This window comes from Hypanus sabinus, chromosome 7 (assembly GCF_030144855.1).
Source record: "Hypanus sabinus isolate sHypSab1 chromosome 7, sHypSab1.hap1, whole genome shotgun sequence".
Lineage (NCBI taxonomy): Eukaryota > Metazoa > Chordata > Chondrichthyes > Myliobatiformes > Dasyatidae > Hypanus > Hypanus sabinus.
The window spans coordinates 89,557,971-89,694,943 of NC_082712.1; the positions used below are offsets into that span (position 1 = coordinate 89,557,971).

Consider the following 136,973-nt stretch of genomic DNA (forward strand, 5'->3'; position numbering starts at 1 on the left):
GAGCAGTTGACATATGTGGTACCGGGAGAACCGAGTGTGATTTCTACTGCTCTGGGTAGTTATGTCACTGCTTTCTGCACCTGGGTTGGGTTTTGTGTGTTGCAAGAAGCTTTGGGGAACTCTAGTAATGCCATGAGGGCATGACATTTGCTGGTGGGGAGAGAATGTACAATGTCCTGTGTATGTTACTCAAAATGGCTTCTTTGGTTTGTTACGAGCAGGAATGCTTCTGCGTCGCATAAGTGTTTCTCTCACCGTTGTTTCGCTTTAGAATGGCTGATATGGTAATTGTATTCATTTGTTAATCAATGGGGAATATTATTGTGTCTTGTGAGGCTGGGAACTTGGGGGAGGGGTTTTTGCGGGTTTTTGGTGTGAGGGAGAGGCCGAGGAAGACGCCGAGGAAGGTGGACATGTGCTGGTCTGCTCATAAGACCACCGGGGTGGTCCCATGTCCGACGGCGTGGTGGTCGGATGGGTCGATTGGTTCGTTGATTGAGCTCCAACGAGTGCACTAAACAGACTGAACTTTGATAAGTTGGTGTCTTTTGTTTTTTTCCATATATATATATATATATATATATCGTATTGCCTACTACTCTTCTAATTTTAGTAAACTCTTTAAAGTGTATTTCATAATGGTATTTGTTGTGGGTTTGATACTGTTGGCGGGCGCGAGGCATAAACTCGATTCTCACAGCACCTGCGTGTACGGGAGGTGGGTTGGTGAGTTGCTGGAACTCCGTTTCCCCTAGACATATACCAGCCTTTTGGGTAAGTGTTACAGTAATATAGTTTGTTGTAGTTTTATTTTTGCAAGTATTTATGATGTAAATGTGATGCCAAGAAGGAAACAAATACTGTATATATTTTGTATTGTTTTATCAACAGTTTTCACCATACGTTAATGTGGAAGAGTGAACAGTAAACGGTTAATCTTACTGGCACCACGCCTCATTGACCGGTTTATACTTGGTGTTTAGTTCAGAGTTTTTACACCTGTGCGAGAACACTACAGTGGGAGTTTGGCCTGTTTTAGCTTTCTGAGGAAGAACTGTCTTTGTTGTGCCTTTTTTACAAGCAGCGAGGTGTTGGTGGTGCATGTCAGCTGTTTTGACAGCATAACTCAAAGGAACTTTATGTTTTCCACACTTTACACTACCTCTTCATGTATATGGGGGGGGGGGTGGTGTACTCTGTCCTTTAATCTCCTGAAGTCAATGATCATCTCTTTTGTTTTAGAAGTGTTAAGGACCAGGTCGTTGTCCTTACACCACTCCGTCAGATGATCCACCTCGAACCTGTAGGCTGTTTCATCCTTGTCTGAGATCAGGCCAACCACTGTGGTATCATCCACAAATTTAATTATGGAGTTGGAGGTGTAGATGGGAGTGCAGTCATGTGTGAAGAGTGTGTAGAGTATAGGGCTCAGCACACAGCCCTACGGAGTGGCTATTTTTAAGATGAGGGTGGAGAACCAGACGTAGATTTGGAAAAAAGCTTTGATTCTCTGCAAAGTGTTGGAATCCGTGACATTGCAGGCTAGAGAGCTTTTTATTGAGAGCTACGTAGACGCTGTGGAAAAGCGTAATAATATGGCAACGAAACCGACAGAGAGCAAGATGTCATCTGAAAGAAAAAAACTTTGTGATCACTGTGGGCGGGAGCACCAACCTAAAAAAGTGTCCAGCATATAGAAAAACATACAATCAAACGTGCAAAAATGTGTAAGAGTAATCATTTTTCATGCTGTTGCAGAAGTAGAAAGGAAATAAAACACATAAATACAGTGCTTGAAAACGAACATGAAGAGTTTTATATAGATGTGCTTTGTGAAAAAAACAAAGTAAGAATGACTGGACAATTCCATTGCAAGTGAACCAAAACCTTATTCTGTTTAATTTGGATACTGGAGCACAAGTAAATGTTCTTGCAGAATCTGAGTTTCATGTGTAACACTTACCCAACAGGCTGGTATATGTCTAGGGGAAAAGGAGATCCAGCCACTCACCAACCCCACCTCCCGTACATGCAGGTGCTGTGAGAATCAAGTTTATGCCGCGCGTACCACACAATATCAAACTCACACCAGATACCGTTACAGAATACACTTTAAAGATTTTACTAAAACTAAGAGTACTATGCAATACAGTATATATGACGGAAAAGAAAATAAAGCAAAAGGTGCTAACTTATCAAAGTTCAGTCAGTTTAGTGCACATCATTGGAGCTCAACCATCGAACCATTCGACCCTTCGTTGCTTGCCTCCGACCTCCACGTCCTCGCACCTGGGACCACCCCCGGTGGTCGACCGAGCAGTGCAGTGCACGTCTACCTTCCTCGGCGTCTCCTTTCCACCTTCCCTCAAAAGACCACAAACACCCCCCCCCCAAGCTCCCAGCCCCACAAGACAAAATAACATTCCCCATTGGTTAACAAATGAATACAATCCCCATATCAGCAAGTCCAAAGCTAAACAACTGCAAGAAAAAAACACTTATCAGACATAAAAGCACTCCTACTCTAGCAAACCAAGGAAGCCATTTTGGTTACATACACAGTACATTGTATATTCTTCCCCCACCAGCAAATGTCATGCCCTCATGACATTACCAGGGTTCCTCAAGGCTTCTTGCAACACACAAAACCCAACCCAGGTGCAGAAAGCAGCGACATAACTACCCAGAGCAGTAGAAATCACACTTGGTTCTCTTGGCACCACATATGTCAACCTCTCTGGGGGGTGCCTACTCCTCTGAGATCTCCATACCCCTTCTGCCGACCCTTCCGCCTCACTGGGTTCCCTCTTCACCTGCGAACCCTCTGCCTCTAACACCCCAGGTCTACCTGTCAGATCCTCACTCCCTCCCTTACGGGGTTCCCCCCTCACCTGAGAACTCTCTGGCTCATGTTCGGGTTCCACCCTCTCTCCGCCCAATGCTGGCTGCCTCTCCATCTGACCATCAACACCTTCCATCCTCTCACCCAACTCAGTAGGGGAAGGGCCAGGAGCCTCCTCTTCTGGTACTGAAACACCAGCGAATGGGAGCAGGGGCCACTCATCTGAGTCGTCACCTTCCGAATCAGTATCCATTCCCGGGTTAAGGACTCATCTCGGCTCTTCAGCAGCGGGACCTTCCCTCGTTCCGCGCCCTCGCAGAGTCCTTGTACGAGGCACAGCCTCCCACTCTGGCTCCTTGTCTACCCGCACCGCTTGACCCAGGGGCAGCAGGTGATTCCGATGGAGTTCCTTGATAGGCCCTTTCCCATCCTCAGGTCTCACCCGGTAAACTGGTAGATACGGCATCTGGCTCTGTATTACACAGGGGCTGGCCGCCCATTGATCTGCCAACTTGTGCTTACCAGGGAGTCCCAAATTCCGTAAAAGGACCCAGTCGCCCAGCAATAATTGGGCAAACTTCACCTTTTGATCATATCTCATCTTATTCATCTGATTTTGTTTGGTAGCCGCCGCCTTGGCCAACTCGTACGCCCGCTGTAACTCCATATCGGACACATACTTTAGATAGGGCTTCCTGGGTAATTCACCCACCTCAGCCCCAAAACACAAGTCAATGGGCAACCTCGCTTCCTGCCTGAACATCAGAAAATAAGACGAGTACCCTGTAGCATCATTGCGAGTACAATTGTAACAGTGGACCAAATGTCCAATATGACAACTCCACTTATTTTTCTGCCCAATCTCCAGCGTCCCGAGCATATCCAACAGGGTCCTGTTGAACCTCTCTGGCTGAGGATCACCCTGGGGGTGATAAAGGGTATCAACCCCAAGCATAGTCAGTAATTCATGGATAAGGTGGCTCTCAAAGTCCCGCCCCTGATCACTATGGATTCACCTGGGAAGGCCATAATGAACAAAATACTTCTCCCATAACACCTTCGCCACTGTTGTCGCCTTCTGATCCTTAGTGGGAAATGCCTGAGCATAGCGAGTGTAATGATCAGTGATGACTAAGACATTTGCGGTGTTGTTGGTGTCAGGCTCAATCGACAGGAAATCCATACACACCAGGTCCAGAGGTCCCGCACTCTGCAAGTGTGACAGTGGAGCCGCCAATGCTGGCAGGGTCTTCCTTCGGATGCAACAACTGCATCCCCTACAATATTCTTCGACCTCCCCCCCTCATCTGGGGCCAGTAGAACCGGTCTTTGAGTAATCCATAGGTCTTTTCCACCCCCAAGTGTCCGGAATCATCATGCAAGGCCTGGAGTACAGCCTGCCGATACTTCTCCGGCAGGACCAGTTGCCAACGGCGGGGTTGGTCCTGAGGTGCCGTGACCTGGTACAAGACTTGGTTCTTTAATTTTAACTGAGGCAACTCCTTCAATAACAGAGGCACAGACGGGTGTTTCACCTTCTCGGCCAACGCCACATTCCCCTTCTCTACTGCTCTCCACACTGTGCCAATGCCCGGGTCATTTTGCTGAGCAGCTGCCACTTCCCCCGGACTCAGTTCCGGCAACTGTTTAGTCCGCAGTGCGGTCAGGTCACAGTAAGCTAGGGGTATGGCGTTGTCAAAAACCCCCAAATGGTCCACGGCTCGCTCCAGCCTTCCTCTTCCCTCAGCCTTCACGGTGATAGCAAACTGACACATGGCCTTCACTCCAGGGGCAGGGACACTTTCCCACTCCTCGTCCTTCTCCTGTTCCCCCGACTCCCGACGTGACAAAGCATCCACATCGATATTCCTGCTTCCTGGGCGGTACCTCAGGCTGAAATCTTATACCGACAAGGCCGCCAGCCACCGATGTCCTGTGGCATCCAGGTTAGCCGAAGTCAGAATATAAGTGAGAGGATTGTTATCTGTTCTCACCTCAAACTTGGCTCTGTACAGGTAATCGCTTAACTTGTCCACCACCGCCCACTTCAGCACCAGGAACTCCAACTTGTGAGTGGGATAGTTTCTCTCAGATGGCGACAAGCTTCAGCTGACAAAGGCTACCGGTCTCAATGCTTTGCCATGCTCCTGGTACAGAACAGCCCCGAGACCCCCCTTGGCTGGCATCCGTGTGCAGCACATACGGCTTCTGAGGATCGGCAAAACCCAACACTGGGGCCTGGGTCAGCGCCCTTTTTAAAGATCGGAACACCTCTTCACATCGATCATCCCATCTCAAGCCAAAAGGTTCTTCCGTGTTCCATTATCCTCCAGCGTCCTGCCTCCAGTCCCCCTTCCTTTTCTTTCCCACCGGGGGATAGCCATCCAACAGCTGAGTCAACGGGTGACACATTCTGGCATATCCTTTCATGAATTGGCGGTAATACCCACAGAACCCCAAAAATTAGCGCAGAGCGCTCACTTTCTGTGGTCTCGGCCTCTATCTTGGCTGGATCAGTAGCCACTCCCTCTTGCGAAATGATATGACCAACATAGCTGACCGACAACTTGCAGAACTGGCATTTTTCCAGGGAAAGCTTCAGCCCTTCCTCCTTGATGCACCATCAATAACTCACTCTGAAATGTAAAGGCGAGATATCGGCTTTTATTGACTGGAAGAAGGGACAAGCAGTGAGTGACCACCATACTACATCCTGGAGACTGAGAGGCTGGGCTCAGGCCTCAATCGCCTTTATACAGGGGTCTGTGGGAGGAGCCACAGGAGCTGTCAGCGGGGGGGGGGGGTGGGGGGGGCCTGTCCAGACAGGTATATGTAGTTCACCACATTCACCCCACCTTTGTTTTAAAAAAAGAGTTCCCATGTGGCGAAGTTTCTTACAGGTTAAGTCTATCAGGTGGTCGAATCTGTCGCTGCGATCTACATAGCACCGGCTGTGCTTGCACAGGTACTGGTGGTGGTGATTGCACAGGTGCCGGTGGTGGTGATTGCACAGGTGCCGGTGGTGATTGCACAGGTACTGGTGGTGGTGATTGCACAGGTGCCGGTGGTGGTGATTGCACAGGTACTGGTGGTGGTGATTGCACAGGTGCCGGTGGTGGTGATTGCACAGGTGCCGGTGGTGGTGATTGCACAGGTGCCGGTGGTGGTGATTGCACAGGTGCCGGTGGTGGTGATTGCACAGGTGCCGGTGGTGATTGCACCAGAGATGGAGGTTGTGCTGGTTCCGGCCTAACTGGAGGTGTCAGCCCACTAGGCGTCAGTGATCCCTCACGCATGTGCGAGGCGCCTGGTATATACGCGTACAAAATGCCCGGTATATGAGTGTCGTGAGGAGTCTGTGTAGGGCCTGGTGTGCGCGGTGTCACCTTGGGTACAGGGTTCATAGTTACCGGGGAGTACTCAGGGTAGTGGTCTGCTGCTCCTGCGGGCGCCAGGTCGCGGACAGAGACCATGTCCTCTCGCCCATCAGGTAAGACCACGTAGGCACACTGGGGGCTCGCATGTAGAAGGTGAATCCTCTCGACCTGCGGGGAGTATTTATTACTCCTCACATGTTTCCGGAGCAGCATTGGCCCTGGGGACGTCAGCCAAGCCAGTGGGGTGGTCCCAGTGGCAGACTTCCTGGGAAAAGAGAATAGGCGTTCGTGAGGGGTGGCATTGGTGGACGTACTTAACAGGGAGCGGATGGAGTGGAGTGCCTCAGGGAGGACCTCCTGCCAGCGAGAGACCGGCAACCCTTTTGACTTAAGGGCTAAAAGTGTGGCCTTCCACACTGTGGCATTCTCCCTCTCCACCTGTCCATTTCCCCGGGGATTATAGCTCGTGGTCCAACTAGTAGCAATGCCCCTAGCTAGCAGGTACCGGCGCAGCTCGTCACTCATAAAGGAGGACCCTCTATCACTGTGGATATAGCAGGGATATCCGAACAGAGTGAAGAGCTGGCGCAGGGCTTTTATGATGGACGTGGTAGTGGTGTCAGGGCAGGGAATGGCAAAGGGGAACCGCGAGTACTCGTCGATAATATTGAGAAAATAGACATTGCAGTCAGTGGAGGGAAGGGGGCCCTTAAAGTTAACACTCAGTCGCTCAAAAGGGCGGGTGGCCTTGACAAGTTGCATCTTTTCAGGATGGTAGAAGTGCGGTTTGCACTCAGTGCAGATTTGGCAGTCCCTGGTCATCGTCCTGATGTCCTCAAGGGAGTACGGCAGGTTCCGGGCTTTCACAAAATGGTAATATCGGGTGACCCCCAGATGGCAAAGATGTGCATAAAGGGCGTATAGCTGGTCGAGCTGTGCGCTAGCATACGTTCCCCGGGATAGGGCATCAGGGGGCTCATTGAGTCTGCCAGGCCAGTACAGGATATCATAGTTGTAGGTGGAGAGTTCTATTCTCCACCGCGAAATCTTATCATTTTTGATTTTGCCCCGCTGTTGGTTGCTGAACATGAACGCAACCGAGCGCTGCTCGGTCAGCAAGGTGAACCTTTTGCCGGCAAGATAGTGCCTCCAGTGCCTAATGGCTTCCACTATGGCCTGGGCTTCTTTCTCCACCGCGAAGTGCCGAATTTCAGAGCCTTGAAGGGTACGAGAAAAGAATGCTACTGGCCGGCCTAATACCTTAACAGCCGCTCTTCATGTTCCTCCAAAGTCGATCCAAACACTATCAAATCGTCCAGGTACACCAGCACCTCCAACAGATTCATATCCCCCACAGTCCTCTCCATGAGCTTCTGGAAGGTGGCTGGGGCCCCCGATATGCCCTGGGGCATTCGTTCAAACTGGAAGAACCCCAGCGGGCAGATAAAGGCTGTCTTCTCTTTATCACCCTCACTCATCGGGATCTGGTAATACCCACTCTTTAAGTCCAGCACACTGAACCATTTTGTTCCACTCAAGCAGGCCAACGCGTCTCCGACCCTCGGGACAGTATATTGATCAGGGACGGTTCACCGATTCAAAGTCCTGTAGTCAACACACATGCCAAGACCATTAAAGCCAAGACCAAAGTTACGTGAGACAAATATGAAAAGGACTGGGTATTCAGGTGCAGATATTCCAGTTAAAGGAGTGTGTGTGGCAAAAGTATCACACAAAAATACTGAGCACACGCTTTCATTTGTGGTGGTGCCAAAGAATGTACAGCCAATATTGGGTTTATCTGCCAGTGAGAGACTGAATTTGATGAGAAGTGTCTTAGTCCTGCATCATGACACATAGACAGAATACAGTGACTTGATGAAAGAGTATGAGGACTTGTTCAAAGGGCTTGGTTGTCTTCCAGAAGAGCACACGGTTAAAATTGGCCACCCATAGTACATCCATGTAGAAAAGTGCCTTTTGCATTACATGATCAACTGAAAACAAAAATAAATTGATGAACCGACTGAATGGGTCAATTCACTTGTTTTTGTTGATAAGAAAAATGAAAAACTGAGGATTTGCTTAAATCCAAGAGACTTGAATCGAGCCATTAAAAGAGAGCATTTCAAACTGCCAACTCGTGAAGAAATTATGTCACAGTTTGCTAATGCAAAGTACTTCAGTAAATTAGATGCATCCTCTGGATTCTGGCAACTTAAACTAGATGAACCAAGTTCAAAGTTGTGTACCTTTAACACTCCTTTTCCCAGATATTGTTTTCTTAGGCTTCCATTTGGAATTGCATCAGCTCCTGAAGTGTACGATAAAACTATTCACACGCTATATGAGCACATTGAGGGCGTGGATACTTCCATGGACGATATTATTGTTTGAGGATCATCTAAACAAGAACATGACGCCAGGCTCAGACAAGTCTTTGAGGCAACACGCAAGGCAAGCCTGAAGTTGAATAAATACACGTGTCAACTAGGAGTGACTGAACTTACCTTTGTGAGTGATATCATCAGCGATGAGGGTGTGCGTCCTGATCCATTGAAGGTTTCTGCTATTGAGAACATGCCAAAACCGTAATGTAAAAAGGATGTTCAGAGGTTTATGGGAATGGTCAACTACATGGAAAAATTCATACCCAATCTTTCAGAACAGCTTGCTCCATTGAGGCAACTAACAGAAAAGAAAAATGAATGGAGCTGGAATCATGAACAGGACAAAATCTCAAAAAAGTGCCCACCAAAGAACTTGTGTTGAAATTCTATGATACTGAGTGATCCATCAAAATCTCATGTGATGCATCCCAAGCAGGCTTAGGGGCAGTATTACTCCAAAAACATGATCAGGAATGGCTACCAGTGGCATATGCAACTCATGTATTATCTGTTCCAGAAACAAGGTATGCCCAAGTTGAAAAGGAATTGCTCTGCATTACGTTCACTTGTGAGAGATTTCATCAGTTTGTCAGGGCAATCTATTGATGTTGAAACTGAGCATAAACCTCTGATTGCATTGTTTAACAAACCTTTAAGCGACTGTCCTTTGTGAATTCAGCGAATGATGATCAAATTGCAAAGCTATGCATTGTATGTGTCATACACACCTGAAAAATTCATGTACACGGCTGACACACTTTCCAGAGCTGTGGATCCAACAACAAAAGACGGTGACAGGGATGCTATTGATGTTCAGGCATTTGTTGATATGATCATAGAGTCTGTACCTGTTGCTCCAAAAAGTTGGAACTGCTGAGTCTTGAGACAGAGAAGGACAAAATTCTTAATCAAGTAATACAAGTGGTGATGGATGGATGGCCAGATAATAAGCATGACTGTACTTCAGTGGTACAAGATTATTGGAACCACAGATCAGAACTGTCTGTTGCGGATGGGATAATGTACAAAGGTAGTAGAATTGTGATACCTAAAAGTTTCCAAAAAGAAATGCTTGGGAAAATTCATGACGGCCACCTAGGTATTGAAAAGTGCAAGAGAAGGGCACGGGGAGTGATGTTTTGGCCCAGGATGAATCATGAAGTTGCAAAATTGGTGTCTTCTTGTCAAATATGTTTTAAATACTAACCTGGCAACCCTAAGAAGCCACTGCATCCACATCCTAGTCCTCAGAGACTTTATCAGAAGGTAGGCATTGATCTTTTTGTAACTGACAACAAAGATTATCTATTAATAACAAATAACTACTTATTGTATCCTGAAGTATATGGTTTGAGTAGAACAATGGCAGAGAATGTAATTACATGCATGACATCAGTTTTTTCCAGACGTGGTGTACCTGATGAAGTTTTCACATACAATGGTCCACAATTCAATGGTGAATGCATGAAACATTTTGCTCATGAATGGGGCTTTGTTCATACAACATCTAGTCCATTTTCACTCAGTCCAGTGGATTAGTTGAGAAGTCAGTGGGAATTGTCAAGAAGCTGATGCACAAAGCAAAAGATAGTGGAGGTGATTTTTATAAAGCTTTGTAAGCCTGCCAAAGTACTCCACCTGAATGTGGACTTTCACCTGCTCAGCTCTTGATGGGACGCTATTTGAGATCCAATCTGCCAATAGGTGAGAGCCTTCTGAGAACAGAGGGAGGTGAACAAGTGAAAAGATGGAAAGATGAACACAAAGCAAAGTAGAAAACATACTTTGACAGATGTTCTAGTCCATTACCTGAACTGCACCAAGGAGATGAAGTGAGGATACAAGACAAAATGAACACATGGACACAGAAAGCTACAGTACTTGAAGAAGTACAACTCAGATCATACATGGTCCAAACAGAAGGATTAGTGTTAAGAAGAATTCACAAAGACGTCAAGAAAGAGCCAACTTTAGAGTTTCCATTAACTGATGCAGACCAGACAAAACATGAAAATAACAACAAAACATAAGAACTGTATGAACCACTTAGAAGGTCTACTCGTGTTTGTAAACCCCCAGAGAGACTGATAGAGACATGTTAAATTATGCATTGTTTTGATTAATGTTGCTAATTGTTTTTAAGGAAAGGAAGGTGTGGTGATATCAGTGTCATGTGTAAGAAAGTGATCGGATGGAGTTCGAAGCATGCTCAGAAATGACAGACTCATCGAGAAGCATGGTGCTGTAAGACACATGTGTAGTTATTGCTGTTGTAAATGAAAGTTCTAGTTCTATTCTTCCAGAATATGCTTCATTATTAGAAACCCACAGTATGTATAAAGAACACAGCAAACTCCCACTCTCTCCCCTCTCCCTTTCCTTTTTCCCAACCATGATTCCCCTCTCCCTGTCCCCTTCCCACTCTCAGTCCACAATAGAGTCCCATATCAGAATCAGGTTTATTATCACTCACATATATCATGAAACTTGTTAATTTTTATTTGTGGCAGCAATACAATGCAATACATAAAACTACTACAGTGCTATGCTGTGCAAAAGTCCAAGAAGCCATCATCATCATTTGCTGTGTGATGTGGGCCATCTCTCTAATCTGAGAAGCTCTATCTAATAAGCTTTGCAAAACTTTTGCCTATCCAACCTTATATGTAACTCATGAATGCCATGTGTTGTCATCCGCGACTTTTTCTTCCATCAATTTTTCTCATCACTGCAAGCCTCTCTTTCCTCGGTACATGTCCCAGAAATTCCAGCTGCCATTTCCTGATTGTTGATATCAGCTCTCTCCTTATTCTGACTTTCCGCAACACTTCCTCATTTGCTAATCTTGCAGTTTTATCACAAATAAAAGAAAGTGATGCATTCTATGTTTAAGAAAAACTGTAGCACATTTTATTGCGCTCAAAAACCTGAACACCAAAGTGCACTAAAACTCCTTACATATTTATGCCATCACCTCAAACCACCCTCTTAAAGTGAAACCCCAAATTAATGTCACTGGTTGTGAGTTATGTACATTTCCACCAACTACATCACCCTTCACAGGAACCCCCAGAATTCACTAAAACCAACATTTTGAGCCCGTCTGGAGCTCAGCTGTGTTCCATAGGTGGAAGAACAGCAGGAACCTCTGCTGTGTTCATGGTCATGTCCCGACGTCACGGGCATGGTAGTGGAATCCTCCGAATCTTGGTGGGCCAGTTTAAGACGATCTACTGAAAATATGTTCAGGTTTACCCCTCTTATCTATGATAAAAGTCTTTCCTGCCAATTCCAAAGCGTGGAACTGGCCATCATAAGGGGATGTTGGTGTGCATCATGGCAGACAAACACAAACAAGGTGGAATGTAGGTCCACAGGAACCCAAGAGTGCTGTACGCCATGATGGGAGGTAAGAACAGGTGAAAAGGAATTCAGCTTATTGAAGAGGGTGGAACGCTGCTGAGAGGCTGACCAGGCGGTCATTGTCAGGAATGCAATCATCTCTAATGGCTGTCCATATGCCAACTCAGCCACGGGTAACTGCAAGTCCTCTTTAGAAACTGTTCTGAGCCCTGCGGGAGACAACCACGCCAACACTCATCAGTCAGGGAAGCCCTCAGAGCAGCCTTTAAGGAGTGGTGAAACTGCTCGCATAGGCCATTGGACTGTGGATGATACACCCTGGTGTGATCTAGCCGAATGCCATTGTTCTGGACCATCACAGCCCAATGGTCTGATATGAATTGGGCACTGCAGTGAGAGGAAAAATCAGATCGGGTGCTGGTGAACACCCGACCCATGTCTGTGGCCATTGCCGTTGCGAGGGGATGACCTCTGGCCACCTGGTGGCATGGTCCACCACGATAAGGAGGTACATGAAACAGCCAAGTGGGGGGGGGGGGAAGAGGACCAACAAGGTCCTTAATGACATGTTCAAATCTTTGGTCAGGCATCTCAAAAGGTGCCAATGGTGCCTGGACACGAAGGTTAACTTTTGCCTGCAGACATTCCATGCAGGCTGCAGTCCAATCACACAAGTCCTTTCTGAGGCCAAGCCAAACAAGCTTCAGTGCAACCAGCTTCTGTGAGGCCTCCTGGCCCGGATGTGGGAGGCCACGTATGCATTCAAAAACAGTCTGTCTGCAGTCTGCAGGCATGACGTGGCGAGGGCAACCAGTAGAGGCATCGCAACAGAGAGAAACCCCAGCTTCCCCTGAGTTTAACATTAGCCAACCCCAGGCCCGTGACTGCTGTTTGGTAAGCCTGGACCTCTGGGTCAGTAATTCGGTCTGCTGCCATGCTAGCATAGTTAACCCCTATGAGTATGGCCTCAATGGCTGGACATGAGAGGCAATCAGCCACGGTATTAACTTTCCCATAGATATATTATAATTCAGTAGTGAACTCAGATATGTAGGCCAGGTGGTGCTGCTGCCCTGCAGACCAACAGTCTGGTATTTTGGCCATCGCATGCATGAAAGGTTTGTGGTCAATGAACGCTGGGAAATTGTGACCCTCTAGAAGAAAATGAAAATGGTGCACAGACATACAAAGACTGAGAAGCTCACTGGTCAAGTGTGTTGTACTTCCTTTCAGGGCTGACGGAGATGTGGCTGAAGAAGGTGAGCGTCTGCCACACGCTTCTGACCAAGTAGTCCTGTACAGCACCCACAGCATGGTCTGAAGCTTCAGTAGTAATGGCTACAGGTGCATTAGGGAGTGGGAGTGGGTGCACCGGGGGGGGGGGGGGGTGTTACATTGAAAGAGCTTGTTTGGTATCATGAAATGTCCTGTCATGTCCACTTACCAGTCCAGCTCATTTTTAGGTGTATTGTCTTAAACACACTATACAGGGGTAGCATAAAACTCTGATCTCAAACCTCAGCTGCCTTGTGGCTATACCCATCCATGGGAAAGGCTTCGGGAGTAAACCCCAAAGGAAAAATTCCAGAGCTCGAGTCCTTAAAGCAGTCCTACATTGAGTTCAATGTTGTCTGGCAACTTGCGCGATGCTGCTGGTACCAAACTGTATCGTTCTCCTCCATTTCTTTGGGCCCCTCAGTTGTGTGGAGAGGGGGAGTTTGCTACATGGGCAACAGCTTGCTCTCCGTATTGTACTGCCCAGGCTTGCGTACCTAGACAGCTAGGATGCAACATCCATGTTCAACTCTGACCGACGGAGGCCTCAGACTCATATTAAATAGTTAAGTTAAAATAAGTAGTGCTAAAACGGAAACAAATAAAAAAATTAGTGAGGTAGTGTTCCGGGGCCAAGTTGCAAAACATAGTGTCAACAGTCATACACAGCACAAGGCACATATAAGTAGCAAGCACACATAAGCTATCGGTGTCACTCAGAAAATATGGTCTAAGACCCTGAGTCCCATGAATGTTGTAGCACAGGGGGTCACCAACCCTTTTTGCAGCGCGGACTGGTTTAATATTGACAATATTCTTGTGGACCGACCGACGGTGGGGGAGGGGCGTGTTAATCACGACCAGAATATAAGTGATGTCAACCATGAGTCACTTATAAGTGGCTAATACACTCAATTTTGTTTCTAAAAGGGTTTATCTAACAAATTTAATATTAAACACACAGTGCATATTTTCCTCGTATGAACATATAAAATCATTGCAACACACCAATATTGCTGAATCAGTGGGAGCCCTGGGCTTGTTTCTCTGCAACAAGACAGGTCCCATCGAGGGGTGATGGGAGAGAGCAATACTCAAAGTAGGTTCCTTATGTCCAGTCTATTCCACAATTTCGTTTTTGTGGCTCTTAGCACTTGCTTCTGTCCCGCTTGCTCACGATTTTCCCACTCAAAAAACTCAACGGGTTTGTCTTTAAGTGCAGGGAGCCGAACTCAAGCTGCCAAAGCAGTTTTCAGGGCTTCATTTGCCTCATTAGAGAGTCTCCAGGCCTGAACTCCAGCTTCCTGCCCGCCCGTCGCCAGAGGCCTTGGCCAGGTGCGGCTGGTCACGGGTGGGGTGAGAGGACAAGGTCAGGGCCGGAGGTCCCCATGCCGGGGCCATGGCAGTCACAGTCCGGAGAGAGCGAGCGACTGAGCGAGGAGTGCGACAGGGCTTGCGCCCGTCCCCCCTTGTAGGTAGGTAGGATCTATTGGCCGACCAAGTTTGGCTCAAGGGATGACTTTCAGTAGATCACAGTGAGGTTGCTTTTAGAGGCGGCGCCCATCTGTCCGCGCTCCAGGCCAGTATCAACTGCACTTCCCGTCGACCACGCAAGGCGGCCGGGTTACCCAAGGCCAACCAATGATCCGTCGTGCAAGGGTATCACTGCATTTAGGCGACTGATGACCTCACTTGCATTCAAGTTCAACAGTGGGCATGACAGGGATTGAGGAAAGGTGCAGCTGACTCATATTGTTTCATATCGCCAATTCATATCGTTTCCTCGCGGCCCAGTAGCATATGCTTTGCGGCCCAGTAATTGGGGACCACTGCTGTAGCAGTCTTCAGTAAAAACAATACAGCTTGCTTTCTGCCATGTGAACACTGGGGGGCAGCACCAGATTGGATACTGCGCAACACTGCCTCCGGTGGAGCTCAATGACTCTGACACCTCTCTCCTGGGCAGCTGTAAACAAGGCAACACCACAGTTTGAGGCCTGTTACCGCTAAGACCAACGCCACAGAGCTCCCCCACCATCTGCCAATAAATCAGTGAATTGGACTTGCAGCATTCCATGTTAACAATATCCAACACGGTCTCGTGATCACAAGAAAAGCAACTAAGATGTTCACTCTCTGTTACACTGTACAACACCTTCATGCACCAACTCCTCTGATATCTCCCTGAAGTAGGCTGTAGCACGATCTACACAAAGTCCAGCTCCTTCAGTTTCTCCACCAATGAGCAACTGGTTGATGGGGTAGACCTATATTGTAAGTTTTTAATGTCCAGCATGGCCTTGTGATCATAAAAGAATGCTTAAAATGAAAAATAATACCTTTGGTTACTCCCGGAGGAGCTACTGCAATTGAACAAGCTGCTATCTTACTGGAAGTTAACAGTGGTGACAAGGCAGTTTCAAAACAAACCCGAGACAACTACCAACCTGTTGAGCTCAGCACATTTTTCTTCAGAAGAGGAGAAAGACTTTCAAATATATAAAAAAGCACAGCATGTTTTTCTTTGGAACAGGAGCAAGACTATTGAGTTTAAAAAGAAAGGCAGGATTAACAAGCAACATATAGGCTGTAAGTTCATAGACAGTAAGTACTGGATGATAATAATAATTAACTAAAAAACACAGAAGGTGCTGGCCACATCGGAAAGATAGATGCATTCAATAGTACAATAGATAACTAGATCATGTATACTGAACAGATTGAGAGACATTTTAAAGCAGAAGAAATAGCCAACAAGAAACGAGTCTTGTTGAGTGTAATAGGTGGAAAAACACACAGTTTGCATAGAAATTTGACTGCACCAACCAAGCTGCTGAAATGAGCTTTGCTGTTCTCATGAACATAATGTAGTACATTCAGAACCACAACCAGTGTTGATTGCAGAACAGTTTAGGTTTCATAAGCAGAATCAAAAGGAAGGACTGTCCATTTCATCTTATGTGGCTGAACTGAAGAAATCATCCAAGCATTGTCAGTTCAGTTATGGGCTTAACGGTGTACTGAAAGATCATTTAGGTTGTGGAATCTTTCAAGAAACGTTCAAAAACAGCTCCTAACTGAAGCACAACTCACACTTAAGAGAGCAGTTGAAATCACTGTATCAATGGAAACAGCAGCCAGAGACACAACTGAGTTGTAGTCCGGAATGAAAGTGAGTGTGAACAAAATTGCAATATGTAACCAGAAAGCTACTTGGCCATACAAATTGTGTTACCATTATGGCAGGAACTCATATACACCAGACCAATGCAGGTTTAAAGGATGCAAAAAGATAGGACACAGGCAAAGAGCATGTCAGATAGACAAAAATAAATGAAAAAGATAAACGATCAAGTTGCAGTTTTGAAAAGAGCACTAATCTGCATGCTATTAATGAAAAATCTGATTCTGATGAGAGTGAGTGACACTGGACTGAGTAGCTTTAAGATTTACAGTGTGAAAACCAACAAGAGACAAGCTTACACCAGAAGTGAACAGCAAATTAATTAAAATGGAATTAGACACTGACTCAGTTGTTTCAGACTTTCCACAAAATAAGATTGAATGGCATTTCAAAGATGCTGAACTGAAGTCTGCAGATGTCTAACTAAGAACAGAGTTAGACTTCTCTGTTCTTAGATGTCTAACTCTGTTCTCAGTTAGGCATCTGCAGACAAAAGATAAGTCCTGTGGGAATGACATTCATAACAATGGAATACAACAACCAACAGACCATATCGGGCTTGTATATGGTCAAAACAGGAGGGTCTGTGATTGGCTGAGACACCTACAACTTGATTGGAGATCCATCCACTGTTAGCATGCCATATCTCCTGCAATTGAATCAACTGAAAGCAAATTAGGAAAGGTGGTTTGATGCCACAGCAGTGTTCAAGGATGGCATTGGAAAACTCAAACATATCAAGGGTAAAATAGTGTTAAATGAAAATGCCATACCCAAGTTTTACACAACCTGTCCAGTTGCTTTTACTTTCTGTGATAAAGTAGCCAGTGAGCTAAATAGCATAGAGGGTGAAGGAATTGTTTCCAAATTTGAATGGAGCCAGTGGCCCCAGTAGCCAAGAAGAATGGGTCTGTCAGGTTTTTCTGGTGATTTTAAGGTCATCATCACCTAGTACTAAAAGTATATCAATCCCCTCTGCCCAGGATAAAGGATATATTTGTTACACAAGTGAGGTGGCAGACAAACCCAAGTGCAGAACATAGGCAGAGTCAGGAGGCATTCTTGACATAGCAAGCATGGAGTCGGCATCCAGGAGTGATGCTAGACTTAGAACTGGCAGTCTTAAGAACCATGAAACAAGGTTACTCACACCAGAGTCAACCAACAAACTGGCAGCTCCTTGTTGTGGTCACAGGGTTTTAATACTGCATTTGCTGATGGAAAGCAGGTGTTTGTAGTCAGTGGAACCTAGGAATGATTGGAAACTAAACGAGGGGATTGAGGCCCAATTCCTGAGGTAAATAGCCAGGTGGGGGATTGCCAGAAGGGGCCATGACTTTCTGGAAAGAAACACTTCAGCAAAGTAGACTTAGCTTAGATCTACCTACAGATGGAGATGGAAGAAGAGTCCAAAATGTTTCTCACCATATACACTTACAAAGGGGTTGATCACTATAATAGCCTTATTTTTTATTTTGCATCTCTGGCAGAGAGCTATAAACAAGGTGCTGCAAGGCTGCCAGGCACTCAGTGTTACCTGGATGACAGCATTGTCATCCAGGTCACAAGAAATATCTCCAAAATCTCAAGGCAGTGTTGAAACGACTAGAAGATTTGGGGCTCAGAGCATGCCACAACAGGTGTGTCTTCCTTAAACCAAGTATCACTTACTGTGGTTGCACCATTGATGCACAAGATTTATACAAGCGTGCTGAGAAAGTTCAAGAAGTGATGGATACCCCAACGCCAAAGGATGTGTCACAGTTGTGATCCTCTTTTACTGATTTTCAATCACTATAACAGGTTCCTGCCAAACTTGGCTACTGTGCTCCACCCCTTGAAACCATTACTACAAATCAGCAAGAAATGACAATGGACAAAGCAGTGTGAAGTGGCTTTCCAAAAAAGTAAGGGAAATGGTGACATCAGACACTGTACTGACTGGAACAGTTTCAGTCATTCCTGAAAATGAACGGAATAAGACATATTACATCTGCAATGTAGCACCCAGCTACAAACAGCTTGACAGAAAGGTTTGTCCAGAGTATAAAGACAATGTCAGCTGAACACACTTACACTGACACTGAATCAGAATCTAAAGCTCACCCATTTCCTCCTTGCATATCGCAAAGCAGCACACTCCACAACCAACAATTCAGCAGCTACATTGTTCCTTGGCCAACCCTTGCGCTCAATCTCAGAAGGAGTATCAGACAAATAGCTGAGACACATCAGGAGTCTCAGCCCAAAGCGTTGATTCTTTGTTCCTCTCTATAGATGCTGCCTAACCTACTGAGTTCCTCCAGTATTGTGTGTAACAAGCAGAATCGCTTGTGTTTATCAATCTAAACCTCCTTCTATGGATGCTGTGAGTTCTGATGAAGGGTCTCGGCCCGAAACGTTGACAGCGCTTCTCCCTTTAGATGCTGCCTGGCCTGCTGTTTCCACCAGCATTTTGTGTGTGTTGCTTCAATTTCCAGCATCTGCAGATTTCCTTGTGTTTACCTTCTATGGCTGCTGCCTAACTGGTGAGAATTTCCAGATTTTGTTTATTTCTCAATTGCTCTTTGTTATCATAAATGTCATACTTACATCTCCAGGTCAGTAACTTTTCTCCTCAATTCACCACTCAGTGATTGGTTCCACATTGATTAATTTACTTCTGAGGAATGGGAATGGGAAGAATTGAAATGGCGGCCACTGGGAAATCCCTCTTCTTGCATTTTGACATGTCAGTCCACGGCCTTCTCTACTGCAAGGATGAGGCCACACTCATGTTGGTGGAACAATACCTTATATTCTGCTTGGGTAGCCTCCAACCTGATGGCATGAACATTGATTTCTTGAACTTCCAGTAATTGCCCAGCTCCCTCCTTCTCCTTTACCATTCCCCATTCCTCTCACCTTATCTTATTACCTGCCCATCACCTCCCCCTGGAGCCCCTCCCCCCCTTTTTTCCATAGTCTTTTGTTCTCTCCTATCAGATCCCCCCTTCTCCAGCCCTGTATCTCTTTCACTGATGGACTTGCCAGCTCTTTACTTCACCCTCCCCCCAACCCCTTCTCCGGTTTCATCTGCCACCTTGTACTTCTTCCTCCACTTCCTCCACCTTCTTCCTTTGACCTCTTCCCCCTTCCTTTCCAGTCCTGATGAAGGGTCTTGGTCTGAAACATCGACTGTTCATTCTTTTCTGCAGATGCTGACTGGTCTGCTGAGTTCCTCCAGCATTTTGTGTGTTTGTGTTGCTTTGGATTTCCATCATCTGCAGCTTTTCCCGTGACCTGGAGAATCAAGATAGTTTTGGTCTTTTGTTTTATGGAAATGGTTTGCACTAGAGGCTGTTCATAAGGGTTAGATTGTGGGAAGAACAAATAGACATAGAGAAGGTCACAACTGACATCATGTAGGTTGAGTTCAGAAGAAAGAGAAGTGATCTTATCGAAAGATATTGAATTTTCTCTAATGGGGGAACCTTGGTGGAAGAAAGGTTGTAGTTTGAGAAGGGATGGAGTCACCAAGTAATGACAAAGTGAAGCAGAATTTCTTCTCTCTGAGTCAGAGACTCATAGGGCACTCATCATCATTGTTATGTGCTGTGTTGTATGACATGCTTGGCAAATTTTTGTACAGAAGAGGTTTGCTGTTGCCTGCTTCTGGGCAGTGCCTTTACAAGAAGGGTGACCTCAGCCTTTATCAATGGTCTTCAGAGATTGTCTGCCTGGCATCAGTTGTCACATAATCAGGTTGTGATATGCACCAGCTGTTCTTATGACCATTCACTACCTGCTCCCGTGGCTTCACGTGCCCCTGTCGGGGTGGGAGGCTAAGCAGGTGCAAACCTTGCCCAAGAGTGACTTGCTGGCTAGTGGAGGGAAAGAGCGTCTTACACTCCTTTGGTGGAGATGTATCTCCACCCTGCCACCCAAAGGGTGCTAAAGCACAAAAATAGGCCTTTCAGCCCATCTAGTCAGTGCCAAACTATTATTCTGCCTAGTCCCATCGATTTGCATCCGGACCATAGCCCTCAGTTGGAATTTTCTAACTAAGAGAGCTGTGGAAGCAAAGATTTTGGTGTTGAAAAACAATTATTTATTTAGAAATAACACTACAGTATTTATAAAATTTCTACATTTTAACAAAGTCTTGCATTTTTCATGCTTTTTGGCAGAAAGTGGTCTAGCTGCTAAACTAACGGTTTATCGCCTTTCTCATTTTTCATTGGCTAAGTATTCGCACAATATCCATGTGATATATTTAATTTAATTATGCAGCTTATTAACTAACTAATTCTTGTCTAAGGAATTATCTTCTCTTATCTATAAAAGTGATCAATTTTTCAGAGGAACCATCTTGGCTTCCCTATTCCTTTGTCTTCTCATCCATGCACTCCTCAGTTCTTTATACATTTATTGGTACTTTAAAATAAACCTAAAATTACGAGTTAAGAATACTCAATTGATTCAAAGCTGAGAATGTTCTTCTAGCAGAGTGTCAAGGGTCACAGGGAATGGGAAGAAGAGTGTTTCAGAGGTTAAAATCAAATTGACGGTTGTGTCTAAGAATGTTTCAGAGTCTAGATTTATGTTTCCAGTGTGTGGCGTATGGCCAAGTGGTTAAGCTGTTGGACTAGGGATCTGAAGGTCATGAGTTTGAACGGCAGCTGAGGTAGCATGTTGAGTCCTTGAGCAAGGCACTTAACCACACATTGCTCCAGTTCACACAGCTGAAAATGCTGGGGGTTAACCTGGTGACAGACTGCTGTCCTATCCGGGGTGGGGGTGAGGAGTCTTGTACTCTCAGTCGCTGCACACCATGGAAACCAGCATAAACACTGGCTCTAATGAGGACAGACTTTAACTTTAACTTTTATATTTCCTGTGATTTTCAAATTCAAAATTGTTTATTACTGCACAACTCCAAGTGTCACACAGGTGCAATGAAATCCTTACTTGCAGCAGTATCACAGGCACAGAGCGTCAGATACACAATATTCGCAAGAAAAACTTAAATTAAATGCACAATATTTAAAAATTTATTGAGATACAGGTCAGAATAGACACTTCTGGCTCTTTGAGCCATGCTGCCTCCCAGTCCCCCGATTTAACCCTAGTCTAATCATGGGGCATCTTTACAATGACCAATTAACCTACCAAATGGTACATCTTTGGAATGTGGGAGGAAACCGGAACTCCTGGAGAAACCCCACATGGTCACAGGAAGAACATAGAAACTCCTTATCGGCAGTGGTGGGAATTGAACCCGGATCACCTGTTCCGTAAAGCATTGTGCTAAGCACTATTCTATCGTGTTGCCCCACTCAAAGAACACAATTTCAAGAACACATTTGGAACAAAGAAAAGTCCATTTTAGTGCAAAGGGGTCATCATATTGCTAATATTTCCCTCCATTGACTTTTAAGGACTCTTTAGTCTCTTCTTGATATTGATTGCTGATTCATTGTTCTTATTATTTTATTTCTGCTTTGTATTTGCACTGTTTATTATTTTTTGCACACTGTTTATGCACCTGTTGGGTGTGGACTTCCTTTGTTTCCATGATGGTTATTCGATTTATTGAGTATGCCCATAAGAAAATGAATCTCAGAGTTGTACATACAAGGTGTACATACAAAATATATACTTTGATAATGAATTTACTTTGAACTTTTGAACTTTTCCTTGACATATTGAGTTCCTCCAGCATTTTGTGTGTGTTGATTGGATTTCTAGCATCTGCAGAATTTCTTGTGTCTATGATTTGATGCTAGATATTCCGTGCAGCTTCTATATTCCACGCATTTGAATTGACATACCAGGCCATGAAACAACCAATCTGTTCAAAGTTTAAAGTAAATTTATTACGTCTCTACCAAAGGAGGTGGAAGGTGATCCTTCCCTCCACTAGCCTACAGTTTACTCTTGGGCAAGGTGTAGCACCTGCTTAGCCACCACAGCTCATAACGAATTAACCAAACTGAATACAATATTCTAAATGCAGCCTCACCGACATCTTGCACGACTACAAGTAAATTTATTTTCGAATTACAGATATGTGAGCCATACTGCCCTGAGATTCACTTACTTGTGGGGATTCATGGTAGATGGTATATATAATTATCTGGATAGACAGGGTCTGATTAGGAACAGTCAACATGGATTTGTGCGTGGAAGGTCATGTTTGGCAAATATTATTGAATTTTTTAAAGAGGTTACTAGGAAAGTTGATGAGAGTAAAGCAGTGGATGTTGTCTATATGGACTTCAGTAAGGCCTTTGACAAGGTTCCACATGGAAGGTTAGATAGGAATGTTCAATTTTTAGGTGTTAATATTGAAGTAGTAAAATGGATTCAACAGTGGCTGGATGGGAGATGCCAGAGAGTAGTGGTGGATAACAGTTTGTCAGGTTGGAGGCCAGTGACTAGTGGTGTGCCTCAGGGATCTGTACTGGGTCCAATGTTGTTTGTCATATACATTAATGATCTGGATAATGGGCTGGTAAATTGGATTAGTAAGTATGCAGATGATACTAAGATAGGTGGCGTTGTGGATAATGAAGTAGGTTTTCAAAGCTTGCAGAGAGATTTAGGCCAGTTAGAAGAGTGGGCTGAAAGATGGCAGATGTAGTTTAATACTGATAAGTGTGAGGTGCTACATTTTGGTAGGAATAATCAAAATAGGACATACATGGTAAATGGTAGGGCATTGAAGAATACAGTAGAACAGAGTGATCTAGGAACAATGTTGCATAGTTCCCTGAAGGTGGAATCTCATGTAGATAGGGTGGTGAAGAAAGCTTTTGGTATGCTGGCCATTATAAATCAGAGCATTGAGTATAGGAGTTGGGATGTAATGTTAAAATTATACAAGGCATTGGTGACGCCAAATTTGGAGTATTGTGTACTGTTCTGGTCACTGAACTATAGGAAAGATGTCAACAAAATAGAGAGAGTACAGGGGAGATTTACCAGAATGTTACCTGGGTTTCAGCACCTAAGTTACAGAGAAAGGTTGAGTCTTTATTCTTTGGAGCATAAAAGGTTGAGGTAGGACTTGATAGAGGTATTTAAAATTATGAGGGGGATAGATAGAGTTGACATGGATAGGCTTTTTCCATTGAGAGTAGGGGAGATTCATACAAGAGGACATAAGTTGAGAGTTAAGGGGCAAAAGTTTAGGGGTAACACGAGGGAGAACTTCTTTACTCAGAGAGTGGTAGCTGTGTGGAACAAGCTTCCAGTAGAAGTGGTAAAGGCAGGTTTGATTTTGTCATTTAAAAAAAAATTGGATAGGTATATGGACAGGAAAGGAATGGAAAGTTATGGGCTGAGTGCAGGTCAGTGGGACTAGTTGAGAGTAAGCGTTCAGCACGGAGTAGAAGGGCTGAGATGGCCTGTTTCCATGCTGGAATTGTTATATGGTTATATGTTATGTGGTTATACAAAGAAATACAATGGAATTAAAGAAAAACTACACACAAAGGCAGTCAAGAAAGCCAATGTGCAAAAGAGGACAAACTATACAATACAAAAAAAAGTCAAATAATAATCATAGATAAATAACTAAGGGTGGCACGGTAGCGTAGTGGTTAGCACAACACTTATGGGCCCAGCAAGCTGGGTTCAATTACCATCGCTGCCTGTAAGGAGTTTGTACGTTCTCCCCGTGACCACATGGATTTCCTCCAGGTGCTGCGGTTTCCTCCCACAGTCCAAATATGTACCAGTTGATAGATTAATTGGTTATTGTAAATTGTCCCGTGACAATTTACAGGCTAGGGTTAAATTTGGGGATTGCTGGTCAGTGTGGCTCATAGGGCTGGAAGGGCCTATTCTGTGCTGTAGCCCAATAAATTAATAAATAAACAAACAGTGATTCACCTTTGTCATTTGATCCGCCGGTAACTTCCTGCTCCCATTTATTCTATGCCATTCCTCTTAAGATGACCCAAAAGTGATAATGCGGCATTGTAAAACAAATTTTTAAATCAGCAAACTGGATTTATTGGCCATAAGGAAGTTCGACTTTGTACTGAAATTAATGTCCTGGATGGGTAATTAGCAAATTCACTGAACTGTTTTATAACTTTGTGATGTATTTAATATAATTATGTTTATCTCCCAGACACAGCAAGTAAATGTATCATGGAGGACGAGGGCATTCAGCCTTTCACATTTGTTCTAGCATTCAATTAGATCTATCTCCTAACTCCTGCTACCTCCTTATGCAGTAGTAATTGGGAATTGGTTTATTATTTTCAATGTAATGAGATAAAGTGAAAAGTTATTTTGCATATGGTTCATACATATCAGATCATTACACAATGTATTGAGATAGTTTGAGGGTTGGGGTGGACAAATACCTCTACCAAAGGAGGTGTAAGGCGCTCCTTTCCTCCACAGGTCACCCTTGGACAAGCTGCTTAGCCCCCACCTCTATCGGGGTCATGTGAAGCCATGAGAGTAGGTGATGGATGGTTATCTGAGCAGCTGGTGTGTATCAGAAATCCTGGTTATGCGACCACTAATGCCAGGCAGGCAATCTCTGAAAAGAATTGATAATGGCTGGGGTCACCTGTCTCTGAAGCCACTGCCCAGAAGAAGGCAATGGTAACCCAATTCTGTAGAATTTGCCAAGATTAATCCTGGTCAAGGAAAGACCATGATATCACCCATGTTTTATGACACGGCACATAATGGTGATGATGTTGAACAATAACAGAATGCAGAGCAAAGTGTGAAATCTATGGAAAAAATGAAGTACTGGTAGACAATAAGGTGCAAGATCATGACAAGGTAGATTCCAAGTCTTGTCATCCTGGGGAACCATTCAGCAGTCTTCAAACAGCAGGATAACATTGAAGGAGGATGAACGTTGAGATAGAGACTTACAACATGATAAGGGGCGTAGATTGAGTAGATAGCCTGAGACTTTCTCCTAGGGTAGAAATGGTTAATGCCAAGGGGCATAATTTTAGGATGAATCGGGGAAAGTGTAAGGGGAATATCAGAGGTAGTTTTTTTCCAACAGAGGGTGGTGGACACAAGAAACACACTGAGATAGTTGGTTGTAGAGGCAGATACATTCATCATCATCATTATGTGCCGTGTTGTATGATGTAGGCAATCATGGTGACCATGATGGTTCTTGGCAAATTTTTTGACATAAGTGGTTTGCCATTGCCTTCTTCAGGCCAGTGTCTTTACAAGAGGGGTAACCCCAGCCTCCCATGCCTTCACCTGATCCTGATTGGGGGGGGGGGGTGCTCAGCTGGTGCTACTCTTTGCCAAACAGTGACCTGCAGGCTAGTACCTCCTTTGATGGAGATGTGTCTACACCCTGTCACCCAACCCAGAAATATTAGGGGAACTTAAGAAACACCGATAAGCAAATGGATGAAAGAAAAATGGAGGGTTATGTAGGAGGAATGTGTTAGATTGATCTTAGGGTAGGCTAAATGTCAGCCAACATCATGGGTTGAAGGGTCAGTACTGTGCTGTAGAGTTCTATGTTTTACGTTCTTAAAGTGGGACTGAGGTAAATGAACAGTCCTGAGCAACAAGCAGTCTACTGGAAGAACTCAGCAGGTTGAGCAGCAACTGTGGGAGGAAAGGAACTGTCAATGCTTCAGGTCAAAGCATCCATCAGGATTGAGAGTGGAGGTGGTTGGGTTAAAGTGAAGGGAAGTCATAGAATCACAGAAAGCTACAACTCAGGAAAAGGCCCTTTGACACTTCCAGTCCATGTTTAAGCTGCCTTCTCCCATTGACCTGCACCGGGACCGTAGCCCTCCATACCCCTCCCATCCATGTACCTATCCAAACTTCTGTTAAACATTGAAATCGAGCTTGCATGCACCACTTGCGCTGACAGCTCCTTTCACACTCCCACCACCCTCTGAGTGAAGTAGTTTCCCTTAAACTTTTCACCTTTCACCTTAACCAATGATCTCTTGGTTTAGTCTCACCCAGCCTCACTGGAAAAAGCCTCTTGCATTTATCCTACCTATATCTCTCATTATCTTGTGTACCTCTGCCAAATCTCCTCTCAATCTTCTACAATCTAGGGAATAAAGTTCTAATCTTCTCAATTTTTCCTTATAACTCTGATCCTCTAGTCCTGGCAACATCTTTGTAAATTTTCTCTGTACTCTTTCAATCTTATTTACACCCTTCCTGTAGGTAGGTGACCAAAACTGTACACAATACTTCAAATTAGGCCTCACCAATGTCTTACACATCTTCAACATAACATCCCAACTCCAGTATTCAATGTTCTGATCTATGAAGGACAATGTTCCAAGAACTTACTTTATGATCTTATCTACCTGTGACGCCACTTTCAATGAATTATGGACCTGAATTCCCAGATCCATTTGTTCTACACATTCCTCAATGGCGAGAGACAATTCCAAGGTGACTGGTGAACTGAAGTGAGGTGTGAGAGAACAGACAGGTAGGGAAGGTGAGCAGGTGAATGATAGATGGAGGTAGAGAGGGAAAGTGAGGAAAAAGGGGAAGTCAAATAAACAGAGCAAGTGTGGGGAGGGGTCTATGAAGAAAGCAAGCTACTAGAGGGAGATAAGCAGGAACTGAAAATGCTACAGGTGCCGGATTCTGAAAAGTAGCAGAGATGAGAACGAGAACCATTAAAGGAGAGGTATATGCAGATAGAACCAGGTGAAGGTGTGGGGGAGGGAGAGGTATATGCCAAATGGAACCAGGTGAAGGTGTGGGGTGGGGGGTGGAAAGGTACTGCATTTGGCAGATGGAACCAGGTAGTAGTGTGGGGGAGGAGGGGAGGTATATGCCAAATGGAACTAGGTGAGGATGTGGGGAGAGAGGTATATGGCAGACAGAAGCAGGTGGGGGAGCGGGGGTTTGGGGGGTGAGAGGTGTATATGGCAGATGGAACCAGGTGTAGGTTGGAGATCCTGTGTGCGGAGGGTGGATGAAACTAGGAGGGGGTGTGGGGAAAGATGCGGGGACATTTCAACTCAGACCCTAGGTAATTCCTGTAACAGAACATTGAACAGTACAGCACAGGAACAGGTCCTTCAGCACACTGATGAGTGTTAAGTCCCTCACAAAACTAATCCATTTTCTGCTTGCACAATATGCATTTCCCTTTCTCTACATGCCTGCATGCCTATCGGAGAGCCTCTTTACTGGCTTGATGGTAGTTGTCTCTGTTATGACTCCTGGCAGCACATTCCAAGCACCCACTACCTTATGTAAAAAAACTTGCCCTGCTCATGTCCTTAGGATTTAAACCCCCACCCCCCCCACCTTAAAAGCATGCCCTCTGGTTGTAGACAATTTAGTCCTAGGAAAATGGTTCTGACTGCCTACTCTATGTATCAGGTGGTGGGGTGGAGATACGTCTCTACCAACGGATGTGTAAGGTGCTCCTTCCCTCCGCTAGCCTCCAGGTCACCCCTGGGCAAAGTGTCACACCTGCTTTGTCCCCTCGATCAGGGTCATGTGAAGCCACGGGAGCGGGTGGTGGATGGTCGTACGAGCAGCCGGTGCAGATCACAAGTCCTGGTTATGTGACCACTGACACCAGGCAGACAATCTCTGAAGAGTGTTGATAATGGCTGGGGTCAGCCGTCTTGTAAAGACGCTGCCCAGAAGAAGGCAATGGCAAACCACTTCTGTAGAAAAATTTACCAAGAACAATCATGGTGAAAAGACCATGCTCGCCCACATCATACTACACGGCACATAATGATGATGATGACTTCATCTATGCCTTTCATAATCTTATAGACTAATATCAGGGACTTCCCTCAGCTTTCACTACTCCAGTGCAAACAACCCAAAGATTGTCCAGCCTCTCCTCATAGCACATGGGCTCTAATTCAGGCAGTGTTCTGGTTCAAGTTCAAGTTTATTGTCATTGGACTGTACGTATATACAATCAAACAAAAAAATTTTTCTCTGGACCACGGTGCACCCACAAAACACATAAAACAAAATACTACCTCAAATAAGTCAATAAAATACAATTCTAAGTGCATGTAATGTCCAGCACAGGTAAACTGTAAACATTTAACAGTACAGTAAACAGCTTGCTCTCCTTTTGGGAAGATCTTGGTTGTGACAGGGGTATCCATTAGTCTCACAGACTGAGAGAAGAAGCTGTTACCCAGTCTGGCAGTCCTAATCCTGATGCTCCTGTACCTCCTCCCTGACGGTAGTGTGTCAGAAAGTTTGTGTATGGGTGGGAGGTTGATTTTCAACAATGCTTCAGGCCCCTCGTATACAAAGCTCCCGGTAAATGTCACAAATAGGGTGGAGGGAAATGTTGGTGATCCCCTTAGAAGTTTTCTCTATCCTCTGTGGGGTCTTGAGGACCCCAGCCTCCGTACCACACATTGATGCAGCCAGACAGGACACTCTTGTTGGTGCTCTTGTGGGGGTGGGGATCCTTGCACACCTCATTCTCCTCAGGAAGCGTAGACACTGCTGTGTCTTCTTGACTAACAAGGTGACTAGGTTGGATCGTCCGTTATGGGCACACCAAGGAACTTTATGCTCTTCACAATCTGCCAGCTGGAGCCATTTGATGGCAATGGAGAGTGGCTGAACTGTATCTTCCTGATGTCCACAATCATCTCTTTAGTCTTGTCCATGTTGAGACTCGGGATGTTGTTCTCGTACCATTCGACAAGCCTCTCTACCTCCTCCCTGTATGCTGCTAACTCACCATTGTTGTTGATGAGGCCAGCCACTGTAGTATCATTGGCAAACTTTTTAATACATTTGGGGCTGGATCTGGCAGCGCAGTTGTGAGTCGGCCAAGGACTGAGGATACCACCCTGTGGGGGTGGGGGTGGGCACCAGTGCTCAGGGTGATGGAATACAAGATGTTGCTGCCAGTTCATCATTCCGTCAAATCCCAGATCCAGCCACGGTGAGAGGAGATGAGTCCCAAAGAGGGCAATTCACCCACCAGCCTCAGTGGTGATTGAGTTAAACACCAATCTGGGGACAATGACCAATATCTTGGCATATGAGGCATTGTTTCTTTAAGTGGGACAGGACGGAGTGGGCAGACGAGGCTATGGCATCATCAGTGCTCCAGTTGAGCAGTAGACAAACTGGAAAGGGTCCAGTTGCTGAAAGGTGGGATTTCATATGATCCATTACCAGCCACTCAAAGCTCTTTATGACTGTTGAGGTCTGTGCCACTGGGGGTAATTCCTCGGGCCATCGCTCTCTTGGTCTCCTGACTGATGGTGGCTGCCTTGAAGCTTGCAGGGACAGTGGACTGTTGCAAAGAGATTTTAGAGGCGTCCAAGGTACCAAGCAAATTCAAAGTACATTTATTATCAAGCTATGTATAAATTATACAACCTTGAGATTTGTCTTCAAGAAACCCAAAGAAACCAAAGAAGAAAGAATACCCAATGCACAGAAAAAGAGAAAAAAAACACAAATTATGCAAACAGTAGAAGCCAGGAGCAGCATTCCGAACCAAATTGTCTCCAGAGATCCAGATCTCCAGAGCAGCCAAAGCCTCGGACTCAGTCTGTCATATAGCGGGTCAAATCGCCAATAAGCTCACAGACACAAAGCCCATTGCAGCCGGAGCAGTCTCACAACCCCAGGGCTGCGGAGAGTGGAGTGAACATTCTGTGAGAGTGAACAAAATCGGCCCAACCCTCGCTTCCAGTCCTGACACCCTCCCCAGCTGGCCTAACCAGAATTTTAGAAACCTGCAGCATAGCTTCCCGTCTTTTGAACTTAATGCCTGGACTAATATCGTTTCACAGATGCTGCTTGACACGCTGAGTCCTTTGAGCATGTTGTACATTGCTCCAGATTCCAGCATCTGTAGTCTCCTCTGTCTCCAAAAGATTAAAGATTAGATTTATTGTCACATGTACATTGAAGCATACAGGGAAATGCATCATATGCAGCAAAGGCTGACACAGTCCGAGAATGGTAAAGGGGGAAATCGCAGGTGACATCGTGCCTCCAGCATCAACAGAGCATGCCCACGACTCACTAACCCTAGCCTCTACATCCTTGGAACATGGGAGGAAACCAGAGCACCCTGAGGAAACCCACATGGTCGTGGGTGGGACATACAAACTCCACACAGAGAGCAGCCCGAAGGGAAACACGATGGTTGGTTCTGTAAAGTGTTGTGTTAACCAGAATAGTCAGGATTATTTTCAAAAGCGATGCCTCAGAAAGGAAGACTCCATCATTAAGGATCCTCATCACCCAGGACGCGTTCTCTTCATGTTGTTACCATAATGGAGGAGGTAGCGGATCCTGAAAGCACGGCATCAACACGTTAGGAAGAGTTTCTTCCCCTCCATGATCAAAATTAGAATATCATTGGCATCTGTCGTGAAATTTGTTTTTGTGCGGCAGCAGTACATGAAAAAAAAACTATTGATTACAATGGGAATACATATAATTAAATAAAGAGAGTACAAAGAGAGGGAGAAATACTGAGATAGTGTTCATGGGTTCATTGCCCAGTCAGACATCTGGTGGTGGTGAGAAGAAGCTGTTCCTAAAACACTGAGTGTGTGTACCTTCAATGAGAAGAAGGAATCTCCTGGATGATGGAGATCCTTAATACCAGGTGCTGCCTTTTTGAAGCATTGCTTTTTGTAGATGTCCTCGATACTGGGGAGTCTGGTGCCCATGATAGGGCTGGCTGAGTTTGCAACAGGCTGCAGCTTTTTTCTGATCCTGTGCCACCACCCCCCATGCCAGACGGTGATGCAAAAAGTTAGAATGGTCTTCACAGTACGTCTGCAGAAGTTGGCGAATGCCAAGTCTCCTCAAACTCCCAATGAAGCAAAACTGTCGTTGTGTCTCCTTTCTCTTTGCTTCAATATGTTGGGCCCCGGATACATCTTCAGAGATGGTGACATCCAGGAACTTGAAGCTGCTCACCCTTTCCACTGCTGACCCCTCAATGAGAACTTGTATGTGTTCCCTTGACTTCAACTCCTGAAGTCCACAAAAAGGGTCTTACTGATATGGACTGGAAGGCTGATGTTACAGCACCACTCAACCAGCTGATCTCACTCACTCCTGTACACCCCCTTACCATCCGAAATTCAGAGACTTATAAATGGACAATTAACCTATGAACTCTACCTCACTTTTTTAGCTCTCTGTTTTCATTATTTTTTTTAATACACACACAGTGGCCACTTCATGATGGACACCTGCCCACTAATGCAAGTATCTAACCAGCCAATCATGTGGCAGCAGTGTATAAAAGCACGCAGACGTGGTCAAGAGGTTCAGTTATTATTCAGCCTAGACATTACAATGGGGAAGAAATGTGATCTCAATTACTTTGACTGTGGAGTGATTGTTGGTGCCAGATGGGATGGTTTGAGTATCTCAGAAACTGCTGATCCCCTGGGATTTTCACGCACAACAGTCTCTAGAGTTTACAGAGAGTGATGCAGAAAAACAAAAAAACACCCAGTGAGTGGCAGTTCTGTGGGAGAAAATACCTTGTTAATGGGAGAGGCCAGAGGAGAAAGGCCAGACTGGTTCAAGCTGACAGGAAGGTGACAGTAACTCAAATAACCACACGTTACACCAGTGGTGTGTGGAAGAGCATCTCCGAATGTACAACATGTTGAACCTTGAAGTGGATGGGCTACAGCAGCAGATGCCCAAGAACACACACGCAGTGGCCATTTCACTAGGCACAGGAGATACCTAATAAAGTAGTCACTGATGGATTTTGTAATTTATAGTTTTCTAATGCATTGCGCTGTACAGCTGTCACACAATGAGAAATATCATGACATATTAAATCTAATTTTGATTCCTGATTCCGATTCCGATTCTGATCAGGATCAGAATACTGGGCGGTGGAACAGGGATGAAAGTCTGAAGTGCTTTGTGCTGCCTTTCTGCTGTATGCTCTCTGCTCAGTGGCTATCTCGTTGTTTGGTATCCTGTTTGCACAATGAGGTAGTTTCACTTCCTTATCAGAGAGTAAACGGTGACTGCAGTTCAGAACAAAGAGACATATCAGTCGTGAAAGGCTACTGGAGATTTTCTCAGGCACCAACGTTGGACATTGGGTGGATTGGCCTGCACAATGTGCACTGGGCAGTGTTCACGATGCATCGGCCTGATGCTGCTTCCGCTGGCTTTTATCTGCATTATAGCAAATATACTGCTCATGTTCCCCAACGCCGAGAGGGACTGGGTCGATCATATCACCGTGCAGGTCTGGCTGATGGGAGGAATTGTCGGAGGTGGACTTTTTGTAAGTGCTCTACCTTTGGTTCTTTTCAAATTTCCTTCCCTCCCACTCCGCTCCTGTTTGCTGCAGTCATAGAGAGAGAGGGAAAGTACAGAAACAGGCCCTTCGGCCCACTGAGTCGGCACTGGCCAACATCCACCCATTTTCACTCACCACCTCCCAAACCATTTCATTTTCCCAGATTCTACCCCTCACCCACACGCTAGGGCAAAACAACCCACTGACCCCATACGTGGCGGAGATGTGAGAGGAATGCTGAATATCCAGGGGAAATCCAGGGTCACAGGGAAAGAGTGCAAGCTATATATATATATATATATATATATACACACACACACACACACACACACACACACACACACACACACACACACACACACACACACACACACACACACACACACACACACACCTGTTGTGAACCCGAGTCTCCGGAGATGGGAGTTTCTACCACTCTGCACTCAGTAACCACTCTATTAGGTACACCTACATACCTGCTCACTAATGAAAATATAGTACCTGATCAGACAATCATGTGGCAGCAACTCATTGCATAAAAGCATGCAGACGTGGTCAAGAGGTTCAGTAGTTGTTCAGACTAAACATCAGAATGGGGAAGAAATGTGATCTAAGTGACTTTGACCATAGAATGATTGTTGGTGCCAGACGGGGTGGTTTGAGTATCTCAGGAATTGCCGATCTGGGCTCATGCAACTATCTCAAAAGTTTACTGGGAATGGTGTGAAAAGTTAAAGAAAAAAATCCAGTGGGTGCCATTTCTATGGAAATGCATTGTTATTGGGAGAGGTCAGAGGAGAATGGTTCAAGCTGACAGGAAGGCAACAGTAACTCAGGTAACCTCATGTTACAACAGTGGTGTGCAGAAGAGCATCTCTGAATCCATAACACATTGAACCTTGGAGAGGGTAGGCTACAGAAGACCACAAACGTACACAGTGACCGCTCTATTAGGTACAGGAGGTGCTTATTAAAGTGGGCACTGACTATCTGTCTGATCATCTGCTGCTAACTCTGAGTGTATGTAAGTGGTGGGACGTCAGTAACAAGCTTGGTCTGATCCCTACCCTCATCTCCAATGGATTGTAAGGTACAGATCTTGAATAAACTCCCACAGATACAGGAAGAGTATTCCATCTGCATAGTCTCCAACTTGATGGCATGAATATCGAATTCTCCTTGCAGCAAAAATAATTCACCCTGCCTCTCCCCACTCTGACCTTTTACCTCTTCTCACCTACCCATCACCTCTCCCCTGCCCTCTCCTCCTTCCCTTTCTCCACTCTCTTCTTCAGCTTTTTACCTTAGCCTCCCACCTAGCTTTGCCAATCACCTTCCAGCTGGCCTCCTTCCCTTTTATTCCGGCGTCTTCCCCCTTTCTTTCCTGAAGAAGTGTCTCGGCCCAAAACGTCGATGTTTATTCGTTTCCATAGATGCTGCCTGAGTTCAAACTCCCACAGAGGTGTAAGAGACTCCTGGATAGGTACATGGAGCTTAGAAGAATAGAGGGCTATGGGTAAAGCCTAGGTAGTTCTAGGGTAGGGGCATGTTCAGCACAGCTTTGTGAAGCGCCTGTATTGTGCTCTATGTTTCCTATATTTTTATGTTAAATTGTTCTGTGATTAGGATAAGGTGAAGTTTATTACTATTGGGTGGTAGGGTGGAGATAGGTCTCTACCAAAGGAGCTGTAAGGTGCTCTTTTCCTCCGCTAGCCTCCAGGTCACCCTTGGGCAAGGTGTAGCACCTGCTTAGCCCCCCCAATCTGGGTCATGTGAAGCCATGGGAGCAGGTGGTAGATGGTCATACGAGCAGTTAGGGCATATCACAATTCCTGGTTATGTGACCACTGATGCCAGGCAATCTCTGAAGAGTATTAATAATGGTTGGTGTCACCTGTCTTGTAAAGACACTGTCCAGAAGAAGGCAATGGAAAACCACTTCTGTAGAAAGACTTGCCAAGAACAATCATGGTCAAAGACCATGATCACCTACGTCATACAACATGGTATGTAACAAACAAACAAGAGGGTCGCTGGGCCAGAAAGGCCTGTACTGCATTGTATCCCTAAATAAAATAAAAGAGAATAAGTAATAAAATTGAATCTTCACTGCTGACCGTTTAGTATTTTGGTGAGTTCACCTTTCACCTCAAAAGGGTGTAGACACAATCTTCTTAAACTCTCCTCACAAGACAGCCTGCCATCCCATGGATCAAACAGATCATGCAGGTCAAAGTTCAAAGTGAATTTATTATCAAAGTACATATAATGTCACCATCCACAACCCTGAGATTCACTTTCTTGTGGACATACTCAATAAATCCATAATCGAATAATAACCATAATAGAATCAATGGATGACTGCACTAACCTGGGCATTCAACTAGTGTGAAAAAGATTAGAAACTGTGCAAATACTAAAAGAAAGAAATAATAATAAAAAAACAAACAAACAAACAAATAAATAGATAGATAAATAGATAGATAGATAGAATTGAGATCATCCGATGAAGAATCCTTAGATTGTGAGAATGTTTCAATGATGGGGCAAGTGAGGTTGAGTGCAATTATTCTCTTTGGTTCAATAGCCTGATGGTTGAGAGATAGTAACTATTGCTGATCCTAGTGGTGTGAGTCCTGAGGATCCTGCACCTTTTTCCTGATAGCAGCAGTCAGAAGAGAGCATGTCCTGGGTGGAGGGGTTCCCTGATGATGGATGCTGATTTCCTGTAACAATGCTCCATCTAGATGTGCTCAGTGGTGGGGAGGGTGCTACCTGTGATGGAGTGGGCTGTATCCACTACTTTTTGTAAGATTTTGTAGCATCTGTAGAGAGCTGAGGCTTTGGGACTGAGATCCTTTATCTGGGGTTCCTCTAGATTCCCACTTCTTTGGACTGTTGTGTCTCTTTAATCCCAGGAAATCAGTCTGTAACTCTTGGACAACATATAACTACTTCCGGAGGAACTCAGCAGCATTTACTGAATGCCTCCATCAGTCAGGATCAACCGTGGATGTTGTGTCCTCGCTATCTAGATATGCAAGCCAGGACATAATGATATGGAGAGAAAGCTGTTGCCCATGTACCATGCTCCCCCTCTCCATGCATCCGATGATACTGATACTGATACAGTTTGTTGCCAGTCAGCATTGAACTCAACGCAGGACTGCCGTAAGGACTCCAGCTCCTGATTTTTCCCTCAGGGCTTACTCCCAAAGCCTTCCCCAAGGGTGGGTATAGCTGCAAAGCAGTGGAGGTTTCAGATCAGAGTTTTCCTTCCCCTTGGTGAGTTACTGATGAGCCCCATCTGCCCAAGCTGACTGGTTTTGAGGCACCAGTAACCCGCCTTTGCCCCTTCTCCTGTCAGAAGAAACTGGGCTTGGCAGCTAAAACACATGTGCAGGCCAGGAGATGGACAGCTAAAACACATGTGCAGGCCAGGAGATGGACTTGGTTGTCAGCGGCTATTTAGTCAGCATCTATACAAGGAATAAACAGTCAAAATTTCTGGCTGAGACCCTTCTTTAGGACTGGAAATGGAAGGTGGAAGAAGCCAGAATAAGGGGGAGGGGAAGGAGATGACAATTGGAAAGTGAAATCAAGTGAAGGAGGGATGAAGTTCTTGAAGTTGTGAGGTGACAGGCGGAAGATTTGTTGAACATGAGAGGGGAAGGATTTAAAGGAGATATTTTCACAGCGAGTGTAGTGGTACTTGGATGTGCAGCCAGAGGAAGTGGTAGGAGATGAGTACATTGAAGATATATAAATGATATTTGGATTGGTGCATTCAAGGAAATGGCCAAGAGCAGGGGTTCCTAACCTGGGTTCCACGGAGCCCTCGGTTAATGGTAAGGGTACATGGCATAAAAAAAAGTTAGGAATCCCTGGCTTAGAGGGATATGAGGCAATGCAGACACGTGAGATGAGCAAGGATGGACATCTTTTTTTTTGTAATTCAAGTTTTTATTATTATTGATTCTTATTTTACAAAGCAGCACAACATATCATAGAGCAGATACAGTACAGCATACTTACACAGCCATCCCATGACAGGAAAACATATAAAACTAAGAAACAGAAAAAAACTTCTAATTTAAGTTTAAGTTAATATACAACCAAAATTGATCCCATGCTGGCACTTTTCCCTCACTGTTAATTCTTCCCAACATTTGTTAATATGAAGAAATCTTAACCATTTCCTCAGTTCATACCCCTCACAGTGGGACATCTGGGTTTTTCCCAGTTTTGCAATATAATTCTTGCAGCTGTGATGAGACCCACCTTTAAAATGGTAAACTTGTCATTGTTTACATTAGGTATCATTGTCCTATCACCCAGGAGACAAAGCCGTGGGCACAAGGGCAGTGTAGGACTCGACCAATTCCCCAACAAATCAAGAACTTTACACCAAAATGGACAAACCATGGAACACTCCCAAATCATGTGAAAATATGTGCTTTGGGTTTTTATGTGTTATGGTTAGGTCTTATGGAGTCATACAAAAGTACAGCACAGAAACAGGCCATTTGGCCCATCTAGTCCATGCAAACCATTTAAATTGCCTGCTTCTATCGACCTGCACCAAAACCATCCATGTACCTATCCAAACTTCTCTTAAACATTGAAACTGAGCTCTAGTCTTCTCTAGCTTACATTAAGTTGCAAATATCTTTGGATGTTTCCTGTTAATTCTCTTTGAGACTTTGCAGGTGTCTAATTAATAACCCTTGGACTTTTGCCTCTTATTGGAATAGCTACTTGTTAGTTTGCAATTATTCTGAGGTTTTATTGGCTGGGGTGTATTTACAGGGGCTGTACTTACCTCTTGTTGTCTTGGTCATCCTGATCTTTGCCTAGTGAAGTTCTGGCTGAGTTACCCTAGGACTTGTAAGTTCAAATTTTTGTTGTTTTTGTTTTATTTTATTTTGTTCCCTCCTGAGTCTCAGTGTCATCCTGATCTTGGGTCCAAAGAGGGAATGAGATGAAGAGTGGACAGGCAGAGACTTTTTCTCAGGGCGGAAATGTCTAATACCAGGGGGCATTATTTTAAAGTGATTGGAAGAAAGTATAAGGGGAATGTCAGAGGTAAGTTCTTTGCACAAAGAGTACTGAGGGTGTGGAATGCCATGCCAGGGTGATGGTTGAGGCAGGGGTCCCAACCTGCGGTCTACGGACCACTTATTTAATGGTATTGGTTCATAGCATAAAAAAGGTCAGGAACCTCTGCACTTGGGGAATTTAAAAATTTTATGTTGGGGAAATGGAGGTTGATTTCAGAGGGAAGGGTTATATTGATCTTAAAGTAGGTTAAAAGTTTGGCACACCATTGTAGGCTGTAAGTTGTAATGTTCTATGTTCTTTCTTGGTTCATCATTGGTGATGTTTCTGTCCACAGATCCTGTGCCCTAGCTGTGCTGCCATTCGAGCTGGTGGGAAAGGTTGCTGCGGAGCCGGTTGCTGTGGCAACAGATGTCGGGTAAGATTCTTGACCCATGGATCCTTGATGTCTATTCAGCCAATGCTTTTGGACCTAGCATTTACCTGAAGAATTCCCAAGTGTTGAAGGGTGATTGAGTTACTGGGGGGGGGGGGGCAGCTGGGGATGTGACTGTAGGGGGGAGAGTGAGGCTGATGATGGATGGGAGGTGGCAGGTTGAGGTGGATTGGCAGTGGGTGATGTGAGCGTAAGGGTCAAGGCATCTATTTCAAGAATTGGAAAGTCACGTTGGAGCTTTATAAAACACAGGTTAGGCTGCATCTGGAGTATTGTGTGTAGTCCTGGTCACCCCATTGCAGGAATGATGTGGAGGCTTCAGCAAGGATGCCAAAGGGGTTCACCAGGATGCTGCCTGGATCAGAGGGGAGGAGTTATGAGGAGAGATTGGAGAAATTTGAGTAATTTCCTCTGGAGCGTGATGGAAGTTTATGAAGCTATGAGCTGTACATATAGAGCAGACAGCAAGGGGTGGCATGGTAGCATTTTGTGGTTAACACAACGTTTTACAGTACAGGGGACATGGGGTCAGTTCCCACTGCTGCCTGTCAGGAGTTTCTATGTTCTTGCTGTAAACTGCTTGAGTTTCCTTCAGGTTCTCTGGTGTTCTCCCACAGTCCAAAGACATAGTGGTTGATAGGTTAATTGGTCATGGTGAATTGTCCCATGGTTAGGCTTGGGTTAAACTGGTGGATTGCTGGGTGGCATGGCTCGAGGAGCCAGAAGGGGCTATTCATTTCCGTAACTCAATAAACTGGGTAGCGGGGTGAAGACACCTCCTCCCTCCACTAGCCTGCAGGTTACCTTCGGGCAAAGTGTGCACCTGCATAACCACCCCCTGCACCAAACGGATCAGAGTCACATGAATGCACGGAAGCAGGTGGTGGATGGTCGTACGAGCAGCCAGTACACATCACAAGTCCTGGTTATGCGACCACTGACACCAGGCAGACAATCTCTGAAGAGTATTGATAGAGGCTGGGATCAACCGTCTTGTAAAGACACTGCCCAGAGGAAGGCAACTTTGAAAAATTTGCCAAGAACAATCAAGGTATTGGAAAGACCGCGATCGTCCATATCATGTGACATAGCACATAACAAATGAATCTCAATAAATGAATTAGTAAATAAATAAATCATCTTTCCCCAGGGTCAAAATATAATACTAGTGGGCATGTATTTAAAGTGGTGGTGGTAGGGGGAATTTCAAAGGGGAATGTATGGGACCAAGTTTTCGTATCCAGACAGTGGTGGGGCTTGGAATGTTCTGCTGGGGGTGGTGGTAGCAAGCAGGATAGAGATGTTTGGAAGGTTGTTAGACAGGAACATGACTGTATAGTGAATGGAGGGACATGGACCATGTGCAGCAGAATGCATTAGCTTAATTAGTTCCATGGTTCCATTTAATATTGGAGAATGTAGACAATATACAACCTGAAGTTCTTACTCCCTGCAGACATCCTCGAAACAGAAGAAAAACCCCAAAGAATGAATGACAAAACTTGTTAGATCCCCAAAGTCCCCTTCCCTCCTTGCACAATCAGCAGCAAAGCATCAACCCCCCCTCCCCTTTCCCAGGGAGCATCAGCCCGTCACCGCTCACTGTATAAGCAATAGCAAGGCCTCCAAAGAGATGATCTAGAGTTCATCAAAGCCTACAGTCCAAACACAGCACTTCGACATCCTACAGATCTCTCTCTAACAGTGCAGAGAGGTAACACCCCACTTCCACGATGAGAGGGGAGAGTAAAAGCTCACTGTTTCGATGCTACAATCTAAAATCAAAAGCGTCACTTTTACTTTGAGTTTCTTCGACTCCAGAATCGGCAGTAAACTATCTCCCCACCCTGAGTGTGTAGGCCCCAGCATGGGTGAGTGGCATGCTAGGAAACTGCAGCGTGCATGTGAGGAAGACCAGGATTCAATATTGAAAAGGTGTTGGTCTTGACAGTGTTCAAGGCTTCCTTCGTCATGCCAAGAGCTTCCTCTCGGTTTACACTGCTGTCAGTCATGCAGGTCCCGGGTGGATACTCAGATGTAGAAGGATTCTTCATTGTTGTTTCTGTAACAATTTTTTTTGACCAGTCAGGGATGTTAGTCCTGAACTGAATCCCTGAACCTGGAGGACCAGTGGACCGCTCTTGGTCTGTCCTCTACCCTTTGACCTGTTCGGCATGGGTGACCCCAAAGCATAAAGTTCTGACACCAGCCAACCTAGCTCTCTGGGTCATTGAGGCACACAATCCTCTAAACAAGGACAAGTTTGTGGTCCTTTTGGAGGCACGTCTTAGGTAAAAGGACCTGTAAAAAGGTGAGGCGTCTCATTAGGGAAAGGATGATGAATGTTTGGAGCGACACAAAGAAAAGCTGGAGGAACTCAGCAGGTCAAGCAGCATCCATGGAGAGGATGGCATAATGGGCAGTTGGTAAGTGAGTTCCTTCCTCCCACCCACGCACACGCACAGTCCTCCAGACTTCAGCAGACTTGGACTCAAGCCTATAGATGTTTGGCTTCAGATTAGCCGAAGGAATGAGCCTGGAGTGATTGTGAACAGTTAAGTGCCAACCTTCTCAATGTATCCAGGAGCAGACCAGCCTTCCATCTACTCACACTGCTGCCTGTTTTGGACTATGTTAATGCTATCGATCGTGCTATGGATAATTTACCAATGTTTGACCTTTACTTGCTCAGTCGTTTACTGTTGTTGAGTAATCATTCGGAGATATCGCTCCTTGTTCCCAGCCCATCTCTGATATTGCTCTCATTTACATCTGGCAGTCATCGTGGCACTTCCCCTTCGGATCTGTCAGATTCCACAGCCCTGCCTGTTGTCACTCATTAAACGGAGCCATTGGGAAACAGGAAAGTAATTTTGCTCAGCAAACCTCCAGGAGAGAGAAAATCATAAAGACAAGAGATTCTGCAGATGCTAGAAATCCAGAGAAACTCAGCAGATCAGGCAGAGTCTGTAGAAAAGAATAAAGAGTCAACGATTCAGAAGTATTGATGAAGGGTCTCAAAGTTCTAAGTAAATTTATCATCAAAGTACATATATGTCCCCGTATACAACCCTGAGATTCACTTTCTTGTGGGCATACTCAATAAATCTATAAGATAATAACCTTAACAGAATCAATGAAGTCTGCTCAACGAGGGCGTTCAACCAGAATGCTGAAGACAACAAACTGTGAAAGTAGTAAAAGAAGGAAATAAATATTGAGAACATGAGATGGAGAGTCCTTGAAACTGATGCCTTGATTGTGGGAACACTTCACTCATGGGGTGAATGAAGCTGTATGTAGTTATCCCTTTTGCCTCATGAGCCTCATGGCTGCGAGGTGGTACCTGTTCCTGAACCTGGTGGTGCGGGTCCTGATGCTCCTGTACCTCCTTCCTGAGTGTAGAAGCAAGAAGAGAGAATGTCCTGGGTGGTGGGGGGTCCCTGATGATGGGTGCTGCTTTCCAGCAAATTTGTTTCATGGCCGATAGTGGGAAGACTTTACCTGTGATGTGCTGGGCCGCACCCATAACTTTTTCCAGGATTTTCTGTTCAAGAGCATTGGTGTTTCCATACCAGACTATGATGCAGCCCTCACTCTTCCTTTGCACCCCCCCAACTCTCCCTTTGCACCTTCGCTCTCTCTTCACACCCTCGCTCTCCCTTCACCCCCTCGCTATCTCTTCACTCCCCTGTTCTCCCTTTGCCCCACCCCCATTCTCCCCTCGCCCCCAACCCTCTTCTCCCCTCACCCTCAACGTTCTCCCCTTGACCCACCCCTCTTCTCCCTTGAACCACCCCTGTTCTCCTCCCACCCCAACCCTCTTCTCCCTTTGCCCCACCCCCTTTCTTCCTTCGCCTCACACCCCCAATCCCCTTTCACCCCACCCTCATTCTCCCTTCACACCCCCTGTTCTCCCTTTGCCCCACCCATAGTTTTCCCTTTGCTTCACACCCCTGTTCTCCCTTCACCCCACACCCCCTTTCACCCACCCCCAGCCAGCTCACCCTTTGCCCCACCCCCCCCCCCCCAGCTATCTGCAAATTTTTCTACAGAAGTGGTTTGCCGTTGCCTTCTCCTGGGCAGTGTCTTTACAAGACGGGTGACCGCAGACATTATCAATACTTTTCAGAGATTGTCTGCCCGGTGTCAGTGGTCACATAACCAGGACTTGTGATCTGCACCGGCTGCTCATACGACCATCCACCACCTGACCCCATGGATTCATGTGACCCTGAATGGTGGGGTGGGGGGGGGGGCTATGCAGGTGCTATACCTTGCCCAAGGGTGACCTGCAGGCTAGTGGAGGAATGAACACCTCACACCTCCTTTGGTAGACTCCTGGTCATCTCCACACCGCAGGTCAAATTGTGTACAGGTGTCTATCTTCTGAATCCTGGTTCTCATTTAGCTCATCCATGAATAAGTTATCGACAATATCATACCACCAGAATGATCCCTAATGTGCTGTTCTTCAGAGTCTAGAGATCTGGCAGATGCTGGAAAGTTTGAGCAACAAACACAAAATTCTCGAGGAACACAACGGGCCAGGCAGCATCTATGGAGGGAATTATATAGTTAGTATCTCAGCTGAAAGTTCTTTGACCAAAATGGTATCCTGAGGAAGGGTTTTGACCCAATATGTCGACTGTTTATTCTGCTCCATAAGTGCTGCCTGACCTGCTGAGTTCCTCCAGTGTTTTGTGTTATCTTACTCTTCTTGCCTTCTTGCTGAACTAGGACACAGAACAGAGAACTGTAGAGCATCGTATGTGTGGCGACCCCGGGCCAGTGGCACTGAGAATGCTTTTGTTCCTTACAGATGCTGCGATCTGTGTTCTCTTCCGCCTTCGGGGTGCTGGGCTCCCTCTACTGCCTGGTTGTGTCTGGAACAGCACTGGGGAATGGCCCATTGTGTCTTGCCGAGTCCGGGAAATGGGAATACCCCTTCCAGGACTTTCTGAATGGGTACGTACATCTCCACTTACCTTAACAGCGAGCAAGGAGGTGATGAGCACAAAGCCTCTATGCTGGTTCTCGGACCTATCCTGTCCATCCCATTCCTCCCATTTCCCCCTGTAACATTTCAACAAAAATCAAACATTTATTGGGCTGTGGCAGACCTAATTTCCAATACCACTGGGGACTTCCATTGCTCTTTGTCCTCAGAAACTCAGACCAAGGCATCCATCCATCGATCTAGAGTCTTCCCTCTATCTAAGTAGTTAAACTCTGATAACTTGTCATGCCTGCTGCCAGACCAGCAGATCAGATCCAAAGTACGTTTATTACCAAAGTACGTGTGCAACCCTGAGATGCGTCTTCCCCACGGACAGTCATGAAACAACCAAACCCATCAATCATCAATCATCATCAGCCCTCAACATGCAAAAAAATTGTGCAAATGACAACCAAAAAGTAAGCCAAAAAATTTACAACACAAAAGGGAGAGAGATCACTTTGCAAGAAAATAAATAAATACTATACCAGGACCAATGTGTGAAATAAGGTGAGCTGTGCACACAATCTTAAAAAATAATACAGAAAATATGAATTTTTGAGTCCTTGAAACCGAGTGTGGAACCAGCTCCGAGTTGAGGTGAGTGAAGTTATCCACGCTGGTTCAGGAGCCTGATGGTTGTAGGAGCGTAAGTGTTCCCCAGTCTCCTGTGCCTCCCTGGAGGCTCAGTGAGAAGAGAGCATGGCCGGTTTGGCAGGGGTCCTTGATGATGGATGCTGCTTTCTTGTAGCAGTGTTCCTTGTCAACGTACTCAATAGTTGGGAAGGCTTTGCCTGTGATGGACTGGGCGCATCCACCACTTTCGGCAGACTTTTCCATTCCTGGGCACTGGTGTTTCCATACCAGGCTGCGATGCAACGACTCAGGATACCCAGCACAGTACATCTGTAGAGGTTTGTCAACATTTTGGATGATGTGCCAAATCTGTGCTAACTTCTAAAAAACAGAGGTGCGGCCGTGGCTTCTTCGCGATGGTACTGAAAAGCTAGTTTCAGGACAGATCCTCTGATATGAGAACGTTAAGGAATTTAAAGTTACTGACCCTTTCCACCTCTGATCCACATAATGAGATCTGGTTCATGGACCCCTGGCAACGCCCTCCAGTAGTTCATTGACTCTTTGGTTTTGCTGAAGTAAATCTGGTGAATTTTAAGGATGTTTAGGAGTCAGAACCAGGTGAGTTGTAAGGAGTGGCGGAATCAGAACGATCTGCTGATGCCTGATCATTGCCAAGCAGCACGGCACATCAGTCCATGGCCGCCTCTACTGCTGCAACCAGGCCACCCTCAGGTTAGAGGAGCAACACCTTGTATTCCGTCTGGGTAGCCTCCAACCTGATGGCATGAACATTGATTGCCCGCCTCCCCACTTCACCATTCCCCATCCCTGTCTCCGTCTCTCACCTTATCTCCTTGCCTGCCCATCATCTCCCACTGTTGCTCCTCCTTCTTTCCTTTCCTCCCATGGTCTTCTGTCATCTCCTGTCAGATTCCGCCTTCTTCAGCCCTTTATCCCTTTCGCCAATCAACGTCCCAGCTCTTGATTTCACCTCCTCCACCTCTCCTGGTTTCACCTATCACCTACCACCTTGTACTTCTTCCTCTTGTGATGCCCTGGCTAAGATTTTTACTGCTATGCACTGCCTATTTCATTTTAGCAGGTCTGTAAGAGCAATCTTTTCTGCTTTCCTCATGTTTGGGTTTGAGCTAAAGATAAGGGGTCGTGATGTTCATGCTTAGGAATGTAGTGTCGTCCAGTCAGGATGGTGGAATTGGGAGAATCCTGGGCGGAGAGGTTTTTGTGACGGACACTGGTGTGGTTCGAGGTCTTTTTGGTGGGAGCTGGGAAATGACAGGAGGGAAGATGACTGAGGATGCTGTCCCTGTTGCACAAGGTACTTTGTGCAGATGAATGGCTTCAAGGAGAAAGAACCAATACTCCCATGGGGGTGCCTGAATGTTCAGGATGGATTTTGAGTGACATTTGGAAGATGGTGTGGACTTTCAGGCAGATCGTGGGTGCAGAGCATGAGTTAAAGACAACTTTGAGATGAGCTCCAGCTTGTGTGCACATTTGGACTGGGGTTAACTGTAATAGGCCCTTTTAATTTTTTTCCTTTTCTTTTCCTACTAGCTGTTGAAATTTGTAAATATACTTCCTTTATAATTGTATGCAGTGTACGGTATGTTCTTTCTTGATGACGGGCGATTGCATGGGGCAGTAATTACACAGTATTCACACAGATCGGGGTTCGGGTGGGAGAGACATCCCAACTTCCCGGGTTTGGAGGGACCCAAGACATACCAACCCTAGACGTACGGAGCCTGGGGAAGGTGGCTTTCTTGACACCGCTGAGTCCGGTGGCTGATAAACCACATCTTTAGAGATGCCCAATAAAAAGGGGTTTCACTCTCCTGACCCTGCCTTCTTACTCTGACCTGCTCTTTCTTTGCAGTCCCTGATGAAGGGTCTCAGCCTGAAACACCAACTCTTTACTCTTTTCCACGGATGCTGCCTGGCCAGCTGAGTTCCTCCAGCATTGCGTGTGTGTGTGTGTGTGTATTTACATGCCTACGTTCCTCTCCTGAACAAGAGAGCACAGCACAGGATTTCTAACATCTACAGATTACGTTTCTGATCACCGTTTACCACTTCTCTACATCGCAGATGGGGTGGCACACATAGAGTTGGTGAGTCAAGCATGGATGGTGGCCTGTACCCTGGGACTGGTGTTGCAGGGAGAGAGGGGGTGAGGAAAGGAAGGTGGAAAAGTGGTACAAATTTCTCTCAATGCTATGGCAAAAAAGTGAAAAGCATAGGGAGAAGAGATTCTGCAGATGCTGGAAATCCAGACTGACACACACAAAATGAGACTACGTGTGGCTTCCTCTACGTCAATGAGACCAGACATAGACTGGGCGACCACTTTGTCAAGCACGTTTGCTTCGTCAGCGACTGGGAGGATTTTCCGGTGGACAGCCATTTTAATTCTGCTCCTCATTCCCATTCAGAAATGTCAGTCCTCTATTGCTGCAATGAGGCCACCCTCAGGCTGGAGAAGCAACACCTCACATTCTGTTTGAGTGTCCTCCAACCTGACGGGATGAACAACAATTTCTCTAACTTCTGGGAATTTCTTCTCTCTCCCCCCCATCTCACCCTTTCCTTTCCCCATTCTGGCTCCCCTCTTACCTCTTCTCCTCACCTCTGGTACTCATCCTCTTTCCCTTTTTGCCATGCACCACTGTTCTCTCCTATCAGATTCCTCCTTCCTCTTCCACCTTTCACCTCTCAGCTTCTCATTTCATTCCTCTCTCCCCCACCCACCCACCTTCCCTCCTCACCTTCTTATTCTGGCTTCTACTCACTTCCTTTCCCGCCCCAATGAAAGGATTCGGCTCATAATGTCAACTCTCTATTGGTGCTGCTTGACCCACTGAATTACTCTAGCATCTTGTGCGTGTTAATGTGGAAAGCAATTATTTTCCCAACAGGACTAACTACCTGATGAATCAGACTCTGTGGAAAATCTGTAGTAAGCCCGACAATATCGTGATGTGGAACGTGGTCCTCTTCTCCATTTTACTTGCGGCCAGTGTGATCGAGCTGGTATTATGTGGCTTTCAGACCGTTAACGCAGTCATTGGAGTGTTCTGTGGAGACTGCAGGAAAAACAGGAAAGGGGTAAGTTGATATTATCATCACGTGCACACTTTCACAGTGAATGGTAAGCCACTGAGTGGGTTAGAGCAGAGGAGAGGGATCTGCGAATACAAATCCATAATTCCATCACAGTTAGATAGGTTCATAAAGAGAGGTCTGGGTAGATCGGTCTTCATAAATCAAAGTACTGAGTACAAGAGTTGGAGTGTTATGTTGAAGTTGTATAAGATGTTGGTGAGGCCAAACTTGGAGTATTGTGTGCAGTTTTGATCATCTACCTACAGGAAAGATATCAGTAAGATTAAAGGAGTACAGAGAAAATTTACCAAGGATGTTGCTGGGACTTGAGGACCTGATTTACAAGGAAAGGTTAAAAAGGTTAGGACTTTATTCCTTGGAGTGTAGGAAAATGTGGGGAGTTTTGATAGAGATATACCAAAATATGAAGGGTATAGATAGGGTACGTGCAAATAGGCTTTTTCTACTGAGGCTGTTTGGGATTGGAACAAGAGGTCATAGGTTAAAGGTAAAAGGTGAAATTCTTAAGGCAAACCTGAGGGGAACTCTTCCACTCAGAAGGGGATGTGAGTGTGGAAGGTGGATGTGGATTTGATTTCACCACTTAAGAAATGTTTGGATAAGTAGATGGTTAGGAGGGGTATGGGACTAATAGTTGGGCACAGACTCGACGGGTCAAGAAGTCTGTTTTTTGTGCTGTAGTGCTCTAAGTACACCAAGATACAGGTACAGTGGAAATCTTATTTGCAGCAGCGTCACAGGAATGGTAATACAGATGATACACAGAGCATAAGTCTTACAGGATAGAAAAGAGAGAGATGAAGAAAGGGTTCAAAAACAAGACCTTATTGGGAAAAGAAGGACTCAATAGGGGACAAGTCCACGGTGATCTGTTATGCTCCATTCTGAGGTAGGGTTAAGGTTGTTCAAAGTTCAAAATGCACCATTAACAACTCTAGGATTCATTTTCTTGAATGCATACCGGATAAATCCATAATAGAATAATAACTGCTGACGCCTTCCTGTCAGTTTGAACCAGTCTGGTCATTCTCTACTGATCTCTCTCATTACAAGGTGTTTTCACCCGCAGAACTGTCACTCACTGGATGTTTTTTTTTGTATCTTTGTAAACTTTAGACTGTTGTGTGTGGAAATCCCAGGAGATCAGCAGTTTCTGAGATACCCAAACCACCCTATCAGACACCAACAATCGCTCCATGAACAAAGCCAATTAAATCACATTTCTTCCCCATTCTGATGTTTGATCTGAACAACTGAACCTCTTGACCATGTCTGCATGCTTTCATACATTGAGTTGTTGCCACATGATTGGCTGATTAGGTATTTTCATTAACAAGCAGGTGTATAGATTTCCCTAACAAAGTGGCCACTGTGTGTAGATTCAGGTCTAGCACAAGCTACTGAGAACAAGTTTGAGTTTATTGTCACAGGCACACTAGAAATGCCATGAAAATCAGCTTTTCACAGGAACAGCAGAGTAAGTTACACGAATTGACATGACAAAATTTTAAAAATTAAGATTAACGACATCAGTGCAAGTTGAGGATATCTAGCCTGGGGTGGAATTAGGGTTTTGCAGGTGGACTCAGGGAGCTGATGGGTGGGGGAGATGCTGTCCTTGAACCTTCAGGTGTGGGTCTTCAGACTCCTGTTGCTCCTCCCTGAAGGCAGCACTGGGACAAGGGCATGGCCCGGATGATGAGGGTCCCTGATGTTGGACATCTCCTTCCTGGGACATCACCACTTGAAGAGATCTTTGATGGTAGGAGAGCTTTACTCAGGGTGGAACTGTCTGATTCCCACCGTTCTGAAGACCTGTGGTGCCGCTGGGTTAACTGGTTATTGTAAATCACCTGACAGAGGTGGGTAAGGGGTAGAATCTTGAGAGAGTTGAATGTTTTTTTTTCACAGTGAACCAGAAAGATTTTGCTTCCCGAATACTTTGAGGTGTATCTTGTGGATTTTGGCCCGTTGATCATGAAAATCACTATGAAATTTCTCTATCACGCACCATGTTTTTGAAATTGCCTATATTTGTTAGTTCAATTCATAATTCAAGTTAATTAAAATGTTGTGCACAATTTAAGCGGAGAAGTTTTCTATCTTGTCCAGACGTGCCTGGGAATGCTTAGGCAGAGCAGATGCTGCATGACGGGACAGATTCTAGAAAGGCTATAAATTTCTATGAAGGATTTTGATATTTGAGACTGCTGTTTCCCAGAATAGCTGATGCCAAGATTAAGGAAGGGATTTTTGTTGCTCCATAAATCAAACAGGTAATCAATGACAGACAAAATCGAATGGAAGATATTCAAATATGTTGTAGAAAATTTTCTTGGCAACTACAGAGCACCAAACAATGTGCAGTTGGTTGACAACATGCTTCAAGCATACAAAACCATAAAGTGCAACATGTCACTAAAGATTCATTTTCTGCATTCCCATTTATGTTGGCACTGTCTGGAGTCATAGAGAAACAGTATTGGGACAAATGGAATCCACCAATGCTGGCTGATTATTGTTCGACACTTAAGTGAGAAGCCTCAGACACTGAGTACAAATGAAAATCACAAAAAAAACATTTTCAGATTAGTTGAACTATTGCTTGTTTCTCCAAATTCCTATGTGATACAAGTCGGCTGAACTTTTATCTGACTTCAGTTTAAAGCAGCTTATTGTAAACACAAACTAATTCTGAGAAAGCCAAACTTGTGAAAAAATTTGTTGTCCAGTGTTATTGGCACCTGTATTGATACAGTGATAAACTTTGCTTTACAAACAGCATGTCTGTACAAATTATTCCGAATATCGCTAGATTGGGTCGTACAATGGAAAGTAAATAAGAAATTTCAGAATAAAGTGTTACAGTTACAGAGAAAGTGCAGTGTAGGTGGTCAATAAGGTGCAAGGAGTAATGAGGTAGATTGTGAGATGAAGAATCTATCTTCATCATACAAGAAGTCTGTCCAAGACAGACAGTGGGGACAAAAGCTCTCCTCGAGCCTGGTGGTTTGTGCTTTTGCATCTTCGGCCCAATGATAGAGGGGAGGAGTGGAGAATACAGCAGATCACCTCTATATGGAGTTATGCTGTCATTATACCTGCTGACTTGTTTCTCACCGTATGCTTTTTCTCTTTACAGGACAACGTTCAGTAATGTTCAGAACCAGAGAGATGCCCATGTAGAATTTAGCACACTGTCGTTGATTCGAGCAACCTGATATGTCTTCATGGTCCCAGCAGTGGGCTTACCCCTTCCCCTACTGTCCTACTTCTACATTTCAAGGGTATTGGTTTGTAATGACTCCAGAAGATGGTACCCTACTCCCATGGAAACAAGACTTCTGACAAAGAATCCATCTCCAAATTTACTACATCTAACCAGAGACTGAATCACTCAAACTACCTTAGAGTGGATGTCCCCTCCGCTGCTCCACCTTCTCCTCACTCCTCATTTCCATTATTTTTCTTGCTCATCCATTTACTTTTATCTTCCAGTGTCTCTAATGTCTCTCTTACCTTTCTCCTGCTCTCTCTACCTCTCTCCCTCTGTCTGTCTCTTTCTTTCTCCCTCTCCTTCTATCCTGTTATGTTTTGTAACTTCAAAACATTAAATTAATTCAAAAGAAGACCCAGGAGTCCAAACTGTGAGTCTAACCTTGAGTTTACTTTAAGCGAGGCATGCACATATCACATGGTAGAGTGATGTTGTCTGCAATTTGAGTATCTGTACATATAACCTGCAATCAATTATTTAAATGAATGAGAATGCTTAAACAAACAATATATATATAGAATTACTTAAATACTACATCAAATACACACATCTCTCTCTCCCTCTCCCCCCCTGCCCCCTCTCCCCTCCCTCCCACAGACTCACTCTCTCACTCTCTCTCGGCATCCATGTTGAGTACAAATGTTATGAAGATTACGTTCTAATAGCAGCAACAGCACAGTACATTAAAACATAAGTTAACACAAACTTAAATGGGTGTAAATTATGCATAACTTATGTAACCAAAGCAAGCAAAATAAAATGACAAGGGTGGAAGTGTCGACTGTACTTTCCTGTACTTTTTTCCATTGATGCTGCCTGGCCTGCCAAGTTCCTACAGCACTTTGTGTGTGCTGGGCCAAATTGCTCCAACATTTTGTGTATGCGGCTTACACGTGGACTTTTTCAGATCTGGAACACAAGCCCTGTCAGCATACTGAAGACAGAGTATCTCACAACACTTAAAACCATAAATCTATAAGATAAAGGAGCAGAATTAGGCCATTTGGCATATTATGTCTGCTCTGTCATTTCATTATGGCTGATCCATTTCCCTCTCAACCTTCCCCCCATAATATTTCATGTTTGCTGTCAACCTCTGCCTTAAATATTGTTAGGACTGTGGTCTATTCTGGGGTTGGCTAGCAGGGGCAGACATAGTTCCCTAAGAGTATTTTTTTTAAGAACTTATTGGACTCTCTTGTATTGATCATTAACTACAGAAATTCCCAATTAAAGTTAATGTGTTTGAACCCTGTACCTTATTTTGTTCAGTCTTAAAGAGTGATCTTGTAAGGGCGTGAGTGTTAATATTTTCTGTGTTTTGTTGATGTCTACTTGCTGCCCTGTCATTTTGGGACTTTATTTGTGCATCAAGATCTTGGATTACTGGATTTGTGTTTCAATTATTGCTCTTTTGAGTTGGACTGGTTGCCTGGCTTTCTCCATGCCTATAATTGACCATCTTGGCTAAAAGAAAGTAAAAGTTGCTTTTGAATCTGCACATCAACTCTCGTCTGCTGTTGTGTTCACTCACAATCCTCACTGGTAGAATGCTGGATTTTCAACTCCTAAGTTCAATTCCTAATTGGGCCATTTCCCTGACAAATGACCCCAGTGACCTGGCCTCCATAGCTTCCCTGTACCCACACAGATTCACCACTCTCTGGCTAAAGAAATTCCTCCTCACCTCCTTTCTAAATGGTTGTCCCTGATCTGAGGCTGTGTCCCCTGGTCTTAGACAGCCCTACAATAGGAAACATCCTCTCCACATCCACTCTATTTTCAACATTCAATAGGTTTCAATGAGATCCCTTCTCATTCTTCTGAATTCTAGAACCATCAAATGCTCCTCATATGATGAGCCTTTCAATCCCGGAATCATTTTCATGAACCTCCTTTGAATCTTCTGCAATGTCAGCTCATCCTTTCTTAGATAAGGGGCCCAAAGTATCTGGAGAAGCACAAGTAGCAAGGCAGAGAAGTACTCAGACCAAACGCTGGTAAATAGAACTGATGTCGATGAGTACCATGCTCAGCATGGATTCGGTTCATGTACATTTCAATGTAGATGTGACAAATAAAGATCATCTTAAATCTGAGTAATACACACAGAATGCTGGAGGAACTCAGGCCAGGCAGCATTGATGGAAAAAAGTAGAGTTGGTGTTTTGGGCTGAAACCCTTCAGCAAGACCAAATCTCCCTGGGTTTTAATGGGTGGTCAGTCCATTGCTGTGAATTGCCACTAGAGGGGGCCATAGCGAGCTACAGCATGGAAACGGGACCTTTGAAGTTCAAAGTAATTCATTATCAAAGTACATATATGTCACCATGTACTATACTGAGATTCATTTCCTTGCTGGCATTCACAGTAGACACAAAGCAATATAATGGAATTAATGAAAACTGCACATAAATAGATGGACAAAGGAAACAATGTGCAAAAGAAGACAAACTGCAAATAATAAATAAATAAACCAACAAACGGTGACAGATAAATAAATAATATTGAGAACATGAGCTGTAGAGTGCTTGAAGGCGAGTCCATTGGTTGAGGAATCAGTTCAGAGTTGAGGTGAGTGAAGTTATCCATGCTGTACTTGCAAAAAGCTGGAGGAACTCAGCAGGCTGGGGCAGCGTCTATGGAAAAGAGTGAACAGCTGATATTTTGGGGCAAGACCCTTCATCAAGAATGATGAAGGATCTCGGCCCAAAACGTCAGTTGTATTCATTTCCATAGATGCTGCCTAGCCTGCTGAGTTCCTCCAGCGTTTTCCTGTGTGGTTCTTGGATTTCCATCGTCTTTCAGCAGATTTCCTTGTGCTCGTTAGCCATGTTGGGTCAGCAGCCTGATGGTTGTAGGGTTCCTGTTCATGAACCCGATGGTGTGGGACCTAAGGCCCCTGTACCATATTTCTGATGGTAGCAATGAGTAGAGCATGGCCTGGTTGGTGGGGGTTCTTGCTGACGGATGCTGCTTTCCTGTGGCAGTAAGTGTGTCAGTGGTGGACTGGACTGTATCCATCACTTTCTGTAGACTTTTCCATTCTTGGGCATTGGTGTTCCCATACCAGGCTGTGATTTAACCAGTCAGGATACGCTGCTGTGTATGTTTTGTTAAAGTTTATGATGACTAACCGCCGCCTATGATCAACTACCCACTTAAACCAATCCCATTTTACTTTTCTCCATGTTCCCATCAAGCTCCTGATTCTCCCCCTCACCCACACACTTGAGCAATTAACAATGGTCAGTTAAACTGTTGGGAATGAAGAACTAGAGGGCACAGCTTTAATGTGAGAGGAGGGAAACAGATTAGGAACACGAGGGGCAGCATTTTCACTCAGAACGTGATCCGTACATGGAGTGAGCTGCCAGAGTCAGTGGTTGAGATTGATACATTAACAACACATAACAGGGGTACTTGGATAGGAAAGGTTTAGAGGGGCATGGGTAAATGGGACTAACTTGGTCTGCATGGACCAGCTGGACCTGTGACTCCTACTAGCGAGGGAGTACTGATGCATTTAGGGAGAGACCAGACAAGTGTGTTGGTGAGGGAGATGGGAACGGAAAGGAGAGCTGGAGAGGAGCACGAATGGATCAGTTGGGCTGCAGGGCCTTCCCTTGGGGCTATTCCATGCATTTACCCACTGGGATTTGGGGAAAGGAGAGGTGTGGGGTTGAATTTTGATCGGTCCCTCCTGCAGGGAAGAACGCACTGTAACGGGGGAAGTAATCTGGAAAGTATCTCCAGATATCTATATATCTCCTGTTTAATTATGCCCAGTGATCCAGGTTGGGTAGCAGTTGGCACAACGCTTTACAGCACCGGCTGTAACATCAGGCTTTCTTTCTGTAAGGAGTTTATACGTTCTCCCGGTGACCACGTGGGTTTCTTCCCAGTGTTCCTATATCCATGCACATTCCATAGACACACATTGAGAGTTATGGAGTTGTGGGCATCCCATCTTGGCATTGGAAGCATGGTGACACTTGTGGGCTGCCCCCACCACAATCCTCGCTGATCTGATGTGATGCAAAATGAAGCTTTCCTGTGCATTTGTTTACCTGCTGAAATTTGGGAGAAGGTGGGAGGGCGGTGATGGTAGGAATTCCTGACAGTCACCTCCACCACAGGATATTCTCTGTGATGGGGAAGTCATTGTGGAAGTATCTCCAGACGGCCCAATTGCAGACCCACGCTGACCCCCGCCTGCCGCTGGACAACATCTCTCGGTCCAGGTAGAGCCGGCCAGCGTAGAGTTCTGCGACGAGCCAGTAGTCAGTGAACAGGAGCATTACAAAGGTGACCAGACAGCGCTGGGCTAACGTCAGGAGTTAGAGCACGTCTCCCGCCTCCCTGTCATGCCTCCCCACACCCCGATTCTCTTATCTCTGGAAAAAAATCCCCAATTCTCCTGTCTAACTTCATCTCTGGGATTCTAGCAAGGCGACAACACAGTGCAGGATACCACCTGTGGTCAAACATCTGCTGTTTTGACCCTCCTGTAGAGAGGGCACCTATCCCAATGAAGGAGTGCCAGCGTCTCTGTTAGAAGTTTAAGGAGGTTGGGATGTCATCGAAGACTGACAAATGTCTACAGATGTACAGTAGAAAGCATTCTGATTGGTTACATCACAGCCTGGTACAGGAACTCCAATGCACAGGAAAACAGGAGGCTACAGAGAGTGGTGGGACTTGGCCCATTCCATCACAAGTAAAGCCTCCACCACCTATTGCGGACACCTACAAGAGGCGATGTCTTAGGAAGCTGACATCCATCATCAGGAACCCCATCATCCAGGCCATGCCATCTACTGAATGCTACCACCAGGTAGGAGATACAGGAACCTGAGGACTCACACCTCATGGTTCAACAGCGGCTTCTCCCACATAATCATCAGGGTTTTGAACTCACCTGAAAAACCCGAACACAATCTCAGAATACTTTTCCCTCAACTTGCTCCAATGTTGTTAAGTTTATTTTGGCATGTTATGTACAATTTATTCAAGATTTAAGATTGCTTATTGTCATTCTTCAGTACATAAGTGTAAATCAGAACACAATAGGGTGGGTAAGAAGGTTTATGGAATGTTTGCTTTTATTAGTCGAGGCATTGAGTTCAAAAGTCAAGCGGTTATATTGCAACTTTATATAACTCCAGTTCGACCACCTCTGGAGTACTGCGTACAGTTCTGGTCACCCTGCTATAGGAAGGATAATGTTTTTGGAGAGGGTGCTGAAGAGGTGTACCAGGATGCTGCCTGGTTTAGAGGGCCTGTGCTGTCATGAGAGGCTGGATACACTTGGGCTGTTTTCTCTGGAGTGGTGGAGGCTGAAGGAGAGATCTGATATAGGTTTACGAGATTATTAGAAGAACAGATAGAGTGGACGGGGAGTATCTTTTTCCAAATGCATAATACCAGACGGCATCCATTGAAGGCTCAAAGGGGATATGAGGGGTAAGTTTTTACTCAGAGACAGTGGATGTCTGGAATGCTCTGCCTGGTAATGGTGGCAGAGGCAAAGACATTAGGAGCTTTTATGAGGCATTTAGTTAGGCACATGAATATGAGGAAGATGGAGACATTTGGACATTGTGCAGGTAGGAGGAATTAGTTTTTGGGGCTTTTTGATTTACTTTTTTAGCTGGTTTGGCACAACATTGTGGGCTGAATGGCCTGTTCCTGTGCTGTACTGTTCTGTGTTCAATGAAGTGATTGTTACTCTGGAAACAATGCAGCATAAAGAATACAATAAAAACACATAACTGTAAAAGCAATCCCATCAAACACAGTAGAACTAACTGAGTCAGGTCGTTTATGCAGTACATATCCCCTCAGACAGCCACAGCCTTGCCGGAGAGTTTGGAGATTTGTTGCCTGAATGTACCAGAGAGCCAAGCTGGCTTTGGCTCTTGGTAGGGTCACCCATGCCGAACAGGTCACAGGGTAGAGGCCAGACCACGAGTGGTCTACCGGTCCTCCAGGTTCGGAGGTTCAGCTCAGGGCAGGCTGAACAAAACTGTTACAGACGGGAAAATCCACAGAAGCTGGAAATCCAGGGCAACACACACAAAATGCTGCAGGAGCTCAGCAGGTCAGGCAGCATCTTCAGTAAAGAGTAAACAGTTTCAGGCAGAGACCTTTCTTCAGGGCTGGGAGGAAAGAGGAGAAGTCAGAGTAAGGTGTGGGAGGAGAGGAAGAATTACAAGGTGGTAGGCGATTGGTGAAACTGAGAGAGGGGGAGGGCTGAACGAAAGAGCTGGGAAGTTGATTGGTGGAATTGATAAAGGTCTGGAGAAGATGGAATCTGCTAGAAGAGGACAGAAGACCATGGGAGAAAGGGAAGGGGAGGAGCACCAGAGGGAGGTGATGGGCAAGTAAGGAGATAAGGTGAGAGAGGGAAATGGGAATGAGGAATGGTGAAGGGGGGGGGGGGGTGAAGGTACATTTATCAGAAGTTTCAGAAATCGACATTATGCCATGAGGTTGGAGGCTACTGTCACATCAACAGCAATGAACTATCCTCCTACATCTGTGTGCGGCCAAGGACAGACGGATTTTGACGACCTTCATTGCTGTCTTAAACGCCAGCGGCGTAACAGGCAGTAAGTCTATACATAAGGTTAGGTTATATCCATAGTCTGATCGTATGTATACGGGAATATCTGAACAAAAGGTGATTCTGACAGAAAATTATAGATGGACGTTCCTTTGTTTTCAATTTATGCTCATTATGCAATTTACGCGTGAGATGTAACGTACAGCTGTTTCAACGGAACTGATCTTCATGTATTTATACCCTGGGTGTGCATGTCCGTGGCAATAAACTGATGATTCGGGGTAATAACTGTTCCTGAACCTGTCAGTGTGGGCTTCTGTACCTTCTTGCCGATAGCGGCAGCGGGCAGAGAGCATGGTCTGGATGCTGGGGGTCCTTGGTGTTGGCTGTTGAAGCGCACCTTGTAAATGTGCTCAGTGGCGGGGAGGGATTTGCCTGTGAGGGGCTGGGCTGTATCTACCACTCTGCGTAGACTTTTACGCTCCTGGCCGTGATGGAACTCGGCGGGATTCTCTCCCAAGCCCGGGGTCCGCTGGGCCCCTGGCTTATTGGCATTGGCCCATGGCATAACAAATGGCCGGGAAGCCCACAACTGTGCTTCTGTGGAAGTTTGACAAAATTTTAGGTGACATGCCGAATATATGCAGACTTCTGAGAAAGTAGAGGGTTACCGGGATTAAATCCAGGATCGAAACTGGGAGGGGACAATGCCATCGATTAAATGCGCGCTCGGGGTTTGTCCCAGCGGTGAGGGCCGAGGTTCGCTTTGGACATGGGATTGGTGGGAAAGGGAAGGTGTCGGAGGTCGAAACGGAACCGGGCGGCGAGCCAGTTTCAGGACAGTGCCTGGGACTGATCCGAGGTGCTTATGTCTTCGGACACGGGGAGGGGAAGGGGCGGTTCCGTCCTGATTCAGGCTACATAAGCAGCCCCACCACCCGGGATCCAGCCCCTCCACTCCAGCCGTGATGAGGATCCAGTTTGCTCCTCTCCGTATCCCCCTGGAACGCAGGCTGCAGACTCTGGGGGTCTTCCAATGGATATTCTCGTTCCTGGGTCTGGGTAAGTCCTCCGGGGTTTCGTCAGTCCATCCCACCCCCGCACCCGTCTTTCTTTTGCCCTCTCCCCATAGTCTCCCTCCCTTTCTTTGGCTCTGTCTGTCTGTCTGTCTGTCTGTCCGTCCGTCCGTCTGTCTGTCTCTCTCTCTCTCTCTCTCTCTCACTCTCCCCCCCTCCCTTTCTCTCTTTCTCTCTGTCTCTCTCTCTCACCATCTCTTTGTCACTCTGACTCTCTCTCACACACACTCTCTGGCCAGCCTGCAGCGAGATACGCAGAAAGTAATATTATTTTCGGTGGTGATCTGGGTGAAGGAAATCTCCACAGTGCTCCAGGTTGCGCAACGCTCGTGTCGACATGGTGTCTAAAGTTCAGTGCGATGACTTGTGTAATGGATGGGGTCAGTGGACCTGCCTTCCGGAGGGGGTAGAGAGATCCTGCCATCAGTCAGTTCCCCTGCCCTTTCAGAGGACGAAGGAGGACTCGGGAGTATAGAACCGTATGAGGGATCACCATTGTATATCCTGATCCATTTCCGAATCTCTTGCCTTATGCCCCACAGCTTTCTGGACCTCTGTAAGGTGGAGACTGCATCCCTGAACATTCAGGGTCAATGTTCAAGTTTATTGTCATAGGAGTAGGTACATACTGTACCTAGGGTATATATATATATATATATATATATATTTTTACTTTCCATAATTTAAAAGGACGAGGAGTGTCTCAAGTCAATTCACTTTTATTGTCATTTCGACCATAACTGCTGGTACAGTACACAGTAAAAATGAGACAACGTTTTTTCAGGACCAAGGTGTTACATGACACAGTACAAAAACTAGACTGAACTACATAAAAAAACAACACAGAGAAATCTACACTAGACTACACACCTACCCAGGATGGCATAAGGTACACAAAAACAGTGCAGGCATTACAATAAATAATAAACAGGACAATAGGGCAGTAAGTTGGTGTCAGGCCAGGCGCTGGGTACTGAGGAGTCTGATAGCTTGGGGGAAGAAACTGTTACATAGTCTAGTCGTGAGAGCCCGAATGCTTCGGTGCCTTTTCCCAGACGGCAGGAGGGTGAAGAGTTTGTGTGAGGGGTGCAAGGGGCCCTTCATAATACTGTTTGCTTTGTGGATGCAGCGTGTAGTGTAAATGTCTGTGATGGCAGGAAATGAGACCCCGATGATCTTCTCAGCTGACCACACTATCCGCTGCAGGGTCTTGCTATCCGAGATGGTGCAATTTTTGAACCAGGCAGTGATGCAGCTGCTCAGGATGCTCTCAATACAACCCCTGTAGAATGTGATGAGGATGGGGGAGTGGGGGATGGACTTTCCTCAGCCTTCACAGAAAGTAGAGGTGCTGCTGGGCTTTCTTTGCTATGGAGCTGGTGTTGAGGGACCAGGTGAGATTCTCCATCAGGTGAACACCAAGACATTTGGTGCTCTTAATGATCTCTACCGAGGAGCCGTCGATGTTCAGCGGGGAGTAGTCGCTCCTTGCCCTCCTGAAGTCATTGAAACCTATCGAACACTGAAAGACACACAGAATGTTGCGAGCAGTTTTGGGCTCCTTATATAAGAAAAGATGTGCTGACATTGGAAGGGGTTCAATGAGGTTCATTAAATTGATTTTGGGATTAAAAGGCTTGTCATATGAGGAGTGTTTGATGGCTCTGGGCCTGTACTCTCTGGAATTCAGATGAGGGGTGGCCTATTGAATGTTGAAAGGCCTCGATAGAGTGGATGTAGAGAGGATGTTTCCCATGGTGGGGGAGTCTAAGACAACACACAGCCTCAGAATAGAGGGGTGTCCTTTTAGAACTGAATTGAGAAGGAATTTCTTGAACCAGAAGAAGCAGGAGATTGGGGTTCAGAGGGCAAATGGATCAGCCATAACGAAATGGCGGAGCAGACTCGATGGGCCAAGTGGCCTAATTTTGCTCCTATACCTTATGGTCTAAGAAAGGTTGGACATGGGGTGAATGGTTCCTAGAGTAGGGGAAGTCTAGAACCAGAAGGCATACCCCCACAGTATATGTACATCCCTTTAGAACAGAGATAAAGAGGAATTTCTTTAGCCAGAGAACATGTGGAATTCTTTGTCACAGATGACTGTGGGGGGCAAGTCTTTGGATATACTTAAAGCAGTGGTTGATAGGTTCCTGATTATTCCGGGCATCAAAAGTTACAGGGAGAAGGCAGGAGAATGGGGTTGAGAGGGATAATTCAGCCATGATGGAGTGGCAGAACGGACTTGATGGGCCAAATGGCTTAATGGTATTATAGTCTTAAAAATGCCATGAAAATTAACTTTTTGCAGCACAGTACATTACAGGACAAACATAAGCTGATGCAAAAAAATGTATAATATATACATATATATAAAAGACCTGTGACAAAATAAACATAAATACATCATCATCATTATGTGCCATGTCGTATGACATGGGTGATCATGGCCTTTCCATGACCATGACTGTTCTTGGCAAATTTTTCTACAGAAATACTTTACCATTGCCTTCTACTGGGCAGTGTCTTTACAAGACGGGTGACCCCAGTCATTATCAACACTCTTTAGAGATTGTCTGCCTGGTGTCAGTGGTCACATAACCAGGACTTGTGATCTGCACCGGCTGCTCGTACGACCATCCACCACCTGCTCCCATCATGTGATCCTGATCCTGGGGGGGGGGGTGGGGGGGGGCTAATCAGGTGCCTCACCTCACCCAAGGCTGACCTGCAGGCCAACAGAAGGAAGGAGAGCCTCACACCTCCTTTGGTAGAGACTCATCTCTACTCTGCCACCCAAACAGAAACACAGATGCTGGAAATCCAGAGCAACACACAGAAAATGCTGAAGGAACTCAGCTGGTCATTCAGCATCTATGGAGGGGAATGACCTGCATAGCCGAGACCCTTCTGGGTAGGAGCACAGACTGTTAGGTGAGACCCGGTGAAGGGAAAGGCCAGCGGGTGGGGGAAGTGGTGGATGAAGCGAGAAGCTGGGAGGTGTTAGGTGGAAGAGGTAAAGGCAGAAGAAGGAATCTGATAGGACAGGAGAGTGGAGCATGGGAGGAAGAGAAGGGTGGGCAGAGGTGTTCGATGAAAACAAACGTAATGTCACTAGAGCAAGATGAGGAGAGAAAAAGAAATGTAGATGGAGGTAATGATAGGGTTTTTAGGTGAGCTCAAGACCCTGAAGGCGGTGGGGAGAAGCCGTTGTTGAGTCTTGAGGTGTGGGCCTTCAGGCTTCTGTACCTCCTGCCTGGTGGCAGCACTGAGTAGAGGTTTGGCCTGGATGGAGAGATTCCCTGATCTTGGACACATCACCTTCCTGAGACATCGCTGCTTTGCTGATCTCCTCAATGGGGGGGGAAGCTGCACCCAGCGTGGAACTGTCTGAGTCCCACCACTCTCTGTAGTCTCTTATGGTCCTGTACAGAGGAGTTTCTGTACCAAACTTTGATGCAACCAGCCAGAACGGTTTTCATTGTTCATATGTAGATGATTGTTCAGTTTTTGAAGACATGCCTCCTACATTTCTTTTTCTCTTCCCCAATCTTCTAAGAAAGTAGGTATGCTGGTGCCCTTTCTTTAGGATAGGTCAAGACAGCAGATACAGACAAGGCTGTCTGACCACATGCACTGTGTTGTGCCTTTACTAGGGTTGAGGTTAGCTGGGGGAATTGGGGATTGTTCTCATCGGAGATGGGAGAGTCAGGGGGAGGCACAAAAGGGAGGTGGAAGACTAGCTTTAACTTCTGCCTTTAGCCCAGTGCTGCCTCGTCGCCTTTGTTCTGCTCCTGTTCACCGACTACTGGCTCGCTGCCGTGCTCTACGCTGGCTGGCTCTACCTGGACCGAGAGACGCCATCTAGCGGCGGGCGGAGGTCAGCGTGGGTCCGAAACTGGGTCATCTGGAGATGCTTCAGCGAATACTTCCCCATTACGGTGAGTTATCGGCGGTGGAGGTGACCGATCGAAATCCTGGACACTGCCACCCACCCCTCTCCTTTCCCCAAATTTCAGCGGGTAAATGCATGCAGTGACTGTGAAAAGCATTGTTTTGTGTCAAATTGAATCAGCAAGGATTGTGCTAGGGGTGGGGGGGGGGCGTAAGTGTTGCAACTCTTCTGATGCTGAGATAGTATGCCCACAACTCCATAGCCCTCACGGCGTATCTGTGGAATATGGGCAGAAATCAGAGCACCCGGAGGAAACCTTCACCATTACAGAGAGAACGTACAAACTCCTTGGAGACAGCCGCGGGGATCGAAGCCCGATGTTGCAGGTGGCTCTGCAAAGCGTTGTGCTAACCACAATATTATCACAATTTAGATCACCGGGGTACTGAAACAGGCGATAAATAATAGTTTAAAGAATTGGGAAACTGAGGGCTATGGGAAGCTACCTCAGAGGAGGCACCAGGCAGACCGGGACATTCTTGAGGGACCAAATGATCTAATGTGACTCCTATCCTCTTATGGACCACACCTTCTCACCACTGAAGTTTCTTGTTAAATCTTGTAACTGATTGACACTTTCAGCACCAGGGAATCGTATCAATCCCCTCCTCCATCATTGGTAGCGTATGGCATGTTGGGGGGTGCACAGCACGTTAGTGTATTGGTCACCATAATGCTTTACAGCACCAGTGACACAAGTTCAATTCCTGCTGCTGCCTGTAAGGAGTCTGTACGCTCTCTCCCTGACTTCGTGGTTTTCCTCTGGGTGCTCTGGTTTCCTCCCACAGTCAAAAGACAAACAGGTTAGTAGGTCTGTTGGTCACGTGGGTGTAATTGGGTGGTGGGCTCGTTAGGCAGTAACATCTGAGAGAGGTTGGAGAGATTGCCCCCCCTACTGATTGCCCCCCAAAGCTGGCTTGCAGTGTGGGACGGAACAAGGTAGTGGACAGTGGGAATAAACAGCTTTGCCTTCCCCTTCCAGTCTCTCTGCTTCCCTGGGATCCTACCCCATCCTTTTACTGCCCTGCCCACCACCCAGTGCTCCTAGGTCCTCTGCTCTGCACGCAGAGATATCCCCCGCCAAATCCAGACTGTCTGAGAGCGGCCGCGGGCACACCACAGGGGAACAGCACTTTGAAGCTGTCCTCGATGGTGTGGAGGATTGTGTTGGTGATGGAATTGGCCAGGTCTGCAGCCCTCTGCATCCGCTTTTGATGCTGTGTGTTGGAGACTCCAGACCAGACGTCGGAGAGGTGGGTGAAGAAAGAAGTAATGATGTTTGCCTTGGACAATGCGATCCCACTTTTCTTCTGCTTCCCACCTCCACCCCACCTACCATGACGAAGCTGGTGAAGACGGCAGAACTGGACCCAAAATACAACTACCTGTTCGGCTTCCATCCCCACGGCATCCTGGTGGCCGGAGCGTTCGGGAACTTCTGCACCGAGGCAACCGGTTTTTCCCGGCTATTCCCGGGGCTCACCTCCTACCTGCTGATGCTGCCCTTCTGGTTCAGGGTGCCTTTCTACAGGGAGTACATCATGTGTGGAGGTGAGCAGCCTGCCAGTGACCTCTTCCGCCTCTGTGCATCCGGATATCTGCCTCTGTGTCCGCCTGTGTGTGTCCGGATATCTGCCTCTGTGTCCGCCTGCGTGTGTCCGGATATCTGCCTCTGTGTGTCCAGATATCTGCCTCTGTGTCCGCCTGTGTGTGTCCGGATATCTGCCTCTGTGTCTGCCTGTGTGTGTCCGGATATCTGCCTCTGTGTCCGCCTGTGTGTGTCCGGATATCTGCCTCTGTGTGTCTGGATATCTGCCTCTGTGTCTCCCTCTGTGTGTCCGTATATCTGCCTCTGTGTCCGCCTGTGTGTGTCCGGATATCTGCCTCTGTGTCCGCCTGTGTGTGTCCGGATATCTGCCTCTGTGTGTCTGGATATCTGCCTCTGTGTCCGCCTGTGTGTGTCCGGATATCTGCCTCTGTGTCCGCCTGTGTGTGTCCGGATAGCTGCCTCTGTGTCTCCCTCTGTGTGTTTGGATATCTGCCTCTGTGTCTCCCTCTGTGTGTCCGGATATCTGTCTCTGTGTCTCCCTCTGTGTGTCCGGATATCTGCCTCTGTGTCTCCCTCTGTGTGTCCGTATATCTGCCTCTGTGTCTCCCTCTGTGTGTCCGGATATCTGTCTCTGTGTCTACCTCTGTGTGTCCGGATATCTGCCTCTGTGTCCGCCTGTGTGTGTCCGGATATCTGCCTCTGTGTGTCTGGATATCTGCCTCTGTGTCCGCCTGTGTGTGTCCGGATATCTGCCTCTGTGTGTCTGGATATCTGCCTCTGTGTCCGCCTGTGTGTGTCTGGATATCTGCCTCTGTGTCCGCCTGTGTGTGTCCGGATATCTGCCTCTGTGTCCGCCTGTGTGTGTCCGGATATCTGCCTCTGTGTCTCCCTCTGTGTGTTTGGATATCTGCCTCTGTGTCTCCCTCTGTGTGTCCGGATATCTGTCTCTGTGTCTCCCTCTGTGTGTCCGGATATCTGCCTCTGTGTCTCCCTCTGTGTGTCCGTATATCTGCCTCTGTGTCTCCCTCTGTGTGTCCGGATATCTGTATCTGTGTCTCCCTGTGTGTGTCCGGATATCTGCCTCTGTGTCCGCCTGTGTGTGTCCGGATATCTGCCTCTGTGTCCGCCTGTGTGTGTCCGGATATCTGCCTCTGTGTGTTTGGATATCTGCCTCTGTGTCTCCCTCTGTGTGTCCGTATATCTGCCTCTGTGTCTCCCTCTGTGTGTCCGGATATCTGTCTCTGTGTCTCCCTCTGTGTGTCCGGATATCTGCCTCTGTGTCTCCCTCTGTGTGTCCGGATATCTGCCTCTGTGTCTACCTCTGTGTGTCCGGATATCTGTCTCTGTGTGTCCGGATATCTGCCTCTGTGTCCGCCTGTGTGTGTCCGGATATCTGCCTCTGTGTCCGCCTGTGTGTGTCCGGATATCTGCCTCTGTGTCCGCCTGTGTGTGTCCGGATATCTGCCTCTGTGTGTCCAGATATCTGCCTCTGTGTCCACCTGTGTGTGTCCGGATATCTGCCTCTGTGTCCGCCTGTGTGTGTCCGGATATCTGCCTCTGTGTGTCTGGATATCTGCCTCTGTGTGTCCGGATATCTGCCTCTGTGTCTCCCTGTGTGTGTCCGGATATCTGTCTCTGTGTCTCCGGATATCTGCCTCTGTGTCTCCCTGTGTGTGTCCGGATATCTGCCTCTGTGTCTCCCTGTGTGTGTCCGGATATCTGCCTCTGTGTCTCCCTCTGTGTGTCCGGATATCTGCCTCTGTGTCTCCCTGTGTGTGTCCGGATATCTGCCTCTGTGTCTACCTCTGTGTGTCCGGATATCTGCCTCTGTGTCTCCCTGTGTGTGTCCGGATATCTGCTTCTGTGTCTCCCTCTGTGTGTCCGGATATCTGCCTCTGTGTCTCCCTCTGTGTGTCCGGATATCTGTCTCTGTGTGTCCGGATATCTGCCTCTGTGTCCGCCTGTGTGTGTCTGGATATCTGCCTCTGTGTGTCCGGATATCTGTCTCTGTGTCTCCCTCTGTGTGTCCGGATATCTGCCTCTGTGTCTCCCTGTGTGTGTCCGGATATCTGCCTCTGTGTCTCCCTCTGTGTGTCCGGATATCTGCCTCTGTGTCTACCTCTGTGTGTCCGGATATCTGTCTCTGTGCGTCCGAATATCTGCCTCTGTGTCCGCCTGTGTGTGTCTGGATATCTGCCTCTGTGTCTCCCTGTGTGTGTCCGGATATCTGTCTCTGTGTCTCCCTCTGTGTGTCCGGATATCTGCCTCTGTGTCTCCCTGTGTGTGTCCGGATATCTGCCTCTGTGTCTCCCTCTGTGTGTCCGGATATCTGTCTCTGTGTCTCCCTGTGTGTGTCCGGATATCTGCCTCTGTGTCTCCCTCTGTGTGTCCGGATATCTGCCTCTGTGTCTCCCTGTGTGTGTCCGGATATCTGCCTCTGTGTCCGCCTGTGTGTGTCTGGATATCTGCCTCTGTGTCTCCCTGTGTGTGTCCGGATATCTGCCTCTGTGTCTACCTCTGTGTGTCCGGATATCTGCCTCTGTGTCTCCCTGTGTGTGTCCGGATATCTGTCTCTGTGTCCGCCTGTGTGTGTCTGGATATCTGCCTCTGTGTCTCCCTGTGTGTGTCCGGATATCTGCCTCTGTGTCTCCCTCTGTGTGTCTGGATATCTGCCTCTGTGTCTCCCTGTGTGTGTCTGGATATCTGCCTCTGTGTCTCCCTGTGTGCGTCCGGATATCTGTCTCTGTGTCTCCCTGTGTGCGTCCGGATATCTGTCTCTGTGTCTCCCTCTGTGTGTCCGGATATCTGCCTCTGTGTCTCCCTCTGTGTGTCCGGATATCTGCCTCTGTGTCTCCCTCTGTGTGTCCGGATATCTGCCTCTGTGTCCGCCTGTGTGTGTCTGGATATCTGCCTCTGTGTCTCCCTGTGTGCGTCCGGATATCTACCTCTGTGTGTCCGGATATCTGTCTCTGTGTCTCCCTGTGTGTGTCCGGATATCTGCCTCTGTGTGTCCGGATATCTGCCTCTGAGTCCAGATATCTGCCTCTGTGTCCACCTGTGTGTGTCCGGATATCTGCCTCTGTGTGTCCGGATATCTGCCTCTGTGTCCGGATATCTGCCTCTGTGTCCACCTGTGTGTGTCCGGATATCTGCCTCTGAGTCTCCCTCTGTGTGTCTGTGTCTGCCTGTCATACCTTTGCAAACACCTCTGTAGGTGTTTGCCTGAGGGCATCTGTGCCTGATGGGGCATGCTTGCCTGTCGATGTCTACCTGTCTGTGTTGGCCTGTGAGCATCTATCTATCTGTGGTGTCTGAGTTTGCCCAAGTGTGTCTGTATCTGCCTGTGTGTGTGTGTGCATGTGCCTGTGTCTCCTGCCTTCTCCCTGTAACCTTTTATGCCCTGACTAATAAAGAACCTATCAACATTCGCTTTAAATACATATACCCAATGACTTGGCCTCCACACCGCCTGTGGCAATGAATTCCACTGATTCACCACCCTCCGGCAAAAGAAATTGCTCCTTTTCTCTATTCTGAAGGAACATCCTTCTATTCTGACTTTGAGGTTTCTGGTCTTAGACTTGGAAACATCCTCTCCACGTCCACTCTATCTAGGCCTTTCAGTACCCAGTAGGATTCAATGAAATTCCCAGAGCCATCAAATGCTCCTCATATGTTAAGCCCTTCATTCCCGAGATCATTCTCATAAAGCACTTCTGGCCCATCTCCAATTTTAACACATTTAAAAAAATGTAATAAATAGTTATAATAACACTTTTCAGAAACAATGTTTTTAAAATTCTTTTAAAATTAGTAATTTCAATAATTTTGAACAATTCTAAAATGCTTTATCTAGAATTGTCAAAGAGTACAGTACAGAAACAGGCTCTTCGGCCCATCTAGTCTGTGACAAACCACTTATTTCAATCTGTCTCTGTTACACTTTTATTAATGATAAAACAGTGAGTACACATAAATAAGCAATGGAACTCATCCCTTTCCCTTAAACATGTTCATACTCATTGTTACTCATTTATTAATTATGATAAGCGTTGATCAAATTATAGTGCATAAGATAATACTTTTTAGAATGTTCTCGCCAATTTAGGCACATGCTCTCAAAAAGATTCACCACCCCTGGGCTAGGGAATCTCTTTGCACTCTTTCCAGCTTAATGTATACTTCCTATGGCTGAGTGAATATATCTTCACATAACACTCCACGTGACATCTCACCAACATCTTCCTGAGTCCTGAAAAAAGAGTCTCGGCCCAAAATGCCCACTATATAATATTTTCCACAGATACTGCCCAGCCGGCTGAGTTCCTCCAGCATTTTGTGTGTGTAACTTTGGATATGCAGCATTTGCAGATCAAGTAAAAAAAAATGAAATCAAGTTTAATGATCATTCAACTATACATGGATACAGCAGAATGAAACAGCATTCCTCTGTGGCCAAGGTACAAAATATACACAGTACATTCAAAATAGAGAGCAAAAATAAAAACAGTCACAAAGAAAACATATCAATAGTCTAAGACTCTGAGCGACATGTCCCACAAATTTTACAGTTCTTGGCAATCCAAGCTGTCATTCCACCAATGGGGCTCTGGAGGATAGCATCGATGGGAGAGGCCAGCCTCAACTGACCATGGATGCCACACTACACCACCTCCAGTGTCTCCTCACTTGGATTACGGCAGCAGGCAAGCCCGCGGCTTGAGGCCTAGTCCTCACTATAACTGAGGCCATGCTGCTGCCCCCTCCGTCCGTTGCATCACCATCTTGTCCTGCTTGAATATGACATCCAAATTTTGTTCTTGGTGCCCTGACTGATTAATGCAAGAATACCATACACCTTCTTTAATACTCTGTCTACCTGCGTCTACACTTTCAGAGAATGCTGCATCTGTACCACAGGTTTTTCTATTCTGCATCATTTACCATTCCCAGCCTAACCATGAGATGGCACCAGGTTCGGGAATAATTATTCCCCATCCCCCCCAACTATCAGGCTCCTTAACCAGCATGGATAATTTCACTCTCCCCAACACAGAACCAATTCCACAACCTATGGACTCACTTTCAAGGACACTACAATTCCTGTTCTCAACATTCATTGCTTATTTACTATTATTAGTTTTTGTTGTATTTGCACAGTTTGGTGTCTTTTGCACACTAGTTGTTCGCCTGTCTCTGTTGTGTGTGATTTTCATCGATTCTGTTGTGTTTCTTTGTATCTACTGTGGATGCCCACAAGAAAATGAAAATGGTGACATATATGTACTTTGATAATAAATTTACTTTGAGCGTATATGTTACAAATATTACCATCCAAATCGCAATTATAGATAACAAACAAGAGAGGACTCAGCATTGTTCCCTGGGGCACACCACCAGTCACAGGCCTCCAGTCTGAACGGGAAACCTTCACCACCGCATTGTCTCTCCTCCCACCAAGCCAATGGTCAGGTGGGATGGGGTAGTGGCTATTGGGAAAACTTAGGGCGCTTGTTGGGAGAGGGCTGGCATTTGGGCTGAGGTAGTAACTATTAGGGGGAGTTGTTTGAGATGGGTGGAAATGTTGGGCCTTAACAAACATATATGGGGCTTCACCTGGGGTCTTGCTGTGCCTGAATTGACTTCTTGATTCCGACTGGCACTCGGTGTTTGATGCTCAGGGTTGCCTTGGTGGGGAGGGAAGGGTGCTTTCTCTGAGCGGGCAGGGACTGGGTGGAGTTTGTTCGTGGTTGGGGAGGGTGGGGGCAGATAGAACTGTTGCATCCACCAATGTCGCTCTCTCCTCTGCCCACAGGTCTGGTCTCCTCAGACAAGCAGAGCGCCAATCACATCCTGAGCCAGCCGGGTGGGGGTCAAGTGGCAGTATTGGCAGTGGGTGGCCCCCCAGAGTCACTGGATGCACGGCCGGGGGCACTCACCCTCAGCCTCCTTGCCAGGAAGGGCTTCATCAAGATGGCACTGAAGACTGGGCAAGTTCAGAGGGCAGGGCTTGGATGATGGCGTGGGGCTTGAAAATAGTGTGGCTGGGAAAGAAGCGTGGCTGAGGCAAGGAAGGGAGAGGTTATGGTAAGGAGCAAGACCACCGGAAGTGGGTAGTGCTGGGTCAGGGGGTGGGCTTAAGTTGGAGAAAGTGGGCGGGGCTGGGAAGAGGGGTGGGACTGAGGCAAGTGTTTGTTGGGGAGAGGGGTGGGACTGGAGAAAGTGGGTGGAGCTGGGGAGAGGGGTGGTACTGGAGCAAGTGGGTGGAGCTGGGGAGAGGGGCGGGACTGGAGAAAGTGGGTGGAGCTGGGGAGAGGGGTGGGACTGGAGGTGGGTGGAGCTGGGGAGAGGGGTGGGACTGGAGGTGGGTGGAGCTGGGGAGAGGGGTGGGACTGGAGGTGGGTGGAGCTGGGGAGAGGGGTGGGACTGGAGGTGGGTGGAGCTGGGGAGAGGGGTGGGACTGGAGAAAGTGGGTGGAGCTGGGAAGAGGGGTGGGACTGGAGCAAGTTGGTGGAGCTGGGGAGAGGGGTGGGACTGGAGCAAGTTGGTGGAGCTGGGGAGGGGGCGAACTGGAGAAAGTGGGTGGAGTTGGGGAGAGGGGTGGGAGTGGTGAAAATGGGTGGAGCTGGGGAGAGGGGTGGGAGTGGTGAAAATGGGTGGAGCTGGGGAGAGGGGTGGGACTGGAGAAAGTGGGTGGAGCTGGGGAGAAGGGTGGGACTGGAGAAAGTGGGTGGAGCTGGGGAGAGGGGTGGGACTGGAGAAAGTGGGTGGAGCTGGGAGAGGGTGGGACTGGAGAAAGTGGGTGGAGCTGGGGAGAGGGACGGGACTGGAGCAAGTGGGTGGAGCTGGGGGGAGTGATGGGACTGGAGAAAGTGGGTGGAGCTGGGGAGGGGGCGAACTGGAGAAAGTGGGTGGAGTTGGGGAGAGGGAAGAGACGAGAAAGTGGGTGGAGCTGGGGAGAGGGTCAGGACTGGAGCAATTGGGTGGAGCTGGGGAGGGGGCGGGACTGGAGAATGTGGGTGGAGCTGGGGAGAGGGGTGGGACTGGTGAAGATGGGTGGAGCTGGGGAGAGGGGTGGGACTGGAGAAAGTGGGTGGAGCCGGGGAGAGGGACGGGCTGGAGAAAGTGGGTGGAGCTGGGGGGTGATGGGACTGGAGGTGGGTGGAGCTGGGGAGAGGGAGACGTGAAAGTGGGTGGAGCTGGGGAGAGGGATGGGACTGGAGCAAGTGGGTGGAGCTGGGGGGAGTGATGGGACTGGAGAAAGTGGGTGGAGCTGGGGAGGGGGCGAACTGGAGAAAGTGGGTGGAGTTGGGGAGAGGGAAGAGACGAGAAAGTGGGTGGAGCTGGGGAGAGGGTCAGGACTGGAGCAATTGGGTGGAGCTGGGGAGGGGGCGGGACTGGAGAATGTGGGTGGAGCTGGGGAGAGGGACTGGACTGGTGAAGATGGGTGGAGCTGGGGAGAGGGGTGGGACTGGAGAAAGTGGGTGGAGCTGGGGAGAGGGGCGGGACGAGAAAGTGGGTGGAGCTGGGGAGAGTGGTGGGACTGGAGAAATTGGGTGGTGCTGGGGAGAGGGGTGGGACTGGAGAATGTGGGTGGAGCTGGGGAGAGGGGCAGGACTGGAGAAAGTGGGTGGAACTGGGGAGGGGGGTGGGACTGGAGAATGTGGGTGGAGCTGGGGAGAGGTGTGGGAGGAGTGAAAGTGGGTGGAGCTGGGGAGAGGTGTGGGACTGGAGAAAGTGGGTGGAGCTGGGGAGAGGGTCGGGACTGGAGGTGGGTGGAGCTGGGGAGAGGGGTGGGACTGGAGAAAGTGGGTGGAGCTGGGGAGAGGGGCGGGACTGGAGAAAGTGGGTGGAGCTGGGGAGAGGGGTGGGACTGGAGAAAGTGGGTGGAGCTGGGGAGAGGGGTGGGACGAGAAAGTGGGTGGAGCTGCAGAGGGGGCGGGACTGGAGCAAGTGGGTGAAGCTGGGGAGAGGGGCGGGACTGGAGGTGGGTGGAGCTGGGGAGAGGGATGGGACTGGAGAAAGTGGGTGGAGCTGGGGAGAGGGGTGGGACTGGAGAAAGTGGGTGGAGCTGGGGAGAGGGGTGGGACGAGAAAGTGGGTGGAGCTGGGGAGAGGGGTGGGACTGGTGAAGATGGGTGGTGCTGGGGAGAGGGGCGGGACGGGAGAAAGTGGGTGGAGCTGGGGAGAGGGATGGGACTGGTGAAGGTGGGTGGAGCTGGGGAGAGGGGCGGGACTGGGGAAAGTGGGTGGAGCTGGGGAGAGGGGTGGGACTGGTGAAGGTGGGTGGAGCTGGGGAGAGGGGTGGGACTGGTGAAGGTGGGTGGAGCTGGGGAGAGGGACGGGACTGGTGAAGCTGGGTGGAGCTGGGGAGAGGGGCGGGACTGGTGAAGCTGGGTGGAGCTGGGGAGAGGGGTGGGACTGGAGCAAGTGGGTGGAGCTGGGGAGAAGGATGGGACTGGAGAAAGTGGGTGGAGCTGGGGAGAGGGATGGGACTGGAGAAAGTGGGTGGAGCTGGGGAGAGGGGTGGGACTGGAGCAAGTGGGTGGAGCAGGGGATAGGGGCGGGACTGGAGTGGGTCTGAGAAGGGGGCTGGGTGGCAAGTGAGTGATGCTGGGCTGGTGTGAAAGCTGATAGAATGGGTAGGGCAAGCAGGCAGGATGAAAAGAAAAGGTGTGTCAGGTGCAAGGACGGGTGCACCTCGGGAAGAGGGCAAGTGTGTAATGAGGGGCATACTGGCGGGACTCTAACAAGGGTCAGAGCTTGTACAAGCAGCAGTACAGGAGTAACTGGGTGGTTTTGGGGTGAGGGGCATGGTTTGTTGTGTCGCTAGGGCAAGGAGAAGAAGGGGCTGGGCTCTGCATTGGAAGGGTCATGGCAGTGTGTAAGAAGGGTGGGACTGAAATTGAGTGTGGGATCATTGGGGGTGTGTCTTATCTATGGGGTTGGGGCTGGGGCCAAGAGTGCTCCTACCCCACATGGTATGGAAAGTTCCATACGCAAAGAGGAAGGAAGGCTTGTGGGTGGGATGTGGAATGAAGAGAGGACTAATGGAGGGAGAAGGTAGGAGCATTGAATGGGCGGCCTCCCCTCCCTGAAGTGCCGACCACCCATGAAGTCTTAAGGGAGGAAGAGGGAAGGAAGGAGTGAGAGGGTGGGGTTGAGTTGAGACCTGCCCATGAGCTGGGGGGGGGGGGCATCGGGGATGCATCCTCCAATACCCTTCAGATAAGATTGGCTCTTATGCCTTCCTGCCGTGGCGACAGTGTTGTGTGGAAAGAACGCGTGGGTATCGGCTATTCAGCCATTGGTGCTGTCGTCAAGCACAGCCTGAACTCTGAAGCAGGAGGGGTGGGTGGTGGTAAACAGAGCCAATGCGTTTCACAGCCGCTGGGTCCTCCGTGTGACCCCTCCCTGCCTCTCCACTCCACAGGGCTCAGCTGGTGCCAGTGTTTTCCTTTGGTGAGAATGAGCTGTTTAACCAAGTGGAGAACCCCCCGGGATCCGCACTGCGGGTAGTCCAGGAGAGGCTGCAGAAGATGATGGGGCTGGCAATGCCACTGTTCCATGCCCGCGGCATATTCCAGTACAGCTTCGGTCTGATCCCTTTCAGAAAACCTATCTACACTGTCGGTAAGATCTCAGCACCACAGTAACATCTAGCATTCTCTGGGCTCGGTCGGGTCTAAGGAGGGTGTTGTTTCCCTGGGCTGGGGAATCTAGAACCAGGGGTCACAGTCTCAGAATAAGTGGTCAGATATTCATTGTAGAGGCGGTGAAATGCATTACAGCCAGCTGCAAGATCGGGGGGTTCAATTCCCTCCGCCATCTGTAAGGAATTTGCACGTTCTCCCCATGACCGCGTGGGTTTCTTCAGGGAGCGCCAATTTCCTCCCACAGTCCAAAGACTTACGGGTTAAGTTTGTGATTTGTGGGCATGCTATGTTGGCGTTGGAAGCGTAGCGACACTACAGGGCACCCCAGGCTGACGCAAACGACGCATTTCACAGTATGTTTCGAAGTCTGGATGTACAGCAACACGTTTTCAATAAAGACATACTTAACGCGGGTAAACGCTAATGCGTTGATTTCTGTTCAATACTGACCGCTTGTGACCAGCTCACTATCATAACCCTGGGTTCTGGGTGAACCATCTGCTTTTATCCACTGGGAAATTAAGTTTTTTTTTATTGTGTACAAATAATAATTCACTCAGTACTGTGCAAAGGTCTATATTGAGCAAGGATGCTTAAGACTTTTGCACACTACTGTGGTAATCTTATTTATTGTACTCTACTGCTGCCACAAAAAAAAACAAATTTCATGAAAGATGTGAGTGATGATAAACCTGATTCTGATCTGGGTCTCTATTGTGGACTGAGAGTGGGAAGGGGGCAGGGAGAGGGGAATCATGGGTGGGAAAAGGGAGAGGGGAGGGAGTGGGAAGCACTCGAGTGACATTCTGTAATGATCTGTAAACCAATTGTTTGGTATTAAATGACCTTGCCTGCTGCCTCAATGCTGGGTGTGTCTGCAGCCACCCCCACCCCCGCCTCTGGCACTCCGCTGCCACCAGTCCCACACCCCTCCCATAGTGCTCCACCCTCACCATCCTTTACTCCTGCCAGACTTACAAACTTGCTCTCCTCTCCATGTTAACAAATACATTACTACTCAAAAGTCGTAGGCACCCTAGCTACATACATGTGCCGAAGAATTTTGCACAGTAGTGTACGTGTAACAAGGAAAACTAATCCTTCTCTTGTTCGCCCTTTGGACTTAATGGCTGACAACTTGAAAGAGACCCAATGTTGTTATTGGTTTATTAACTGAGGTACAGTGAAAAATGTTGTTTTGCATGTCATCTGTACAGATTACTTCACCACATCAACACATCGAGGTAGTAATAAAGGGATGCAGAATGAAGTGTTACAGCTGTGGAGAAGTTGTTTATTTATTTTATTGAGATACAGCGTAGAATAGGCTCCTCCAGCCCTTCAAATCATGACATCCAGCAATCCCCCGATTTAACTCTGGCCGAATTATGGGACTATTTACAATGACCAATTAACCTACCAACTGGTACAACTTTTGACTGTGGGAGGAAACTCAAGGGGAGAACATACAAACTCCTTACAGGGAGCGGTGGGACTTGAACTCCGATCTCCTGTACTGTAAAGTGTTGTGCTAACCACTATGCTATAGTGCCACCCTTAGATTAGAGTGCAGGTGGACTATAAGGTGCAAGGGTCGTACTGAGGTAGATTGTGAGGTCAATAATCTATCTTATTGTACTAGGGAACCATTCAATTGACTTTTGACAGCAGGGTAGAAGCTGTCCTTGGAGCCTGGAGGTACTTGCTTTTAGAGTTTGTACCTTCTGCCCTATGAGAGAGGGCAGAAGAATGAATATTCTTTGGGTGAGGGTCTTTGATAATGCTGGCTGCTTTACTGAGGCAGCAGGAAGTCAAGACCAAGCCAACAGGGATAATTCATTGAAAATAGCGTCATCACGGGTTGATAGGGTCATATGTCACATTGCACTTCATAAATCAAAGTATTGATTACAGGAGATGGGATGCTATGTTGAGGCTGTATAAGATGTTGGTGAGGCCTAATTGTGTGCCATTTTCATCAGCTACCTGCAGGAAAGATATAAATGAGACTGAAAGAGTACAGATGTTGTCAGGACTGGAGGATCTGAGTGAAAAGGAAAGACTGAATAGGTTAGAACTTTATTTCTTGGAATGTAAATGATTGAGGGGAGATTTGATAGAGGTATATAAAATTATGAGGGTTATAGATAGTGGAAAAAAGCCTCCTTGCACTTACTCTGAGGTTTTGTGGGACTACAACTCGAGGTCATGGGTTAAGGTGTAAAGTTAAAGGGGAACATGAGGGGAAACTTCTCCACTCAGAGGGTCACGAGAGTGTGGAATGAGCTGCGGGTGAAAGTGGTGCATTCAAGCCCAATTTCAACATTTAAGAGAAGTTTTGATAGGTGCATGGATAGTAGGGTTATGGAGGGCTATGGAGATATGGGTTTGAGGCAGGAATCGGCACTGAGGTAAATATCTTGCATTAAATGGCATCTTAGATCATAAAACATAGGAGCAGAATGAGGCCATTCAGCCCTTCAAGTCTGCTCTGCCATTCCATCGTGGTTGATTGGTCATTCCCCTTGATCCCATCCTGCCTTCTCCCCATCACCTTTGATGTCGAGTCTAATTAAAACTTATCAAACTCTGCTATAAAAATACTCAATGACATGGCCTCCACAGCCATCTGTGGCAACGAATTCCACAGATTGACTAACCTCTGGCTAAATAAGTTCCTCCTTAGCTACCTTTAAACCTTTCAACTTCCCAAGCACCTTCTCCTTAGTAATAACAACTACATCAGTTCTGCCCGCCGACACTCTCAAATTTCTTGCATTCTGCTAGTGTCTTCCAAAGTGGAAACTGAGGTAAAATTCAATATAAGTCTGCCATTTTTTTGACTCCATTACTACCTCACCAGTATCATTTTCCAGCTGTCTGATTTCCACTTGCCTCTTTTACTCTGTATGTACTTAGGGGAAAAACAACTTTTGATATCCTTTCTTATATTATTGGCTCTCGTACCTTCGTATTTAATCTTTTTCCTCCTTGTAGCTTATTTAGTTACCTTCTATTGGTTTTAAAAGCTTCCCAATCCTCCAACTTCCCACTATTTTTGCCATATTGCTCCTTTGCTTTTACGCTGTTTTGATTTCCCTTGTCAGCCATGGTTGCCTCATCCTCCCTTTAGAATACCTCTGCATCTTTTGGATGTATTTATCTTCCCCCTTCTAAGTCCCCAGAAATCCCAGCCATTGCTGCACTGCTGTCATCTTCTGCTGATATCCTCTTCCAATAAACTTTGGCCAGCTTCTCTCTCATGCCTCTAATTCCCTTTACTCCACTGTAATACTGATGCATCTGTCTTTATCTTACCCCACTCAAACTGCAGTGTGAATTCTATCTATTTTGTGATCACTGTCTCCCAACTGTCCCTATATCTTAAGCTCCCTAATCAAATCTTTTTCATTACACAACATTCAATCCAGAATTGTCATTCCTCTAGTGGGCTCAATCTTCAGCTCTCCTAAAAGCAATCTTGTAAGCATTCTACAAATTCCTTCTCTTGAGATCCAGCACCAACTAAACTACCTGCATATTGAAATCCCCTGTGACTATCATAACATTGCCTTTATTACATGCCTTTTATCTTTTCTGTTGAAATTTGTATCCTACATCCTGGCTACTCTTCGCAGGCCTGTATACAAGTTCCATCAGGGTCTGTTCGTCTTGCAATTTTTTAAACTCTACCCACTGGGATCTACATATTCTGATCCTATGAAACAATTTTTTTAACAACAGAGCCATGCCTCCCCCTTTGTTTACCTGCCTGGCCTTTCGCTACAATGTGTATCCTTGGATGTAATGCTCTTAATTATAATCTTTCAGCCACAACTCAGTGATACCTATTACACTGTATCTGGAAATCCCTAACTCTGCCACAAGATCATCTCTCTTAGTCCGTATACTGCTTGCATTCAAATATAACACCTACAGTCCTGAATTAATCACCCTTTTCGATTTGCCCCCATGTTACACTTCAACTCATCCCACTGAGTGCAATTTTGCCATCATCTGCCTGTCTTTCCTCACAGTCTCACCCCACGCTGCATCGACGCATACTAACTGCCCCATCCTCAGCCCTATCCAGTTCCCATGGGAGAATGAGGAGGGGATTAGAGGGATGTGGCAAGGGGAAGAGGTGTAGGGAGGGAGAAGGAGGCAGAAGTGGTAGGAAAGGTGAGGAAGGAGAGAGAGTTGTGGTGATTCAGGAGAGGGGAAGAATAGATGAGGAGGATGTAGGAATCAAGCAGATTCAACTTTTTTGGCAGGTGGATATACAAAGGCACTCCTTCCTTCTGCCAGCCTGTCAGTCACCTTTGGGCAAGATATGGCACCTGCTTATCCCCCTGCACCCTGATCAGGGTCACATGAAGCCATGGGAGCAGCCGGTGCAGATCACAGTCCTGGTTATGCAAGCACTGACAACAGGCAGACAAACTCTGAAGAGTATTGATAATGGCTGGGGTCACCTGTCTTGCAAAGACACTGTCCAGAGGAAGGCAATGGCAAACCACTTTAGCAGAAAGAATTACCAGTAACAATCATGGTCATGGAAAGCCTACATCATACAACACGGCACATAATGACGTACATTGAAACACGCTGTACAGTGAAACGTGTCATTTGCATTAACAGCTAGCATACCTGATACCATGCTTTAGGCAACCCACAAGTGTCAATGCATATTCTGGGACCAACATAGCCTGCCCACAATGCTCAGTGATATAACAGAGCCTGACAAACAACAACAGCAAAACAAGTTCTGTTCCTCCATCTCTCCCAACCACACACGTGGACAGCCCTCCAAAACCAGAATAGGCCTCTGGGTCTCCAGGCTTCGGCCATCAGTCAATAACTTCTGGACATCCAATTGACCTCTCTCATCCCTGCTTCAGTCTTCAGAACTGACATTGGCCTAGCTGATGACGGGACCCCATGGCTCGAACTTTGACCAGCCCTCGTGCACTGACCTGGGACCGCCCGACATTCCTCAGTCCACATTGCTGGCCTTCGAGCACTAATGGAGATGGAGGGAGGGAAGGGGGTGTTGGGCTGAAGAGGAGGGAAGATGGCAAGGATAGGCAGGGAGGGAGAGTTGTGGTGATTTGGGAGAATCTCTGGGATGAGGTGGAGAGGAGGCAGGTTGGGTGAGGAGGAGCAAGAAGAGGGGGAATGGTGGAGGAGGGAGGAGAGTGAGATTGGGAGGCAGGGTATGGTCCAGACCCTCTTAACCACCACTGTTGGTGTCTCCCGTCCCCAATCTGGACCCTCTTGCACAGGGTGAGGCCACCACGGGGCAGACATGATTGCTCTCCAACAGTAGGCAGCCACAGGGTGAAGGCAGGGAGGGCTGCTGGGTGAAGGAGGTTCGAATAGCAAGTGGGCAAATGTTTCAATATGACGCCCTCTGACACTTTTCTCTTCTGCACTCTGACCCTTGACCCCCTTTCTCTAACCTTGACCCTCTGACCCATCCTTCACTCTGTGACCTTCTCTTTGTACGCCATCCCTGAACCTCCTTCTGCCCCTGAACCCTCTCTGACCCCAACCCTCGTCTCTCTGACACTCATCTCTGAACACTCACTCCATGACACTCTATCATCACCCTTGTCTGTCTCCTCTGTCATCCTTGTTCGTCTTCAATATTCCTATTATCCCCTTCCTCCTTTCTTTCTCTCCATTTCTTTTCCTTTATTCTCTTCTACTCTCCACCCATCCCACTCCCATCTTCCTTTCATTCACCCCCTTCTCCTACTCTCCTTCTCCATATCCCTCCATTTACCTACTCTCCATCTCCCTCTTCCCACTTCCCATCTCTTTTATCTGCCACTTTCCCCCTTCTCCCTCCGCCTTTCCCTCTTCTGTCTCCCTCCCTGTTCCCTTCTCTCTCCCTCCCCTCTTTCCCTATCTCTCACTCCCATTCTGTTTCTCTCCCCCTCTGTCCATCATTCCCACCTCCTCCCTCCTGTGCCTTTCCTTTTCCCAGTGGGCAAACCCATTCCAGTGGAGCAGAACCTCAGCCCCTCCCACAGCGACATCGAGAGACTCCACAAGCTGTACCTGGATCACCTCACCCGCCTGTTCGAGGAACACAAGACCCAGTATGGCATCGCAGAGGACAGCCACTTGGTGTTTATATAGCAGAGGCTACACCTTCCCGGGATGTCAAGTCCAACCGGTAGACCCCAGAACCAAGCCTCAGTCCTTCCGCCTCACCTTGATTGTAATAAATCAGACCACTGTCATTATCTCAAACTCTGCCTTTTCCCTGCTATGTATGTTGACTCTGCATCTGTATCATGGAGCTCAGCTCCCTCTCAGAGGGTCAGGACCATCCCTGCTAGGGGAGCAGAATGTTGTCCTTGGCTTGAGTTGTGATGGGACAGTGTAGAGGGAGCTTCACTCTCTGTCTGACCCCGGGAGTGTGTGATGGGACAGTATGGAGGGAGCTTCACTCTGTGTCTGACCCCGGGAGTGTGTGATGGGACAGTGTAGAGGGAGCTTCACTCTCTGTCTGACCCCGGGAGTGTGTGATGGGACAGTGTAGAGGGAGCTTCACTCTGTGTCTGACCCCGGGAGTGTGTGATGGACGGTGTGGAGGGAGATTCACTCTGTGTCTGACCCCGGGAGTGTGGGATGGGACGGTGTGGAGGGAGATTCACTCTGTGTCTGACCCTGGGAGTGTGTGATGGGACAGTGTAGAGAGAGCTTCACTCTGTGTCTGACCCCGGGAGTGTGTGATGGGACAGTGTAGAGGGAGATTCACTCTGTGTCTGACCCCGGGAGTGTGTGATGGACAGTGTAGAGGGAGCTTCACTCTGTGTCTGACCCTGGGAGTGTGTGATGGGACAGTGTAGAGGGAGCTTCACTCTGTGTCTGACCCTGGGAGTGTGTGATGGGACAGTGTAGAGGGAGCTTCACTCTGTGTCTGACCTGGGGAGTGTGTGATGGGACAGTGTAGAGGGAGCTTCACTCTGTGTCTGACCCTGGGAGTGTGTGATGGGACAGTGTAGAGGGAGTTTCACTCTGTGTCTGACCCTGGGAGTGTGTGATGGGACAGTGTAGAGGGAGCTTCACTCTGTGTCTGACCTGGGGAGTGTGTGATGGGACAGTGTGGAGGGAGCTTCACTCTGTGTCTGACCCTGGGAGTGTGTGATCGGACAGTGTACAGGGAGCTTCACTCTGTGTCTGACCCCGGGAGTGTGTGATGGCATATTCTCACTTTCACTCACTCATGTTGATTCTGCCATGGAATATGCAATGCTGCTGCTCAGAATACAAAATAATATTCCCCTCTAATTTAGATCCAAAGCAACACAGAGCAGGACTAAAGAACCCTGTGAAACACTGGTAAATGGGGCAGGGGGATTTGCTGCAGTAGATGGGGGATGGTAGGAGTTGACACAGGCCTTGTCCTCTCAGGGTGGTGGGTGTGTTAGTATCAGGCCCTATGGAGATTAACTAAACCACCGATGCTGTGGGTGGCTGTGAAGTAGCACTCAGGTTTTATTGGAAGTAGTTTCCTCAACTTCTGGCTCTGACAACAGTGAAGTGAATCTCTTTTCCTCAGGCTCTATTGAGAAGATGACCTGGACCTCAGACTGGTGTAAGTTGGTCAACAAGGCCTCAAGCCCCATGCGCAGTGAAGCAATTAACGTCATTCCCTGTGGATAATGAACTGGGCCCCTGGCCCTATAGGACATGGCAGTTGGTGATCTAGCCTTATCAGAGGTGATTTTCTAGGCCTGTGGCCCTGGAGACCTAGGAAATAATGAACTCATTCTCAGCACCTTGGCAGTTAAACAATTGTTCTGCCCTCTGACCCAGAAGTGTGATTATGTAGATCTCAGGCACTGTGGGTGTCAACTGGGCCTCAGGACCTGAGGGATATGGTGATCTTGCATAGTTGAAGGTGGATTCCTAGCTCTCGGTTCCTGAAGGCAATGAAGTGATTGTCTTTCCCTCAGGCCCCAAAAGTGATTGTGATCTGGCCCTCAGGCCCAGTTGAGAAAATGAAATGGAGACCCCCAACTGTGGGAGATGGTGAACAAGGCCTCTATCCCTGTGGGCAAGGAAGCAAGCTCCAGGCCATGTGGAAAATAGCAATCAGCAAATCAGCTTCAAGGTCCAATTGGAGGTAGTTTCCTACCCTCAGACCCAGAGGGAAGCAATGAGATTGTCTTTCCCTCAAGCTCCAAGAGTGATGGTGATCTAAACCTCAGGCCTGGCTAAACTCTCACCAGACCTGTGGAAGATGGTGAACAAGGTCTCAGGCCCAATGGGTATCAAATGAACTTCAGATCCTGTGGAACATGTTGATCTTGCCCTCAGTCACATTTGCAAGTGGGTTCTGAGCTTCTGAGGGCAGTGAAGCATTTGTCGTCACCTAGGCCCTGAGAGTGATGGTGATCTAATAAGCATCATCAGTGTAAGGCCCTGCTTTGTAAAGATGAGCTGGATGCTGTGGGAGACTGTGAGTTGCCTCAGGTATTTTTTGGTATACCTGTGTCAACCACAACCTCTGGCAGCTCATTCCAGACACTGACCACCCACTAGGTGAAAATCTTGCCCCTTAAGTTCCTATTAAATCTCTCCCACTCTCACCTTCAATGTCTGCCCTCTAGTTCTTGGTTTCCCAATCCTGCAAAAAAAAAGGCTGCAAGTGTTCATTCTAACTATGCCCCTCCTGATTTTACACACCCCTAAAAGGTTACCTCTCAATCTCCTACACTGCAATATGTAAGCTCTCAACCTGGTCAACCGCTCTCTGTAAGTCAGTCACTTGAGTCTCATCAACATTCTCATAAACCTCAGGGCCTGTGGATGTAGATGAACCTGTGGGAGATGGTTAGCTGGGCCCCAGGTTTCATTGGTGGTGCTTGCTAGGCCTCAGAGCCTGTGGGTGTGGATGAACAAAACCTCAGTCCCTGTGGAAAATTGTGGGCTGGGCCCCAGGGCTTATTGATAGTGCCCTAGGCCTTATGGCCTACAGGAAATAATTGTCCTGCCCTGTCCCTGTGGGAGAATATGGAGTGAAGAAGCTGAGGGTTGGGGTTCGATACTCTTGCTTCACGTGGAGGGATGTGGGTAGAGGGTGAAGAGGGGTGATGGGCCTCAGTATATGGTCAGCTTGGTGTCCTTGGACAGTCCATATCGCATCTTGTGCTTATCAAAGAGCCTGAGAAGGGCTTCCTGGTACAGAGTGTGGTAGCGATCCACCTCTTCTTGAGGAGGGTTGGGCATCCTCTTGACAACGATGGGCTTGCCCACTGTTAGAGAGAAGAGAACAGCTGTTAAGCAGTGGTTCATCCTCTCCTCCCACATTAACCCCCGATTACTCTCATTCGACCTTCACCCTGATACTCCATCATCACAGCCCACTGCTCGTGTGGTCAGAGTCAGGAGGGTCTGCCCAGTGGTGAGGGGAATCAGTGACCCATCCATTGCCTGTACCCCCAACCGTCTGTCTCTTTCTTCCCATCTCTTTCCCCCACATTCCTTCCCTCCCTCCCCTCTCATACCTTTTTATTCCCTCCCTCCCCTGAAGCTATTGGCAATTGGTCTTTGTTATTGTCACATGTACCGAGGTAGAGTGTTTGTTTTGGTTGCTGTCAGAGAGATCATTTCACCACATCAGTACATTGACATAGGGTGGCAGGGTGGAGGTACTTCTTTACCAAAGGAGGTGTAAGGTGCTCCTTCCTTTCCTTATTAAGGATGAGGTTTCGGGGTACTTAGAGACTAATAATAAAGTAAGTCAAAGTCAGCATGGTTTCCGTAAAGGGAAATCTTGTATGACAAATCTATTACGAGTCCTTCGAGGAAGTAACAAGCAGAGTGGATAAAGGAGGGGCATTGGAAGTCATTTACTTAGATTTTCAGAAGGCATTTGATAAGGTGCCACACGAGGGTGCTTAACAAGGTAAGATCCCATGGCATTACAGGAAAGATACTGGCATGGATAACAGAATGGCTGACAGGTAGGAGGCAGAAAGTGGGAATAAAAGGGGCCTTTTCTGGTTGGCTGCCAGTGACTAGTGGTGTTCCTCAGGGGTCAGTATTGGGACCGCTATTTTACACATTGTTTGTCAGTGATTTAGGGTAATGGAATTGATGGCTTTGCGGCAAAGTTTGGAAATAATATTAAGATAGTTGGAGGGGTAGATTGCAGAAGGACTTAGACAAATTGGAAAAATAGGAAAAAAGTGACAGATCAAATATAGTGCTAGAAAACATATGATAATGCATTTTGGTAAAAGGAACAATAGTGCAGACTATTATCTAAATGGGGAGAAGGTTCAAACATTAGAGGTGCAGAGGGACTTGGGAGTCCTTGTGCAAGATTCCCAGAAGGTTAATGCATACGTTGAGTCTGTGGTAAAGAAGGCAAATACAATGTTAGCATTCATTTCAAAGGGAATAGAATATAAAAACAAGGAGATAATTCTGAAGCTTTATAAGACCATGCTTGCAGTATTGTCAACAGTTTTGGGCCCCTTATCTCAGAAAGGCTGTGTTGTCATTGGAGAGAGTCCAGAGGAGGTTCACAAAGAAGATTCAACGAAGAGCATTTGGCAGCTTTGGGCCTGTATTACCTGGAATTTAGAAGAATGTGGGGGAGATCTCATTGAAACCCACTGCATGTTGAAAGGACTATATAAAGTGGATGTGGGGAGAATGCTTCCTATGATGGGGGTATCCAAAACTAGAGGTCACAGCCTCAAAATTGAGGGGCTACCCTTTAGCAAAGAAGTAAGGAAGATTTTTTTTTTTAGCCAGAGTTTATCTATGGAATGCTCTGCCACTGACTGTGGTCCATGTGTGTATTTAAGGTGGAAGTTGATCATTTCCTGATCGGTCAGGGCATCAAAAGATAAGTGAGAAGACCAGTTTATAGGGTTGAGTGGGATCTGGGATCAGTCATGATGGAATAGTGGAGCAGACTCAATAGGTAAACTGGCCTAATTCTGCTCCTTTGTCTTATGGTCTTCCCTCTGCTAGCAACATGTAGCACCTCCTGATCAGGGTCATGGGCCGCCATGGGATCAGGCAGGCAGGTGGTGGATGGTCAGCTGGTGCACATCACAATGCGACCACTGACGTTAGGCAGACAATCTCTGAAGAGTATTGATAATGGGGGGGGGTCATCCATTTGAGAAAGTTACTGCCCAGTAGAAGGGAATGGCAAACCACTTCTATAGAAAAATTTGTCAAGAACAGTCACGTTCAGGGAAAGACCATGATCGCCATCATGTGGCATGGTACATGGTGATGATGATGAGGAAGAGAATAGTGGTGAGGTGTGGGGCAAATGGGATCGGTCTGAGAGGCAGTATGGGAAGACCATGATCGCCTATGTCATATGACATGGCATATATGATGATGATTCTCACTGTCTACTCTATTGGACACTGGTTTTTATTATTGTCACAGACACTGAAGTGGAGTGGGAAACTTTGATTTGCACGTCCTCCATACAGATCATTTCATTACACTGAGTTAGTACAGGGGAAAGTCAATGACAGAATACAGAATAAAGTGCTACAGCTACAGAGAAAGTAGTGGACAGACAATAAAGTGCAAGGCTATGATGGAATTCTCCAAGAGGACAACCTCATCGTTGGGTTCAGAGGCTTGCTTGCCTACCTCAATGACCCAGAGAGCTATGTTCAGGGCTTTATGATTTGGCTCTTGGTAGGGTCACCCAGGCCAAACAGGTCAAAGGGTAGAGGTCAGACTAAGAGTGGTCCACTGTTCCTCCAGGTTCAGGGTTTCAACTCAGGGCTGACAACCTAGAATGGTACTCCTACATCTGAGTCCCAAAGTATTCCAGAGTTTCCAACCAGGACTAACATAACAGACAGTAGTGAAAACCGAGGGGAAGCTACTGACGTGATGAAGGAAGCCCTGAACACCGCCAGAGATGGAGGAGCTTCACTGCTGTCCTAAACGCCAGCCGTGTAATGGACAACCTGCCCTGACTGACAATGATGAGGTAAATTGAGAGGTCAGGAACTATCCTACCATATAAACAGTCCATTCAAGAGTGTGAGTACAGCGGGATAGAAGCACCCTTGACCCCGGTGATACACGCTTTCAGGCTTTACTATTTTCTGCCCGATGGGAGGGAGAAGAAAGACTGTGTGGGTGGGCGAGTTCTTGGATTTTGCTGGCTGCTTGACAAGTCAGCAAGAAGTTTAGACAGAATCTGAGGTGAGCAGACTGGTTTCTGGGATGTGCTGAGCTGTGTACACAACTCTCTGCATTCTCTTGCAGTCTCGAGCCGTGATGCATTCAGATAGGATGCTTCCAATGCTGCAATTTAATAAAATGTTGGTAAGGGTCAACAGGAATGTGCTGAAACTCTTTAGCTTCCTGAGAAAGCAGAGGTGCTGGAGCGCCTGCAGAGAAAAGCTCACTTTTTGTATCTTCAAAGTAAACCAGTGAGCACATCTACATGAAATAGGAAAGCAGCATCCATCATCAGAGATCCACACCACACAAGCTATTCTCACTGCTGCCATCAGGTAGGAGGTACAGGAACCTCAGGACTCACACCACCAGGTTCAAGAACAGTTAGTGCCCATCAACCATTAGGCTCTTGAACCAAAGTGGTCAACTACATCACTTGCCCCATCTATTGAGAAGATCCCACAACCAATGATCTCACTTTAAGGACTCCTTATCGCATGTTCTCGTTATTTATTGCTATTTATCTATATTTGCATTTGCACAGTTTGTAGTCTTCTCCACTCTGGTTGAGCTTTCATTGATCCTGTTTATAGTTACTATTTTATAGATTTGTTGAGTATGCCTGCAGGAAACAAATCTCAGGGTTGTACATGGTTACGTATATTTTGGTAATAAAATTTACTTTGAACTTTATCAAAGCACATACAGAGTATGCCACTACATACTACCTTGAGGGTTGCTAAGGTTGTCATAGGCAGGGTGGTAATGGGGATAAGCTCCCATTACCCTATAAAGTGCTCCCAATGGTGTGTGTCTCTAACAGCCTCTGACAACCAAGTCTAACTCTTGGCCTTCACGTGTGGCTTAGCCACTAGACCTGGTGGAACTGTTTCTACTGAGAAGAGAAGGGGGAGAGGCGGACCACTTGTGCCTCAAAACCAGTTGCCATGGGAAAGGCTTCGGGAGTAAACCCCAAGGAAGAAATCTGGAGCCGGGGTCTCTAAGACAGTTTGATGTTGTTTACAACTTCACTCTGGCAACCTCTGCAACGACACTGGTGCCAAGCTGTATCGGCACTTGCCCTTCCCTTGGACTACATCAGTGACGTGGAGAGGGGGAGCCCACTGAATGGGCAACAGTCGGTTCTTCAAATCTTCCTGTCAGGCTTGCACCCTGGAGAGGACACAATCCACCAGAGGCGCAAACCCAGGATCCCCTGGGATCGACGGCTGCCTACCTCTACTACCACCTTGAGATTCATTCTTTTGCAGACATTTACAAGGAAAATAAATAAATACAATAGAATCTATGAAAAACTACATGTAAACAAAGACTGAGACACAACCGATGTGCAAAAAAAGACAAATAGTGCAAATCATGATAAATAGATAATATTGAGAACATGAGCTATGGAGACCCTGAAAGTCAATCTGTAGGATGTGGAATCAGTTAAGTGTTGAGGTGAGTGACGTTTCCACTCTGGTTCAGGAGCCTGATGGCTGAAGAGTAGTAACTGTTTCTGAAGGGGTCGTGTGGGACCCGAGGCTCCTGTACCTCCTTCCTGATGGTAGTAGTCAGAAAGGAGCATGGTGTGGATGTTGAGGGCCCACAGTGATGGATGCTACTTTCTTGTTCCAGTGCTCCTTGTAGGTGTGCTCAGTGGTGGGGAGGGCTTTGCCTGCAGTCTGATGTGATATGATCTTTAATAAAGTTTCACCCATCTCAGTACATGTGACTTTAATAAACCAATCCCAATATTGAGGTCAGTAAACAGAACATTGACTTCCTGTGGTTGTCCTCTCCCGCTAGGTGAAACGTTGTGTTAACGAGTGGCAGGGGATGGCCACCGTGATACCCACCGACAGTAGTGATAGGCCTGGCGAAGGGCAGCAGCCCCCAGGAGCGGCTGAACACGAGACCACGGCCTCTGAACAGGCAGGGAGCGAAGCCTGCCAGCTTCTGGAACTGCCGCTGCAGTCGATTCCCCCAGCTGTCTGGCTCTAGAACCACCTGGTCATAGATGTCGTTCTCTCCGAAACAGTAGACAGGAACTAGGTCAGCCCTGAGTGGAAGGAAGAGAGCAATGAAGAGAGGGCTGTTGTCACCAGAACTGATTGTATCATCGGGCCACACAGTACAGGGGTGTTTGATTGCTCTTGGCCTGCACTTGCTAAAGTTTAGGACAATGATGGGACTAAACCTATTGAATATTGAAAGGCCTAGATGCAGTGGACATGGAGAGGATGTTTCTGATAGTGGAAGAATCTAGGACTGAAGCGCACAGCCTCAGAATACAAGGATGCCCCTTCAAAACAGAGATGAGCAGGAAGTTCTTTAACTAGAGGGCAGTGAATCTGGAATTAACTAGGCCAAGTCATTGGGTATACATACAGCAGAGGTCGAGAGATTTTTGATTAGTCAGGGTGTCAAAGGTTATGGGAGAAGGCAGGAGAATGGGCTTAAGACGGATAATAGATCAGCCTTGGTGGAGCAGACTCAAAGTGCCAAATGGAATAATTCTGCTCCTATGCCATATGGTCCTATAAAAACATACTCTGTCGCCCAGCTGGAGACTTTGAGGCCTGTCCTGGTGTTGGAGAACTTCCGTGTGTGTGGGTGGGAGGGAGGAAAGGGGCTTGTTTTCCTGTTGATTTACTTTTGACCCTGTATATTGAGTTTTGTTGTGCTCTGTGTTATGCTGACAATGATGGGCATGCTATATTGGTGCCAGAATGTGTGGCAACACTTGCAGATTGCGCTCAGCACATCCCTAGGTTGTTAATGCTGCTGAGACATTCCCTCAGGTGCGTTGGGACACATCCTCAGTGAAGTAACCTGGGGTCATCGGGTGTTCTGGGCCTTTCAACATCAGGTACTCTCGCCCAGGCATCCCAGCCAGGGTTCAGCAGGCCCCGGCTTGTGTCCCAGCCGCACTGGTCTGCGAGTGACACCTCTCAATCCACAGCCATCTGGAAGTTCGCTCTGCAGCCTCCCCTTTGTAAGGCAAGGAGAGAGTAGGTTCTGCAGAGCGAGTGGCCAGCAAAACCTCTACACCCCAACCCCACCCCTGACTCTGGCACTGCACTACCAGCTCCTGGTATTTGGCTTTCTAACGCTCAAATGCCTCAATTCTGCCTTCCCAAGACACTGTCAATTCTACCAAGAACACTTGCTTTTAAAAGACACATTTCACTGAAGAGGGGAAATAAGCTCTCACAACCTATTAAATATTCCCAATAGCATGCATCTCAAATAGCTTCTGACAACCAAGTCCAGCTCCTGGTCTTCACATGTGGCTCAGCTAATAAGCCTCACAGAACTGCTAGTATTGACAGAAGAAGGGGCAAAGGCGGGTTACTGGCATCTTAAAACCAGTCGCTCTGGGCCAATGGGGCTTGTCGGCCATTGTTGGTAGCTCACCTAGAAGGAAAACTGATCTCAAAACCCTGCTGCCTTGCAGCTATACCCACTCATGGAGAAGGCTTTGGAAGTAAGCCCTGAGGGGAAAAATCCGGAGTTGGAGTCCCTAAGGCAGTCTAATATTGAGTTCAATGTGGAATGGCATTTTTTGTGAGGCTGCTGGTGCCAAACTGTATCGGTCTCTGCTGTTCCTTTGGGTTCGTCAGATGCTTGGAGAGGGGAGATTGCTACATGGGCAACAGCTTGTTCTCCATTTTGTACTGCCTAGGCTTGTGTATCTAGACAGCCAGGACACAACATCCATGGTCGACCCTGACCAACTGAGGCCTCACTCACTTCTTAAAACATTTTCCTTCTAGTTCTTGATTTCCCAGCCCTGGGGAAAAGACTGTGGGCTCTCATTCTTTCTGAGCCCTGACAATTTTATACACCCCCTTAAAGTCTCCCCTCATTTGCTAGTATGCCAATGAAAAAAGTCCCAATCTACCATAACTCTACTTCTCACCATAACTCAGTCCCTTGAGACTCGATAACATTCTCATAAATCTCCTCTGCACCCTTCCAGCTTGAGATATTATAGCACGATGATCAAAACAATACAGTATTCCAACATCTTTCACTTAAATCTCCGCCTTCTAAATCTTGATTCCCCAACTCTGGGAAAATGACTGTGTGCATTTACCCTGGCTATGTCCTTCATGAGTTTATACATACTCCTGGGGAGTGGAGAGAGAAGGCAAGAGGCTGTGGAGAGTAGTGGGCACAGCCCTCCCCACTATTGATAGTATCTACAAGGTGGCAGTATCTGCAATCAAAGATCCCCACCATTCTCACTTCTCACCATTAGGTAAAAGGTACAGAAAGCTGAAGTCTCACACCAGCAGGTTCGGGGGCAGTTACTTTCCTACAACCATCAAGTTCCTGATCTGATCTACAATACCCTGATTGCTATCTCAGCAAAGTAACACCACCAACCGCTCTGTGGATTGTGAATCTTTTTTTGCTCTAAGTCTTGTGTTTGAACACGCATTTTTCTTACACTACCAAGGGCATGTCCTTTTCTATCCCTTGTGTTTTGTATAAGATCATAAGATATAGGAGCAGAATTAGACCATTTGGCCCATCGAGTCTGCTCTGCCATTCAATCATGGCCGAAAAAAAGCATTCTTCTGCCTTCTCCCTAAATTTCAACCCCCTTACCAATCAAAAACTTATCAATCATCAACATCAATACACCCAGAGACTTGGCTGACATGGCTCCATGTTCCAAGTTCAAGTTCATTTTCAAGGTATGTATGTGTCACTATATACTACCCTGAGATTTATTTTCGTCCAGGCATTCACTGTAGATACAAAGAAATACAATGGAATCAATGACAAGCTACACACGGAGACAGATAAACAACTCATATGCAAAACAAGACAAAATATTAACAAAGCATTCAACAATTAGGACCGTTCAGCAATATCTATGTAAGTCTTCAGAAAACCACAATACTAAACACCACTAAAATGGTCCAAAAGTTCTCAGTATTTGAGAAATGAGTGTGCTTGGCTATGCCTGTACCTCAGGTTTTACCAGCTTGAACTGAGAAAAATCATAATAATAATAATAATAATAATAATAATAATAATAATAAAAAGACCAACAAATTCAAGATGATTACTGCAGAAAATGCCAAGAGAAACTAGAAACAATTCAAAACATTATAGGATCCCGTAGCAGTTTAACTCAAACTGATGACTCACACAGGCACAATCAAGTGGCATACATCATTCACCAACATCTTACCTTAAAATACAATTCATACAAGAAATCACACCTTACTGTAAATACAAGCCTGTCCAGCTTTAGTGTCAGAGTCCTACAAATTATATTACAATCCATACGTTATTACAGATATGACAATCCACAATAACTGTCCGGATATAATAATACAGGATAAACAAGCAAGAACAACTTACTTAATAGATATTGCCATTCCAAACACACAAAACTTACAGAAATCAGCAAGTGAAAAACACCAGAAATATGCTGAATAAAAAAGAGGAAATTGAAAGACTATGGAACATTAACACTGTATATATGTCCCAATAATAATATCTACAACTGCTATCATCCCAATGGCACTACAAAATAGCATTAAACACTAGGGCTACACAGCAATATTTATGTAAATCTCCAGAAACCGCAATACTAAATACCACTAGAATAGTTTGAAAGTTCTCAGCGATTGAGGAATGAGTGTGCTTGGCTATGCCTGTACCTTAGGTTTTGCCAGCTTGAGCAGAGAAAAAATAAAATACAACAATAATAAATAATATTGAGAACATGGAGAGTGAATAGGTTGTGGAATCACTTTGGTGTTGAGGTGAGTGAAGTTATCTTTGTCGGTTCAGGAGCCAGATGGTCGTAGGGTAATAACTGTCCCTGACTTGGTGGCTTGGGGCACAAGGCTCCTGAATCTCCTTCCCGATGGCCACAGGGAACTGAAAGCAACAAGTTCCTCTGATTCACCATCCTTTAAATCATGTTCTTTGTTTGGTCTGTACGTACCTACTAGCAGATGATGCTGCTGCAAGTTAGTTTCTCAGGGTCGACACTGCAGAGTAGTGGTTAGCACAATGCTCTACAGTACCAGTGACAACAGTTCGATTCCTGCTGTTGTCTGTTAGGAGTTTGTACATTCTCCCCGTGACTGCACTGGCTGGCTGGTTAACCGGTCAGCGTAAATTGCCCCATAATTAGGCTAGGATTAACTCGGGGGAATTGCTGGCTTGAAATGCTGGAAGGGCCTATTCATCACTGTATCCCAATGAATAAATAAATAAATTTGTACCTGCACCCGGTGTACAAGACAGTTACCTCTGTTTGACTGGGGAAATCCATGCCAATCATGTGAGGGGAAGAGCCAGTAAGAGGAGTGGCAGTGGAGTTGCCCTGGACATCGTGTGAGCTGCAGAAGGGAGCAAGCTGGGAGTCACGCAGAGGGAGCATAGATCTCTCTTTGGGAAGGGGATACATTGTGTGTGGAAGAGGGGACAGGGTGAACACAATGCCTCGGCTGAAGAGAAGATTCAGGTCTTGCCACTGGCCCGTGGATCAGTGCATTGCCTAACCAAATGTGGTTGCTCTCCATGCGGACAGGAAACTCCACGACCTACCCATGCTCCAGAGCCATGCGGACGAAGCCCTGCCTGTTCTTCAGCAAGACCCCGTGCTCGCCCGGCCGGCCAGCCATCGACTCTGCTGCGCCCCCCACCACGATCACCACCGCTTGGCCCACCCCGCTTTCTTCCAGGAGGTGTCTGAGGCTTGACTTGCTCACCGGGCATGCTCCTGGGGGAATGGGGGTTGGAGGGGAGAGAACGTTACAACGTAAGAGGCCATCCGCTCCATCAAATCTGCTCTGACATTTAATAAGATCATGGATGGACTCTACCAGCCTGCCTTTGATTACCCTATTGTGCAAATATTTAGCAAATTGTGCCTAAAATACTTTGTTGTTTCAAAAGGGACAGGGAAGGAAAAGGGGTGGCATTGTTAATCCGAGATAGCATCACGGCTGCAGAAAACATCAAGGAGGGAATTGCTTCCTGAGTCAGAGAGGGTGGAAGTCAGAAACAGGAAGGAGCATTCACTCTGTGAACTGTAGGCAACTGAGGAGTGTAAATGAACAAAGGGATCTGGGAATACAGGTCCATAATTCATTGAAAGCGGCGTCACAGGTAGATGGGTTCAGAAATGAAACTTTTGGCACACTGACCCTAATAGATCAGTGTACTGAGTATAAGCATTGAGACATTATATGACATTACTGAGGTCTAATTTGGAGTATTTGCATTTTAAATTTCTGACCTACAGGAAAGATGTAAACAAGGTTGAAGGGGTACACAGAAAATTTATAAGGCTGCTGCTGGGTCTGGAGGACCTGAGTTATAAAGGAAGATTGAATGGGTTAGAACTTTATTCCCCAGAATGTAGAAGATTGAGGGGAAGATTTGAAAGAGGTATACAAAATTATGAGGTGTATAGACAAGGTTAATGCAAGCAGGCTTTTTCCACTGATGTTGGGTGGGACTACAACCAGAGCTCATGGGTTAAGGGGGAAAGGTGAAATATTTAAAGGAAACATGAGGGGACACTTCCTCACTGAGAGGGTGGTGAGAAGGTGTAACGAGGTGCCAACACTAACGGTGGATACAATTTCAATATATAAGAGTCTATCGGATAGGTACATGGATAGGGGTATGGTCCATGTGCAGGTCGGTGGTTTGGTGCAGGCTAGATGGGCCAAAGGGCCTGTTTCTATGCTATAGTTTTCTATAACTCTATAGACCCCAAAATAGCAATAAAGAGACTGAGAAACATCAGGAGGCAGTTTGGAAAGGGGCAAAATAGCAGGGTTTTTGTCATGGTGGACTTCAACTCGTCTAATATTGATTGGTGCTTCCTTAGTTCCAAAGGTTCAGATGAGGCAGAATTAGTTAGGTTTGTACAGGAAGGATATAGACTGGCCAACTAGAGAAGAGCCCGCAATGTCCCCGTGCTTGGCAGTGAACCAGGCCAGTGTCAGAGCTCCTGATGGGTTAGCAGATACAATAGTTCAATAGGTACATAGGCACATGGATGAAAGATAAATGAAGGGCTATGTACGAGGAAAGGGTTAGATTGTTCTTAGAGAAGATTAAAAGTTCGGCACAACATTGTGAGCCAAAGGGCATATCATCATCATCATCATCATTAAGATATGGGTGATCATCGTCCCCTGACTATCATTGATATAGGCATTTTTTTTCTACAGAAGTGGTTTGCCATTGCCTTCTCCTGGGCAGTGTCTTTACAAGACGGGTGACCCCAGCCATTATCAATACTCTTCAGAGATTATCTGCCTGACGTCACTGGTCTGATAACCAGGACTTGTGATCTGCACCGGCTGCTCGTACGACCATCCACCGCCTGCTCCCATGGCTTCATATGACCCTGATTGCAGAGGGGAGGCTAAGCAAGTGCTACACCTTGCCCAAGGGTGACCTGCAGGCTAGTGGAGGGAAGGAGTGTCTTACACCTCCTTTAATAGAGACGTATCTCCACCCCGCCAGTATAGGCCTATACTATGCTGTTTCTGTCATATTGTTCCACATTTAATTGAACTGCTTACAACAAATATATTTCCCTGAGCAGAAAATTCCACAGGTTTGTGAAAAGCAGCTCCTCCTCATCCCCATCCTAAATCTACTCCCCTGAACCTTGAGGCTATATTCCTTAATTGTAGTCTCATTTACCAGTGGAAACCACTTTCCTGTCTCAACCTTATCTGTCTCTTCCCTGATTTTATATGTTTCTATAAGGTCCCCCCTCATTCTTCTGAGGGAAGAAAGGGGAGACAATCCAACGCCACACTGTGGGTCCACCATCTGGGCAATGGCCTCATCACGCAGGAGCTCCTGAATTCCCACACCACCAGGCTCAGAGACAGCTACTTCCCCTTCAACCATCTGGCGTCACAGATAGGGATCATTTAAAATTTTTTTCAGTTAGTAAGTGGTTTGTATTTTCTCAATGTCACCTCTTGGGTCTGTGTTGTCTTTGGATTGTTTATCTGTTATATCTTAATTGTTTGTCTTTGTGTTGCAGGTGTCTCATTTGTTATTGTGGGGATTGTTAACCTCTTTGAATTTATCACTTGTTTTCAATTTGGGATAATTTAATTAACACATTATTGTCTGTGTCCAAAATTCTTACACGAGTATTATCCCTCTTTATTGGGTCATTGTGATTCCTTGTTCTTCTGTGTATCATCAGTGATGTCTGTTCAGGATTCTGTATAGCTTGACTGAGCTGTTGTTAGTTTTTCTAGTTAATTTATGTACTAAATCTTTAGTCTGGTTTGAATTGGCGAAGTCTCTGTGACTCCTGCGCTTGAGTTTGCCACTGATCCTCACATCTGGCTTTTGAACTGACCTCACGATCTTGATCATTACGTCAGCAATGGACACTATGGTCTATCTACAGAGTGTGTGACTCAGCATAGGATCAAGGGCACTTAAAAATTCACTGTTATCCTGGTCCAATCACATAGGCACCATGGCCAAAACACTCAGTAGTGTCTCTACGCCCTCAGGAAGTTAAGAAAATTTGGCATGCTTCTGTTGGCCCTCTCGAATATTTATTGACACGCTGTAGGAAGCATCCTATCTGCATGCATCACAGTTTGGTATGGCAACCGCTCACTAAAAACTGCCGAGATGTCAACACAACTCAGCACATTACAGAAACAAACATCACCTATAGATTCTGTCTACATTTCCGGCTTCCTTGGGAAACTAGATAACATCTTCAAGGCCCCCTTCCAGCCCTGTCTTTTTCTATTCTCCCCCATCCCCAATCAACAAAAGATGCAATCAGTGACCACTTTATTAGGTACCTGCTCTACTGAGTGCAGATTTGTGATCTTCTGCTACTGTAGCCTATCTACTTCAAGGTTCAACATGATGTGCGTTCAGAGATGCTCTTCTGCACACCACTGTTGCAAAGTGTGGTTATTTGAGTTACTGTCACGTTTCTGTCAGATTGAACCAGTCTGGCCATTCTCCCCTGATTCCACAAAGCGATTTTGCCCATGGAACTGCTGCTCACTGGATGATTTTATTTAGATCACAAATTTGAGGGACTCTTGTGCGTGAAAATCCCAGGAGATCAGCACTTCCTGAGATACCCCAATTGCCCTGTCTGGTACCAACAATCATTCCACGCTCAAAGTCACTTAGATCACATTTCTTCCCCATTCAGATGTTTGGTCTGAACAACAACTGAACCTCTTGACCAGTTCTGCATGCTTTTAAGTTGCTGCCACATTAGATACTTGCATTAAAGAATGTGTGTACAGTTCAAAAATTCAAAACACATTTGTTATCAAAGTATGTATGCAGTCTACCACTCCGAGATTTGCCTTCCTACAGACAAATATGAAACAAAGAAAACCATGGAACCTGATTGAAGAAAAATATCAACTGGCTCCTCCAACACGCCAAAAAAAAACAGATCACGCAAGCAGTGAAAAAGAAAAAAGTGAGTGAAAAGCACAGAATATAAAACATAAAATCAAATAAGTCCAGGCATATTCTGGTCAACTCAATTCAGGTCAATATAGCTTTGTGTCATTCATCATCTGCCGACCACCCCAATCAAAATTACCCAAAATAGCAAAATAGTTTAACCTAATATGTGTACAAAGGCTTGAAAGAACATACAGCCAGGCTCTGGGACAGCTTACATGCTCTTGATATATACAAGAATACTGAAGGACCTCTTAGTACTGTAAGATGCACTCTCACCCTCACAGTCTACCTGGTTATTGGCCCTTGCACTTTCTCTGTAACACTTTATTCTGCATTCTGCTACTGAATTTCCCTTGTACTACCTCAATGAACTATTGCGATGAAATGATCCGTATGGACCTTGGTGCGTGTGACAATAATAAAACAATTTACTAGTCTAAACAATTGCCTTTGAAAGAATCACAGATTCAAAGTCGGCTTACCAGGTCGAGATAGGTCACCTGGTTTAGTGGAGCCACAACAACATCAGTAAAACTGAAGGGCCGATTGTTATTACTATGTATTGCATTGTACTGCTGCTGAATAACAACGAAGTTCACACCGCATGCCAGAGATACTAAACCCAATTCTGATTCGGATTCTCTCTGGTGCTTCCCGCTCCCTTCCCTCTCCCTTCCCCTTTCCCCAAACCTGATTCTCCTCTCCCTACCCGCTTCCCACTCTCAGTCCATATATATATATAAAACAAAATATATATGTCATTTTGGGAAGAATCAGCAGCTTTGAATTCCTGGGTGTTAACATGTTGAATGACTTGTCCTGGACCCGACACACACACAGATATGATCATAAAGAACACATATCAGCATCTTTCCTTTCTTTGGAGGCTAAGGTCATTCAGCAAACGGGTGAACTGTTGAAAACATCCTGAATGTAAGAAACTGCAGAGGGTAGGGGCTCAGCCCAATACATCAAGGACACATCCCACCCCACCATAGTGTCCACAAGATGCACCATCTCAAGAAGGCAACATCCATCATCAAAGATCCCCAACATCCAGGCCAAGCTACCATTAGGCAGGAGGTACAGAAGCCCAGAGTTTCACACCACCAGGTTCATGAGTAATTACTTCCCTTCGATCATTTGGTTCCTGAACCAACTAGCACAGCAATATTCACAGGCACAAGAGTTTCTGAAGATGCTATAAATGGTGAGCAATACACACAAAATGCCACTCAACAATGCAGGCAGCATCTATGGAGGAGAGTAAACAGTTAATGTTTTGGGCTGAGACCTTCCCTTCCAGTCCTGATAAAAGTTCTTGGCCCAGGATGTTGACAGCTTATTTTCCTCCATAGATGCTGCCTGACTTGCTGAGTTCCTCCAGAATTTGCACAACCTGAAGCACTACACGGGTGGTAGGGTGGAGATAAGTCTCTACCAAAGGAGGTGTAGGGCACTTCTTCTCTCCGCTAGCCTGCAGGTCACCCTTGGGTGAGGTGTAGCACCTGCTTAGCCTCTCCCCACCACCATCCCATATCAGGGTCTCGTGAAGCCATGGGAGCAGGTGGCAGATGGTCATATGGGCAGCCGGTGCACATCACAAGCTTTGGTAATGTGACTACTGATGCTAGGTAGACAAAATCTGAGGAGACTGGCTGAGGTCACCCCTCTTGTAAAGACACTGCCCAGAAGAAGGAAATGACAAACCACTTCTAAAGACCATCTTGGGCAATAACGTAAGACTGTAATCACCCACATCATATGACGAAACAGTGAACAAACAGATTACTATAGTTTAGCATTACTATGACCACTTCGTTCACTTTGTAATTTTTGTTCTAATTATGTTCCTTCTTGTAAATACTGTGCACAGTTTACATTTAATTTATTCTTTTCTTGTGAGTGCTAAATGCTTGTGATTCTACTCGAAGTTTTCCATACATGCGCATACATATACCGTACTTGTGCAGAACACAATAAACTTAACTTTGACTTCAAAGGAACATAATCCATGTCAATTATTGGCCACCACTAACCCTACCTGAACTCATGAGGTAGTCTCTGAAGACTGGCAGACGGAAGAGGCCGTTCAGCGTGGCCAGGTGCGGGGTGATGCCTGGGAACACCCTGGAGAACTGGGTGGCCTCCGTGGCGAAGTTGCAGAAGGCGCCGAAGCACATTATTCCATGGGGGTGGTGGCCGAGGATGTAGTTCTTCTTGGGGCTGAGCTTGGATGTCTTCACGAGCTGGTGGGAAGTGGGTAGGGATGTGGTTGGAGGATAAGACAACTTGGATCAGCAAACTTGCGGATGACACCAGGACCAGGACGTAGTAGACAGTGAGGAAGGCTATCAGAGTTTGCAGCGCAATCTGAACTAGCTGGAAAAGTGAGCTGAACAAATGACAGGTAGAATTTAATGCGGAGAAATGTAAGATACTGTACTTTGGAAAAACAAACCATGTTAGACATATCAATGGCTTACTGGTTCCATTTAATGTCAGAGAATACATACGAGGGGTGATTGATATGATCGTGGCCGAATTGTCCCCTCCTACATTTACACACCTAGTCCAGCAGTTGTGGAGCATATGGATCTTGGACCTCCAGAAAGTGTCCACAGATGGGTGATTGATAAGTTTGAAGCCTAAGGTAGAAGGAGATGTGTTATACAGCTCTCATTACGTGAACATGCAGTCCAACTCTTTGAGTGATTATGCAGGAAGTTTGAAGTTAATAACTCATCTGCTTCTACCTTAGGACACACACTTATCAATCACCCCTGCTGTGGACACTTTCTGGAGGTCCAAGATCCCTATGCTCCATGACTGCTGGACTAAGTGTGTAAATGTAAGTGGAGACTATGTTGAAAAATAAATGTGTTAGGTTTTCTAAAATTGACTCCTTCTACCTTAGGCCATGGAACTTATCAATCACCCCTTGTACACTACACAACCTGAAATTCTTACTCTACGCAGACATCCACAAACAGAAGAAAACCCCAAAGAATGAACACCGGAGAAGCAGCAGCAAAGCATCAACCCTCCCCCCACTTGTTCTAGCAGGATGCATCAGCCCCCACCCACTGTGCAGGCAATAGCAAAGTCCCCAAGGACCCCATGATCCACAGTCCTTCAAAAACTACAGCCCAAAACCCAGCACTTTGACATGCCACAGGCTCTTTCTCACGCTAATGAGGAAGGGAGAGGTATCACTCCTGCGACAGTGGGAGGGGAAACCAGCAGCTTACTGTTTCAATGTTACAGTCTCAGTAAACATTAGGGCACAGAGGAGCAGAGCAGGATGAGGAACCTGGGAATACAGATCCATAATTCCATAAAAGTGATGTCATAGGTTTATAGGGCCATAAAGAGAGCTTTTGGCATATTGACCTTCATAAATCAAAGTACTGAGTACAGGAGTTGGAATACTACGTGGAAGTTGTATATGAGAAATAGAGACAAAGTCTGTAGCTGGTTGCTGTGAAGTTCTGAGCTGAGTCCAGAACTCTCTGCAATTTCTTGCGATCTTGTGCAGAGTAGTTATCGTACTGAGCCATCATGCATTCAAAAAGGATGTTTTCAAAGAACCAAAGATTCAAAATACATTTATTATCAAAGTATGTGTAAACTATACAACCTTAAGATTTGTCTACTTACAGGCAGCCCCAAAGCAAGAAACCCTAAAGAGCTTAATTAAGAAAAGGAAAAGCAACACCTAATGTGTAGGGAAGGAGAAAGGACACTAATCGAGCAAATTGAGTCCTTAGATCTGAATCCCCCGAGCAAACAACTTGGCCCAAAACCTTGGACTCAGTTCATCATGTTAATGGGGCAAATTGCTGCAAAGCTCGCAGACACTAAGTATGTGGCAGCCGGGACAGTCTCACAGACTCAGCAGCACAGAGAGGAGTGAACATCGTGGGAGAGTGAGCAAAATCGGCTTGATCCTGGCTGGTGCATCGATAATAATTGGTGAGAGACAAAAGGGTGGAATCTGGGAGTGGGAGTTGTTGGGAATGTTGGGAGAATAAATTGGGATCAATGTAACCAGACAGTGGATGGATGGCCAAAAGGCCTACTTCCTTGCTGTCTGAGGTAAATTTGAGAATTCTGAAAGGATCTCACCGTCACAGGAAAATAATCTCTCATTCCTTTCCATACTCTCCAGTTTCTGACCCACTTTGATCGTCTACCTCCTGGAAATGAAACAAACCAATTAGAATTACAAAATGTCAAATAAAATAACCGCCAGGCTCCACTCTGTGTGGATATTCGTCTTACGTTAGCACCCCAGCCTTCAAGCCACGTCAAGTCTATTGTCATTTAACTCTATATGTGTATACTGTCAAATGAGACGTTTCTCCAAACCAGGGTGTAAAGCACTGTAGCACACACATGTAACACACAATAACTTATGAAAATAAGGATAAAATCTACAAATGAATTACACATAAACAAAATAAAGTGCATAAATTAAATATTGTAAACTACAGAACAGATTAACCACTGACACTTTGAACACAATGCAACAGGGAGTTGAGAAGCCTAATGGCCTGAGGGAAGAAACTGTTTCCCATCTTGACCGTTCTTGTTTTTATGCATCAGAGTCTCCTGCCTAATGGTAGGAAGTCAAAGAGGATGCTGGGTGGATGGGGGGTGGGCGTGGAAATCCTTATTAATACTAAGCTCCCTATGTACACAGCACTCCTGTTTAACAACTGATCAGTCAGGGTACTGAGTACAGGAGCTGGGACATTATGTTGCAGTTGTAGAAATCGCTGATGAAGCTGCACTTAGAGTACTGTAGATTTTCTATTTGTTTTTAGAGGAACGGTATGGAACAGGCCTTTACAACCCTTCAAGCCGCCTAGCAAACCCTGATTTAGCCCCAGCATGGCAGGGCGCAGATACATCTCTACCAAAGGAGGTGTAAGGCACCCCTTATCTCTGTAGCCTGCAGGTCACCCTTGTGCAAGTTGTATCTGCTTAGCGTCCTGATCAGGGACACATGAACCTATGGGAGCAGGTGGTGGATGGTTGTGTGAGCAGCTAGTGAATATCACACTGGTTATGTGACCACTGACACCAGGCAGACAATCTCTGAAGAGTGTTGATAATGGCCGGGGTCACCCGTCTTGTAAAGACACTGACCAGAAGATGCCAATGGCAAAGCACTTCTGTAGAAAGATTTGCCAAGAATAACAATGGTCACCATGGTACACAATGAACAAACAAATTCTGATAGGAACTGTAATATCAATGCGGAAAGTGTGGACTTGATCTGCCCAGCCAAGGTGAACATTCACAGGTCCAGGTAAACGGACCTGTCCAAGCCAATTGCCCTCCCCTTTCCTGGGGTTACTTCTGTCCCTGAGTGTCCGGGGAGAAGGAGCACAGTGCCCACAGGTGCAATGGGGGATCTCCAGGATGTCACCAATAGCCTGAGTGCATTCTGGAAGAAGACTGTTATGTTTTGTAACTTCAAAACATCAAAATTATTCAAAAGAATACACAGGAGTCTGGGAATCTGGGTCTAACTTTGTGTTTACTTTAAGCAAGGCACGCATGTATCACGCCCTAGCATGATGATGTACTCAGTTGTGTTTTACATACGAATTATTTAAATAAAAAACAATGCTTAATCAATCAATACATATAGAAAAGATTACTCAAACGATATTGAAACACACAACAGAGATAACTGTGTTATCATTTGAAACTGTAAATAGTGTGAATTGTGGAATAATGTAGTATTTTATAACATAATGACAGAATAAACCCCCATGGTAAAAGGGGGAAAACCTGATCCAAGTTTTGCTTTAATTATCCCAATCAATAAGTCAAATCTTCAGTAATCTCTCTTTAGGTTTCTTAATCATAACCCAAACAAGCTAATCTTTAACAAGTAAACTGTCAGGGCAGCGAGTACAGGAGTTGTGACATCATGGTGCAGTTGCGAAAGTTGTTGGTGAGGTCGCGCTTGGCTAATGTATATAGTTTTCCCTGTTATAGGGAAGACATGGTTCAGAGATGATTTACAAGGATTTGTGGGGTGAAGGGCAGTCTTTAATGATGGACACCACCTTTTTAAGGCATCATTCCTTGAAGATGTCCTGGATGCTGGGTAGGCCAGTGCCCATGACTGAGCTCATGACTTCCTGCATTTCAATTCTGTGCAGTGCCCCCGCCCGCCCATACCAGATGGTGGTACAGCCAGTGAGACGCTGCCTGACCTGCTGAGTTCCTCCAGCATTTTGTGTGTTCCTCGCAGCTACCATCAGGCCGGAAGTACAGAAGCCTGAAGTTCGGCACCACAACTACTTCCCGTCGACCATTCAGTTCTTGACCCTAATTACTATCTCAGTAAAGCAACACTACATCCACTTTGATCACTTCGTACTACAGAGCACGTTGTTTTTGCTTGTTCTATTTGCATTCTTTCCTGCAAAATCTGTCTGTTCAAGCTATATTGTTCTTGTGAATGCTGCTTATATGATGTTATATGGATATAATATGGCAAAATCCTACAAGTAGTAGTGGATACGGTCCAGTCCATCATAGGAAAATTGAGAACATCTACATGAAATGCTGCCGCAGGGAAGTAGTAACATCATCAGGGACTCCCCCCACCCTAGACAAGCTCTCTTCTTGCTGCTGCCACCAGGAAGAAAGCACAGGAGCCTCAGGACTCCTACCACTACGTTCAAGAACAATTATTACCCCTCAATCATCAGGCTCTTGAATCAAAGGGGATAACTTCACTCAACTTCACCTGCTCCATTATTAAACTTTTCCCACAACCTATGGACTCACTTTCAAGGTCTCTTGATCTCATGTTCTCGATATTTATTGCTTTTTTATTTATTATAATTATTTCTTTTTATATTTCCACAGTTTGTTATCTTCAGCACTCTGGTTGAACACCCTAGTTGGGCGGTCTTCCATTGATTCTGCAGTGGTTATGATTCTATAGATTTACTGAGTATGCACACAAGAAAATAAATCTCAGGGTTGTATGTGGTGATGTATACATACTTAGATAATAAATTTATTTTGAAATTTCCTTTGAACTTTGTTGCTGCTATGAGTCAGTTTTTCATTGCATCTGTGCAAATGAGTATCTGTAATTAAGATCATGCACTTGACTTTGACTTTGATCTCATATATTAATGACCTGGATGATAATGTGGTTAACTGGATCAACAATTTTGCACCTGACACCAAGACTGGGAATGTTATGGACAGCAAGGAAGGCTATCAAAGCTTGTAGTGAGATCTGGAAAATGGGCTGAAAAATTGCAAAAGGAATTTAATGCAGACAAGGGTGAGGTGTTTCGCTTTGGGAGGACCAGCCAGGGAAGGTCTTACATGGTGGTAGGGCACTGAAGAGTTGCAGAACAGAGAGATCTGAGAATGTGTCCAGAATTCCTTGAAAGTAGTGTGGCAAGTAGATAGGCTCATAAAGGTTTATGTTACAACTTTATAAAATTCTGGTTAGGCCACATGGAGTATAGCATACAGTTCTAGTGGCCCCACTGTAGGAAGGACATTGAGGCTTTGGAGAGGGTGCAGAAGAGGTTTACCAGGATGCTGCCTGGTTTAGAGGGTGTGTTGCTATCACGAGAGGCTGGATAAACTTGGTTGGTTTTCTCTGGAAAGGCTGAGTGGAGATCTGATAGAGCTTTACAAGATTATGAGAGGCATAGGTTGAGTAGACAGGGAGTATCTGTTTCCCATTGTTGAAATGGCTAATACCAGAGGGCATGCATTTAAAGTGAGAGGGGGTAGGTTCAAAGAGGATGTGAGGGTTAAGTGTTTTACTCAGAGAGATGTGTTTGCCTGGAATGTGCTTCCTGGTATGGTGGTAGGTGCAAATACAGACAGACATACTTTATTGATCCTGAGGGAAATTGGGTTTCATTACAGTCGCAACAACCAAGAATAGTGTAGAAATATAGCAATATAGAACCATAAATAATTAAATAATAATAAGTTAATTATGCCAAGTGGAAAAAAGTCCAGGACCAGCCTATTGGCTCAGGGTGTTTGACACTCTGAGGGAGGAGTTGTAAAGTTTGATGGCCACAGGCAGGAATGACTTCATATGACGTTCAGTGTTACATCTCGGTGGAATGAGTCTCTGGCTGAATGTAGTCCTGTGCCCAACCAGTACATCATGGAGTGGATGGGAGACATTGTTCAAGATGGCATGCAACTTGGGCATTAGAGGCTTTTAAGAGATATTTGGATAGGCACATGGATATGAGGAAGGTGGAGGAATATGGACATTGTGTAAGTAGGAGGGATTACTGTTTGGCTGTTTTTGATTTGCTTTATAGCTGGTTTAGTACAACATTATGGGCTGAATGGCCTGTCCTGTGCCATACCGTTCTATGTTCTAAAGCTTTTGGCACATAGAGTATTTACAGGAGGTGGAATGCTATGGTGAAGTTGCATAAGACATTGTTGAGGCCAAATTTGGAGTATTGAGTGCAGTTCCTGTCACCTACCTACAGGAAAGACATTAATAAGCAAACAAAGTGCTAGATGGGCCAGCCAAATGGCCTATTTTTGTGCTATAGTGATCTGGACTTCCTGGCCTCTTCTTTTCTGCAGCTCTGGTGTCCCAACTCTCCAGTGTGAGTGGGCATCAAAGCTGGCTGTGATGGTCACTGTAGTTGTGCAGCCCACTAGAACTCACCCTCAGGGGGTGGATATGGGATCAGCAGAGAACCTTCATTCTTACCTCTTTCGGGGGTGTTTCTATCCACGGCTAACCAGGCAAGGTACAGGGCAGACACTGGCCAGAGAGGTGTGAGGAGCAAGTAGGCAGTCAGAAGGGTGAAAAAGACACCTAGAAGCAGACAGCGAATCCTGTTACCATCCCAGAGAGATGCTGAACTCAGCCAAACCCTTCCCCACCATCTACAGGAGGCTCTGCCTCAACAAGACAACGTCCATCCCCACCATCCCAACCCTATCATCTTCTCACAGCTCCCATGAGGCAGGAGGTTATCGCTGGAACTTTCAGGCTGTGAACGCCCCCCCCCCCCACCCCCAGCACCCTGGTACATTGTTTGATACCCGAGGATGGGGATGGGGGTTGTTGGGAGAATTACTGAGCACCGACTGGGCAGAACTTTGTAACCGAGTATGACGGGCCGCAAGTGCAGGGATCGGCGGAAACCGGCATCATCTCACCCATCGCCAGGAAGGTCAAGACCCACTGGAACACACAGAGTCTCTCGATCAGGCTGGGGTACCGCATCCTTGTCACCGCCTCCTGCCAGGGTCCTGGAGAAAAGCAGAACACAACAGGTATGAGGAGGAGGGGCGTGCAAATGCACAACAGACGTGAGACAAGATGTAAACACAGAGGAGGTGTGTTAAGTGTGTAAACCTGCACCACAAGAGGGGGAGCGTGAAGCACACAAGCGTAAAGAGGAGAGAGTAATTACACACATCGGGGAGAGAAGTGTGCAAAAACACAGCAAGCATGAAGAGGCGTGTAAGCACACAACAGGTGTGAGGCAGTGTCTAAATGCAGAACATGTGGTACATGTGAGCAGGTGTGTTCAAGCGCACAGTAAGTGTGAGGCAGCGTGCAGGCCCACAGCAGGTATAAGTATGAAAGCACACAGCAGGTGTGAGACAATCTAAATGCTGAGCAGGTGTGAGAAGGAGTGTGTAAGAACGTGATGCGTGTGAGGCAGTGTGTAAACTTGCTGGCAGAGTGTATGCACACAACAGGTGTGAGGAAGGAGTGTGTAAAGTAGATGGCACACCTATTCCCCGGACACCGAATCCTCTGGCCGGTTCCTTCTCTTCGCCCGCACCGCCGACCCAGGGTTATCAGGATGACCTGTGTGAAGACTCCCTCCCGCGGTCTCCCTCTGCTCCAAGCTCCAGTCCCGAGCGCTCCCAGCCCGGGTACGGAGCGCCCGTCCTGCCGTCCTCAGCCCGGCCGGTGTAAGGAGCAGCCCAGATGCAAAGTGAGTTACCCCAGCTCAAGAGCCTCGACCTTTGACACCTCCGTGACAGAGAGGAGAGATAAAGAACCATAAATCACATCCAATCAAAACTAAAGCAATCAGTGCTTTCACAGTCTCAAAGTCCAGACCTTCAGCACGAGCAGGGTGCGTGGACGCCCCTGCTCTAGGAGCGAGCTCTGCCCAGGATCGTCCGTTCGGGAACCGCCCGAACATCTCTGGGCAGAAGGAGGAAGGAAACTCTCTCTGCTCAATTCTTTCGCAAGTTTCCAGTCAAGATTAAAAAATTGGAAAAAAAAACATCAGTGAATTCTGCTGGTGTCGTGGTTTTTCGTGCCCCACAAATGACCAGGAGACGCAGAAGATTCTTCAAGAAGTATTAAACTTTAATTTGCAAATCAAAGCTGAGACAGTCATTGAGCTAGTCACTGATTGCCCACTGATCCGTGGACATAGCATGTTTTATAGCAATCTCCTGGTTTAGTTGCATTAGCATATGCAATCGGTCTATAGTTGCGTATCATAAGTACATCCGCCACTATTGTTTCTACCCATTGACTTAATCATGTTCTAATTTAATCTCTTAGCTACCTCTCATTAACACACCATTGTCTTCTACATTCTTAAGATTTCATTCTCCTACTAAATTGGGTACATGCATAGCAAATAGCAAACTCAGACTACATAATTTACATCTCTTAGCTTCCTCTTATTAACACACCATTGTCTTCTACATTCTTAGGATTTCATGACTTAATCATGTTCTAATCTACATCTCTTAGCTACCTCTCATTAACACACCATTGTCTTCTACACTCCTAAGATTTCATTCTCTAGCAAATAGCAAGTTGCAACAGAGTAAGAAGACTAAAGAGTCCGCGCACAAAAGCCCCAATAAACTCAAGCACTTATTCCCAAATCTCGGGTTAAACTATAATTTTCTGCGCCAAGACCTCAAAGTATTCTCTCCCTGTTACCCTGGGCCGCTGAGCCAAAAACCTGTCCCTCTGTACCTGAGACAGGGAAAAAGACTCAGAAGCCCTTACAATCTACTCCCACACTGTCGTTTTGCTCTTGTTCATCCTGCAGGTGTTGTAGGCTGTAACGATACATTTTCGGTGTTTCTTTCTCCACTAAGCTTGCTTCAGTAATTGCCACGAGCATCGGAAATTGTTTGGTTGCAACACGCACTACAAGAGATTTGAGACAAGGAAGAAAACAGCACAGCACAAGCACACAACTCAACAATACAATACTGACAGTTATTGCTATTTTAGTCAGCCATGCTCCCCATCCTCCGAGTACTTTCCAACCAATTGAATAACTGATGTTCAAATCCTGCATTCTGTTTGACCTCCGTCCGCAGATTCTTTAATTTATTCATTGCTCTGGTGAAAGACCCTTCTGGGCTAGTATTGTTCGGTATGAAAGTGCAGCATTGTTCTCCAAACATTACACACACACACCCTTTTTCTGCCAAAAGCCAATCCAGTACCTGTCTGTTTTGCCACGCCATCCTGCTAGTTGCATCCAGCTGTTGCCCTAAGGCCTCCAGTGCATCTTCAGTGTAGTTGATGAATCTCTGTTGATTGTAGTATATATATTTTATCCATTCAGCATTTTTGCTTACCCCTATCACAGGTATGATAGCTTCCCAGTGAGCATCTCATGCGGTGTCAGGCTTGTCATTCGATTAGTTTGCATGCAGTAACTCATCAATGCTAACGGTAAAGCATCGACCCAATTAAGTTTAGTGTCTGCACAAACTTTGTTTAGTTTGGCTTTCAGGGTTCCATTAATTCTCTCCACCATGCCCTGCGACTGAGGGTGGTATACACATCCAAATCTTTGCTTTATCCTCAGCGCCTGTAGTACCAGTTTGACCACTTTCTGGATAAAAGCTGAACCATTGTCTGAGCTAACTTCTGTAGGTATTCCAAACCTTGGGATCTCTTCATTTGTCAGAAATTTTACCACTGTCTTTGCCCCTTGATCTCTTGAAGGTACTGCCTCCACCCATCTGCTAAATCGATCAATTACTATCAGCATGTATCTTTTCCCTCTCACTGTCTTTATCATGTCTACGTAATTGATCACTAGATGTTTAAATAGTCCTTCAGGTACAGGAATGTGACCTAATGGGGTTGCAATTCCCTTCCGAACATTATTCTGTGCACATACCTCGCACTGTGACAAGACAAAGTCCAATTAGGTGACCAAAAACCATCCTTCTTTATTTTCTTTATCACTTCCCCCCTTGCACAATGGTCCATCCCATGCACTTCTGAAATCAGAATCGTCAGTAGAGGGGTGGGTGCTACCAACAAACCGTCTTCCGTGCTCCACAAGCCTTCTGGGTTCTGCTTGGCCCCCCTTTTTCTCCACATTGTCTGTTCTGCCAAAGTTGCCTTACCTTGTATTTCAATTAGGTCCTCTACTTCAGGTTCTGGAGTTAGGCCAGGGGTCAGCAACCTTTACCACTGAAAGAGCCACTTGGACCCGTTTTCCACAGAAAAGAAAACACTGGGAGCCACAAAACCCGTTTGACATTTAAAATGAAATAACACTGCATACAACATTTTTTTTGCCTTTATGCTATGTATAAACAAACTATAATGTGTTGCATTTATGAAATCGATGAACTCCTGCAGAGAAAACAAAATTACATTTCTGCATGCAACAAAAACATTTTGTACTTTGAAAAAAAGACGTTGGGTTGAAGGTTACTTTTAAGTAAAATACTCAATGTCTATTTGAGTCCTTCTTGTATTTATGAAAAACACCGAACTTAAATTGTCCACCAGCAGCAAACCAAAAATAACGTCAGCCAGCTGTCAACCTGAAAAATAAAAGGACTATTTCACTGAACAATGAAAAAATATGAATATACGTAAAATAATAGGCAATTAAAATATTTATCATACTTGGTTAATGGGATTTCTGCTCCTGGACCTCAGCGCACAGCGTCTGCACATCAGGGCTGTATGACGTCACCTTCATCTTTACACAGGATCGCAAGCTGTCATCTGTGAGGCGTGCACGATGTTTGTTTTTAATAAAGTTCATGTTGGAGAACACCTGCTCACATACATATGTGGATCCAAAGATCGACAGGACTCCAAGCACATACTTTTTAATGTTTACATAAATGTCGGGGATAGCATTCCATGTTTCGAACACAAGTTTGTCCGGTTTAGGGAGGTTTTCAATATCACTCCATTTGTGATTCTGAGCAAGAACGGCCTTCTGACGGGCAACATCTTCAAGGTCTGCTGTCAAGCGTCTAAACTTGGACACCCATATGTCTTTGTCGGCTATGTCGGCCAGTTCCATCTCAAGATCAGGTTTACTCACACCTGCCAATGCAGTCGTATTCAGTAGGGATGGATCGATGCTTAGGGGAGTGACCGGGAAGGATAATGTGTTTTTTTCCTCTCTGAACTCACAGAAGCATTTCCCAAACGATGTTTGCATTGCGATGATTGCAGAATGTAAATACTCCAAATTTATCATGTTGTGACCTTGTTTGAACTCTCTCAAATTGGGGAAGTGAGACAATGTGCCTTTCTGTAAATCTCTGGCAAGCACTGTCAACTTGTGCTCGAATGCCAAAACATCCTCCAACATGTGTAGGGCTGTACGTCCTTTCCCCTGAAGAGCTGTGCTCAGCGTGTTCAGGTGTGCTGTCATGTCTACCATGAAGTGTAGATTTTCCAGCTACTTTGACTGTTCCAGCTCAGGAAAGGTGAGCCCTTTGCTGCCCAGGAAAGTTTTCACTTCTTCCAGACACGCGACAAAGCGTTTCAGCACCTCTCCTCTGGACAGCCAGCGATAAAAACATGTTGTAGCGGTGTGCTACATGTAGTCAGTAAAGTGCAGTCAAAGATAACTTTATTCAAACTAAACACCCTTGCTTTTAAGCCTCCCTCAACCCGCCCCCCCCCCCATGGGCGTGGATGGTCCAAAAGACGCGTACTCACAAACCCCGTAGGCTATCTCCCTTAGCCTGAACGCTGGCTAATTGTGAGCCAGTTCGGATGTGCCAGGAAGTGGGTCACCACAACGTTTTATTTAGATTGTACAAGATCACCATAATCTTCAAATTTAGAATTACATTTCAAAAACTAACCAACTAACATAAAATACATTGTAATTAAATACTGACCATTTATTTTCCAAAGCCACAGGGAGCCGCAGCACAGAGATGAAAGAGCCGCAGGTTGCCGACCCCGAGTTAGGCTTACCTGGGGGGCAATGACAGCTGATGTACGCCCAGACGTTTTTCTGGCTGCCTCGTCCGCAGCTTGATATCCCTTTGTTATTACATCATTTCCCTTTTTATGTGCCTGGAATTTTACTATAGCCAATGCTTTAGGTTTCATTATGGCTTTTATTAAGTCTAGAATTTGCTGACAATGTTGTATGGGATCTCCATTACTTTTTTTAAAACGTCTCTGCTTCCACACTGCCCCGAACAAATGGCAATACTCCACGAGCATATGCCGAATCAGTATAAATGTCTACTTTCTCACCTTCCATCATTTCACACGCAGTTGTCAGGGCTTTGATTTCCGCTAGTTGCGCGGAACACGGTTGGGGACAGGACTCCATCCTAATAATCTTAAAGCTCAACTGATCCTGCTGCATTACTGAGAACCCTGCATGATTTCCATCATAATCCCTATAACAAGAGCCATCTATGAACAGAACCTTTCTATCTGCATCCTCTAGTGGTTCTGACCGTAAATCTGCTCTCAGTTTGGCGAATGCCATCGTCTTCCCTACACAATCATGGGGTTCTCCTTCATTGCCCAAAGGGACAAAATCGGCTATATTACTGGGAGTGCATCTCTGTATAGTTATGCCTGGAAATGTCAATAACATCTGATACGCTGCTATCCTGGCTGTTGTCAGCACAATTTTCCCTCTTTCCAGCAATTCTGCTACTTTGTGGTGTGTGTACAGAGTCACATGATAGCCCAGAGTTACAGATGATGCCTTTTCATATGCATAGTACAGCACCGCCAATCCCTGATAACAGGGTGGCTATCCCTGAGCCACCTCATCTAGTCTCGTACCGTAGTATGCTATCGGCTGCTTTGCTTTTTCTGTGCCTGTCTCTTGTGTTAGAACCACTGTGACATAACCCTCCTGTCGGTTAGATACATACAAATGAAAAACCTTCTCGTAGTCAGGCAAAGCTAATGCTGGTGCTGACTGCAATTCCCGCTTAATAGTATTGAAAGCTATCTCCGCCTCTCCATTCCACGGTAAGGCATTCTTCAAATTTGTATGTCCTGCTTCTTTCATTATCATTCTCAAAGGTGCCACAATCTCAGCATATTCTCCTATCCAATCTGAGCTGTACCCTGCCATTCCCAAAAACGTCATCATCTGCCCTACTGTCTGGGGTTTTGGGACCTTAGTTATTGCCTCAATCTGATCTGGTGCTATCGCCTTCACTCCCTTGGATATTACCCTGCCGAAGTATTCCACTTGCTGCTTGCAAAATTGCAGTTTCTTTTTGGATACTTTATGTCCTCCGTGCGCCAGTTTCTGTAACAGAGTTATAGTGTCCTGCTCACACTGTTCCTTACTGTGGGAGCAAATTAACAGGTCATTCACATACTGTAACAATGTACTTTCCAATGGTATGTCCTCTAGGTCTGCCTTCAACACCTGATTAAAAACATGTGGTTAATGTTTAAAACCTTGCGGCATTCTGGTATAGGTATACTGAGCACCTCTGTAAGTAAATGCAAACAGATACTGACACTGGTCGGCCAGAGGAATGCTGAAGAAAGCCGAACACAAATCAATCACTGAAAAGTAACTTGCTTCTGGTGGAACATTAGTCAAAAGCGTGTGTGGGTTGGGGACTACCGCTGGTCAGTCCTCCACCACGTCATTTACCGCTCGCAAATCATGCACCAATCTCCATTTAGATTTATCTGCTTTTAAGACCGGCAGCAACGGGGTATTGCATGGACTGTTTGTTCTTTTAAGCACTCCTATTTCAAGCAACCCCTGCACTGTCGATGTTATTCCCTCTTCTGCTTCTGGTCTTAGAGGGCATTGTGGTCTCCTGGGTGGAATTACTCCCCTTTTCAGCCTTATTTCCAGCGGATTAGCTGTTTTTATTTTCCCTACGTCCGTGTCATGCTGTGACCGCAGAATAGACGGCAACTCATCTAACCTTTTATCTTTCTGCTGGCCTCTTTCCTTTCCCAGCAAGGGCATGTATGGTTGGGGAGTTCTTTCGACCTCTCTCACTGTCCCTACCATATCTACACTTACCATTATTTTAAAGCAATTGTTGTCTTCTGATATCCACACCTCCTGCGTGATTTTCCACCACACTGTTACGGTTTCAGCACTCTTAACTAAGGGTCCTAAGTCTTTAAACCAGGGGTCAGCAACCTTTACCACTGAAAGAGCCACTTGGACCCATTTCCCACAGAAAAGAAAACACTGGGAGCCGCAAAACCCGTTTGACATTTAAAATGAAATAACACTGCATACAACGTTTTTTTTGCCTTTATGCTATGTATAAACAAACTATAATGTGTTGCATTTATGAAATTGATGAACTCCTGCAGAGAAAACGAAATTACATTTCTGCATGCAACAAAAACATTTTGAACTCCGAAAAAAAGACGTTGGGTTGAAGGTTACTTTTAAGTAAAATACTCAATGTCTATTTGAGTTCTTCTTGTATTTATGAAAAACGCTGAACTTAAATTTTCCGCCAGCAGCAAACCAAAAATAACGTCAGCCAGCTGTCAACCTGAAAAATAAAAGGACTATTTCACTGAACAATGAAAAAATATGAATATTCCTAAAATAATAGGCAATTAAAATATTTATCATACTTGGTTAATGGGATTTCTGCTCCTGGACCTCAGCGCACAGCATCTGCACATCAGGGCTGTATGACGTCACCTTCATCTTTACACAGGATCGCAAGCTGTCATCTGTGAGGCGTGCACGATGTTTGTTTTTAATAAAGTTCATGTTGGAGAACACCTGCTCACATACATATGTGGATCCAAAGATCGACAGGACTCCAAGCGCATACTTTTTAATGTTTACATAAATGTCGGGGATAGCATTCCATGTTTCGAACACAAGTTTGTCCGGTTTAGGGAGGTTTTCAATATCACTTCATTTGTGATTCTGAGCAAGAACGGCCTTCTAACGGGCAACATCTTCAAGGTCTGCCGTCAAGCGTCTAAACTTGGACACCCATATGTCTTTGTCGGCTATTTCGGCCAGTTCCATCTCAAGATCAGGTTTACTCACACCTGCCAATGCAGTCGTATTCAGTAGAGATGAATCGATGCTTGGGGGAGTGACCGGGAAGGATAATGTGTTTTTTTCCTCTCTGAACTCACAGAAGCATTTCCCAAACGATGTTTGCATTGCGATGATTGCAGAATGTAAATACTCCGAACTTATCATGTCGTGACCTTGTTTGAACTCTCTCAAATTGGGGAAGTGAGACAAAGTGCCTTTCTGTCAATCTCTGGCAAGCACTGTCAACTTGCGCTCGAATGCCAAAACTCCTCCAACATGTGTAGGGCTGTACGTCCTTTCCCCTGAAGAGCTGTGTTCAGCGTGTTCAGGTGCGCTGTCATGTCTACCATGAAGTGTAGCTTTTCCAGCCCTTTGCTGCCCAGGAAAGTTTTCACTTCTTCCAGACACGCGACAAAGCGTTTCAGCACCTCCCCTCTGGACAGCCACCGGACTTTGTTGTGCAGCAGGAGATCAGAATATGCGCTTTCCAGCTCGTCCAGTAACAAACGGAATTGACGGTGATTTAAACTTTTTGCCATTATTTTATTGACAATCTGAATGACAACATCCATTACTCCTGTGCATTCCGGAGGAAATGCTTGAGCGCACAGTGCCTCTTGGTGCAAGATGCAGTGAAAAATCAGCAGCTTTCTGTCCAGCGACTTCTGCAGTAAAGCCACAATTCCCTTGTGCGTTCCCGTCATACTTGGTGCCCCATCAGTAGCTACTGACACCAGGTGGGTGGTCTTTATTCCTTTGGCTCTTAAACAATTCAAGACAGCCTCACAGATGTCCTCCCCCCGTGTTTGGTCTTTTAGAGGTATCAACTCAATCATTTCTTCCTGTGGCCCGGCAGAGTTTACATACCGGCGGAACAACGCTATTTGTTCAATATCACCTTTGTCTTTAGACTCATCACAGGCAATCGAGTAGGCCACAGCTGAATTGATGTCTTTAATTTGCTGTCTTGTGATGTCTTCTGCCATTTTTATGGTTCTGTCTTTGACAGTCTTTGCAGAGAGGGGCATATCCCTGATTTTCTGCACAATTTCACTCTTGCTTTTAAAGTCCGTGAATAGATGTTCTGAAATCTTAATGAAAGATTCTTTTATATATTCACCATCTGTAAACTGCTTCCCGTGCCTGACTATTTCCTGAGCGGCAATATAACTAGCGTATGTCGTTGGTTTTCCGGACTTCATCCATTGCTTGAAATGATTTTTGCTCAGATCAACCTTCCGCATCAGTTCCGAAACGGCTTTTTTTCTCTCATCTCCATCCGGATATTTTTGAGCAAAGGCTGCGTGTTTATTCTAGAAATGCTTTGCAACATTTGACTTTTTGTTGTTTGCTAGTTTCTCATTGCATATTAAGCATACCGGTAAACCAGTCTCGTCAACAGTGAAAGCAAATGAATCTGTCCACGTATCATTAAACATTCTGTTTTCTTCAGTCACTTTTCTTTTTTTAGAATTCTCCATAGTTGGCCTACCTTGGATCGAAAAATTAAAGAAATCGCGCACTGACGGGTGTCAGGTATTGGCAGTGGTGACGTATATTAATAGCGATAAAAACACGTTTGTAGCGGTGTGCTCACGCAGTCAGTAAACTGCAGTCGAATAACTTTATTCGAACTAAACAGCCTTGCTTTTAAGCCTCCCTCAACCTGGCCCCCATGGGCGCGGATGCTGCAAAAGACCAATTATTTCCCAAAGCAACAGGGAGCCGCAGCACAGAGGTAAAAGAGCCGCATGTGGCTCCGGAGCCGCGGGTTGCCAACCCCCGCTTTAAACTGATATCCCTTGTTTACCAACAACGTTACGTGGGGCGCAGCCTCCGGTATCCTGTACCATTTTTCTAAAAAGGTGTTCCACTTAACTTGTAAAGCCGCCCCTTGCTTTCCAATCATCACAGCCTCCCCTTCCAGGTGCTGTTGGGTACATGCCTCCACGTGCCATCTCTCCTCTAACTCCCTGTTCTGAGTCTCGTCAAAAATCACTGTACAATGTAGCTCAGATTTGGGCATTACAGACCTGGGTAATATAGCCTGCACGCCCTTTTCCATTTTTCCCAGGTTTCCTGAATCTGATCTGCGATGTCTCCTATCCAAAAGACATTAGCCTTCTTGTCTTCTCACACTATCAATTGAGCCCCTGCTCTTTCCACACTCAGCCCATTTCTGGTGCATTTTAATTTTAATTCCAGTTTCAATAAGGCATCTCTGCCTAACAAACTAATCGGAGTTCCTTTAGATACTAGCACCGGAAAAACAATTCCTTTATTTCCCATTCTCAACTGCACTGGAGCCGTGCACTGTGTCAACTGTGTTTTCCCCGAGAACCCTACCATCTTAATAAACTTTCCTGACACGGGAAGGTGAAGGGCATACTGTGGCTGTACACAAGGGTACGTGGCTCCAGTATCTATCATCTTTGGTGTCAGTTGCCCTTCTAACATAACCTGAACAATGGGTTCCTCGTCTGCCTCCCTTGTTATCATTGGGTAATGTCCCTTCCCACTCGAGTTCTCGGGGCACCCCAATACCTCGCATAGGGGTTCACAGGTCCGCTTGGGCCTGTGGGGGCTGGTCCTTGGCTAAACTTTAGTTCCCTTCTTATCGGCTCCTGCTGGTGTGTGACAGGCCATGGTGTAAACAGACAATCTCTTCTCATGTGACCTGGCTGATTGCATCCCCAGCACAATCTCTTTACCTCTCTTTCCCCGTTTCCTCACTGGTCCCCTCTGCCCATAGCTCCTCTGTCCCCCTCCTTGGGACTTCCAGTCCTGTCTGGGCTGTTTGAATTTAATCTGTTCCTGATAGGGCATTTGTGGGAATGCTCCTCCAAAGACAATTATTGGCATGGGGTTTTCCAGCCCTTGTCTTACAGTATGATCAGTCCCTCCATATAGCAGTGCATTGTCCAGTTCAATGGCTGTACTCGGACCGGTGGTTGCTGGCAGCATCTTTTTGCTTTTCTCTTTTTCTTTCTTTTTGAGTTCTTCGAGCTGCATTTGTATAACTTTCTTTGCACCTCTTCCTGCTGCTCAGCCAACCTTCGTTTGTCTTTCTGGTATTTCTCAACCGCATGGACTACGTGGTCTCTAAATTCTTGTGGGTTCTTTGACGTTAGCCCAACCACTTCCTCCAGTTTGGATTTTACTTGCGGAGGCATTGCATCCAAAATGCTGTGTCGGAACAGTGAGGTCATAAATAAGCTATTCTCCACTTCTTGCTCAGTCTCCAGTCTCCATTTTTCAACTGGTTTTCTACGTAGGCTGCTGGGTTTTCAGTGTCTCCCAGTGGATCCCCCTTAAGGCCTTGGGGTCCACTTTGGGTGGATAAAACTTCCTGGGGGCCTGCCATACCCTCTGCCTCACTCTGTCAAACCCGTCTCCATCAGTTCTCGGGTCGTTCAAGTTTACTATGCCAGCCATTTCCATTAGTTTGTTAAATTTGGTGGTTCCCATCAACCTTATCAATAGTGCCTTCAAATCTCCCATAGCCAATAATCGTCCTGCCATTTCTTCTTCAAAGGCTCTAATCCATTTCCCTGCTCCTTCATATAGATTGGGCAGAGTGTTTTTCAGCCCTTCTAGGTCCTGGGATCCCCAAGGGATATATTGCACTTGTCCTGATCCTTTTACTAACAACGGCATCATTCTTCCTCCTCCTTCCCACCTGCCCTGGCTCTCCTCCTCACCTGACCCCATCTGTCTCAGGGTATGTCTTTACTGCCTCCCACACAAATGTCTCCGGGGTTCTCTTCTTCCCTCGGTCTCCCTGTGGAGTCCTTCCTTTCTGTCTTAATTCAATATTTGGTTGGCCCCTGGAGTATTTTTCACATCTCCTCTGGCAATCCCCTCTCAGTAACTTATCTGGCTCTCTCTCTACTTCCGCAAGTCGATACCCTACCGCCTCCTTCTGCTCTTCTAGGCTTCTGCCTCCTACCGCTTCCCCACAAATTCTCACATCCTCTCTCTCTCTCTCCACTTAACTCTTGCTCCTCCAATGAGTCACCTTCTTTTCTAGTCTGTTTATTTCTATAGCATAACCGATACTCCTCATACTCCTTTTCCTCTCTCAAGTATTTCAGCTGTTCAATCCCTTCTTCCATTTCTCTCTGTACCTGTTCCACCTTTATCCTTTCTGCATGTATCTCCTTCCATATCACCGCTTTTTCCTTCTCATATTGTCTTTTTTCCTTCTCGTATTGTTTTTTTTCCTCCTCATTATCCCAAACTTGTACTTCTCCCTGCATGTTTACTGTTCCCGTCAGCAGGGGGCACTGCTTAGGGGTTCCTTCCTCATTATAGGGAGGGGGCTTTTCTGTTTCTTTCGCATCCGGGTACGGAGCTGAAGCCAGTTTCTCACTGTACCTTCCTCTCTCTCTAACAGGCTGTTTCTCCAGCACCTTAGTGTCTTCCTCACTTGTAATCAATATTCTTCCTGTCCTCCTCAGCCTCTCTCCCTCCGTTCTGAAGAGTTTTAGCACTTCCATTTCTCATTCTCTTTTTTGCCCTCTTTTCTTAGATTTATCTTTTGGTTTGTAATTTTTAATTAGTGCCTCCATTTCTTCGCACAAGCTTACATAAAACGTTCCTTCTCTTGGCCATTTTGTGACCAGGTTTTTGGTTCTCTTTTCCCATTTTTCTGAAGTTTTTGTGATCTCATATTTACTTACCGGGATTTTTTTTTTTTTTGCTCAGAATCTCTACTGCCGTTCTTTTACCTGTCATGTTGTTCTCTCTTTTTAAGGTATTTCTGAGGTTCACAGTTCATTTACTGGACATTATTTACTCTAATTCTATGCCTAGTCTATCATCTATCTACCAGCGCTTTAAACTATATATTGGACTGTCCTTGTTTCCTATTCTGTTCTGCCCATACAAACCTCTATTCAGAGCGATACCCACAGAACTTGCTCTTTGCACCTCATCTATTCAGACCCTTATCTCTTAAGGCGGTATCCACGAGGATTTTCTCTATTTTCCCTTTCCCTGCTCTTTCAGACCTTCATTTCATACGAAGTGGTATCCACAGGGATTTACCAACACCACGTGGAATTTTTCTTAACTTAACTTCTTATTAACTTATTTGTACTTACCCTCACTGCAGTGTTCTTGATCAATCCTCTGAGCCTCCTGTTAACCCCCAATTCTGCCAGATTCTTTGGACCGGAGAGACCCTTCGGCAGTGGTTCCACACTCCTGAGACTCCAAGACCTCCCCAAAACCAACAGAATTCTTAGTCCAAATTGTCGCAAAAAGTGCTTACCTTTTGTTTGGGTGCACCCTTAATTCTGTTAGCGTTGTGAGGGTCCCTAGAGGACTGGGAAGCGTCCCCAATCTGCCGTTTCCTTTCCGCAGGTCTCTTTCCAGTCCTGCCACAGTCGCCAATTTTGTTGTGGTTTCTTGTGCCCCACAAATGACCAGGAGATGCAGAAGATTCTTCAAGAAGGTTTAAACTTTAATTTGCAAATCAAAGCTGAGACAGTCATTGAGCTAGTCGCTGATTGCCCACCGATCCTTGGACATAGCATGTTTTATAGCAATCTCCTGGTTTAGTTGCATTAGCATATGCAATCGGTCTATAGTTGCGTATCACACGTACATCCGCCCCTATTGTTTCTACCCATTGACTTAATCATGTTCTAATCTACATCTCTTAGCTACCTCTCATTAACCCACCATTGTCTTCTACATTCCTAAGATTTCATTCTCCTACTAAATTGGGTACATGCATAGCAAATAGCAAACTCAGACTACATAATTTACATCTCTTAGCTTCCTCTTATTAACACACCATTGTCTTCAACATTCTTAGGATTTCGTGACTTAATCATGTTCTAATCTACATCTCTTAGCTACCTCTCATTAACACACCATTGTCTTCTACATTCCTAAGATTTCATTCTCTAGCAAATAGCAAGTTGCAACTTTTATACTCCAATACTGGTAGGCTGAGGAAAGGTTTGCTGTAAGGGTTAAGTTGTTTGGGGTCGGGGGCGCAGTTAGATTGTCACCGAATTGCACAGCAAGGCTCTTTGGCCCACTTGGTTAATGCTGACCGAGAATGCCGTCTCAGCCAGCCAGTGTGGTGTGGTGGCATCCGTGCCAAAAATTCGATGCAAATGGCCTCGGGTTCGAATGTGGCCATTTTGTGGCACAAAATGTGGCACCCTTTCTATCTGTGCTGGGTGAGCATCGAGTTAGCAATTCAGCCTGGTAAATGCTGAAGAAACGGCAAGGTTGCCGCCCAACAACAGAAAATGCTAAGAGTGCAGTTGACGTTTCGGGCCGAGACCCCAGGCCCCAGGGAGACGCAGGAGGATAAATCAAAGAAGATTCTTATCTAAGCTATTTCTGCTACAACCATTCCTTTCCTCTTCTACTGACCTCATTTGTTGACAGAGGGAAAAGAAGTTAGTGTTAGAAAGTGGGAAGTGGGTGATACACAGAGACAATGCAGGGAGATGAGGTTAGCTTAGCTTCAAACACCTCTGTCAAAAGTGAAATTTCCCGAAGGCCAAAATTTAAATTCCCATTCCCGAAGGTCCCGACATGTCAGTCCATGGTGTCCTCTTGTCCCAAGATGGGGCCACTCTCAGGGTGCAGGTGCACCACTTTATATTACGTCCGAGTAGCCTCCAACCTGATGTCACGAAGGTCGATTTCTCCTTCCAGTAAAAAATTCTCTTCCCCTTCCCCCTCTTCTGTTCCCTATTCTAGCCTCTTACTTCCCTCAGCTGCCTGTCACCTCCCCCAGGTGCCCCTCCTCCTTCCCTTTCTCCTTTGGTCCTCTCCCCTTGCCTATCAGATTCCTTCTTCTCCAGCCCTTGACCTTTCCCACCCACCTGTCCCCAATCACCTTCTAGCTATTCTCCTTCCCCTCCCCCCCCCACCTTTTTATTCTGGCAATTGTCTTCCCACTTCCTTTCCTGTCCTGAGGAAGGGTCTCGGCCCAAAATATTGACTGTTTATTCACTTCCATAAATGCTGCCTGACCTGCTGAATTCCTGTATATAGTTTAGAGAGGCATTTGTTTGACACTGATGAGTTGGGCTTGTCCTGTATAACCATACCTCTGTCTCTGTATGCATACCTGTGAGAGCGTGAGGAAAGGGCTGCTAAGAGGATAAGTTATTGACATAGTTAATTGATGATTCTGGTTAAAGATCCCTCATCTCTCTCCACAGAAACTACCTGACCTACTGAATATGTTTAGCACTTTCTGGTTTCAATATGGATTTATGGAACATAGACCATGGAATGCCACAGCACCACACAGGCCATTCTGGGTGGCAGGTGGAGATATGTCTCTTCCAAAGGAGGTGTAAGGCACTCCTTCCCTCTGCTAGCCTGCAGGTCACCCTTGGGCGAGGTGTAGTAACTTCTTAACACCCTCCTCCCACCCCGATCAGGATCACATGAAGCCATGGGAACAGGTAGTGGATGGTCCTATCACAAGTCCTGGTTATGTGACCACTGATGCCATCAAGACTCTCTGAAGAGTATTGATAATGGCTGGGGTCACCCATCTTGTAAAGACACTGCCCAGAAGTAGGCAATGGTTGGCTGCTGGTGTCTAGTGGTTTTCCACAGGAGTCTGTGTTAGGGCCACTACTTCTTATGTTATACGTCGAGGATTTGAATGACAAAATTGATGTCTTTGGTGGCCAGGTTTGTGGACGGTAGGTACAGGGGAAGATGGTTTTGAGGAAGTAGAGAGGCTATAGAAGGACTTAAACAGATTAGAAAGAGGGGCTGGATGGAATACAATGTTGGGAAGTGTAGGATCATGCACTTTGGTAGAAGAAATACAGCCGTAGACTGTTATCTAAATGTAGGGAAAATTAAGAAATCTGAGGTGCTAAAGTACTTGGGAGACCTTGTGAAGGATTCCCTAAGGGTAAAGTTGCAGGTGGATTCTGTTGTAAGGGGGGCAAATGCAATGTTAGCATTCATTTTGAGAGGACTAGAATAGAAAAGCAATGTTGAGGTTTTAAAAGGCACTGGTGAGGCCTCACTTGGAGCATAGTGAGCAGCTTTAGGCCCCTTACCTAAGAAAGGATGTGCTGACAGTGGAAAAGGTTTAAAGGAGGATCACAGAAATGATTCCAAGATTCAAAGGCTTGTCATCTGAAGAGCATTTGATGGTCCTGGGCATCTACCCACTGTAATTCAGAAGAACGAGGGGTGACCTCATTGAAAACTATCAAATGGTAAAAGGCCTAGATATGTAGATGTGGAGAGGATGTTTCCCACAATGAGAGAGTCTAAGACCAGGGGTCACAGAATAGAGGGGCGTCCTTTTAGAATGTTGAATCTGTGGAATTCTTTGCCAGAAAATGACAATAGAAAATGGCAGCACGCGCGGCCACTCCAGGAATGAATATCTGCTATCTGTGAGTAGGGGCCGTGCACAATCCTGATTTGATGGGGACGGACATGAGAAGCACGGAGGGACATCTGGTGAACTTCTGACATGCCTGTTTCGCTGCCGCTGCTACTGTGCGATCAAAAAATCTCCGGACAGGAAGGCCCCGAGTCCTCGGCTTTGCCTGTCGCTTGGCGGCTGTGCCCAGGGTCGAAGCGCTTGGCAGAGATAGTGCTCAGTGTCGGAGGGTTGGTCGGAGGCTTGAAGTTTTCCGGACGGACTCGGAGTTGGCTGTGGTCGGATGTTTCCAGAGGCTGCATCGGCAAGTTTGCGGCGCTGGAGGTTCGTGGCAGGAAGAGTTTTTCTTCCTCCTACCGTCTGCGTGAGATGATGGGCTGCCGGGGACTTTGAGACTTTTTATTACTGTGTCCATGGTCTGCCCTTATCAAATTACAGCATTGATTTGCACTGTTGTAACTATATGTTACAATTATGTGGTTTTTGTCAGTTAGTCTTGGTCTGTCTTGTGTTTTTGTGATATCATACTGGAGGAACATTGTATCATTTCTTAATGCATGCATTACTAATTGACAATAAACGAGGACTGAGTGTCCTCACAATCCATATACACAGGCAATTGTCAAGGGCAAGTCATTAAGTATATTAATGGTAGAGGTTGATAGATTCTTGATTGGTCAGGGCATTAAGTGATACGAGGGGTTGGGGGAAGACAGGAGAGGAAAATTGGATCAGTCATGAGAAGACTTGATGGGCCAAATGGCCTAAATCTGCTCCTATATCTTATGGTCTTAAACCAATTCTATAGAGAAAAAATTGCCAAGAACAACCATGGTCGTGAGACCATGATTGTCCATGTCATATGACTAGCAGATGATGATAATGATGATGACAGGCCAGCTGGGCCACAACGTTGTGCCACCTCCAAGATCAATCTCTCCCACGTGGCTCTCCATCTTTTCTATCATAGACCTGCCTATCTAAGATTATCTTAACTGTTCCTAATCTATCTGCATCCACCACCACCTCCAGCAGGGCATTCCATGCACTTACGACTCTGTGAAAAAGCATATCTCTGACATCCCCTCTACATTTTCCTCCAATCACCTTGTATTAGCCATTTCCTTCCTGGGGAAAAAGGTCTCTTGCTGTCTGCTTGATCTCTGCCTCTCATCGTCTCATACACCTCAATGAAGTTGCCTCTCATCCTTAGTCTCTTCGAAGGGAAAACCCCGAATTCATTCAACCTATCTTCAAAGGACGTGCTATATAATCCAGGTAGCATCCTGGGAAATCTCCTCCGCACCCTCTCTAAACCTTGAAGTTTCAAGAATAATTTAGAATCTAAAAATTTAGATTAAAGTTCTATTAACATTGGCAAAACTATTTTTTGTTCTGCTATTGGTGACCACTATAATTTAACCTGCTCTGCAAACCTAAACCAACTTCTCTTCTTCAGTTCCTGATTATAATCGGGAGTTGTCAATGTGAAACATCAGCCCTGATCCCCTCCCCACAGAAGTCGCCCGACCTGCAAAATGTTTCCAGCATGGCCTGTTTTTGTTTCGGATTTCCAGCGTCTGCAGTATTTCTTTACTCCAGCTCGAGATAGTCTGTGTCAAATGCACAGTGGGGGGAGCCTGATAGTCACATGCATGCATCATTTGAAATGAGAGATTGGGGTAAAAGGAGAGGGAGGAGAGTGAAAAGAGAAAATGCTGCCCTTTGAGTGAGTATGCAAATCAGCAGAACCTCAACGGAAGTGGGGGGGCAAGAGAAAGTTTGAGAATCTGAACCCCCCCCTCCTTCTCCACCCACTCACACTCACTGTGGGTTCAGTTGTTACTGGATGGCTTAATACCAATGGGCGATTTGGAGTAATTTTTCCCCAAATTGACACAGCACGGTAGTGCAGTGGTTAGTGAAACACTTCACAGTGCCAGTGATCTCCCATTGGGGTTCAGTTCTGCCACTGACTGTAAGGAGTTTGTACATTTGTGATGGCATGGGCTTCCTTGGGGTGGTCCTCCCATAATCGAACAGCATGTGGTTTAGGGTTAGTCAGTTGTACGCAAGCTTTGTTGGTGCCGGAAGCCTGGCACCACTTGCGAGCTCACCCCAGCACAATCCTCACTGATTTAAAGGAAGTGACAGGTTCCGATGTTTGATGTGCATGTGACAAATGAAGCTAATCTCGATCTCTCTTTCTCAATGACTTAGACATAGCTTGATGATTATTTGGGATTGGGAATATCCACATAATTTCAAAATTCAGAGTTCTAAGTAAATTGGTTATGAAAGTACATATATGAAACCACATACAACCCTATGGTTCATTTTCTTGCGGGCATGCACAGTAAACCCAAGAACCATTGAAAAACCATGCCCAACAGGGCAGACAAGCTGTGCAAAAGACAACAAACTGTGCATACCAAAGAGAAAGAGAAATAAGCAATAAGTATTGAGAACATGAGATGAAGAGTCCTTGAAAGTGAGTCTATAGATTGCGGGAACAGTTCAGTGATGGGTCAAGTGAAGTTGAGTGAAGTTATCCCCTCTGGTCAGGAGCCTGATGGTTGAGGGGTAATAACTGTTCCTGAACCTGGTGGTGTGGGTCCAGACATCACTGTGCCTTCTGATGGCAACAGTGAGAAGACAGTATAACCTGGATGGAGGAGGTCCATGGTAACAGATGTCGCTTTCCTGCAACAGTGCTCCATGTAGATGTTCTAAATGGAGAAGAGGGCTTTACCATGATGGACTGGGCCATATCCACTACTTCTTGTAGGACTTTCTATTCAAGGGCATTGGTGTTTCCACAGCAGGCTGTGATGCAACCTGTCAATATATTCTCTTCACCACACATCTTTAGAAGATTGTCAGAGTATTAGATGCCATGCCATATCTTCACTAATTTCTAAGGAAGTAGAGACACTGACATGCTTTCTTCATAATTGCACCTACATCCCGAGGCCAGCTCAGGTCCACTGAGATGATAACACCAAGGAACTTAAAGTTCACCTTCTACATCTTTGATTCCCTGATGGGGTCTGGCTCAAGGACCTTCAGTTTCCTCCTCCTGAAGTAAATAATCAGCTCCTTGGTTTGCTGACACTGAGTATGAGTGAGATGTGGTTGCTGAAGCACCACTCCGACAGATTTTCAATCTCCTTCCTGTATTCTGATTTGTCACCACCTTTGATTCGGCCAGTGACTAATGGTGTTCCTCGCGGAACCACTGCTTTTCATATCGTTTGTCAGTGATTTGCATAATGGAGTTGATGGATTTCTGGCAAAATTTACGGATGATAAGAAGATAGGTGGAGGGGTAGGTAGTGCTGAGGATGCAAAATGATTGTAGCAGGACTTAGACAAATTGGAAGAATGGGCAAAAAAGTGGCAGATGGAATACAGTGTTGGGGAATGTATGAGAATGGGTTTTGGTAAAAGAAACAAAAGTGCAGACTATTATCTAAATGGGGAGAAGGTTCAGACATCAGAGGTGCAGAGGGACTTAAGAGCCCTTGTGCAAGACTCCCAGAAGTTTAATTTACAGGTGAGTCTGTGGTAAAGAAGGACAATGCAAGGTTGGTAATTACTTCAAAGGGAATAGAATATAAAAGCAAGGGGATAATGCAGAGCTAGTCAGGCCACACTTGGAGTATTGTCAACAGTTTTGGGCCCAATATCTCAGAAAGGTTGTGTTGTAATTGGAGAGTCCAGAGGAGATTCACAAGGAAGATTCTGGGAATGAAAGGGTTAACATAGGCAGGAGTATTTGGCAGGTTTGGGCCTGTATTGACTGGAGTTTAGAAGACTGTGTGGGGATCTCATGGAAACCTATCGAATGTTGAAAGGACTAAATCAGATGGATGTGGAGAGGATGTTTCCTATGGTGGGGTATCCAGAACTAGAGGGCACAGCCTCAACATTGAGGAGTGACCTTTTAGAACAGAGGGAAGGAGGAATTTTTGTAGCCAGAGAATGGGAAATCTGTGCAATGCTCTGCCACAGACTGCGGTGGAGGTCAAGTCCGTCGGTATATTTAAGGCGGAAGTTGAAAGTTTCAACTTTCAGGGCATCAAAGGATAAGCCGACAAGGCAGGTGTATGGAGTTCAGTGGGATCCAGGATCAGCCATGTTGGAATGGCAGAGCAGACTTGATGGGATGAATGGCCTAATTCTGCCCCTATGTCTTATGGACTCACAGATCTGTTGTGTCAGTGGGCAGACTGGAGTGGATTCAATTTGTTTCTCAGGCAGGAGCTGATAAGTTTCATCACCAGCCTCTGAAAGCACCTCAACACAATGGATGTAAGTGCTACTGGATGGTTGTCATTGAGTCAGGTTACTGGCAATAATTCACAAGGAGGAGGATGGAGAGTGTGAAAGGACAGAGATGGGGTTCAGCAGTAGAATTAGCTTCTTCAACTCTATCATCAGACTTCTGAATGCTCTGTAACTGATGCAAAGTGCCTCACTATTCCTCATTTGCATGCTCAATTTGTCTGTCTATCTATGTTTCCATCAATTTGCCACTACTCAACAAACCTCAGGACATGAATACTTGAAATTCTGTGGGTGCTGGAAACCCTGAGCAGCACTCACAAAATGCCGGGCAAACTCAGCAGGGCAGGCAGCCCTTTTGGAGGGGAACAAACAGTTGGCATTTCGGGCCAAGATCCCCTCCAGTCCTGACGAAGGGCCTCAGCCCAAAATACCTCCATAGGTGCTGCCCGACCTGCGGAAATCTCCTGCCCTGTCAGTCATGGTAAACTGACACCTGCTGTGAGAACTAGCGGCACAGCAGCCCACCGGTTAGCCTAACACTTTACAGTGCCAGTGAACCAGGTTCAATTCCTGCTGCTGTCTGTAAGGAGATTGTACGTTGCCCCTGTGACAACGTGGGTTTTCTTTGGTTTCTTCCCACATTCCAAAGACTTATGGGCTATGGGCAAACTATCTTGCCGCTGGAAGCATTGTGACACTTGCGAGCTGCCCCCGGAACATCCTCAGACTGTGTTTGTCATTAGTGCAAATGATACATCTCACTGTGTGTTCTGATGTTTTGATGTGCGCGACCCATAAAGCTAATATTTACCTGTTTCTGATTCTGCCAGGAGATGGCAGCAGAGGACTCCATATCAATTGGCTCCGCGTCCAGTGGGCCACAAGGGACTGCAGACGCTGGAATCTGGAGCGGCCCCCGAAAAGCCGGAGGAACAGAACGGGTCAGGCGGCATCTGCGGAAAGGAAACTCCGTTTAATTTCTGATCATTAGGGTTCTCCTTGGAGTCAAAAATGACAAGCAGTCTTGATTCCAAGATTTCAGTTCATTTTAGAATAGGGACGAACATACAAATACGAAGCAAACTGTGTAAGGAGCTGAGAAAGGATGCAGAGGGTGGAATTAATGCTGAAGTGAAAGAATAAAGATGCCTCTTCTGCAAAAATCTAACTCTTCTGTACGTGGCAGATTGTAACATCGAAACAGCGAGCTGTTGGTCTCTCCTCTCGCTGCGGCAGGAGCAATATCACTCTCTCCGTCGCTAGTGAGAGAGAGCGCCTCTATGAGGTATCGAGGTGTGGGGATGGGCAGTGGTTTTTCATGCACTCTAGATCATGGTCTCCAGGGCCTTTGCTATTGCTTGCATGGTGGGTGGTGGTGGGGGTGTTGACGCTCTTTGCTGGAGTAAGTTGGGGAGGGGGAGGGGAGGGTTGATGCTTTTCTTGCTGTTTTTGCATTGGAGGGGACTGGGGACTTTGGGGATCTAACGTTTTCCTGTCATTAATTTTGGGGTTTTTTCCCCTATGTTTTGTGCATGTCTGCAAAGAGTAAGGATTTCAAGTTGTACATAGTACATAATACCATAAGACATAGGAGTAGAATTAGACCATTCAGCCCATCAAGTCTGCTCTGCCATTCCATCATGGCTGATCCTGGATCCCACTGAATTCCATACAGCTGCCTTCTCACCATATCATTTGATGTTCCCACTGATCAGGAAATGATCAACTTCCACCTTAAATATACACATGGTTTTGGCCTCCACCGCAGTCTGTGGCAGAGCATTCCACAGATTTACCATTCTCTGGCTGAAAAGAAATTCCTCCTTACCTCTGTTCTAAAGGATTGCCCCTCAGTTTGAGGCTGTGCTCTCTAGTTCTGGATACCCCCCACCATAGGAAACATCCTCTCCACATCCACCCTAACTAGTCCTTTCAACATAATATTCGCTTTGTTTGCCAGAGGAAGACCGTTCCGATGAAAATCTACTCTCTGTCCGCCAAAGAAAGCAGGATCTCCCAGTGGCCACACATTTTAATTCCACGTCCCATTCCCATTCTGATTTGTCTATCCATGGCCTCCTCTACTGTCAAAATGAAGCTACACTCAGGTTGGAGGAACAACACCTTATATACTGGGTAACCTCCAACCTGATGGCATGAACATTGACTTTTCTAACTTCCGTTAATACCCCTCCTCCCCTCCTTACCCCATCCCTGATATATTTAGATTCCCCCCCCTCCTTTTTTTTCTCTCTCTCTGCCCATCACTCTGACTGTTCTCCATCTCCCTCTGGTGCTCCCCCTCCCCCTTTCTTTCTCCCTAGGCCTCCCGTCCCATGATCCTTTTCCTTCTCCAGTTCTGTATCCCTTTTGCCAATCACCTTTCCAGCTCTTAGCTTCATCCCACCCCCTCCGGTCTTCTCCTACCATTTTGCATTTTCCCCTCCCCCTCCTACTTTCAAATCTCTTACTATCTTTCCTTTCAGTTAGTCCTGACGAAGGGTCGTGGCCCAAAACGTCGATGTTGCTTCTCCTGATAGATGCTGCCTGGCCTGCTGTGTTCCACCAGCATTTTGTGCGTGTTGCTTGAATTTCCAGCACCTGCAGATGTCCTCGTGTTTGCCTTTCAACATTCGGTAGGTTTCAACGAGATCCCTCCACATTCTTCTAAATTCCAGTGAGTACAGGCCCAAAGCTGCCAAACGCTCCTCATATGTCAACCCCTTCATTCCTGGAATCATCCTCGTGAACCTCCTCTGGACTCTCTCCAATGACCACACATCCTTTCTGAGACAAGGGGCCCAAGACTGTTGACAATACCAAGTGTGTCCTGACTAGTGTCTTATAAAGCTTCAGCATTATCTCTTTGCTTTTATATTCTATTCCCTTGAAATAAATGCCAACATTGCATTTGCCTTCTTTAGTATTGTCTAATACATTGAACCATTGAAGATAAAGAAATTCCTTAGATAGTGATAAATTAGTTAATAGGCTATGTAATTAAGCCAGTTACATCATGTGGGTAACGTGCCAATATTTAGCCAATGAAAAATGAGAAACCGTGAGGCAGCGGGAGTATATAAAGAGAACAGTTTGTGGAAGTAGGTCATTTTCTTCGGCAGCTTAACAGGGGCACGACTGCGCAAGCGCATGTAAGTCGGACCGTGAGGCAGCGGGGGTATTTAAAAGAGAGCAGTTTGATGGAGCGGGTGACGGAGTAGAGGGAGACAGAGTAGGAAGGCTTTGTCTCCAGAGGCTTCGGCGAGCAGAAGCTGAGGACGAGCTTCACTCCAAGTGAGGTAAGGCCGGGTAAGTTCCTTTAAGAGGAGAAAGTTTCAAAAGTTGAGGCAAGTATTGGGTAGGTCATGGCAGATGAGATTAGCCCCGTGGTTTGTTCATCCTGCAGCATGTGGGAAATCAGGGATACTTCCAGTGTCCCTGACGACTATGTGTGCAGGAAGTGTGTCCAACTGCAGCTTCTGGCAGACCGCATTGAGTGTCTGGAGCTGCAATTGGATTCATACTGGAGCATCCGCGATGCTGAGAAAGTCGTGAATAGCACGTTCAGTGAGTTGGCCACACCGCAGGTAAAGGCTACACAGGCAGAAAGGGAAGGGGTGGCCACTAGACAGCATACCAGTAGGCAGGTAGTACAGGAGTCCCCTGAGGTCATCGCCCTCCTAAACAGATATACTGTTTTGGATACTGTTGGGGGAGGTGTCTCATCAGGGGAAGGCAACAGCAGCCGAGTTCATTGCACCATGGGTGGCTCTGCACAGGAGGGAAGGAAAAGGAGTGGGAGAGCTATAGTGATAGGGGATTCGATTGTAAGGGGAATAGATAGGCGTTTCTGCGGCCGCAAACAAGACTCCAGGACAGTATGTTGCCTCCCTGGTACAAGGGTCAAGGATGTCTCTGAGCGGCTGCAGGACATTCTGGAGTGGGAGGGTGAACAGCCAGTGGTCGTGGTGCACGTAGGTACCAATGATATAGGTAAAAAACGGGATGAGGTCCTACAAGGTGAATTTAGGGAGTTAGGAGATAAACTAAAAAGTAGGACCCCAATGTTAATAATCTCTGGATTACTACGTGCCACGTGCTAGTCAGAGTAGAAATAGGAGGATATTTCAGATGAATACGTGGCTTGAAAAATGGTGCATGGGAGGGATTCAAATTTCTGGGGCATTGGAACCAGTTCTGGGGGAGGTGGGACTGGTATAAACAGGACGGTCTGCACCTGGGCTGGACTGGAACCAAAGTCCTAGGGGGAGTGTTTGCTACTGCTGTTCATGCGGCTTTAAACTAATGTGGCAGGGGGATGGGAACAAGTGCAGAGAGACAGGGGTGTAAAATGAGGGTAGAAGCAAAAAGTAGTAAGGTGAAAAGTAAAAGTAGCAGGCAGGCAAATCCAGGGCAAAAATTAAAAAGGACCACTTTTCAACATAATTGTATAAGGGCTAAGAGTGTTGTAAAAACAAACCTGAAGGCATTGTGTGTCAATGCGAGGAGCATTCATAACAAGGTGGATGAATTGAATATGCAGATAGTTATTAATGAATATGATATAGTTTGGATCACAGAGACATGGCTCCAGGGTGACCAAGGATGGGAGCTCAACCTCCAGGGATATTCAATATTCAGGAGGGATAGACAGGAAAGAAAAGGAGGTGGGGTAGCTTTGCTGGTTAGAGAGGAGATTAATGCAATAGAAAGGAAGGACATTAGCCTGGAGGATGTGGAATCGATATGGGTATAGCTGCATAACACTAAGGGGCAGAAAACGCTGGTGGGAGTTGTGTACAGGCCACCTAACAGTAGTAGTGAGGTTGCGAATGGCATTAAACAGGAAATTAGAAATGTGTGCAATAAAAGAACAGCAGTTATAATGGATGACTTCAATCTACATATAGATTGGGTGAACCAAATTGGTAAGGGTGCTGAGGAAGAGGATTTCTTGGAATGTATGCCGGATGGTTTTCTGAACCAACATGTCGAGGAACCAACTAGAGAGCAGGCCATTCTAGATTGGCTATTGAGCAATGAGGAAGGGTTAGTTAGCAATCTTGTCGTGCGAGGCCCCTTGGGTAAGAGTGACCATAATATGGTGGAATTCTTCATTAAGATGGAGAGTGACATAGTTAATTCAGAAACAAAGGTTCTGAAAAAGAAGGGTAACTTTGAAGGTATGAGATGTGAATTAGCTAAGATAGACTGGCAAATGATACTTAAAAGGGTTGATGGTGGATATGTAATGGCAAGCATTTAAAGATCGCATGGATGAACTACACCAATTGTTCATCCCAGATGGCAAAAGAATAAACCAGGGAAGGTAGTGCACCCATGGCTGACAAGGCAAATTAGGGATAGTATGAATTCCAAAGAAGAAACATATAAATTAGCCAGAAAAAGCGACACACCTGAGGACCGGGAGAAATTCAGAGTCCAGCAGAGGAGGTCAAAGGGCTTGGTTAGGAAAGGGAAAAAAGATTATGAGAGAAAGCTGGAAGGGAACATAAAAACTGACTGTAAAAGCTTTTATGGATATGTGAAAAGAAAAAGATCGGTCAAGACAAATGTAGGTCCTTTACAGTCAGAAACAGGTGAATTGATCATGGGGAACAAGGACATAGCAGACCAATTGAATAACTACTTTGGTTCTGTCTTTACTAAGGAGGACATAAATAATCTTCTGGAAATAGTAGGGGACCGAGGGTCTAGTGAGATGGAGGAGCTGAGGAAAATACATGTTAGTAGGGAAGTGGTGTTATGTAAATTGAAGGGATTAAAGGCAGGTAAATCCCCAGGGCCAGATGGTCTGCATCCCAGAGTGCTTAAGGAAGTAACCCAAGAAATAGTGGATGCATTAGTGATAATTTTTCAAAACTCCTTAGACTCTGGATTAGTTCCTGAGGATTGGAGGGTGGCTAATGTAACCCAACTTTTTTTAAAAAAGGAGGGAGAGAAAAACCGGGGAATTATAGACCGGTTAGTCTGACATCGGTGGTGGGGAAAATGCTAGAGTCGGTTATCAAAGATGTGATAACAGCACATTTGGAAAGAGGTGAAATCATCGGACAAAGTCAGCATGGATTTGTGAAAGGAAAATCATGTCTGACGAATCTTATAGAATTTTTTGAAGATGTAACTAGTAGAGTGGATATTGGGAGAGCCAGTGGATGTGATATGTTTAGATTTTCAAAAGGCATTTGACAAGGTACCACACAGGAGATTAGTGTGCAAACTTCAAGCACATGGTATTGTGGGTATGGTATTGACGTGGTTAGAGAATTTGTTGGCAGACAGGAAGCAAAGAGTGGGAGTAAACGGGACCTTTTCAGAATGGCAGGCGGTGACTAGTGGGGTACCGCAAGGCTCGGTGCTGGGATCCCAGTTGTTTACAATATATATTAATGATTTAGACGAGGGAATTAAATGCAGCATCTCCAAGTTTGTGGATGACATGAAGCTAGGCGGCGGTGTTAGCTGTGAGGAGGATGCTAAGAGGATGCAGGGTGACTTGGATAGGTTAGGTGAGTGGGCAAATTCATGGCAGATGCAATTTAATGTGGATAAATGTGAGGTTATCCACTTTAGTTGCAAGAACAGGAAAACAGATTATTATCTGAATGGTGGCCGATTAGGAAAAGGGGAGGTGCAACGAGACCTGGGTGTCATTGTACACCAGTCATTGAAGGTGGACATGCAGGTACAACAGGCGGTGAAAAAGGCAAATGGTATGTTGGCATTCATAGCAAAAGGATTTGAGTACAGGAGCAGGGAGGTTCTACTGCAGTTGTACAAGGCCTTGGTGAGACCGCACCTAGAGTATTGTGTGCAGTATTGGTCCCCTAATCTGAGGAAAGACATTCTCACCATAGAGGGAGTATGGAGAAAGTTCACCAGATTGATTCCTGGGATGGCAGGACTTTCATATGAAGAAAGACTGGATCGACTAGGCTTATACTCACTGGAATTTAGAAGATTGAGGGGGGATCTTATTGAAACGTATTAAATTCTAAAGGGATTGGACAGGCTAGATGCAGGAAGATTGTTTCCGATGTTGGGGAAGTCCAGAACAAGGGGTCACAGTTTAAGGATAAAGGGGAAGCCTTTTAGGACCGAGATGAGGAAAAACTTCTTCACACAGAGAGTGGTGAATCTGTGGAATTCTCTGCCACAGGAAACAGTTGAGGCCGGTTTATTGGCTATATTTAAGAGGAAGTTAGATATGACCCTTGTGGCTACAGGGATCAGGGGTATGGAGAGAAAGCAGGTACAGGGTTCTGAGTTGGATGATCAGCCATGATCATACTGAATGGCAGTGCAGGCTCGAAGGGCTGAATGGCCTACTCCCGCAACTGTTTTCTATGTTTCTATGTTTCTATAAACATGATCAGTTTAGCTGCTATACTGCTTTCTGGCAGTGAGTGTGAAAAATGCATGAGTTTGTTAAAAACTACAAATCTTATAAAAAGGACTATTTAAAAACACAGTAACTGCCAACAGTCTCGAGTCAAGATCGTTCATCAGGACTGAAAGGAAGAGGCGAGGTGGCTCGTGTAAAGAGCTGGAGGGAACAGGAGGAGTAAAGTCCAGCAGGTGACTGGTGGATCCAGGTGAGAGGGGTAAGGTGTCAGAAGCTGGGAGGTGATGTGCAGAGGCGTAGTGTTCTCGGTATGATTTTTTATTTGCACAGTTTGTCTTCTTTGTTTATGTGAGGGGCTCCCAACCGCCTTGGTTAATGGTAAGGCTCCATGGCATAAAACAGTTTGGGAACTCATGGTTTATGTACAGTTTTCATAAAATGTTATTGTGCTTTATTTTACCCGGTAAAGGCCTGCAAGAAAATGCATCTTAAGGTATGGCAACATCTCTGAACTTTGATAATGAATTTACTTTGAGCTTCGAAGCGACCCACATGGGTCAATTGGTCACATAGCCATAACTGAGCAGCCCAAGCTCTTTGGCCAGAAAGGCCTGTTGCCATGCTGAATCTCTAAATACAGAATATAACTGGAACGTGTTCTTCTAACTTATATTTAGCTTTGACTTGGTAATGAAGGAGACCATGGACAGGTGTGTCAGTGTGGGACTGGGAAGGGAGATTAAAGTACTTGGCTACAAGGAGATGCCGGCTGGCACTTCCACCTATCACTACCCAGGTTCGTACACTCTTCTTGCCTTCCCCCTCCATCATCTTTCTATCAAACCCAACCCTCTTCACCTGGCCCAGTCAACTCTTGCTCCACCCATTTCCCCCCACCTTTTTAAACTCGGCACCTGCCTGTTTTCTTTCCAGTCCAATCGAAGTATGTCTGCCCAAAAGTATCGACTGTCCATTTCCATCCATAGATGCTGTCTGACCCACTGACTTCCCTTAGCTTCTGCGTTGTTCTGTGTTCAGAGCCTGCTGTGTTGAATGTAGAAGGAGTTTCACTCTGTATCTGACCCTGGGAGTGTGTGATGGGACAGTGTGGAGTGAGCTTCACTCTGTGTCTGACCCGGGGAGTGTGTGATGGGATGGTGTGGAGGGAGTTTCACTCTGTATCTGACCCTGGGAGTGTGTGATGGGACAGTGTAGAGGGAGCTTCACCCTGTGTCTGACCCCGAGAGTATGTGATGGGACAGTGTGGAGGGAGCTTCACTCTGTGTCTGACCCTGGGAGTGTTTGATGGGACAGTGTAGAGGGAGCTTCACTCTGTGTCTGACCCCGGGAGTGTGTGATGGGACAGTGTAGGAGTTTCACTCTGTATCTGACCCTGGGAGTGTGTGATGGGACAGAGTGGAGGGAGCTTCCTAACCTTCTTAACTTAACCTTCAGATCTTAACCTTCAGATACTTGAACCAAAGGAATTAATTTCACTCAACTTCACTTGCCCCTTTTTTAAAATGTTCTCACAACCTTTGGACTCACCTTCAAGAACTCTTTGATACATGTTAACCATATAACCATATAACAATTACAGCATGGAAACAGGCCATCTTGGCCCTTCTAGTCTGTGCCGAACGTTCTTGATATTGATATCAAGTTATTGATATTCAAATTATTGAACGTTCTTGATATTTATTTAATATTATTTTTTCTTGCTTTTTGTATTTGTACAGCTTGTTGAACAGTCAGTCTTTCTTCAAAGGTAGAAATGTCAAATTCTTGAGGATGTAGGCAACACATGCGAAATGCTGGAGGAACTCAGCAGGTCAGACAGCATCTGTGGAAATTAATAAACAATCGCCATTTGGGCCGAGACCCTTCATCAGGACTGGAAAAAAGGTTGAGAAGTCAGAGCAAGAAGTTGCAGGGGGTGGGGGGGTGGAAGAGGAAGAAGTATAAAGTGGTAGGATATAGGTGAAACCAGGAGAGGGGGAGGGTGAAGTAAAGAGCTGGGAAATTGATTGGTGAAAGAGATAAAGAGCTGGAAGAGGGGGAATCTGATAGGAGAGGACAGAAGGAACATCAGAGGGAGGTGCTGAGCAAATAAAGAGATAGAAGAGAGAGGGAAACAGGAATGAGGTAAGATGGGGGGGGGGGGGCGAGCTCGGGATATTGAGTTCATGCCTGCAGGTTGGAGGCCACACAGTCAGAATATAATATGTTGCTCCTCCAACCTGAGTGCGGCCTCATTGTGGCAGTAAAGGAGGCCGTGGAGGATATAGTTTGAAAAGTGAGAGGGGACAGGTTTAACACAGAGACTGGTGAGTACCTGGAACAGGCTGCCAGGGAGGTGGTGGACGCATATACAATAGTCTGTTTAAGAGACATTTGGTCGGGCACATGGACAGGAGACAGGAGGCAAAAGGGACTGCAGATGCTAATCCTGGAGAAACACAAAGTACAAAGTAAATTTTATTAAAGTATAAATATGTCACCACATACAACCCTGAGATTAATTTTCATGTGGGCATACTCAATAAATCTATAATATAGTAACTATGACAGAATCAATGAAAGTTCACACAACTAGGGCATTCAACCAGTGTGCAGATGACAACAAACTGTGCAAATGCAAAAAGAAGAAATAATAATAATAAATAAATAAGCAATAAATATTGAGAACATGAGATGAAGAGTCCTTGAAAGTGAGTCCATTGGTTGTGGGAACATTTCAATGATGGGGCAGGTGAAGTTGAGTGGATTTATCCCCTTTGGTTCAAGTGCCTGATGGTTGAGGGGCAGTAACTGTTCCAGAACCTGATAGTGTAAATCCTGATGGCAGCAGTGAGAAGAGAGCACGGCCTGGTTGGTGGGGGACCCTGATGATGGATGCTGCTTTCCTGTGATGTTTCATGTAGATGTGCTCAATGGTTGGGAGGGCTTTACCCATGATGGTCTGGGCTGTATCCACTACTTTTTGTAGAATTTTCCATTCAACAGCATTAGTCTTTCCATTAGCGCTGGAGGAACTCAACAGGTCAGGTAGCATTTGTGGATGGGAATAGGCAGTCAACATTTCAGGCCAACACCCTTCATCTGGATGGACTGAACGTTCCTGACCCAAAACCACAACTGTCTATTTCCCTGCACAGATGCTGTCTGACCCGCTGAGTTCCTCCAGCATTTCAACTTTCAAGATTCAAGACTGTTTATTGCCACTCATCAGTATACTAGTGTAAAGAAGACTAAAATAATTGTTAAAACATGAGAGATTCTGCAGATGCTGGAAATCCAAAGGAACACACACAAAATGCTGGAGGGACTCTGCAGGCCAGGTACCACCTATGGAAAAGAGTAAATCCTTCTTCAGGGCTTGAGGAGAAAGGATCGAAAGGAGATGAGAGTGGACCATAGGAGAAAAAGAAGGAGGAGGAGACCCAGAGGGAAGAAATAGGCAAGTGAGGAGAAGTGAAAGGTCAGAGTAGGGGATGGGATTTGTTCAGCAGAAGAAATTGATACTCATGCCATCATGTTGGAGGCTACCCAGATGGAATTTAAGGTGTTGCTCCCCCACCCTGAGGGTGGCCTCATCTTGGCTCAAGAGGAGACCATTGATTAACATGTCGGAATGAGAATTGGAATTAAAATTCTGCTTATGGTGAATGGCTACTCTGGATTTAATGTAGCATAGAAGAAGCATACAAGACACAATAAATACTGTAAGTACGATTAGCTTGTATACATAGACAGTTGTATGTACTTACATTAAGCGATGCCAGGTACAGGAGAACCTGTATGTTAGATCATAAACTGTAGGGATACAGACCGTGCAGGAAGATGGACGGTATAAATTGCCCTCATGGTCAGGATAGACATGATGACCCAAATGGCCTGTCCCTGTGCTGTGCTCTTCTGTCTCTTAAAGAAGAGCTCAGGGGT

The 136,973-nt window shown here is 46.1% G+C and overlaps 3 protein-coding genes across 4 annotated transcripts; 2 read left to right on the forward strand and 1 right to left on the reverse strand.

Moving 5' to 3' along the window:
• The first annotated feature begins 32,527 nt into the window (after window positions 1–32,527).
• tm4sf5 (transmembrane 4 L six family member 5) lies at window positions 32,528–51,647 on the forward strand. Its single transcript, XM_059973876.1, has 5 exons — window positions 32,528–32,698; window positions 38,109–38,189; window positions 43,030–43,175; window positions 46,722–46,911; window positions 50,072–51,647. The coding sequence occupies exons 1-5, from the start codon at window positions 32,528–32,530 to the stop codon at window positions 50,084–50,086; spliced, it is 603 nt and encodes a 200-aa protein (XP_059829859.1). The 3' UTR covers window positions 50,087–51,647.
• Window positions 51,648–57,593: 5,946 nt separating this feature from the next.
• Window positions 57,594–79,270, forward strand: mogat3a (monoacylglycerol O-acyltransferase 3a). 2 transcript variants are annotated; one of them, XM_059975135.1, is made up of 6 exons: window positions 57,594–57,836; window positions 61,613–61,791; window positions 63,152–63,356; window positions 69,170–69,344; window positions 72,787–72,986; window positions 74,992–75,125. In XM_059975135.1, the coding sequence occupies exons 1-6, from the start codon at window positions 57,743–57,745 to the stop codon at window positions 75,108–75,110; spliced, it is 972 nt and encodes a 323-aa protein (XP_059831118.1). In that variant the 5' UTR covers window positions 57,594–57,742; the 3' UTR covers window positions 75,111–75,125. The 2 variants fall into 2 exon arrangements, with proteins under 2 accessions (XP_059831118.1, XP_059831117.1); XM_059975134.1 differs by lacking the exon at window positions 74,992–75,125 and adding an exon at window positions 79,002–79,270 and having other exon boundaries at window positions 57,598–57,836.
• A 591-nt stretch (window positions 79,271–79,861) lies between these two features.
• LOC132396972 (diacylglycerol O-acyltransferase 2-like) lies at window positions 79,862–105,823 on the reverse strand. Its single transcript, XM_059975136.1, has 8 exons — window positions 105,478–105,823; window positions 104,894–104,986; window positions 104,439–104,546; window positions 99,818–99,888; window positions 97,734–97,938; window positions 91,793–91,967; window positions 87,067–87,269; window positions 79,862–82,284 (listed from the first exon to the last, which is right to left on the reverse strand). Exons 2-8 carry the CDS (start codon window positions 104,958–104,960, stop codon window positions 82,130–82,132), a joined length of 984 nt encoding a protein of 327 aa, XP_059831119.1. The 5' UTR covers window positions 104,961–104,986; window positions 105,478–105,823; the 3' UTR covers window positions 79,862–82,129.
• Window positions 105,824–136,973: the final 31,150 nt, after the last annotated feature.

What these genes read in the sequence shown, in the direction of transcription:
- tm4sf5 (XM_059973876.1), top strand. Translation starts at nt 32,528, where the DNA reads ATGTGCACTGGGCAGTGTTCACGATGCATCGGCCTGATGCTGCTTCCG. An exon ending in TTGTCGGAGGTGGACTTTTT is followed by an intron (nt 32,699 to 38,108) that starts GTAAGTGCTCTA and finishes TTCTGTCCACAG; the next exon opens with ATCCTGTGCCCTAGCTGTGC. An exon ending in GCTGTGGCAACAGATGTCGG is followed by an intron (nt 38,190 to 43,029) that starts GTAAGATTCTTG and finishes TGTTCCTTACAG; the next exon opens with ATGCTGCGATCTGTGTTCTC.
- mogat3a (XM_059975134.1), top strand. Translation starts at nt 57,743, where the DNA reads ATGAGGATCCAGTTTGCTCCTCTCCGTATCCCCCTGGAACGCAGGCTG. An exon ending in GCGAATACTTCCCCATTACG is followed by an intron (nt 61,792 to 63,151) that starts GTGAGTTATCGG and finishes ACCATGACGAAG; the next exon opens with CTGGTGAAGACGGCAGAACT. An exon ending in AAAACCTATCTACACTGTCG is followed by an intron (nt 72,987 to 79,001) that starts GTAAGATCTCAG and finishes TCCTTTTCCCAG; the next exon opens with TGGGCAAACCCATTCCAGTG.
- LOC132396972 (XM_059975136.1), bottom strand. Translation starts at nt 104,960, where the DNA reads ATGCGGTACCCCAGCCTGATCGAGAGACTCTGTGTGTTCCAGTGGGTC. An exon ending in TAGAAACACCCCCGAAAGAG is followed by an intron (nt 99,889 to 104,438) that starts GTAAGAATGAAG and finishes TTTCATTTCCAG; the next exon opens with GAGGTAGACGATCAAAGTGG. An exon ending in AGACTACCTCATGAGTTCAG is followed by an intron (nt 91,968 to 97,733) that starts GTAGGGTTAGTG and finishes CCATTCCCCCAG; the next exon opens with GAGCATGCCCGGTGAGCAAG.